General features: G+C 35.8%; 2 protein-coding genes across 10 annotated transcripts; both read right to left on the reverse strand.

Moving 5' to 3' along the window:
* Positions 1-22,138: 22,138 nt before the first annotated feature.
* Positions 22,139-52,293, reverse strand: postnb (periostin, osteoblast specific factor b). 9 transcript variants are annotated; one of them, XM_088920382.1, is made up of 25 exons: positions 52,131-52,293; positions 51,184-51,282; positions 44,956-45,020; positions 43,304-43,461; positions 42,876-43,040; positions 41,493-41,639; positions 41,108-41,249; positions 38,908-39,120; positions 38,225-38,359; positions 37,915-38,063; positions 36,870-37,006; positions 36,038-36,168; positions 35,374-35,504; positions 33,939-34,041; positions 33,007-33,074; positions 32,582-32,627; positions 32,182-32,268; positions 30,073-30,144; positions 28,425-28,616; positions 27,409-27,489; positions 26,761-26,841; positions 24,729-24,788; positions 23,903-23,989; positions 23,672-23,707; positions 22,139-23,027 (listed from the first exon to the last, which is right to left on the reverse strand). In XM_088920382.1, the coding sequence occupies exons 1-25, from the start codon at positions 52,247-52,249 to the stop codon at positions 22,975-22,977; spliced, it is 2,757 nt and encodes a 918-aa protein (XP_088776508.1). In that variant the 5' UTR covers positions 52,250-52,293; the 3' UTR covers positions 22,139-22,974. The 9 variants fall into 9 exon arrangements, with proteins under 9 accessions (XP_088776508.1, XP_088776509.1, XP_088776510.1 ...); XM_088920383.1 differs by lacking the exon at positions 30,073-30,144; XM_088920384.1 differs by lacking the exon at positions 26,761-26,841.
* A 12,689-nt stretch (positions 52,294-64,982) lies between these two features.
* On the reverse strand, positions 64,983-92,275 carry trpc4b (transient receptor potential cation channel, subfamily C, member 4b). The gene is made up of 10 exons (XM_088921126.1): positions 91,871-92,275; positions 87,984-88,502; positions 75,244-75,580; positions 73,760-73,899; positions 72,781-73,103; positions 72,286-72,481; positions 71,365-71,559; positions 70,825-70,866; positions 70,270-70,359; positions 64,983-66,461 (listed from the first exon to the last, which is right to left on the reverse strand). The coding sequence occupies exons 1-10, from the start codon at positions 92,246-92,248 to the stop codon at positions 65,784-65,786; spliced, it is 2,898 nt and encodes a 965-aa protein (XP_088777252.1). The 5' UTR covers positions 92,249-92,275; the 3' UTR covers positions 64,983-65,783.
* Between the last annotated feature and the right edge of the window lie 51,904 nt (positions 92,276-144,179).

The following is a 144,179-nucleotide window of genomic DNA, read 5'->3' on the forward strand; positions in this document are numbered from 1 at the left end:
AATGGAATACCAATTACACACAGTATGCTTGTGAGGAAAAAAATAACTCATTTTACCATTTTTCTGTCTATCCTGTATGGAAAAACCATTATTATCATATAGAGTTCCCTGAAATGAATAGAAGATGTAGTGACTGGATTATTAATTGTCAAGTTACATGCATACAGTTTGAAAGGTTAGTCAAGGACTCATACACTTCCCCTTGTACCCAACTAATTGCAGAAACATCTACAGTACAGTACATTGTTATAAAAGGTGCTTCAAGTATAATCTACAAAAAAAACCCTAAAAAGCTTTGAAACAGTACTTACTGTAACTAGGTGTCAAAAATACACATTTTAGTAAATACACAAGATACAGGACAACTGCTTCTGCTATTAAGAAAAAGTTTTAACATTGCAAGTGACAGAAGAAATTGCAAGTTTGATGTACATGTGGTAAAAGAAGCATTTTATCATCACCAAGTTTTGTTCAAAATCCACCTCACAAAAGAAAACACTGAAAGAAAAATGCAAAGCATCTTTCAGCTAAATTCTTATGGGGAAGAAGTTCTACCCAATGTCATAATTCCTGTCAAAACCCTCTACAGTATATTTCCAAGACAATTTTTAGCTGCAATGTCAAACAGGATTTTGAAAAAGCTTTAGAAATTCTTATTGCTTTCATTAAAATTTCAGTATTTTTCTAAAAAAATGTTTTTCTTCTGTTCAAAGACAGCTGTTTTGTAGACACAGAATTAGGGCAAAGTATGGTAAAGTTATAATCCAGATATTTTATTTAGTTTCATAGAAGAGCCTTGGCCACTGGCTTTCAAGGCTAAAGGAGAAAGGCAGGTCAGACTCTAGATGCTGACTTGTTTTAATCCAATCCCACCTTTTCAAAATTGGGTTGATAATAAATTGATACTAAAAGTCCCAGGGACACTGTTGTTTGATACCAAAAATGTTTTTTTCTGTCCAGATCTGCAGTCACCATTTACTTAGGATAACATTTTTTAAGGGTTTTGTGGTTGTAACAAACCTTGCCATGTAGAAACGCAGTCAAAATGAGCCCTTCCCAGAATACATAACCAGACATAACAGGCTGGAGCCTTTGTGCTGGACTTGAAACACAACAGGACATTTTCTTGTGTGGGAATAAAGGTTTATTCAATGCTGAAAAAAAGAAAAGAAACAACTTTTCAGCTGTGGAACCTTCTTCAGTGTGAATGTTGTGTTTCTTTTCAGCATGGAATAAACCTATATTTGTTCCTTTGCAGCCTACAGTACGTACTGTATGTGGACGCAGCTACCTACTTGATTTTCTTGTGTGTGTAGCTCTGAGATTATGTGTAGTTTCTTCTACATTACAATTTAAAATAAATACCATAATGTTTTCTTGCCATCAACCTTCAGAGGTTATTTTCTCTAACACAGTTCATAAGCATGGCAAATTACAATCTATGCACATACTGTAACAAGCAATATGACAACTTAAATTAAAGAGCCAAGATTTTCTGACAAAGAATTGTTGGAAACGTCATTTTATGATAACAGATATAATGAACAAAATAATAATGAAAAATAAATAAAACTTACTATCTGTGAATAAAAATTGCATTAAAAACTAGACTTGAGGTACTTGTATAAAAAGAAAATCTCTGAATAGCAATTTTCATGTCTAGAGACATTGTATTACCTGAAAATTAAAAAAAGAAGAATTTGCAAAAAAGCAAAAAGAGATACAGTACCCAAAGCGATCACTTGGGCATATGTAAAGGAAAACTACTGCTGTAAAAGAATGCGTACACTTTTACATTCAATTTTTGTTGACCATTTTATAAACGGAGTTAAGTAACCACATTTTCACTGACAACAGTTATATCACTTCTCATTTGATTTCTAAAATACTTAAAAAATGTTTAGCACTTTAAAAGGTGGTAGATAACTGCCAGGTTGTGCATTCAATTCCCAGTCGTAAAAGTGGTGTTTTACCTACGGGCAAAGTACTTTACTCAAATTGCTTCAACCATATAATGGAATATTTACATGTAGTCACTTTAGATAAAGGTGCCAATCAAATAAAGTCAAATTCATCCCATGATTGTGATTAATCTAAATCTTACAAAGGGAATCCTGGTTTGTAAGTAGCTACTGTATATTTATTGATAAGGCAAACTGAGATGAAGACAGTGCTAGGGAAGTTGATCTAATTTCAGAGCATACTTCAAACATTTATTTATTTACCACGCCATTCAGATTCTTCATATAAGGTTTTAACAACAAGTATTGTTTTTTTTCTACACAATGTATAGATCTCTCCAAAAGCATAATATAGCATGTTTAAAGATCAAGGTGATGTGCTAGATTTTTTCCCAATGGTACTCTACCCCCTTCAAATAAAGAAACATACAGTATGGTTTATCTTTTCTCCTTTCACAGGAATGGGGATTTGTACAGAAAAAGCATACACCAGAAGAGAATTTCTGACCTGCTAGATGAAGAGGGATCTATACATAATTGCATATATGGTGTGTAAAAATCAAGAAAGGATAAATTTACAATGACAGTAGAAAATTTCAAATGCAGTATGATGCTTTAAGCAAGAGGAAAAAAGAGCTTGTGGGAAAGATCTACCCTATGGAAAGGGGCAAGTGCAGCAGTGTTGAATATACTGCACTGTCACCGTCTAAATGATGATGACTTCCGATTACAGAACATCCAGCTGATTTAGTAAAGAGCACTGCAGTATAATGTTTTGTTTTCCCATGGGCTCATAGGCTGTGCCACCTCTTTGTAGCAATGTCAGTATAATGCATCACAAACAAACAGTTGAGTTCAAGCGTTTCTTGCTACAGTGGGTATGGGGTCTTTTGGTCAAATAGATCTGGTTTACTACACCAGGACACACACTACCTGCTACTGTACACCTTTAAGTGCTTACTACCTTAGAAGCGGGGGGAGCAGGCCTGGGAACTGAAAGGTCCAGTGATCTGGCACTCCGTGATTTCAGTCCCTTCAAGCCGCACCTCACCAATGAATGATAAGCATCTGACAACAATGTTAAAGCACGCAATGAAGTCTCATTTTCTGGACCTTTAGCATACAGTAGATCTCTATTATAATGTTTATGATACACAGGTTTCATGATGAAACACATGCCAGAACAGGCTTACAAACTACAGTATATTCAAAACTATAGCCGGGTTATTATATTAAAAGATATTACCATCATAAGACCTCTTTTTAGTTTATTTATTGAAGCACATTTGTTTTCCTAGAATTTCTGCAGTTCATGTGACAACACCCAAGAAATAAATGTTTTGGTAGTAGTTACTGAGCACTTTATCATGGTAAAACTTGTCTCAACCATGGATGAGGGCCAATTTCCTGGTAGTAAGACATACAGAATGAGGAGATAAACAAGGAGAAGCTGCGCAGGTAGAAACGGGAGAAAAAGGGATGCAAAAGATGAATACAAAGATGAAAAGGCTTACTTACATTTGGCCCACCTTTATGGCATTTATAGCTTTGAGGGAAACAAAGTCAAGAATGATTACAAGTTATAAGGCAGCAGATGTGAACGTGAACTTAGCTGTCCTCATCTCCCCCCAAATTTTAGCTGTAAACTCCCTTTATTTCTGTTTTAAGAACATGCATGAGCCAAAATAATGTTAATCTTATCCTAGAACTTAACCTTGTGAAAGATAAATAGAAAAGAAGTTAATTTATGAAGCCTAAATATTACGAGGAGCCACTGTACATCACTTAGGTCATGATCACAAAGAAGAAGCAATAAATCTATTGAAAAGGCTTAATCTGGGAGCAATAATTAAAAAAAAATGTATTTTAGAACCCACGTGTCTTCAGTAATACTAACCTGTAGTAGAGAAATCTGCAAGAGCATAATTGTATGTGGAAAGTATTCACAGCCCCAAGGTACTGGATTTGCTTTGGCAGTTAGTAAGTAAAGATGGTTGCTGGAAGCTACAGTCAGCATAATCGAATAATTTTCTTATTTTTCATGGCCTGATTTTAAAATATCTATCTATTGAAGAGGACTTATATCGCAGTCCCCTAGAGAGAAGCAGGATGCCAAATGTAAGCAAATTTAAGGATGCCACAAAGCTCTGTATGATTGTCATACTTTCTTTGGGTGTTTTTATTACTTTATAATTCGTCCTCCATCCAGGCTCCTAGATTATTTATGATCATGATTTGCACATGTACACATGAGTATAAACTGTTTAAGGAAACTGAATTGTTACTCTTTTTGTGCCTATTTTTGTCTTTCATTAAAAGGGTTGAAAATATACTGTAGAAGTTTAAACATCATAACATTTGAACATATAAAAGGTTACAAAAAAAAGAGGAGGACAATGGATGAGGATCCTTTGGTTTTTCATCCATTATGTGAAATCTGAAAACTATGAGAGTTTGGATCTCCGATTTTAACTTCTAACTAACGGCCACAATGAATAATGCTCAATGTATCTTCATTTTTAGGGCAACAGGCAATATGAAGACCAGGAAAAAGAATCATATGAAAAGAGGTTATAGCTGGACGAGGTCCTTAGTTACTGTAAATTAGCTAACTATCAAATACTGTATGCAAGATGGGCCAAACAGCCGCCTCTATTGGGAATTGTTCTTATGTTCTTTTAGATATTGCAGCTTTATCCTGATTTGAGCTCAAATATCTCTGTAAAGGAGGCTATTATTTTTAATCCTCACTTATGGAAAAAGGAAATTCAATCTACTATAGGTGCATTGAGACTTGCTGCATTTCGGCTATGTGTCTGGAAGCTAAAAAAAAAACAAAGATCCTTTTCAAAGGCTGCAAAATTATTATTTTAATAACAGGTGCTTGATTCCTATTCCATAACTGTATTCGAGCCAGAAATTCATCGACTGTAACATTAAAAAAAAGCAAACTACTACCATATAGGTTTTTCCACATTTCTGATTGTTTTGACAAGAAAAATATAAAGAAACCCTAGAAAAATAACAGAAAAAATGAAAAAAATATGTAAAGATCTTCTAGTTTTTGGTCATATAGCTTAGAGCTTGAAGATTGAGAGAAACATTTGGCACAGAGAAATAAGGAAACTGAACATTGTCACAGCATCAGATGCACCCAGAAGAAAGGTGTCCTGCACAGTAAAATGAATTATGATAAAATTTAAAATGTAAACTCTAATTTTTTCCTTTTTAGTTCTCCCATATAAAACCCCTTACTTTTAGTTTTCATTTAACATAAATAAGAGTGAAAATTCAGTGAGGCGACCTCACTTTGAAATAGAAATATACTGCTAATGTACATTTCATTGTCTGAAAACATTGACAGAGGTTTGTTTCCATATTTACATCCACAAACACACAAATACCTGTATACTGCCTTTATTGGAAGGAGGTAAAAATACATATTCTCCAGTTTCTTTTTTCATGCATAGGGTTACCTCATCCCACAAAAAAACTCAATTGCGTCTCTAAAACATAAAATTACCTAACTATTTGCAAAGATTATTACAACAATTTACCTTACTCTAATCTGATAAAGAATATGGTCTTTCTAAAATGTTTCTAGCCTCTTATCATAGAATTCTGAAAATGCATACTGTACTGTATGTCTGGCATAATAATAAAGAATACATTTCCATGAACATCACAAGCTTATTTGAAAGTATCTTGGGTTCAAATATAGGAAAATATGGCCAAAGTACAGTACTTTAAAAAAAAAGTGTGTGAGAGCACACCACAGGCAGAGTAATGTCCAATGTGAGCTACAACTGAAAACATATCACTGAAAGAGACAGAAAACTATATTGCAATTCAGGCAAAAATAATCTGAAGCATTGTTTCAACACTACAACTGAAAAAATGAAAGGAGTTGTAGTTAAGATATTAAGGGATTAAAATGACAGAAGATGAAAAATAAATGATAAACATTCTAAATGAAGAATTAAAACAGGTTATTATAAAAGAAGACATGAATGATATGTCCCATGTTATAGAAGAAACTGTCAGTATTAGATCATTTCCCAGGTTAACAGATTCTGAGGTTTTACAAGGGGTAGGATGGCTTGAAATGAGTAAGCTGCCGGGGACTGTTTTTTGGCATTTTCCCAGTTGTGCTTTAAGAAAAGAGGGATGTTTTTAACAGACCACCATCTGGGATACGTCATTTTAACAAAGAAGTTGTAACCACAGAGTGGAAAAAAAATCACAAATGTTATACTAATTCATTAAAAAGGGAGATGAAACTGAACCAGGAAACTAAACAACAAAACAGGCTTACTTCTGTTACCAGTAAAGTGAGAGCTAAACTTTAAATTAACACAAATCAAAGGCAACTTAGGAGACTGCAAAAGTGGATGAAGAGAACAAGATGATTTGAATGAGTAACAGGGAAAGTTGGTAAAGCTAAAGCACATGACATTACATACAGTATTTAGATATCCAGAAAGCTTTTGATTAGGCCTTTCAAATTAAAAGTCATAGGATTGCAAGAGAATGTATGCACATGGAACAACACATTAATGGAGAGAAAATGGCGTATCATCTGAAAGGGTACAATCTTTGCTTTTACAGAGGTAAGTGTTATTGCAGGGACCTTTTTGTTCTCATCGATGACAACAATCTGGATTCTGGTAAAAATCTCAATATGGAGAGCTAAAACATATAGAGTTGCCAATAATGAAACTATAAAAAAACAATACAAAAAGACAAGATCATGGTTTGAAGAGACACTTAGCTTTGATAAGTGCAATGTCTAGTAGGTTATACAGTATGTCTGCATGGGTAATTCTGAGTTGGAGGGTGCAACACATTAAATATTTCTGGGTCTTAATGTATATTAACTTTTACCCTATCAAGACAATATGGGGAATCAATCAAATCAACGAACAATCCTTTGGTACACGGCAAAAAGTATAGCATTTATGTTCACGTTTTTCAATCATTTCAGTTTTGGTCACCATGACAAAAACAAGGAAAGTCCTTGAAAAAGATCAAAGAAGTTAATGACTTCCGGTATCAGGAAATTGTCATATACAGTATGGAGATGTTAAAAGGAACTATGGGCATTTAGTCTCAAAACAAAGATCTATATAAAATCCTAGGGTTTTATATGAGACTACATTCAGTAATGAAAAAGACAACATAGAACTATTTGGAAACTAAAAGCAGATTCATTTAGGACAGAGAATAGGACATAATGTCATATGTACCTGAGTACAATTAAATGCTTACAGCCCTTGCCTGTTTTCCCCACATAACAAATGACATAAAAGATGACATAACATTGACATAGAAAATTATAATCACAATTCTTGGAGTCAGGGGTTTGCATGGATGATTCCATGTTCGCATATTTAAAATTGGCATAAAAGGCATTAAGCTCATCCGGGAGAGAAATGTTAGTAACTGTGATTCCACTCAGTTTCACTTTATAGTCCGTGATGACCTGTAATCCTTGTCACATACATTGAGCGTCTAAGATGTTAAAGTGCAGTTCAAGCTTGCTCTGTTTTTAGTGCTTCTGATGGCTTTCCGGTGGTCGTACCTGGTTTTCTTGTATAATTCTAAGTCACTAGATTTAAAAGCCAGGATCAGGTCCTAAGTATGGAATGAATTTTGTTGTTAATCCATAGCTTCTGGTTGGGAAAAACTCCACTTTCATAGGTACAGAGTCATCCACATACTGTACTGTATGTCTAAATAAAGTCTGAAACCACCGTTGTGTCTCTGAAAATGGTCCAGTCTGCCGACTCAATGTGGAAAATGTTTCCCAGTCAGGTGGATACGAACCAAACTCCATGCTCCTACTAAACTATAGTACCAATGAGTAAAGATGGACTTCATTACTACTTCTTGTTCTGGCATTTCTTCCATTCGTATGTAAAGTAGCAAAGCAGTGATAATGCAGAATGTTTCCTCATTTTCATGAGAAAAATAATTACAAAAAAGTTTGGTTATGTGCCTGTATCATCAGAATCTGGATGTGAAATGCATTAAATTGAGCATCTAACAAAGAAAAAAAATGACGGCAGAGACACTTATTTCTCTTTCTGGAAAATGATTACACTGCTTTTGTTGATTACCAGCAAGGTACAGGAAGGAAGGAAGATGCTAATAAACTGAGTTATAACTTTGAAACCTGAAGAAAATGTGTTTTTGTTTTGTATTGTTTCTATATGGATTGCTTATAACCCAAAGGAATGGCAAGTCACATGTTTCTTTTAAGTAAATAAAGCAATAAACAATCTATTTCCATGCGTCATTAGACTCTCCACAACAGATCAATGTCAAAATCATAAACATCAAAACGTAAAGAACCTAATTTATGGCAGCTCTACACATGTGCGAAATGTGTTAGCTTGGTTGCATAATGTGGCATTATTTTTGTGGGAACAGATAAGCAATCCAGACAATGCTTATTTTATATCTACATTTGTGAGGTCTTCAACTACTGTAAATACCCACATTGGTTCAACTGACAAAATTAAAATGTCAAACAGAAAATAAATGGTAGTCTTGATCACTTTGCAAGACAAATCCACATTCAATAAGACTTCGAACTTTAAATCGGACCTATTCCTACAGAATATGGTGCAAGTACATTTGCTTATCACTACTATACTGTATATTAGGAAACCCCTTTTTAAGAATTCTGTCAATTAAAATTCACTTAACATCTATTTGCCTCAAGAGAATAAAATGATTGGCATTTTTGGTGTTTCAAATTAACAGGGGCCTTTCAGGTTTTTTATTTAGATGGTAAAGTTATTTAAAGTTTCACAAAGCCTTTGACAGGTTTCTTCAAGAGAGCCTTTGCTTTGTTTCTCCATAATCTCTAAAATTAATAAAGGCTTAGCCAAACCACAAAGCTCAAAGTTATTACAGCATTCCAGACTCACACTGAATACAGATCTTTGACAATACTGAAAAATATTATTTTCATAATGTTTTGCTTTCATCAAAACCACAATTTAAACTTGGCATTTTGTAGATTTTCCTGAAATAACTCAGTTCTGCATCAGGGAATGAACAATTTTGCTTTTCAAATGGATGGGGAGAATATAATTGCTCTTCTTTTTCTGGGTAATAAGTCCACTTCAGTTGCTCCCAGCCTTCATCTCGTGCATTTCTCACAACTCTTTCCAGCCACTGATTTATTCTTTTAGTTTTTAAACCTCAATGACAAAGCCCAAACCATAAGTCTCCACAGAAGAAAATAAAGTTTACCAACACAATGCAGACAAATAATACATTGGCTGTAAAAGTATGAGACAATACATTCCTTTGGGGAGAGCAAGTAAAATCGCTTCCATTCCACAACCAGGGAAATATTTCTCAAATATAATGACAAAGGTGGATTCAATATAGGACATTTGTGGAAGATCAAATACATAACTTGCTGAGTCACAAGTGTGTCAGCACTCATCTTTATTTACATTTTTCTGAAGAATTGTAAAAATATTGCTTACTTCAGACAGACTATGAGAACAAATTTAAATGGAGATGAAGTGGGATTTTTGAACCACTGTGGTCAGCAAACAGTGGCAGAGTATTGCTGACTTTTGGTTCTTGAGTCTTGAATTTGATATTGGACTGGAGAGCTCTCTATGTCGCAACTTGAGGTTCTCCCATATCCATGCACGTTTTCTCTGGTTGTTTGAATTCCTCCTGTCTTCCAAAGGCATGCTGACAATGTTATGTATTGTCTCTAAATTGGTGCTTGTGTGTGGTTACAGTATATGCACTCTAATATACAGTATAGAAACATCCAGAGAAAACTCCGGCTTTGTGCCCTGTTCTACTGGGATAAGCTTGGGGTTTCTGAGGCTTTTATCAGAAATGGAATACGCAGCTTCCGGATAACAGACAGGAGGAATTCCAACAGTGAACATGTTAATCTCCTCAAGCAAGAACGTACAGTACATGGAGGACAAGATGAAGCTTCTTAAGTGACCACTGGCTTAGAATGCATGTTTATACTTTTATTTTTGTTTATAGGGTTTAAGAGCAGTCATGTACTGTAGTAGTGATGCAAACAGAAGAAGCTAGTCAATTAGTATGTCAACTAGTTTGTCTGGCACAATAGATCCTTCTTATTGTTTCAATCCTTCATTTACATCTACTTTCTACCTGAAATTCAATTTACTGCATCATGACATCAGTGGTACCATCGTTTAACTGCTGCAAGTGGTTGGTGGACATGATGCCCTTCCCTGCCAACCTGAATCTCATAGCCAGTGTTCAAATATGGTGACCAGGGACATATTTTGGATGACAAATTTATCAAAGGTCCAGACTACTTGAACAAATAATACTGATTTATGAGGTTACTGATGTTACAGAGGTAAAGATTTCAACCCTAGTGCCCCAAGTATATTCCACTACGGGCTTGTACAGTACATGACATTGTTAAAGTTCTCCTTTAATATAACTGGTGAAACAATTCTCTAGTACTCCATCATTGTGCATAGCGGCTGCTATGCGACACCAAAGTGAGTGCTGCATCTTGGTGGATGAAGTGAGTCCCCCTTCTATTCTTACAACACTTCAATCCTTTCAAAAAACAAAATATTCACAATCATATTTGTTTGGAGTCACAAATTAATTTCAAGCTGCACATCTTGATTATCCTTTGCACTTTCTGTCTTGAGCATAGCACATAGCTCTCACATGATTGACAAGAAAAATGAATCTGATTGAAAACCATTAGGAACATATAACAAGCATTCAGTGATTACAGTGAATATTTTGGAAACAAAATGACATGGTTGGTTTTGATTGAACGTGGTCCAAATTCTACCTGAATTGTGGCGAGTGCAGTCTTAGTTTAATGCTTGCTTTGTGAGTGTTTCTAAACAATGCATTTTTATATAAATGTTTTATGAGTCATATTTTATTCATTGGAGTAATGACAGTGCTTTGTACTGTACATCCTGGCATCAGGAATTCCAACCAGACTTTGCAGGTTTGATGTTTAGGGTTTGTCAGTGGTGTTCTGTTTTTACGCATTGGAAACCTGCCATCAAAGGCCATTTGTTTGGGATCAGCAGATACGACAAACTGATGTTTTATTTAATGTTTTAGAGTCAGTTCAATGGAATACACTAAGAAATGTATTTGTTGCATTTTATAAACTTGGGAAACATCAATACTTGCAGAAACAAGTATGTATAACAACTATTGCACTTCAGGGATTTATAAAACAGATGCTGGCAGTGAATGTTCACGATGATATTTAAACTTTTATAGTGTAAGCCAGCAATCCCCCTACACTGAGCATCTGCATATAAAATTCCAGCAAGAAATTTTACTCTTTATAAATAGCTATCCAGTGTGGCCAGAGTGTATAACAATCTAAAACCAACAACTACAATACTTTAAATTTGAAACAAAGGTTCTACAAAGACAACCTAAATGTATTCCATTGAAATCAATTTTTTCATCAAATACCAAAAAACAATCCACAAAACTATACAATATATACTAGGTAATTGGTGAAATAATTCACCTTTGAGGAGTGATATAATATGCTTTCATTGTGCTTCGTACCAGAATCCATCCCCTACATTATCTCATTGTTATCCTGCTATGCTACAAACTTTTATTCTCTTTCAATGAGGTGTTGCTCTCCAACTAAAATCAGTGATGCAAAGTTATTGGCAAAACTACAGCAATATTAGCTTGGGGCATCTCAGATGGTATCCATTAAATTTCTGAGCTGTTTGAAATAGTCCGGCTGTGTATTTCCAGAGAATTCATTGACAAACATGTCATACACTCATAGATGCTGTTCAAACCACTTTGGCCAGATTTCAGCACTTGGTGGAAATAAATTTATTTTTTAACTTGTGCACTTAAGCACCAGAGTAGACAGTACTGTATGTGCCTGCTGAGGATAGGTTTTGTATTAATGACATGAATATTTGCATCTGTAAAGCAGTAATGCCTTGATTGAAACCAAGTTATGGCAGACTTATTGCTTAAGTAGTCTTCACCAAAGCAAATTAAACAAGCACTGATACAGTACAAATCTTTCCTATCAACAAAGGATTTTGCAAAAAAAAGTATTAACTAGTACAATAGAACCAATCCTGATAGCATAATGCTTACTTACAAATAAGAAAAATGTTGTCTTAATGTGTAGAGACGATAATGGTTGCAGTTATAAATATCCCTGAATTGTGGTAGACAAAGCTTGAAGACGCATTACAAAAGATTGGTGTAGACAAAAACCTTCATTATGCACCTTAGATAGTCTCCCAACTCAAAGATGGCTGAGAAGTGATGTCTCCATACAAATAGTTATGTTATGGGTAAAAGATTAAAAAAAGCTTTGAAGATTCAATGCATCCAACAAAGACAGAGCATTCATCATTAAAGGTTTTGTTTATTCCTCCAGTACTTTCTTTTCCATCTCATAAATCCTGTATATTATCTGGACCATCAGATCATATAGAGATAAGATACAGAGCTCCTGAGCACTTCCCAGGTGTAATGTGCAGGCTAATTTGTTTGATCCAGACACTTTGAGGTCAAATCTGTGTTACAGTATGTTACTAGTCAGCTGTAGCCAGCTACCAGGGATAGGTTTGGAATTAGTGAGCCAGAGCTTTCCTGTTGCCAAGTAAAATAGCAATCCCTATGTTATTCGCAGTAGTCTGTTGGACTATTTGAGGAAAGATTAAAATTTTCCTGACTGGACAATATTCAATGCCTTAAAATCCATAACATATGTACTTCTCCGGCTGATTTTTGGTTGTGGTTCTGGTATAGGAAAAGTTTGTTTTCCTTTTTAGTAACCATAATATTGCAGGTAATCAGAATCCATAGTTCTGCCAGGAAAACTCTGTGGTATTATTTTCCTCCGAGTGCCTGTAGAGTCACAATCATATCAGTGAGAGACAAGCTTCTCCTGCCTTCAGTGTTGAACTGAGCATATGCCACTGCTGAGTTTGTAACATGATAAAGAAGGCTAAATAGTTGGATAGGTCACACCAGCCTGTCTACACCTCTTTATTTTTCCCAATATGGACACAAGGATCATCACTGTGAACCAAGAAGTAATGGCAACAGGTGATTCCTACTTGTTTGCGTATAATAAGTGAATATCAAATGATTAAAAGCCAAACAGTAATCTAAGTATTATGTACAGTATGGTAATGTATATCCTTTGATTTACCTCAATAGTATAATATGAAGCAGCAGGTCAATATTGCTTTAGCCAGAAATCTAACAAACAATATGCAGACCCCTATTACAGCAGCTATTTTGTCAATATAGTTTTTTTTTTTACCTTGTCCAAAAGTTTTTGCGTTGATTATTTGATGCCAGTTTGTTTAAAACTGGAAAATGAAACTTTTGCCTGTAAGATAATCATTTAAAGGAATTCTACAGCTTGGGGAGTGCAATATTTATGCTCTCTGAAAAAAAACTTGAATTAATTAAATAAATGGGTTTACTTATGTACAGTATGCTATCATCTATAATGCTATAATGTACACATTACAAGATCACCTTGATAGCTGTGGCTATCCATAGTTGCTTAAATTAAAGTCCTGCTTATGGTCCAGTTTATGTTTTTGCTTAAATTCAATCATGTAGAAGTCTGCAATAATAAGCCTTTGAGCCAGGATTAAATAAGAACCTCCTGATATTTCATCCACTCCAACAGTTTTACACAATTCAGCTGTTTATGGTTAAATGTTGGAATGAAAGCTGTTAACCCTGCACACTGCAAAAGCTAGCTATTCCTGCAATTCCAAAAGCTCAGATTAAACTTGGAAGTCATTTGATAACATGTAGAGCTAAAAACGCTAGCTCATTCCTACTTGAAATAAAGTTATTAATAATAAAATAATTAATAATAAATAGTTAATAAAAGTGATTTTAAATGTCTGCACTTAAATCTATCTTGAGGGCAAACAGAACCATGTAAATTATAATGTGCCAGTGATGAAATTCATGTTTATTTAGATTGCAGATTTTATATAATATGTGTAAAGAATTGCAGTTTTATTTATGATCATATGCATCATTTAATTAATTTAGAAACAGTTATTCCCTTATTTGGAAGAGATGAACAGTGACTTTGAAAACATTGAAAATATATGAGGTCCCCTTGTAGTCTTTTGTGTTCAAAACATAAAAGGTTTGGTTCAGTCACAGAGTTAGTATAGGATATTCCCAGAACGTATCTGGTTGCTCTTCGCTTGATGAATTGCAGAGCAGCAATATCTGTTTTCCAAGTTGTATAAGCAATTGTAAATTGTTGTAAGCAAAATTAGGTATGAGACTTTACTAGTGCATTATACAATTTAAACATGACATCCTCGGTTGTAAATGGTTCACTTTTAACTAGATATCCTAACATTTTGTTTGCCTTTTTAACTGCGTCTCCACTAAGATAATAAAGTGAGACTTAATGCCTGGACATAAACCAAAAATCATAGTCAGCTGCTCTAAGATTGGCTGTGGAATAATTACGAACAAGTTAAACATTTCTATTTTTAGAAAATAGTGATTTTCAGTAAAATCTGTAAGTCACAGTTACATTTTAAATATTCCACAAAAACAAACAAAACGTTATCATTAACCAAGTTTTTTTAGCACTGAGCTCAGAAGACAAGACCTGTCGATGGGGTCAATGATTACTGGTAAAGAAAGATTTTCAACCTGAAGGATCAGCCAAGCTTTGAAACCAGGTTAGATATTTAAAACGTGAGATCAATGTAAAAAAAGTGAAAAACATGATTACACAAAGATTACTGGTGAGAACTAACAGCAGGTTTAATCTAAGGTCTAAGACAAATTGAAGGCTTTCGTTTAACATTTTACGGTATACTTTATGAAAGGAATGTGCTTCAGTGAAGAGTAATGGAACACTTTTCAAGAGCAATTCATGATGTTCCTGGGATTCTTCAAGGAATTCATCATCAGTACTGCTGAGGGGTCTAAAGGAATATAAAGACGCCTATTGATACTTTGAAAGCACATCAAGACAATTGTGTACAATGTCTTTCCCGTTGGGCTTATCTGTTAAATTCCTGTAAGAGCATGCTCTCACTGATACTCTACACAACACATGGACACTCATGTTATACATGTTATCCATGTTATATATATAGTAGTTAATTAAAGGGAGTGTTCTTCCCTGCAGCAGAACAGAGAGTTTCCCTCTAAATCATGGCACCACTTCATGCCCATAGCCATTTTTATCTGCATATCTGACATAAAACAAGAAAACATTTGTAGAGGTCAGCTACAGGAATAAAATTTAGTGTAGTAAATTTTTTTGACAATTTAGCACTCATCTGAGCAAGTGGAAAACACCTTGCAAACCTGGCTACCTCTAATTAATTAATATTTTAATTCAAATTTAATTAACTGTGCTCTGCTTTGTCTATACTCCCTAAAGTTACAGCTCACCTGATGGTTTCCGAGGTGAAGTATTCATGGTTTGTTGCCAACACTTAAAATTAGAGATTGCATTTTCATATAGAATTGCTTCTATTTGTGAAATATATAAATAGAGCCTTGTGAACTAGACACAAACTGACCTCTATTAATAATTAATTGCACATTAAATGGATTAAAAGCGATTACATAAAATGAGCATACTGTAGAAGTAAGCCCTTCTATGTTCACAAGGTTGGTTATCTAGTTAATGAAGTAAAATTATGCTAAATTCAGAGCTATGATTTTATCAAACTTATAGAGAAGAAAAATATTTAAAGTAATGTTTATTTGGAACAGGGATTGGGTAATGTAGATACCAACAAAAGACAACCTAAGTCCAATTAGTCCAATTTAAAGATGGTCTGTGGCGTTCTGATGATTGCTCTAAGTTCTGTTTATTTCCGAATAAATAGCCTAGGTATACAACATCACATATCTGAGAACATTGTCCAAACACGAGCACAGGAATAATTTTTTGTACAAAGTGTTGAGAAAGTTTGGAACAATCTACTGATTTTTTGTATTTTGTATTTTTTAAGTCACTCTGGATAAGGCTGTTTGCTAACTATGTCCCATCTGGATTATTATTAAGCAAAAAATAATCCTTCAAAAAACCTTTGGATCCATTAACAATTAGTAACCAGACCGGACTGATGAATGGTCTGCTTCCATATGGCTGTAAAGGCTTGAATATGGGAAATCATTTAAAAGTGCCATAGGCTTATAATCACAAAAACATGTTTTTATAATACATTCAATCCTAGGTTTATAGGTTTTTATACATTTTATATTCCATGTGTGCAGTGGTTTGATGTTCAAATATTTTATTAATAAATTCCATGCACTGCCAGAAACGCTATTATATCCAAAAGCCATCTGCGGTTAAATGTTACGAAATAATAAAGTTTTCATTTTGCAAAGAGAAATTAATGGTTTTTAAACAAATATTTATTTCAATAGCCATGATATGAAAATACTGTTAGTGATTACTTATTTTACCAAATGAAACCCATTAACAGTACATCAGAGTTTGGTACTAAACTAAAGAATAAATCAAATTAAGATCTACAATAAACATTTTTTGAAAAATGTAACATGGATGGATCATAGAATGGAAAGTCTAAGGAAGACTCCTAACTCTACACAAACATTTGTACACTCACTGGAAGAGCTGGTGTGGCAAACGTGCACATCAAGTCCTATTTTCCATGATGCAATATCAAAATGTACATTTCAAAGTTGGTGCAACTGGTTTTAATATCAATTTTGAAAAATAAGTCTTAGATATAGAAAGATTCAGATTTAAAAATATTGGATGTAAATATTACTGTACTGCATAAGTAATCTATCGACAGTCTCCAGTACAGGAAAGGGACGTACTGTATTTGCCCATTCTTTCCAACACAGAAATTGGATTATTTGATATAAAAAAGCAAAAATGACCTAATTTGCAACTGAATTTTGAATTTGCAGTGGGTTGTAATATGCCTGGCTCCAAATTTGCATTTTGAGGGTATGGATGATTGCTGTTTTTAAGTATTTCTTGCATAAATACATTAAGATTAAAATGCAAAATATAATCAGCAGCTTGGGATCACACACAAATCCATATTGTTTCTAAATATACAGTGCTCCAAATTATTTACACGCCATCAATCAGTATTTCATTGATCCTTCTTTGGCTGGGATATTGATGTGGGAGTTTTTTTTTATTTTAAAGTTTTTTTTTTATTCTCAGCTGTTGCCCTTAGTTGGAAGTTGTTTTCAAACACATCAGATAAACAGATAAACAGATGTACAAACACATCTAAGATAAATTTTGTTTCATGTTCTTCCTGGTGGAATAGCAACAATATCAAACAATGTGATGCTGTACAGTATATCTGACCAATGATACCTAATGTATCCTTTTATAGCTACTAAAAGATATTTGAGGTTGCTAACCTTTTACTTCAAAATCTTGAGATAAATGAAGATCTGTTTATGATGAAATGATGCTGAGTGTTTTTTGTCTTCATGTTCAATCCCCTTTAATATTCAATGGTAAGCAAGTTACTTATAGGAGATTCTAGAAATGTTCTGGGGTTTTGCAAGACTACCAGATGACTAAAAAATGTTCAAAATGTTTATGCGGTATGAAACAAGCTGAACATTTTTTATTTGGAAATATGTAACTATAGTTTTCTGTAATTTATATAATTCTCATGCTACCAAAGTACTCAGTATTTGTTTAATAGATTTTAATTTATAAATGGTGAATCTTGATGTGAATTGAATGTGCACTTCCTATGGTAAATCAACTTTACTGACAGTTCATCAAGAATATGTATTTTGTGGTTACTGCTTATGCTAAGAGGTCACTAATAAAATACTGATATTAAAGTTCTCAGTTTTTTAGTAAATATTTTCAAATCAATAGAAAAAAGTTACCAGAATTGTGTTTCCAGGGATCAATGAGATAGAAAGTATTTTGTTATCATCTTAAAAACAAACTGTACCATACATTCCTGAAAAAAAATTAAGATCTTAACACAAGATTTGCAATAAATCAGCCCACTGAATATACTGTTTAACCATGCACATTTCTCTGATAAACGTGTTTCTGTGCTGGATAAAAACAACAGAATAATAAATTTTCCTTTTTTTTTCCAAAATTTGAAGCCACAGCCTGAGGTTTAAGATTAATCCTTTGGAAACATTTTTTGGAATATTATACAATTAATTGATAGCACATGTCTTTTAGATTAAGGAGTAACTCATGAGCGTACGTGCATGGATATTAAAAATAACTATTTCTAAACAGTTTTACATCTATTATAGGTGTACAGAATATAAATATACAGTAAGAGCATTATTCCTGCTTCACATAACCAAAAAGGCAATGCATTAACACATAAGTATTAAGTAAGGATTAAGAATTAAGAATTAAAACAGTAGCTATGGGATTATATCGAATATATTGCAATGACTTTAAAAGAGTTTGAGCTGTGCCTTGAAGATCAATGTGCTGTCAGTGTAGTTTAAGTTGCCAAGGTAGTCCTGGCTATTCCAGCAGACTATACATATACTGTACATCTAAACTCCACAATACCTGCCAGATCATTTATCAAATCATTGCAAAATGAAATTCATACTACGCCTCCAGAGGCTTAAAACAGTATGGTAGGTCAACTTAACAATGGCACATCCAAAGCATACATGACCATTCTTCCTAAGGTGACATGACAGGATGCTATCCATGCCTTAAAAAAAGTTTTTCTTCCAGAGACTCTTCATCTAGTTGAATGCAGGACAAGTTCATTTCACTTTCTTCTAACTCTTTCACTCCACCTAAGGTCGTAATTATTTAATTATACCTCAAAATGAATCTATGAATCTATAAATAGTGTAAATTATTTTTAACACTAAACTGATCTAGTTCAGTACACGTCACTTAAATTTTTTTTTTCAGATTAAACATGAAATAACAATTTTAGTGTGTCTTTTAAATAACCCAACATACTATATCCACTAAAAGGTATTTCTATTTGAGCCCAAAATTAGACGACAAAACTGGAGTTGAAACACAAACCAGGAGTCCCTGGGATGCTTCTATGGTATAAACTAGAAACCTCTAATGTGAAATTTCTATGTTTTGATTAGGTTTACACATGTCTGAATTTGCTTTTTGGCTGAAGTTTTGATTTTATCCAGGCCTAGCAGTGAAAACCATAGTCTAATAAGCAGTTTTCTGACAAAGCCAACACAAGATACAAAATAAATACCTTTTATATAAAGACAGAACATTGTGCAGGTGATATTAAATGAATGTGAGACCAGTTGGTTTGTTGGCATCTGACTGGATAGACATTGTACACACGTGTTTATTACACAGCACTAAGGAAATCCCTTGGATTTTATCATTTGTGTTTAGCCTGGGACCTCTGACAATTGTGCACCCAAGAGAAATTCCTTAATTCCTCATTTGTTTTACTAACACATGGAGCAATCTTACCTCAGATTGCTGAAAGATGATGAAATTAACTTGTAAAGCATTGATCATCTTAGCTCCAAGATTTGCAGGGGCCCCATCCACACTCTCTGCTGCCTTGATTTCCTCTGAATTCAAACCAAATAGCTCTATTTGGGAATTACAGGTATAGGCATTTGCACACTTAAACTAGAGCATCACATGCAGTCAGTTTGTCCAATTACAAAACGCGTGTTCCAGACATTTAAGGAATTATATTTGTTAGCAAATTATTCAATAATGCACATCATTTGACCACCAAGACACACACATACATATTTTACATTAGAACAATATGTGATGCTATTTATGTAAAAACTTCAGAACTTCTTGTAAGGTCAATTTCTTTGCAATTCAATTAATAAATCTCCTTATTCTTTGAGGAAAGCTGGGTGGTTAATTTGTTTGGGGCCTGACATAGTTGATGATGCCACATTCCCACCTGCACTTATTTGATAAGGTGGTGATGGTGCTAATTATGCAGTTAAAAAAACACTGAATCAGTTAAGTCTCTGCCATACTAACACCTGATTGTCATTTCATTGTCACAACATTGCTTACCAGTTTGAATATCCCTGTGTGCCTTGGCTTCTGTTTTGTGTTATTTCTTATATTCCATAGTCAGCCCAAACTTTAAAGATGTATCGTAAAACATTATGGTAACTTATATTTTAGAATGGAAGATTCCAATTTTTTAAAACCACCTTCTTTAATTAATAAAGTACCAGCATCAATCCTTCACTATAACAAAGAATATAAAGAATAATGCAAAGCAGTATTCCCAACAATTAGGTTATCTCAGATTCTGGTTCAGACTGGGTGAAATCCTCTTGGATGAAACAAAAAACCTTTTTTTTTAAAGTTATGATCCATGCCTATTATAAATTCTGATGGGTTTTGGATTTCAGGTTTTTATGAAATAAAATGAAATTCAGGTTTTAAGTTGAAATTTTTGTGGCTCTCAAATCTTAAGGGGTTTCATGAAGTGAGAGAAATACGTGTCTAATTGAAACTTTAACTGGACCTTTTCCTAAATTAAAACATTGGCAGTATCATCATGCAATAACGTAAGGGTTTTGAAATCTTTACCTCAATCACACAAAGGTCTGAATTGCATCTATTACTGATTTAGAGTCAAATAATTTGGCTTGCTCACTCTATGAACAAAGTAGACTCTATATGTTAGGATTCCTTTTGTTGATTGCAGGAGAAGTAATAGTAGGAAAATATGTATGAATTAGAGCTGGGGTAAATCCCACTTAATCCCAAACTGCCGATCCCAGATTAGAAATGCATCACTTGACAGGTTTCTTGGATCTTCCCAGTGGAAAGTCAGCATCATATGACAGGTTTAGAGTTTTTCATTTGCAGGTGGACTGAAGTTTTGATTTAACCTTTCGGAGACATACTGTATTAATAGATCAAATACACACTAAAAAATGAATGGCTACAATTAAAGAAGTAACTAGTAAAAAATAAGTATAGAAAGTGTTCAATCGGATTGCTACTTAACAATAACTGAACATTAAATTGTAGAGTCTCAATGTGGTAGTTAACCATCACAGTTTTAAATAGAGAATTGGTTAAGAGATTGAAGAAAGAGAGTAGAGATAAGGGGTGACTGTTTAAATTAGGGTGATATAAGTACCACAGGGATCTGTACTAGGGACACTGGTCTTCCTAGTTTATTTTTAAAAATTTAGATTCTGGTAAAATAAAATTATCCCAAATTAGCAAACACTTGGCAGATGATGTTTAATTTAGAAAACTGCATTGTTTTGTATTAGAGTAGTAAAATATTAATTATAAATTCAAAATAGGAAACAATGAACTACAGTATACGCAGCTACTTAGGAAAATGTGGAAGGTGTATACTGTATGTTGACGTGTCATTTTCATTTTCCAGACAAAGAAAAGCAAATAATATGTTGGCATATATTGCTAAAAGCGTAGAATTGAAATCAAAATGATGATAAAATAATATAATGCTTCAGTAAGGCCTCAATTAGAATACTGCATACTGTTTTGCTCACCACATCAGAAAACAGATATTTTTGCTCTGAAATCTATCTAGAGAAGAGCAACCAGACATTCTGGGGCTTTGGGAAATGACCTACATTGACAAGCTGTGGAAACTGAACCTGTTTTTTGAACAATCTTGAATGGAGACACCTATGATGGAACCTCATACAAATATTCAACAACCTCAAAGACACTGACAAAGTTAACCCATTTCTTCAGAATGAACGATGGAACATAAACCAGAAAGCAGTGCAAACATGAAAATGCATTTAAAACTGAGAACAGGAGATGTTTCTTTACCCAACGGACAATGTGAAACAAGCTCTGTGAAACATATTTTGAAGCTGGCATCTTTCAAGGAATAGAAGCATGAGATTCTTGGATGTATTACTTACAAACTACAAATTGATGGGCAGAATGGCTTCCTCTCGTTTTCCACCTTTCTTATGTTATTATATAAATAATTCCTATCTCAAATCATTCCAGGGAAATAACAATCAAAGTCATTGTGTGCAACTTCAGAGCAAGTGCTATATGATTGTGATTTTACTGTATTAACTATTGTTTCTCATACACAATTCATTGGATTACTGGTAAAGCAAAAAAGCAGCTTTATTTATAAAAGTAGAATTCTTTTAAAAAAAGGAGGTTGCTATTAACATTCAATAAAGTTTTTTATTGAATAATCATTTCCTAAAACAAGTATAAAAAGGCACAGAAAACATTATAAGCTTTGTGTACAATAAATGTACAGAAAACAACCAAAAATGGCTTTCAGAAAATATGAAAGATGCATTTCAGTGGCTAGTCTCTTAAAAAAAATAAAAACAAAAAAAACAAAAAAAAAACAGATGCGTATAGCTTAAATGAACCACTGAAAGAAATCAGAACTAGAATGATAAAACCTGGCCAAGAGTCAAGTTACATAATTTACGTCATCAGTTAGTACCTGAAAAGAGCAAAGCATTACTTTATTTCTTTGAAGAAAAGCATTCTTAGTTCTGAATGTGAGCACCAATAAGTTTTGATCATGCAGATGTAACCATTCCTTTTTATCTGACCTGCATCTTAATCACTAGCCAAGGAATGGCCTCCAAAAGAAAAAAAAATATGTTCCATTGCCAGACTTTTTTCTAAAAAATGAAAATACATGGTGTATATTCTTTAATTACTATCTTCCCATTCCCACACCACATTTCACAAGTTCTCACGTGTATTCAGGTACAGTGTTAATATACGAGGTGGTCTAAATACTCTTTTGGAATGCAACGTTTTCTTACAGCTATAAAAATGGTTATTTGGCGTAGGGCTGACAAGCATCAAGTGATCATTTCCACTGAGGTTTTTGCATTTATTTATCCCAGAGGCATTTACCTATCTTGCGTTTGGACCAGTTTGGCTCTTGATTTTGGTCCTGATAGTTTACATTTACTCTCATTCTCCTCGCAAAGTATTATATGGAAGTGGTAGTGAGATTTCCCAATTACTCAATCACTGTCGAGGGATTCGTTTATGCTGGGCGAGTCTAGTCCTTCTTCGGGGTGCTGCAACAAATAGAAATTATCAGGCAGGTAAAAAAGAACAAAATCACCACTTGGAAAAGTCAATCAATCAGAAACCTACAAAAACAATACAATTTCTGACCGCTACTTCAGATATTTCTAGCAACACCAAGGCACAAATCAAGTAGGTTTATTTTCGTTTAGACTATTACAGTGGCATATTTCAGTCATTTTAATAGCATTACTGTATATATAAGATACGTTTGAGAATGTTTCATATTACTGTCTAAAGCTGGAGATTAAAAATGCTCAAAAAATAATATAACAGTCTCTTTTAAATTCACTCTTTTAAAAATGAAAAAAATGCTTTATGAACGAGTTGATTCTTGAATAAGAACTAGACAATTTATGCGTAAATAACATCCATATGCTATCAGTTACTTATCTACACTTTTAGTTTCTCTTTTTAATTTATCGGTTTGAAGAGTTTTTACAATCCCAAAGAAAGCTGAAAAAATAAGTGATTGGTTTTGATTAATCTCCTTGATTGTCAAATGGGGTCAAAGATCAGTTGCAAATGATGAATAAGCAGACAGGAGTTTTAGACATACAGTACAGGTATGTCCATGTGACATACTCTTGAACATTCTTGTAAAATATAATGAAATATAATTAAATATAGGTACCTGTTGGAATTCTTCTAGAAGGATTTCTCACTGTTCCTGATGTTAAAAGAAAAAAAAAGAATAATGAATAAAACATGGTGTCAAGTGGGGAGCTGTGTCAGCATGCAGTCAGCAAAGGAACTGTTAATTACACGCTGAAAGAAAATTTATTTGAACTTTGCAGTATGGAATGAACCATGGTGTCTACAAGAATAATTCATGTTTTCTTCTTGAAGCGTGGGTTCTTCAAACCTTGAATGAATGTGGTGACTTTCTCTGAATCAGACTCCAGTTGCTGGGGCTCTCCTTCGATTGTGGTGTGGTACTGGGAAAAAGGTCCTTAGGGGGAAAATACATATTAAACTTTGCTCAATCCTCAAGAAGACAACAACTATCAAACTTCAAGATGTGGAAGAAAAAAGCTGTGAAAATTCTGAGCATGAAAGCCCTTTCAGATGTTGGTTATACAGTACATTGCATGTGGTAGGGCTACAGTAGTGGTTATATTGCTAAATTATTGTTTCTTCACCATAAAAAACATCAACTTTCCTAAATTAAAAGGCACTTTTCTGAATACTTCTCAGGTCATGACCCAGTGCTGTTGTGAATATAGTTCAGATACTGTCCCTAGTCTAGTTAATGCTGCATCACAATCAATATGGTCAGTTAATTTAAACTTGTTAGATGTCAAGGCCAAGCAAATCAAAGCTAAACTAACTGGTAAATGAGAAAAGGTCAACCATTTCTGGGTCTTTGTCATAGTATTAACTCATATTGCGATATTACTGAAATGTAGGAAAAGTATCATACATGCATGTACATACTGTATAACTGAATAGGTAATTTGATATGCACTGTATTCTCAAACACACAAAAATGAAAGCTTTAATATATTAAAAAATTGAGACCCTTAGTGTTACATAATGCAGGACTAGAAAATTCTAAAAATGTTTTTGGTTATGCTTATCTTAACCTTTATCTTTCATTGAAAAAGAAACAAGGTAAAGAACCAATCATTGGAAGCCAATGATTAAACAGAACTTTAAATTTGAAAGAGGAAAAATTCAGAAAAAAACACCTTCAATGACTTGAGGCTCCCCCTGAATCACTTTGGTCACTTTGGTGTACCCAGTTCCAGCTACGGTTTGAAAAAGTCAGTATTAGATGAAACAATTGACAAAAAAAAAAAATCATCAGCTTCAAGGTGAATTTACATTTTCTCACTATTTTCTGTACATGGCTGTTATATCGCACAGAGGCTGACTGCTTTGTGAAATAGAATCTTATTAAAAACACCAATCATAATTTAATAACACTAAACTGTTGTCACCACTAAGGAGCGAAAATTTACCTTTGAGTCTAATGACTCTATAGAGTAAAATAACATACTTATTTTTTAGAGAAAAGCACAAACATACTGCATTCCCAAATGTTTCTGTACTGTATGATATTGAAAATGGAGCTGAAAGGAAGGTTTTTAAACCAGTGAGTATATAAATTATGATATATGATATACAGAGTATATAAATGATGAAACAAAAAAACAATCTCATTTTCAATCCAAAGGAAAACATGACTATATCAAGTTGATTGAAGCAATTAGGAAAGAAAACATTTTATAGAAAGTTAACATGATTCCCAACCTCCATTTAGTCCATATTTATCAAACCAGGCTCATGACAGCGTTTTGCTATTTGAAGCTTTGATCTTCTATCACTAATGAAGTCCTCATGCTATTCAGTGAGTCACATATCAAAAAGGACTGAGCCAAGCAGAATAACATGGTATAAAGGTGGAGATTTTCCAAGGCCCATTCTGTAAATCATACAGTACATCATGTGCTTGTGTGCATTGGTTTCCAGTCAAAATAGAACATTAGGTGACTACTATCTGGGGTAATTCAGTTAATGAAAAACACTAGGATGAATTATAGTCTTTAATGCTATTGTCACTGGAAACCAGCAGTGCAACCTAGTGATAAAATCTGAAGAAATACTGGTTTCCATAATCTACAGTATAGTACAATAAAATCTTATTTTTATGCTCTCTGACTAGTCAAATACTGACTAGTTTTACAGAACATGTCTTAAAAAATCTCCACCAGCACTGAAACCCTTATTGTGGTAGGCACACAGCTGTTGTTCTACAAAGTTGCATGAAATTGCATTTTTCTAGTTAAATAGTTTTACCAGATACACCCACTGCCTGGGATAAATTCCTCCTACTCCTGTCTGCTTAAGAGTAATTTAAAGATGTACAGTATAATGCATTTTGGGACAGAACATGAATGTTTATTTATTCAAAATTGAGCTTTATCCTGTAACAGAGTTGGGGAGCAGCATCAGCGAGTGAGCTGCACATAAACCAGCAGAGCTTTATTTCACACTGCACAGTAAAACAAAAGAAGGGAAACCTCAATGTTTCAGCTGTGGAGCCCACCCACCTCAACAAACCTGAAAAAGGCCCCACAGCTGAGATATTGTGTTTTTCCTCTTTTTATTTTTAAAGCATGGACCTATCTTCTGGTTGTTCTCTTTTTCTGCTCTTACTGGCCCTAGAAACATATACAGGGGTGAATCTGGGTAAATGTTATGCATCATTTTATTATTCATGCATACCACAGCTTATTTGCATACTACAGTATGTGCACTAAATATCATTAAGCAAAAATGCATATTTGTTTTCTGTTTTGTACTGTGTGTCTTAACATGCCTGTCTGTGGCATATTACTTTCTAAATTTTTGTTTCTTTAAAAATTGTGGTTTTAAAAAGTTTTATTTTGACTTTTGAATCATATTTAGTGCACAGCAGCATTTTGAGGGCTGAAAAATAACCTGTATTCTCCTCATTTATTTCTTGTATCTTTATTGTCTAGAAATATTTTTGTACATAAAACCATACTGTATATACGCATGTACAGTATTACAATTTAGGAAGGATATAAATACAGCCCTCAAAGAACTACAGAAACAGGAGGATCTGCTTGTTAAGAAATTACAGTGTGTCATACAGGGAGGGGATGCTGACAGTTATAAACATCAGAAAAGCAATCATAATTATCCTGAATGAAGATTGGATCCAATGGGATTAGTCTACCCCAACCAACTAACCTCCCTGGAGAAGCCTTTTGATTTCTTCTTCTTCAAGTAAGTGTGCTTCACTTTCAAGTAGTTTCGTAACCTTGGTAGCTTCTGATAGGGCACATGGCAAAAACACCTTGTTCACACATCTGTCTCTCATTAAAGTGCATCTTCTGACTCAGAGCATCAGCAATGTCAAAAAGAAATATCTCAAGGAAAACATCAGGCCTAAAATGATAACGCTTATCCATTTAATATTAAAATGCCTTTTTTCCCCTTCTCTCTTATGCAAAACACTTGTTAATTCTCTTTAAAAACTTGGGGAGGTTGTAGCAGTGCTATTTCATCTTTCAGAAGTTATAGATCCCTTCATGTGAAGAAACAAAAACTGTGCAGGAAGGTTTAATTATTCATGCAAGGGCAGACAGTACATAAGGGACATGAGCTGGGAGTTGTACACTCCCTCACACTCTCATTTCCAAACTTTTCCAAAGGATAATTTCCCTATTATCTTGCAAGATGTAGGGTTGCCGGGATGAAAGTGCAAAAGAGCGTCATCCTGTCTGACTGTTGTTAACCTCAATATCCCTCATTATGACAATGCTTTGCCTTTAATGGTAGGCTATTAATCATTAATCAACCACAGACAATTATTCACACTTAGAGTTTTTCACTGACCTTCACTGAGAATCTTCTTGATCTCTCCATCAATTTCATGCTGGCCATCGGTGGAAACATGAGTGACTGCGTACTGAGGACCTGGGTTGAAATAAGAACATGGTGAGCGGTTTCTGGAATAAGGATAGCAGAATTACAATTAAAGACATTTTTTGCAGTTTCTATTTTAATAGAGAAAACACATATAAATAAGGTAAGGGAAAGCTATTTCCAAAATTTTAACTATACTTGAGGGTCGCCACTGTGTTGCAGACGTAACATAAGATCAAAAGTCACTGTTTATATCACTCCTTAACTTCTTTACTAACACTTATACTGAAAAGGCTAGATTGGTAATTTGCCAGCAGAATGCTAAATGAAGCAAGGCGGGACTCTAATGAGTCAAGTATCAAAGATCGGTTACGATGGGAACACTCTTGCTGAGGAGAGGAAATCAATCAAGCAAAAGCAAAATGTTACTAAACAGATGCACCCTAATGAGATCAATTTGTACTTATTCTTATTCTTGTCTTATTCTTCTTGAACAAAAATCAGCACCTTTACTTGTAGTAAGGTTATTCCGAAGTTCTCTACTGTATCATTACTTTTCATATAGAGGATTCATGGTGAAGATCTAGACAGTGATGGATATTTTGATTTTCCCTTGCCTTCTCCTATTGTCAAAATTACCAGGTTCTTGAACGCGCCTCAGACTCTTACATACAGCACTGGGTGAACTTACTGTAGATTTCCATGTTATTGTCATGGTAGATTTCCTTCTCATGAGCCATAGAGTTCACTACATATTTACAACTATACAGACGTGTCACCACGTATAAATACATCAGCATTGAGGTGGCTGAGCAGTGACATTGTAGCATGTCAATATGATCATTTTTTTTATCATATATGATCGAAAATGATCAATATGATCATATTTTCCTTTGTTTCTATAATTGATTCCAATAATATATAACTCAACATTTATAAACCTTTTAACTGTGATTCAATTACTGTTTCTCCTGAACTTACAGTACCTTCAATGACACGTGTAACCTTGGTAAGGGTGGGATCTCCCTCAATGACTCGTGTAACCTTGGTAAGGGCTGGGTCTCCCTCAATGACCCGGGTCACCTTGGTAATGGCAGGTTCACCTTCAATGACTCTTGTCACCTTAGTGATAGATGGCTGTCCATCAACAACCCTAGTAATTTTTGTAATTTGAGGTCCTAAAGCAAAAATATCCAAAAACAGAGAATAAGATTTCAAACTAATATTAATATCACAGTACAACCTGAACAGTGTATAGAGATCAGGGTCAAATACTAGCTACAAAATTGCTAATGCAATACAAACCACATGTACAGTACTCTGGTGTTCTGAATGTGGAGACAAGAAGCCTTAGAGCATCTTATCACTTACAGTATATATATAAAAAAAAATGAATTAAAAAGTATATAGAAGAGAATATATAAACTAAAATATTGTAGGATACTAATAACATGGAAAGAAAAAAAATATTTATTTTTCATTGCAGCTGGCCTTATGCAGGAAAACAAAAAAATATTGATTGCTTTTTCCAAAGGAGTAAACAGTTTACAGCTGTTCTTCCTGGCATTTCTCATCAGAAGTATTTCATCTTGATTAAACCTCACATTTTAAAAAATTATAGAGGTGTAAAATAAGATCACCAGTATCTTTTATTTGTCCACAGTTTGAGATCCTTTGTTTGCTCGTACGCACTGTGCAGGTTGTACAAAAACAGTTTTCAAACATTACCTGTGTGAACATGCACATGCAGCTGTGGGGACTTGTGTATAAGGGTGATCATGCATCACTCTTCCTCTGTTGTCTCTGCCTCAGCAAGCTAAACTGTTTTCAGGTGCTTGAAAGTGTGGATTAAACTGAGACTTTTAGATAAAGCTGCTCTTGATGCAACATTTCTATCACTCTCCAGCACATCGTGGGAGTCAAAATTCAGTGTTCCTCATGGGCTTTCATTGAAGACAGAAATGTAAAATTTGGGGAATACTCAACAAACAAACAAAATTGCACTTCAGAACAACACTCTTTTATATCTGACACATTTAGAACCACAGAGCTTATTCTAGTTCTTTGGTGTTAAATGTAAGCTTGCCATTGTTGATTAATTTACAAATCTGATTTCTTTTTTGTTAACTACATTTCTGTGCTTTATACATTTATTTTTTTGTTTGTTTTAAGGTTTAAGAACAAAAACATTCTGAAGTGAAAACCTTGTTTTTTTTAAATGTCTCTGCATACAGTACAAATGATACCACTATCAACTTCTTAAATTTAGAATATTTTAAAATACAATACTGTAAGCAGTATTTTTCATCAATAAATGCATTAATTAAATTGAATTAAAATTAGAAAATAACACACAACTATCAAAAATGCAATTCACTGTATTAACTACGTGCAATGGGATAAGTTAGTGCAGAAATACAGACTCTTATTTTCTTTAAGCATTACTGAAATTTAGTGAAGTAAATGAACACTATCAATGACAGCCCATACTGTATTCACATACTGTACTATGTAAATACTTTTTAAAAGGAGTTGACCAAGGAAATCAGTGTGTCAGCCACACCAATGAGCATAAACTTCATTCAACCCGTGAAGAGTGTGGCTGAACATGCGCAGCTGTTGAGTCCTGAATACCTTTGAGAACATGGTAACTGTTTCTCCCAGTGGCTGCATGATACCTGTATTCCTGATCCTTGAGCATGGAATCTGGATATACAAATTCATGTACAGCAGAACATCTTTGTCATATGTACAGAATTCCCCAAGAACATCACTTGCTTAAAACCAACAGCACAACATTTTCTGAAGTTTATATTGATGTGCCTTGTGCATTTCCTGTCATCGAAGGATGATTCCATCCTTGCAACTAGAATTCATACAGTATGCTGTAGAATTATGATATAATTTGTCATGCCTTCTAACCACTTCTTTCAATTCAGTGTCATAATGAAGATGGAGCCTATCCCAGCAAGCAATTGGAGCAAGGCAGGGTACACCCTGGACAGGATACTAGTCCATTACAGGGGAGACACACAGATCACACACTCCCACCTAGGGCCTGTTTTCTCAGAAGCCAATTAACCTACCAGTATGTTTTTGGACTATGGGAGGACTCTGGAGCACCCAAACATTGAAATTCTACACAGGTAGCACCCCTGGTGTTGAACCCAGGGCCCCAGAGATGTGAGGCAGCAATGCTACTCACTGCACCACCATAGCACCCATGTTTTGTTTTTTTTTATTTCAATTTCCCTTTCATAGAAAGCAAGTTGGTCAGTAGCTGAACCAAAAAGGACTTTTCAAGAGATGTACAGCTCACCTCCTCCATTGGTTCACATTATGTTACTATGGGCAAGTTACTGAACCTCCCTGTGCCCTTTCATTGGTTACATTTGAAACCAAGGTCTATTGTGAACGACTATACCTCTGTAGCTGCAGCTGTTGATGCATATTTTACAGTTCAGCTTTGGAAATTCACTTAAGATAAAAGTGTGTGCTAAATAATCAATTATGTGTATAGAAATATATATACAGTAAAATCCCCCAAACTTAATGATAAATAATTAATACCTGTAAAAAGGGTATACCTTTAGTATTGTTCTAGTCCTCAATACCTCCCAGAATCCATGCACTGTACCAAAAAGTTCTGTACTAATTTCATCCTGCATCTAGTGAATTTGTAAGGAAAATTGGAGATTTAAACAAGTGTCAGAATAATTTAAGCCAGGGCTTTAGAAGAAACATGTTTCTGTTTATATAATTTTTTGGAACCTTGAAAGTAAGACTTGTATACCTTACTAACAACAGATGGCATAAGATTTTTTTTAAAGATAATCAGTGCGAGTTGTTTAGTGTATAGGATAGTGGAAAACTGCATAGTTGTGAGTAGCCTGTTTTCATCATAATGTTTCTTATATATTATCAGTAACTGTGTAATTGCTTAAAATGACTGAACGTTTTCTTTATGACTGACAAACAAAGAGGCCTAGTCATTATACAGTATGTGTAGATTAATTTTGTTCTTTGAACACAGCAGTCATTGTGCACTTCCTAGGAGACTTGACTACCGGCCAAATTAACCCATAACAAGCCCTGCCTATTTTTTTTAATTTCAGCTCATTACACAGTATGATGTTTTGTATACAGTGAGCTTCTAATTATGCAGTTATTATCTGGTCAGTATACATGTCTACAAACTGTAATCATATTATTAATTGTTAATTATAGGCATATTCTCAAAGACAGCTTTCATGCATACAATACTTTGAGGATGAAACAGTAATGGCTAATAGTGGAACTACAAATGTTATTTGAACTTATAGGTTTGCCTTCAGCTCTACCTCTTACATCCCAGTCAAAAATGTACATTTTCATGTCTATCAAAGGCTTTAATTGCAGAAATGCTCAGTACAAATATTCATGGCTGTGTCTGCTACTTACAGTAGTTTAAATTATAACCCTCATCAATGATGCTCCTTCATCATTGTTCATCAAGGATTACACAAATTTAATTTAAGTGAACTGTGTTCTTTATTGAGTATTATACCATTTTGTGGTGTTTTATCAATTCAATTAGTTAATGATGTCTCACACAAAACTCTAGAAACATTCTTGAAAGAAATTGCACAATTTCTCTTGATGTTACCATTGCACAAATTCATATGGGGATTTTATATATACTGTATATATTATAATATATATTTATTTATAATATATACATATATTGTATACATTATAAATTACCTCCTTGGATGACTCTGGTGACTGTCTGAGTTCCGCCTCCAATTATTTTAATCTCAGGTTCCTGTACCTCTGTTTTAATTATCTTTGCTATGGATTAAAGACAAAGGCAACTTTCAAAATTATTTGGATGCAATCTTATTGAAAGTCAAGAAAATACATGGTAAAAAAATAGAAAAAATATAAATGTTAAACAGAAGAGAAGTGATAAGTATGCTTTGTGGGTTTGTACACGTTTCTGATTCTGGTAACTTTATAACAAGAGCAACAATTTAAGGGATACATAACTGCATTCATAAAATGTGACCAATATACAGTATACCAATAAAATAATCAAAGACTCCTAAATGGATAGCCTTTAAAAACAAATGAATATAACAGAAAGTGCTTTTTCTTTACTTACTTAAGAATGTCAGAGGAATTTCTTGGTATCTGTATCCCTGAATAAACTAAAAGAAAAAAAATGTGAAAAAAGAATATCAGGAATACTGATAGCCAGATGTGGGATATCAACAGAGATTTAGTGCATTGACTGTATTATTATAAGATCATAATGATTGCAGTGATCTGACTATGTGTAGTTTGTAGGACATAGCTACAGTATGTATTTTTAACATTCTGATATACTCTGTAACACAGTAATACATTCACAAACCCTCTTAGACAGGTTTTAGAAAATGGAGTTTCAATATTTGGTGACATTCAATTAATTTTCAAATGTAGTATTTTGCACACTCAGTAGTCCGGAACATTTTCTTTTTCTCAAACACGCGTGGCTGTTTGAAACAGTAAATGTTGACAAGAACTACTGTATAAAGTCTGTCATACCTTGAGCTGAATGTGCTTGATCAGTCTTTTCAGTATGGTCAGGAGCTGTTGGTTTCCAACAGGGATATCTGCAATGTTTAACACAAACAGGAAGTTATATGCTTTCACCCCTTTAAATCATTTCTTTTCATGATTTACTTTTGTCTGGCTAACATTTCTATAAATGGTTTAGTTGTTTTTTACAACTAATACTCACTACTAATATTGTCACTTATTATGTTCTTACTTGTGACTTTTTGTATGTTTCAACAGACAAGCAAACATGTAGAGAAAAGAGAAATGCTAGTAAATTGAAACTTTTGATTGAGATCCAAACTGTAACTCAAACATATTTAATGATCAATTTAGAAACCTCTGCATCTTTTTGAATTACTGTAACAAAGCCTAAACATGGCAGCAAACACTTCTGTGACCAGAAAATTTGACTGTAATTTAGAAAAAGGACCATTTGACAATGGACAAAACAATTGCAATCGACACGATCAAAACAATCTCCAGCTATGGCAGTTTTGTCTGTAGTACTGTTCCCACGACACATTTACAAAACTATATTGACTTTGACAATGGGCCACCACAAGACCTCAGCTAACAAAACTGTTATTAAAAATATTTCAAATCTGGCATTGTACAGTAGATGTGGTAATGCTAAAGAAGCACTGAGAGAGATCTAAGAGAAACCAATTCACTCCAACTGCTAGATGCATGTAAAGTTCACTTCTGTATATTATCCAAGGTACATTCCTGTTAAGCAATATAGAGTCCCTAAATTTTTATTTTCCTCTGAACAGCACTCCTATTACTTTCTGTTTTAGACCATTCATGCCTGATTTGTAAGTGATTTGCAGTTGTAATGTAAACTGTGGCTATGACTACAACAACAGCACATCTATTAGGAATAATAATTATAATACAAGTAAAAATGTAACACTTACCTTGTGGATAGAGAAGAGACTTGACAATGTGAACCACACCGTTTGTTGCCATGACATCGCTTTTATCTGCTTTCACCTCATTCACCAGGATAGTGTTGTTAATCTAAACAGAGAAAAGAAGTGACCATTATTCTTTCTCATGATTAGCACTTTCTTTAATATTGGCAACTTTATTTTTATTAACACAAATTCCTGTAGACTTGAAACAACATGAGACTTGATGCAAAGCTAAGAAAGAATAAAAGCAGGAGCCAGACTCATTTAGATAAGGTTTGCTTTTTTACATTAGAAACATGAGGGCTCACAACAGAAGATGTGGAGAAGTGAAATAATGGTACAAAATGTAGCCACAATGGGAGCAGGCCCCAAAATCTAAATCACAAGACAAATTTAATGAAAAGGGTCTGCTAATAGAAACAAAAATCAGGCCAGGATATAATTTTACATCTGGAAAAATCTATCATTGTTTTCTTTTAGGAAGTTAAAAAGTATATACTGTATACTGTAGCCATCAGCTTTGGAAAAAGGAAAACAATTCCAATGTTTCTTGAGTCTTAGAGATAACATTTTAAACAAAAAACTTTCTGGAGTGAACTCCATAAAACGAATGAGAGTAAACCAAAGGAAACAGATTTGTAGACATTTGTGAGATTTTGAAGATAAGAATTATAATTATGTAAGAACTATAAAAATAAGAATATTGCTCTTAGGAAAATAATTGAAGAATTTCTTATGAATCAATCCCATTCCATTTGGTGAGAAAATAATATAATAAGTACTGTAAGTATGGCAGGTTATGTAATGCTATACCAAATGATAAAGATGTATCTCAAAACACATACATTTGTGTGCACACATTATTATTATTATTATTATTATCATCATCAACTTCATCATCATTGCCTTCATCATCCTAACAGATGCCTTAATCTTAGCTGCATAAGATTTAATAAAGAATGGAGTTGAGAGCTGAGGGATCATAGGTGCTACAGTATCTAAAGGTGGTCAGAGACTCGGCTGATTTCCATAGGTGGTTCTTTACAGCACTGAAAAACAAAGGAGGGAGTACAGAAAGTCTGTTGCAAAAAGAATCAGTGAGGAAGGGGGACACATACATACACAAAGTGCAAAGATATGTACATGTATTAATGAAAACCTTGGTGCTTTCCAACACTTAAAGATGCTCAGTTCTTCATCCTAACATCTTGCTTGAATATTTTTTGTTCCTGAATGATTTGAATTCCATTCTAGTGTATTCTGGTTACAGTACAAAATAATCTGAAAGAAAACCTCTCTTCAGTTCCAAAGCTTTTTTGGAAAATGAGAAAACACACATCATAAAAAGGCCCATTAATTTTACTGGGTAGCCTGAATGAATGATATTCTTTCATAACTAAACAGCTAAGGTATGCATACAGAGGGAGTGTATACTCACTGCTTTCACCATAAGGTTGCTGCCCGCCATGGATTTCAGAAGATTGGTGACTCCACTCTCCATTCCACCACCGATGAAAACGCCATTGCTCAAGTGGTATAGCAGAATGGTCTTGAGGGCATTGGGGTCACCTGTTGAGTACACGGGAGAAACTTAACACCTGAGAATACTTTTAATATTAGATTTGGCTGTTATAGAAATCAGTGGAAGCATGTATTATTAAATCTGGAAATGCCCATATCATTAAAACTTTTTTAAAATAGAATATGGTAGATAAAAAATAATGTGTATACATTAACAAATCCACATATACTGTATATACTGTATATATATTTACACCTGTTTTTCATGATATACGTCTTTGCATTACAATTATCTGCTTTGGCACTGATTTTTTAAACAATCAATTGTATTTTTTAGGGAGAAATCCTATTAAATTATTAAAGCTTTCTGCCTAGGAAAACCAGTCAAATCAGTTTTGACGTGACGTCTTCAGAAGGATGAGCACAGTTGTGAATGGGTTTTTTCAATCTATAACATTTCTGTACTGTTTTGAATATACAATGATTGATATATATATATGATCGATATACTGTATATAACTTTGATGCTCCTTCTGTTTTTGAGAGAATCGGTTTTCTTTGTCAGCTTGCTGAACACTTACTCGTAAGAATCTCAATCTCCTTCTGAGTCAGACCCTCAAAAGCATCATTGGTTGGTGCAAAGAGAGTCCAATCTCCTTTCTGCTTGAGTACCTCAGTCAGGCCGGCAACATCCATCAGCTGCAAGAACATGCTGCAATGGAAATGCACAAAAGATTTTAAAATGACAACCATACACCATCAAATGTCAAGACTGTAAGCATATTTTGGCTGTGTTAACCATAAAATTGCCATTTATTTTATAATAATAATAATTCCTGGTACTTATAAACCCCTTTTCTGGACACTCCATTCAAAGTGCTTTACAGTTAATGGGGATTCCCCTCCACCACCACTAATGTTTTGCACCCACCTGGATGATGTGGGTGCTTTGAAATAGGTGCACAGCTATGGAGATGTGTTAAAAAAATCAATCTATTCCAACAGTCTCATGTCAATAATCTTTGCTTTGTTTTCATTTCCTGGGAAGTTATGCATAAACACTAAGCACCAGTGCATAGTACCAGATATTTGCTTTTATAAAGAACACAACAACACTTTCAAAAGAACTTCCTAAAGTCTAATGTTTTTTTAATTAAATAAATAATTATTAAGTCTGGCTGTACACAGAGGTGTTAATTTTTTTTAAAAAAAGAGGCTGAGGCTCAGGCTCAAATAGCTCAGACTAATTTTCCTGTCTCATACAGTGTACTCGGCAAGTGGAATGATAAGCAAATCCTTTTTAGTTTGTTTTTTCATCCCTGTAAAAGTCATATTTGTGGTTCACGATTTAGCCAGATGTTTTTTTTTCAGTAACACATTCATGGAATTCTAGCCTTTTGATGTTGGCACTACCTGAATCGCGCATCATTCTTCAGGATTTCAAACATTGACTTTTCCGCTGGTGTGATGATTTCTCTGAAAAGGTGGATGGCACCATTTCTCCCTTCTTTGCTGCCTCGCACCATGCAAGAGTTCTCAATGCAGACAGCCTGTTAAGAAGAACCACATAGCTGAGCTTAGCTGAGAAGAAAGCAGTACCAAATTTTAAGACAAAAGTACCAATTGTATATTGACAAGGTCCGTTTTACGGCCTATTTGTCAATTCTGAAACTAATGCATGGCTGCATTTTAGTGTTTTCTTGACCACCTGCTTGGTAATAAAAAGTAAGGCAGATCTAGGAAACACATCTGTGCTTTCTAAAGTTGCTTTCTAAAATCCTTCCATTAGTGGTTCTAAAAGATACTTACAGATGTTATTTTAATTGAAAGACATTTTTACTGAGTAGATTTATATTGCTGTGACACTGATAACTACTGTTAAAAGGACATGTTAATTTGATTCCTATTGCCAACAAAAACATTTTGTGTAAAACTTTCTTTTCTTCATTTCTGTCATGTACTCAAGCAGCACTCGGCTCAATATGTATTTGCCTCCTTAAATATGCTATTTTTATGTGATTCAAATGTTTGTGACACAATGAACTTAGAAAAGCTGTTTAAATGCAGCCCTCTCCTTATGATTTATGCTAAAGATCACTTAATGCTGCTTCAGTGCACTACCATATTAAAGAGAAATACAAAAGCATGTTCTTGATGAAATTGTAGTTTTGAAATAAATGAAAATTGCATGAACCTACATAATCCTTTTTTTATAGCAGGATAATTGGAATTCAATTGAAGAAATCCACTGTGTTATAAAATCAGTTTCCGCAAGAAACAAATAAGGGGAAGAATCAATTAAAGGGATATAAAAGGATTGTTTTAAAAGCATAATGAACAACATGGAGAGGTGTTATAGGAAATTATTTTCATTGCCATTTAATGCTTACAAATGTAAGCCAGACTATGTACAAATTAAGAATCAAAGAAAATGCTAAAAGCAAAGCAAAAAACTTACAGTGCGGTAAATGAAGACCCTGAGAATCTTCCCTCCGAGGGTCTCCAGGAGCTGTCCATTGTACAGCTGGCTCAGAGCAACTTTCAGCTTCAGGATGTGATTCTGCAGGATGATCTTCAGACGCCTCTGGTCCATAGCTAGCACTTCATCTAATGATTAAAACACAGTTTTGTAACTAGTATAATTAATTTCCACCTATGAGTCCAATATATGGAGTACTATATACAGTATTTTGAATGCCCTGGTATAGATAGCTAAGTAAGCATCTGAACCAGGAACTTCAATGACTTTGTCCAGAAGATGTACACACCTGTGAAAGCTCCATTCAGTGGGGCCAACAGGGTGTACTCTGCCTCAGGTCTGAAAGAACCGGCCAGACCCAGCTGAGCAATCATGTCAGTGAAGGTGGACTGAGAGGGTCCAGTGAGCTCCAGAACCTGTTTAGCTTAATGGTAAAACAAACAAAAGCAAGATAAGTATCCTAACACTGCAACTCTGTCACAAACAATAGAGTCTCTTGGATCTTACTCAAAACCAACAAGCACATATTGCACTACATGTGGCATAGACTACCTGGATACAATACTTTTTATATTGAGTATTGATCAAATACATCGCTATTGCATTTACTCTCCAAACCGTGAAAAATTGCTGTACATACACATTCCATATGTATGTCTTGACATAAAAATGCTATATATTTTAAAACAGTTCAGAAGAATACAAGTTTGTAAAAAACAACACTTTGTTTTAATACCGAACACGTGTGAAAACTAAATAAAATGGGCTAAACTGTAACCATTTCAAATAAATTCCACCTTCTCTCCATGTCAGTGCTTTCACTGCCTTGTGTTCACTAACTTTCACAGGTAACAAAATACTTTGTGGAAGTCCAATCCCATGTAGAGATGTGAAAATTTCAGTTCAGGTTAAAGTTCGATGGGAGCTCCAACGTTAACACTAGCGTCAGTTGAACCGGTGGGTGAGGCTCACCTGAATCGGGGATCAGGACCTGGTCGATGAAGTGGATGACACCATTGCTGGTCACAACATCCTTGCGCTTCACCATCTTGATTCCGTTCACTGTCAAGCTCTCGCCGTCACAGCCGATCTCGATGTTGTTGCCCTCCAGCGTCTCGTAAGAGCTGCCAGCCATGATGGCCTCAGAGCACTGCACCGAGTCCAGAATGTGGAATTTCAGCAGGGCTGTGGGTCAAAAAAAACCTTTAAAAATCTCTGTGTTCTGGTGGTTCCTGTTCTGCTGTATTAGAGTGACAGTCTGAACATCAGTCTCCACACACACAGACACACACTCACACCTGGGTGCAAGGCAGGGTACAGCTCTAATGGGATGTCAGTCTATTGCAGGGCTGACACACAGACACACCAGAGTCTGATTTTTCCAGAACCCAATTAACCTATCAGTATGTTTTTGAAATGTGGGAGGAAACTGGAACACCTGAAGGAAAGCCATGCAAACAAAGGGAGAACAAACTCCGTGCAGATTATATCCGAGGACCAGAACTGAACTCAGTTGCAGTGCTATCCATTACACAACTGTGCTGCCTCACACTTCGAACATAGTGCTTGTCATGCCAACGTATTGTATACTGTATGTTGCTTTCGCTTATGTAGAGTGGTGTGTGGGCAGTGGTGGTTTTCTGTGGAATTAGAGGACTCTAGAATTTAAAGGACATGCACTCACAAGTCTAGAAAAAAAAAGTCTGTTTAATGCTTATCAAAGCATGTCATTGCTGTCAAAGATTTAGAAACAAGAAGACTTGTCCTTACAAGTTTAGAAATAAATAAAATGTTTTCTTTAATATCTTATCAAAGTGTGTGCTTAACTATCAAACCTAACAGTAATGTGGTATATAAGTCTATTACAGCTGGCATATTATTGGGTTCTTATGAGGAAAAGTCAAAGCCCTTCTCCCTTTTGGCATTGTTACCTAGTAGAAAGATCAAACTGCCGCCAGTCTCTTGGGATTAAAGTTGATATTTGCATAAATTACCCATAAATCCCCCAGGTGTTTGGCACACTGTTTTGCGCACCTTGAAGTATGCTTATTTTATTATCCTGCATCTCATCAATAGCTATTCCTATTGGTGGTCCAGCCTCCTTATTTAACAGCTGCTCTTTTTAAATGCTGTGTTAAATTCTTTTTGCAACATGAAATGTTTTTAATGTATTTAATCTGATTTAATATTAAGTATTTTTCAGGCAGTATATGGTAAGGTGCGCAGCAGTCTGGAGCCAGATTGGAGTACACCCAAGATAGAAGGTGTTTGCATTATTATTTCTTGGTGTATTTAGACAGTTTTATAAATGTTTAAGTGAAAGTGCACCACATTGTATAAGCAGTACAAATGTGTCACCATTTTTATGACTTGCTGTATTTAGACAGTTTTGTAAATGTTTAAGGGAATGTTAGTGTAACTGCCACTACAAAAACCTGCATTACAAAAAATTGAAATAGGATATCTTACTTTGTACTTCATTCCGGAATGCAGTAGTGTGAGTAGAACTTAAACATGTAGGGATTATGTTACAATGCATTACACAATGTGTTTCATTCTGTAAACATCCACTTTAGAACCAATAACTTAAGTGGGATTTGCCCTGAGTGTGGTTAGGGATATGTTTGCCAGCTGTCTGAGATATAAATAGTATAAATGCTCATTCAGTTGAGCAGTGACTCAGGATGACACATTAAAACACATTCTGTAAAAAATAAGAGAAAACGAAACACAACAGGCATTGCCCACACAGGCTTAATCTCAGACTAGAAAATTGAATGGAAAACAGACTGTACACTACTGAAGTGAAGAAATACAAGAAGAGTGCTAAGTTAAATAATTAGGATGAGTATGTCATTATGGTGATTATCATAGTAGAAAATATGCCCTTCATCTGTCTGAATAAAGAAAAGATGCTCCTCAAGATGCAAGACATAAAAGGAGATAAACAGGAAGACATTTTCATCAAATTATTATTATTATTGAATATTACAACTAATATCTTATTATTAAATAGAATATAGACTATGTAACAGCTTTATCATATAATTTTGTTACATTATATAACATAGTCGCATTGAGAACATAGTCTCATTGTATAAACGATTATTCTTTCCAACTATTCCTTTCTCTCCAAAGAGACCGAGAAAGAGAAGAGGCACTATCAGCTTACCTTGCAGGGCCACCCTGTCACTCATGATCCTTTCCAGCACAGCTCTGGGCAGCTTCTCAAAGGCTTCGTTAGTGGGAGCGAAAACAGTGTAGTGTCCAGGCTCCCCGAGTTTATCCAGCAAGCCAGATGCAACAGTAGCAGCCTAGGGTGAAAGCATCATTTTTGAAAGATTTTTTTGACCCCTAATTCTAGTTTGTTATGCTAAGGTAAGGTAAGGCCAGGAGTACCACTGTACGATATATTTTATGAGTATAAAAAATGATTTAACATCTAGGTTGTGAAAAGCACAGCAATTATTACTATTCTATTTGAGAGGGTAATGGAATGTCTGGGCACTTACTACTATTACTGCTATTATCATCACTTTTAACATTACTATCCTTACACTCATGGAGGTCAGGTCATCATCAACTTCAATCACGTCTTGAATGGTGTTCCCAACGCCAGTGATGACACGATCAATCACATGAACAACCCCATTGGTGGCGATCTGATTGCCATGGATGACCCTGGCACAGTTCACTGTAACCACCTGTGGTGAGAAAAAAGATAAGAGGTAAAATACATAAAACACAGCAGAGTATTTTGGCACCCAGTTTTGTCTGAGCTGTGTAGAAAATATGAAGATGTTTTGACTCGCTATGTTTATGTCATACTTTGAAATGCATGAAATACGTCATATACATCAAAGACATTACATACATCTGCACTTTTCCATAACATACATTCAAATACAAAGAACATCTGAAGAGGTGGCACAATGCGGTGCTGTTTGGCTTTGGGGTCCTGTGGTTCATTTTTTAGTTGATACTTTACAGGTTCAGGTTTCAGTATGATTTTACAACCTTCATGTTAAATAAATATGTTTACATTTCCCAGCTTGTATGCAAAAAAAGACATTTCAATTTGATACCAACATTGGATGGTTAGTAAATGCTACAGAGGCTGCAAATACATGTTACATGCATGTCACAGAGACAGACACTGTAAATCTAAAATGGCAAAATCCTGATTTTGAAGAAGCATCTAGTGTAACAAAATGTGTGTATACAGTATGATGACATCATTTGCAACTTCTAGACAATATACAGGTACAGTAGGGAGCAATTAAAAGGCAGAAAGAATTTTAGGATAAAAGGCTATCAGTTTATACATTAAATCAAGGGATTTTATACCCACTAGATATATTCCTGATACTAAAGCAATGTTCTACACTGACAGAACAACTTATATCAACTTATAAACACAGTAGACTACCTGATTCATGCATCTGAAATCCTCAAAGGTATTGACAAATCAGCCCTACGGATCAGCCATGTTGCTCATGCTTATACCTTTGCTTCTTTCAACATCTTGATGAGATCATTGGATCAAATAACTACTAGAAAACCAAACAAAGTAGATGGACAGAAAGGACTTCATTTACAAAATTCTATGTTCTTATGATAGGAGGCACAGTGGTGCAGTAGTTATCATTATTGCCTTGCAGCACTGGGTCCATGGGTTCAATTTCTGAAGTGCTATTTGCGTGTTTTTTATAAGTTATGCCCATGTTAGCGTGGGCTTCCTGCGGATGCTCCAGTTTCCTCGCACAGTCCAAAGACATACTGGTAGGTTAATTGACTTCTGGGAAAATTAGGCCCTGGTGTGAGTACATGCATGTTAGTGTCTGTTAAACACCAACTCTGGCTACCCTGTAACTCTGAATCTGATGAAGCAGTTAGAAAATGGATGGATATTCTTATGTTGTCTCTGTTTTGAAACCTACCCCATTTGAGTAATGGTTGATGAGCAGACCCTGCTTGTCGTACATTGATTCCACTGTCATGCCATTCTTCAGATCTTTAGTCAAAAGACGCTTGTTCACCATGTGGTAGTGCAGAGCATTGTACAGCTCAATGTTCACGTTGCTCACTAATCCACTCCTTACTTCCTGTAATGGAGAAAAAATACTTCAAAATCTGCCATCTACTTAAATTAGTTTCATGCTTTTGAGTGTTAAAGATGTCAGATGTTCAGAAAACCACTTTAAACAAAATCTAATCTATAATAAGAGTTCATAGCATCTTATCTGTATTTCCTCAAAGATACCGTACAGTAAGTTAATTATTTTATTTTCGATTTTGATAAGGTGCTGCTATGGTATAGGAAACGTTTTCCATTCCAAATGTAAATCAGTGAAACTGAGTCACTCACAGGATCCAGCAAATCCCAAGCTTCATTACTCGGTGCAAAGAATGTGTATGATCCATGTCCTTCAATCTCCTCTCTCAGCTTTGACCTGTCAGAATAATCTTGAGTTGTGATGGCATGAACAAGGCCAAGGGTGCCATACACATTGTCAATAGGAGCCACTGAAAAAAAGATAATAGAAATCAGTAAAGGGCATAATATCACCATGAATTTTAACTTGACATTTGACTGCCTTGTTTACATTATATAGAAGTATGATCTTTGCCCATATTATACATACACAATTTCTTTGAAATCACTATTAATTAATTGGTAATTATCATTATTCTAGCTTGATTAGGCTGATGAAACTTACAATTACTTATTAGTACATTTGTTTTGAATATCCATCTGTGTTCTAACCACTTTATCCAACACAGGGTTGTGGGGGAGCTGAAGCCTATCTTGGCAATCAAAGGGTGGAAGATAGGATACGACAGGATGCGAGTCCGTCACATGGCAGACACACAGACATGCACATACTCACCAGGGCCAAGTTTCTAAGAATACGATTTACCTACTGCACCAGTGTTTTTGGAATGTGGGAGAAAACCACAGCACCCGGAGATAACCCACATGAACTGAGGGGAGAACATACAGTACAGTACAAACTCCACAAAGACAGCAGTGCTAACTACTGTGCTACTGAAGGACTCTAGGTAAGGCATCTTTCAACAACAATGTTGTAGCCTAGAAGTAGAGCTCATAATTTCAAATATGGAGTCCAAAGATAACTACAGTACCATCCTACACTGTTGATCCCACGTCCTCTGAGTAGTTGCTCTAAAATTGATTAATCTGGAATTAGACCACTATTGTAAAATTGGTAAAGCATTTGTTAATGTTAGGGTGGTATGGTGCCACAGTGGTTGGTATTGCTGCGTTGCAGCTCTGGGGCCCTCAGTTCAGTTCCCTATGTGTGTGAAGTTTGTATGTTTTCCCTTTGTTCAGGTGGGTTTCCTCCAGGTGCTTCAGTTCCCTCCCACAGTCCAAAGATATGCTGATAAGTTACAGTATATCAATATATACAGTAAGCTTCTGAGAAAAGTGGCCCTGCCGTGAGTGTGTGCAGGTTTGTGTGTGCCCTGTGATGGACTGGCGTCCTGTTCTGGGTATACAGTGTACTGCCTTGCGACTGTTGCTTGCCTGGATAGGCTTCAGCTCCCCCCGACACTGTACTGGATAAAGTGGTTAGAAAACGGATGGGTGGATAAATGTAAATACTGTTTTTTTCTGAAGCATTTCCTGTTTTTGGATAGCTGAAATACCAAAAAACAAACATTTATTTATGAATAAACTTCTAAACAAACTGGTAAAATTATACAGAGGAAGTCCTTTTGAAAGCATTATTACATCTGGAAATCATTGATAGTTCTTTTGTGAACAACATGTGCTGTTAGTTTCTCTGGTGTTAAACTTTAGCACCAAGCACTTCTGCAAAGTTCTATACCAAGATATTCCGGATTATCTTTAGATGTTCTGCAATATGTGACATTCTCCATTGATGTCTGTGTTAAGACTGTGTTTTCAATGGACAGTACAAGCATGTCCCATGCGTTATATTAAATTATACTGGCTGAACCATTACTACAGTATGCATTCACATAGAGTCTAACCTGCAGGGCAGCCTCTCATTCCATCCAGTTTCATGTATCCAGGGCAGCATTCATATAGCACTGTGCTGTAAGAGAATGAGAAAAAAAATAATATAGAGAAATGCACAAGAAAACAAACAAATAAGAGAAAACAATCTGGTACACAAAACTTGTTCAGTGACCTTATTATAACAACAACATTATCATCTTGTAGCCTGATCTTGCTACAGTGTACAGTACATCTCAGTAAACAAGCAAGCATGTTATGGTTAACAGTGCAATGGTAAACTGGTAATTGGCAAACCAATAAACATCAAGTTGATGCTGTGAGTGAGTTTGTGGACCATTAGGAGGCACTCTTCCCTATGGACAATAATTTTTATTCCAGTGAAAGGAGATAGTATGCTGAAGGAGGTTCTGTGAAATAAATGATATGTATAATTACGGGTGATTTTCTTTATCCTCTTATTCTTAAAGTTGTCAATATTATCATTATATTAATAATATATTTTTATAATAATAATAACACTAATAATAGTGAGAAAGAACATTGTTTAATAATACATGATCCTTGTTGAACTGGGACCCGCTATCTTGAGCACTCTATCTACTTCCATGAAACATCCAATCGTGCCTTGTGGTCCAGGCTCCTGTCCTGAGTCAACATTCATCTAAACCCTCTTTTGTGAAGCAGATACAGACAAATGCAGATAAATGTTGTACTAATGTATTCTGACCTTAAATGACACGTTCTGAGGTTGCACAGGATCTGTTTGCCAGAAACTCCTTAGTAGATTGAATTCATTGGTGTATGTGGCATACGCTATTCTACTGATTAGCAAAAATGTGATCTGGTTCTGGAGAAAAATGGTTTTAATTAAAAATTGTTGCATGAAATAAAAAAAAAGGCGTAATCAGCCTCAGCATAGTCATAGAGCTAGGACGGGCTTTTAGAAAGTTAAAGGAAATCAGTTTTGCCATGTGTCTAAAAATAAAAAAGCTGACTAGATAATAGTTGGATGAATAATGAAAATCCCCATTTTGGCCTTCGGGTCCAAATAGAAATAAAAATTGTGAAGTACAGCACAGATGTGAAAGTATAGTTCCTTCTAAATATAAATGCACAAAGGTATTTTTTTATTTCATTGTCCTTCAATTTGGATCCAATGTACATTTTTCTCTTTACCCCCTAACTACACCAGGTATTCTGCTGAGGACCATCTCTGGAGAGCTTTGCTGGACATTCTGCATAGAATAAAAGAAACTTCTTCAGATAGAAATGTTCAACGTTCAAAGCAGAGTGATCAACATCTGTATTTCCTGAGGCACAGGTCCAAAATTGCACTGATAACATAAACATGACATCATTAAATTATCTTCCAAAACTCAAGGGGGTTGAAATATAATTCTTCAAGACAAAGAACAGACTGGATAAGCTCACCTTGTAATATGATTATGAGTCATAAACCATTACAGAAAGCACAGTAGACCAGCAAATAAAGATGAAATGATTCCTGGCTATGCTATTTAACCCTTAAATCCTGTTTCTCTTTTCAGAAGACAGATGTTCACTTTAATTCAGCTGCCATAAGGAAGCAGTCTTCATGTTAATCACAGTCTTATCTGGCCAAGCTCTGATCTTAAATGTGCCATTCTAGAGAAGGCATTCTTGGGAAACTCTATTCTTGTCAGAAAAAAAGATGGATGTCTTCACTTGAGCTACAGCTCACTGCAAAATTATCTGAATGTGGTTCATGTTAAGCAAAGAGGCATGGACTTTGTTAAAACATTCCCTCTTTCAAGTTAATGGCAATTTGAACCAGGCGGTAAATTCACATGAGAATTCTATTTTTCTTTTCATCGGGACAACAATGGAAACTATAACTTAAAGCGTATGTCCAGATGCTGTTATATATCTTGCTGTTCCCCGCTAAATTTCCACAATAGTTGGAAGTTTATGTAATTGACCAGATACAGTATATGGTAAACCATACACTGAATCAAATTGGTTAACCTGCTTACAGTATTTGTCTAGATTTATGTCAACACTTACAAAGGTAACAGGCTGAATTTGCATTCTTCAGACTCAATGTTTTTTCCCCTGTTGGTGATCAAACTCCTTCCTACCCTGGAATTCTCTTGCGTATTGGGGTTGTGATATTCTAGTCTAAAACTATTGTCTCACATACAATTTTAGAAGGCAATAGAGCACACAAAGGCAAAGGAAAGCTTAATGGTTAAGTGACAAAACATCTGTAATTAAACTTTTGAAAAAAATGCTGGAAACGTATCTTGTAAAATGACCTCCAACAGACTTCTAAAATTCCAAATGAACTTCTATTTCATACAGTAGATTAACTGCATCTACAAGATGTAGATGTAGCTTGTACATGCATCTCACTTCTGTTATCAAACAATTAAAAAAATTGTAATGTATTTCTTCTTTAACTTATGCATAATAATTAATATTTTAATGCTAAAGCACAATAGCCAGAAAAGGCTTATAAACTGTGTTTTATTGTGATTCATGGCTTTTACAGGCTAGCTTGTGAAGCAAGGGACTTTTAATGTATTATTATCTCATTAAGACTGCCTTACATAACACATACTGTAGTAAAATAAAAAGACATGGCAGTGGAAATGAGTTCCACACTAATTTTTAAACAAACATACATGACAGCTGAACTTCAGCTGCAGCAGAGACTTGCAGCTACCTACCTGAATGTGTGGCACAGTTAAGTTTATTTTTGCACGGACAACATCATGTGATACTAAACCACTTATTTTATGCTTGTCTTGTCTTGGCAGTATTTTTTGCAAGTTTTTTTTGCATTCACATGTAATGAAAGTGTCACTCACACGTTCTCCTCATAGCCGAGAACAAAAATGGCTTCCCTCTACTTCAGCAACAATTGTTGATTCTCATGAGAAGCCATCGCCTACGCCTCTAAGAAGACTAAGATCAAAATTTCCACTGTAGCTAAAACCCATGGGTTGTCATATTAAGTTAAAAGAGCAGCACGCTTCCTCAGGGGGAGACCGCTGGGAACATTTCCCTGGCCAAACTTCCATAAGAGCAACCAATTCCATATGTTCCCCAGTGGTAAATTGCAACTGGAGTGGCCTGCTGCCAAAATGTGAACATGGAAGGGGGGAGAGGGGGCTATTCAAGAGAAAAGAGGTAGACAAGTCTCCCAGAAGGATCGGCTGGAAGGCATCCAAAACTGTCGTTTCCAGCTTAGCTTTCACACTGAAATGGCTTCAAAAGCTGAATGGAAAAGCGCAGGGCTTGCCCTCTTAGATGAGGCTAAGGAGACTTGGCTTTTTGCCGAGCTTTCCTGTTTTTTTTTAAGGTCCATATCGAACTGTGTGTTATCACAGGCAGGTCCAGATGGATTCAGCATCAAGACCACGCCAGACCCTTCCAAACTTTCTGTCCCAGAAAAAGATTAACGCATCCTGGCACAGATTTTGCCTAGGAAAGGTTTACAAAGACTGTGGAACTGTAGGAAACATTATATTACAGCTTTTCTGCACTTTTTTGCCCTGGGACACTGTCTACTGTACTGCCTTTATTTCCTGTCACAGTCATTTTACTCCTCCTTCCCCTTATAACCTCCTAAGTTTGTAGAATTATGTTTGCCGAAATTGTTTTCTTAACTACTTTGTGGCTGTGTAAAATTGCTCAGAATATGGAAATATTTTACTGGACCAAAACCAACTATATCCATCGCCTATAGTATTGCAATCCAAAATGAAGACCAAAGCTCCCAATGATAATGTACGGCATAATACACAGATAAACAAATCCTCTTCAGATGGCACCATTAACTAAGTATATTTTATTAATTCATTTATTTATATTATATTTAAAATCTTTCAGTTCTTTGTTTACACATCCTGTAGTTAGATACAAAGTATTGTACTGTGAAGACACTATACTTGTGCATACAGTATCTGTGAAGTACCCTTATAGATTATTATACAATTTTAAATATTGTCCTTTATGTTTAATAATTTAAGTGAATCAGCACATCTTTTCTTCAGAAACATGTAACCTTTCCAGTATTTTCCAAAAATAACCCTATTCAGCAAAACAAGGCTTTCTTCAGACTTTATTTTTTCACTGTGTGGTTAAGGGCTGCTGTTTAACCAAAAGGCCCAGACAGCAAAATACAAGTATGAATTCACCTTGGAACCCAAGCTGTAGTGCTAATGGGAAAATGAAGTCTGGCTGCATGCCACTTTTGAACAGTGGGCCAAAATGAAACCACAGACAATAAAAAACACATGTTCATCTTTGTTCTCAAGCTGACTGGCCTGTCCAGTAGTGGAACCCCACATTTAACATCGCATGGAAACCCCTTTTGTTGTAAATCACAAAGCTTCACAGACCATGTAAAATGTAAAATGTGCTTGAAATCCCAAACTTTATAACCACAGAAATATTATAGCCAGTTTGCCATGACCACCTTTTAAATTGTATGCAATTCTATCCAGATTTTTTTCCCCTTTAGATAATTATTTCCTTATACTCTATATGTATATTTTTTCTCAAGGGTTTTCCGTTTCTGGCTGATGTTAATATCCTCCTATTTAACACTTGCAGTGTTGTAAAACAGAACTGTTAGGATCCAGGTGCACAAAAAAAACAGAAAGGACCTTTTGTGCCTGGGGGCTCAATTTCACAACTTTTACTTTGTCCCATCCAGTGGAAATTCTGAGCCCTGTCTGAACCACCTTAAACATATACTGTATTTACATTATTTGCTACATTTTCAATGAGCTGTCAGCTTAATTTCTAATGAATGGAACCGGCCTGACATGGATAAAAATGGTGTGTTCCTTTTTGCATGTTCTGCACATTCTTTCCAAAGAAAGTATAGCATATACACCTGCACAAACCAGCTTTTGAAGATATGAGCAACAGCAGGTCTTTATGTTAAAATGTAGCTTTCGTCTCAAGCCATGCATTCTTTCCATCTAACGCCATACATGAACATGGCTGAAAATTATTACTGAAATGTCCAGGTGTATTTTCATTTCAGATCAATGTATGTTTTTACTATACACCATATTTTAAACACTACAGAACATCCAGCCATTTTCTAACTGCTTCGTCCAATTCAGCATCGCAGGGGAGTTGGTGCCTATCCAGGCAAGCAATGGGAGAAAGATGGGATACAACCCGGGCGGGAAGCCAGTCCATAGCAGGGCACACACCGACACAGACGTGTGCACACTCTAACCAGGGTCAATATTCCTCGGAGCCCATTAACCTAACAGTATGTTTTTGGACTGTGGGAGAAAACCAGAGCATGCGGCGAAAACCCACACAAACACGAGAAGAACATATGAACTCACTGAAGATAGCACCCCAGGTCCAGAATGGAAACCAGGGCCCCAGAGCTGTGAGGCAGCAATGCTAACCGCTGCCCCACTACTGAACATTTAGAAAACAAAATAGAACATAAAATCAAAAGTGGTTTCTATACTAATGAAGCAAAATTAGATTCTTCATGAATCTCTGAAGCGAGATATACTGTATAAATACAAGCTGTCTAACATCAGGATAAAATACAACGGCTAAAGTTTTGAACACCATGCAATATGAGCAAATGTATAGACAGGCATGAAAATAACAAACAACGAAAGTGATTGAACACCAGACAAGTGATTACTGTCATAGTCCACTATAAATCACTCTCAAACCTAGCTTTTGAAACTTTACAATTTCCCAAATCTACAAAGATAACGGATGATGTTGAAATAAAATGCGGTTTTATTTTCATAAAGTAACTGGAAATTACTGCTGAAAGATGAATAATTTCAAACAATATGGAAAGTGAAAAAAAAAATGATTCTGCTGGATGGGCAAAAATGAAGGCCACAAGGTATTTAGATCATTAAAAGCTCTCAGGAGAAATCTGTGGAAAACCAAGAAAGCAGAATGAAACTGAACACCATCTAAGAATTCCTTAGGCAGAGCTCTACCAATGCGTGAAACACACTCCTATTCACACAGACAAGGTTTCCCCTTAGCGCATGCTTGAAGCTGAAGGTAAGTCTGTCTGTTGAAACAAGGCAGCTGCAGAGTATATCCTGTCTGGAACAAGGAAGGTAGAAGCCTTTGTTCTCTTAAACAGAACATAACACAGGCTCTTTCAGTCATCTTTTAAGAAAAAAATAGCCCTAGGCTCCGGCCCTTCCAGCAAGCATGTTGCCACACAAAAAAACCTACACACTTACGCTTTTTTGCCACAGATTGCTCCCTGGTACCAGTTCCTGCAAGTGCTGAAATATTTCTTTTTGGTTCCCATAACTTGCTGAAGAGCACACACATTGGGTCTGTAAAGAAAGCAGAATAGAGTTAAGTTAAAAGACAACACCAAAAATATGCTATACAGTACATTGCATTCCAGTTTGAAAGAGCAGTGAGACCACATTAAAACATTTTACTTGCATTAAGATTATAAGCATTAAACAATTAAATTAATTGTTAATTCCATAATTGATGCAAGCATGGCTTCCTATTAGCATAGCTTAACCAAGAATCATACCAAATTAAACAATTCTGTCCAGATTTATTTCTCTTAAAAGATGTGTAGCCAGACATCTGCAGCTACTTTGGTTTATGGATGCATGGTGGATAATAATTAAAAGAGTAAGTACAGTATGTGTTTACCACATTAGAACTGTACAGTTAAAACTTTACAGATGATAGTTAATAAAACCAGGAGGCAAATGCAGCATTTCTATCAGTACACTGAGGGTTGTCAAAATGAGGGTAAACCTATTATAGTATATGTAAATCACAAATACATTGTACTTGAGATATAATAATTGTAATAAAAAAGAAGCAAACAAAAACCAATGTTTAAAATATTAACCTTGTTAGTTAAAGGTTGATTAACTTTTATATGTCAATGTAATTTAACTGTTAAAAAAAATAACCTTTAATCTGACCAAGCATGTAAATAATTTTAAATACAAAAAAGAAGTGGACTTTTTTCACTTTTAAGTGACTGCATTTCTGCTTTTTTATCAAATAAGATGCAATGCATTGGCTTTGTAAACTTATTTTTTCTACCATTGGTACAGAAAACTCCTTTCCAAGTTCAAGTAATGTAGAATCAATTAAAAAGCAGGTCTGTATTTTCCCTTTGGAAGCATATTCCATTTGCATTGTCGCTTACCCCTCATTCTTTGCTCTAATTCGACTGTGGGTTACAATCTTGTCATAAGCAGAAGAGTCTGCCTGGTCAAAGGCAGACAGGACAAAAATGGTGACGGCAGCCACAGTGAGGAGCTTCATCCTTAATCACCCTGCTGGCTGGACCAAAAAAGCGAACAGAAATGGGACAAAGTCTGCAAGAGGGAGTTTATATAGTAGCACTTTATGCTGTGGGAGGAGGAGGGCAGAATGTCAACCCAACACACTGCAACACCCTCCCCAGGACCCCAGCAGCCTTCACCTCCTTGCCACTTAACTCTTTGCAACAAAGAGGAGGGCTCCTCAGTTTTCAATACATTCAACATCTTGGCCGGCAGAGTAATTCTCACACCTTTGGGGGAATATTTCTTTTTGTGCTTTTGCTTTGCAGGGAATTTTACCTCGGAAAACAAATTAAAACAAAGTTGTTCAGTGATGTCACAACTCTGGCTAACCTACAGAGCATTACGTACTGTATATGACTTGTCCTGCATATTACAGACCCAATTTTGCAGATGTTCTATTATACTGGTAGTGGGTTCTTTAAAAGTAAGATTACAATTTATTGCCTGCTACAGTTAATTTCAATATTAAATAAAGGCTCTTGAACTTGTCAGTTCCTCCAAACTAATTAAAATTGCTCCTTAACTTTATTAAACACAGACATAATGCAACACAAGGACTGGGCTCCCTGCTTTAGAATTTTAGGCCAGTTTTTAAAAGGTTAGCTATATAACAGCAAGTGTGCTTTTACATCATTGTTACGGCCACACACAAAAAAAGTTTAATAACGCTGTTCAAGTACAGGTACTGTATATAAATCACTAGGTATGGGACGCCCTCTGGTGGTAGAAACAATTCAAAACTTTTCTCTCCCTGGAACAAATCAATTTGAAAATGAATTGAGTGAAACGAAGGCTAAATTTTCAAACCACATAATGTCTAGTTGAAGATTACCCAATTATAACTTCTCATATAATTAAATAAATTAAATGAATAAATGACACCTCTGGATTTGTTGTTACCATCTCCAACATGGAACTAAAACACCTTGGGTGAACAGCTTAACAAAACACTAGTGTAAGCCATTTATACCACTTACTTTTTATACTGTATATTGTAAGTCACTATTTTATCCCAATTATTTATTCATTTGTGTTAATTGCATGGATTTCTATTATATATCTGTCAAGGATTACTTTTGTCATGCAGACAAACTTCTGTATCATTTAAAATCTGGGTCACAAATGTCTCTTAAAGCCATCAACAGTGGAAGGCTTTTTAAAGGTAAAAACTGTTCCAATTAAGATAATTACTAGTACAATGCATTAGTAAGACCTCTTGAACAATATTGTATATAGATATGTGATTGCTACATTGCAAAAAACTGAGGCATTTATTTTCACATAGGGTAAAGTTAGACTGCAACAGGCTACACAGCTATGTTGTTTGAATGAATATGCTGGCTTTCATCGCAAAAAAAACTAGATAGGTTCCCCTGATAAATTAGCCATTATCTAACAAGCTACTATAGATAGGCTGAAAGGTCGCTCTGGTTTTTAAACTTTCTAATGTCCCAGATATAGTAGATCAGGCACAATTAAGACCCCTTTTAAGCACTGGAGCTCTTCATCAATTCTATTATATCTTGTTCCAGTGTAGATATTTTGGAAAGCTTTATCTGGAAACAACCCTAAATCATCTAAAAATATTCTAACCAGTGATCTTAATTCACCAAGAAGCACGTTAAACACAAAGCCCTGGATGCAGGGGGGGAAATTAAAGAAAAATAGAAAATTACAATCATCTCACCCCAACACCCTCAGAGATGTACCATGCGAAATTAATCTTAACTCTTCAAAAACTGGGCATTGTGATGTCAATGCTGTTGTTTTCTTTTATTTTCTGCATTGTAACTAAGGGTTAATGGATATGTCTAGACTCACAGCTTCAGTTTTATTATGCATGCTCTTGTATCGTACCACCTAGTTGTGGTTAGTTTCCTGGTAACAATTAGACTTCACATATTTAGGAAACAATTCAATTACATGGTGGTGGAGTATCATGAAACTAGAAACTAACTAATGAAAGAGGAAATGCAGGAGACATGCAATTTAGCAGCGGAATATCAAGATAAGCTCAAGTATCAGAATTACTAGCTTGCTGGTCTACAGCTGGGGAATACATTTCAGTTTACATCAACTCCATTTTCAAATATGCTTGTCCAACTTTTCTTCTCTCCATTTAAACACAAATTACAGTAGAAAAAAATGACCAAATATACTTGAGAGTCCAACCTGAAATCAGTTGCTCCCATAAGAATATAGGGGGAAAGGGTTTTAATTACAGAGGCATCTAAGAAGTTTGAGCATTATCTAACTTTAATACTATACTTTTTGTTGTAAAGTATACTGTATATTGACTGTTCTGATTTTATTTTTGCTCTGTAGTAAAATGTCTTTGACAAGCCTGTATCACAGCCATTTTAATCACAATGCTCATGAAATCCAAAACTCCCTGTTGTTTAACTATATTCTGCAACTGTGTGTTTTTGCAGCTGCAAAAGTCATTTACAGTGGGTTTTACATCACTTTGTTACAGCAAAGACAAATAAGGTATTTTGAATGTGAAAATGTCCAAACCCTGAAATAACAGCCCTCTGAAATTCTATCTAATATTTTAGCAAAAAGAAAAATCTTCTATTTATTTAACTGAAAGATGTGTGAAACATCTGAAAACAGGAAAAATACAAATATGATCTACAGTACAGTATATGCATATCTCCATGTACAGTACCTTCTCAAAAGAGAATTTGAGAAGGTACATCTCATTTAGTGATGTATAGACACAAAGTACTGCAGGAAATGAGAGTCAAACACTGTCCTTTTTCAGTTAAAGATTTGCATGACTTTGGCACAATAAGCATTTTAATAATTTCATTGATAGCTCTGTTTTATGATCACACAGGTGTTTTACTTAACAAAATGGACTGGAACTGGAATTTGTCCGGCTGTTTTTTTGAAAGATCTGTGGCAGTCTACATGGTGGACTAATCTTGTCTTAGACAATTGCAACTGTATGTTTGTCTGTCTACAAAAGTGCTGCTTCCTAAATAATAATAATACCAATAATAATAAGAAGAAGATTGCACATACTGTATCACAATAAATAAAAAAATCATCCTAAAACACCTAGCACAAATTACTCTACATTAAACAAAGGCTTTCTAAAAAAGTCTGTGTTCTGGCTAGATTTAAAAACAGCCAGTACAGTATGGCCATTTTTATTATTTATTTTGTGATCGACCTTGCTCTGCCTCTTGTTCTTCCTCTCTGTGGCATTTACTGTTTTAATTGTAGCTTCTAAATACATTATTAAAACCCTGATGTGGTTTTTTTTGTTTTTCTCACTTCTGAAATGTTAGCTTAAGAAACATGCTCCATAATAGCAAAGTTAAACTGCAGCTGTGACTTCCTCTTTTCATTCCATTGTTTGGTTACAAGGGTCCCACAATTCTACAAAAGAGCATGGCATAGTCTGATTTTCCGATTGTGCAGGGCATTCTAATGGTCATTTTCAGGAACTCACAGTGCTTTTACAGTAAATGGTGCCACAGTTTGAAATGGAATACTACCGGAAATATCCTCTCAACCTTTCGGGAAGTTCAGTGAGTAAGTCACAGGAGCTGAATGTACTTAAGAGATTAGATATAATTTATTTCCTATCCACCATCCATTGTCTAACTGCATCATCTATTTCAGGGTCCTGGCAAGCAATAGGCTCAAGGTGGGATGGGACGCTGGATGGGACACAAGTCCATCACAGGGCAAACACAGATAGAGGCAGATACACACATTCAAACCATGGCCATTTCTTTCAGAAGCTTATTAACCTACCAGTTTGTATTTCTACCAGTATGACTGTGGGAGGAAACAGGAGCACCTGACAAAATTCCAGATAAACAAAACATGAGAATATACAAACTCCACGCAGATAGCACTCCACGTCCAGAATGGAACCCAGGGTCCCAGCATTGTGAGGCAGTAATGCTAACCATAACTGGTTCTGCTCACTTGTAAAACTTAACTGTTACATAAAACCATTTGTACACTATGGCTATTCCCTTTTTGCCAAGAACGTTAATACAGTTGTAACGGGAGCCGGTCCTGACTCCCTTGTAGTGCCTATTTAGGACCCTATGCAGACGGTATAATCCGGAAGAGACTGGAGAAGGACAATAGGGAAAACATGCAGAGGAATGGAGGGGAGGACAGACAGGGGGCGGAGCCAACGGTGATCCAAGTGCAAGGGGGAGTGGAGGCAAACAAGTCCAGTGGGAGTCCAAAAGGGAAAAATAGGGCCCAGTCCAAAGTCCAGGTAGCCGGGAGATCAATCCAAGACAAACAGTTAAAAACAGGAACCGGGTCGGAACAGGAACTGGAACAGGGAAGTTAAAAACATGATGACGAGGCCAGGCGCTCTGAGCCCCGGACCCAGATGGTCAGTACGCTGTGATGAAGCCTATGCTGTCGGGTCTCTCCTGGACCTGCTGGTAGGTAGACTTCCGGGCATCTGTCTTCCAATACTGAGACCAGAGCTTAGGAGGCACATAACTTATATAGTGACAGGTTAAACAGGAGACAGGTGCACATAATAATGAAACTAATAATAAAAGGAGGGATGACGACCAGGACAACAGTAGCAATAGCATTGAGCATGTTTTGTTAAATACTGTAGATTTACCATTCAAAGCAGACAAAGACAAAAAAAGCAGAGACAAAAACAGTTTTTCATGACTATGTATGGTTTAAAAACCTAATATAATTATTTATAGTACATTTTATTGCTGCAAAACGTGAATTGAATGTCCTGTTAGCCAGATGCTGCTTTTCAAAAGTGAAATCATGTAATATAAGAGGGTGAAAGAAAAAGAAGGGAAAGTACACTGCCCAACTTTAGTAACATATTTCTCTTACTCTATGACAGGTACTGGAATTAGCCTTTCACATTTAATCTACAAATGTCTGACGCTTCATCTTTAAATTAGAATGCTGCTTTTGAGTGATTTAGTTTAGCCACTGTAATACCCTTTGTTATAGAAGCGGATTTCCTAGGATGTGTGCTTTAGATCAATAACCTATTAGCAAGTAAAGGGGCCAGATGGGATGAACAGCCAAATCTCATTTGTAACCCCTCTAGTGCTGTTACTGTCTATGGTTTCTACAGCAGTAATCACTTTTGTTCTACTGGAATGACTGAAAGCTTTACATCCGTCACGCAATGGATCAGACAGTTAACAGACAGTCAGTCAATGGATCTACCTCATTGGCTTACCTCATGAATTTCAGTCAATACAGTAAGAGTGATACAATTACAGACACTTGATCTTATCAAATAATGTGACATCTTTGTTTGTTCTCCTAAAATATCTTTGGGATTATGTCATTAAATACACTATGGGTGAAAATTCTTCTTTTTTTTCCTTAAAAACATACACCACAACAGTTAAGATTACATAAGAGCAGTTGCATCACAGAGGATGCACTTCAACCCATCAAGCCCCTTTGGTAGTTGGTAATTGATTGAATTGGATCTTATTAGCATTTTCTTGAGAGCAGTGAGGCTATCAGCCTTGATGACATGTCTAGGTAACTTACAGCACCAACACCAGCAACCAGGCTAGTAGCAACTACAACTCCAGAGGTGAAGATGGAACTTTAATGAAAAAGTTCAGAGAAATTTAGATGAACAGGATGAATAAGGGTGAAACAAATTCTGTTTACACGAGGTCTGTGTATACTTAAGTATACTTAAAAAAGAAAACTTTGTCATTGTCATGAACTAATTTGTGTTTCAAAATGTAATTTAAAAAGGTGTTTTAATGTAAAAGGATTAACCTAGGTTATGTGTTTGGGATTTTTCCACAGTTGAAGTAAGTGCCAGATCTGACAGCTCATACAAAAGTTTTCATGTTTTTTTTTTAAATATAACCTTTTAGAAGGTTCGACCACTTACTTTTAGAAAATGTAAAATAAAAGATAGTGTGGAGAGAGACCATTTATAATTTTATGTAGTAAAGTTACTTAAAATCAATTCTGTAACAGTATTATTTAATAATAATAACATACAATCTTTTTCTTTTGCTGACTCAACCTAAAGAAAATGTGCACATAAAATGAAATAATAGCTTTTTTAACATAATTGGAATACAGTACTTTATTAGAACTTTTTTACTCTGAAATAAAAACACATTTTGACGTAATATGTAATTTCTGCTAGTAAATCATTCTCAGATTCACTTAATCGGACAGAATGACACATCCCTATTCACTGCATAGTGTAAAGTAAGAAAGATTGTTATCAGCGCCAAGGCAATAATCAAACACAGAGCATGGATTTCCAGATCAAAGACTAAGAACCTAGACACCAGGCCAGTTGTCATAAGTGCTAAAAATATCTTAAAAAATTATGAAAGAAAAACATTTCAGGAAATAAAACACTTTTGCTTAAAGATGCGTAATGCTAATGGTTTTCGTGAAACACATTTTAACATCAGGAGCTTTGGATAGATTAGTGTACTAAAAACTGCTTTTAAAAATAATTAAATTGATTTCAGGTAACATTTTACACTGTAGCAACTTGGAATCACTTTAAAATTTATCTATGAAAAGACTAATTCTACTTTCTGTAGAGGCACAAGAAAAGAAAGATAAGAGTGAAATACAACAGACATCGTATTGATCAAAGGTACAGTGGTCAAAGTGATGTAAATTACAATGATCCACTATACTGTACTGTACTTTTACAGTACATTCACACAAGAACAATTACTTCTAGAAACAATTTACTCCACAATGCCACTTATTATAATAAAGAGTCTTGGCACTGCATTCTTCAGATTTGTGGCTGAGCATTTTAAGGGTACAAAACAGAACAATAAGTAAAGAGTGCTAATATAGGCTAAATTCTGCCACAGCAATTTCTTACCAGTTGAGAAAATTGAGAAATTGAGCAAATGACTTTGGGTGATATCTGAGGTGCATGTTTGTCAAATGTAGTAAGTAATCAGAAACAATATCCATATCTACTTATTCATGAAAGTAAAATAGCAAAAAATGCAGATCAAGCACCTGGGAAGTTGCATTTATTTTACTACAAATGGCTTCAAGTCAACGTCTTGTGGTAGACAGTCCAATCTGTTTTATTGAAGTATTGCAAACCTTTGCTAATTAAGTACACACATCCCTAAATGATATTGTGGACCTCCTTCCTTCGTTATGTGTAAATATCCATATAACAGCATAAATAATACTAAATAAAACTAATTTATTAGCACAATAAAATTAACCAACATGCAATAGCAAAGGAAAATCTGAGCAAAAGGAATGTATTGAGGTTACAGTAAGATAGCTGTACAATACTTTCCATCAACTATCCAACATCAGGATAGCTCTTGTGCAGTTACAGTCCCCTGGGAAGACATATTAAGCAGTCCAGCCACAAATGCATATGATTGTGCCCATTATTAAAAAAAGATCAAGTTCAATCAAGCAAAATATCATTGGCTGTAATAGGAGAACATATTATAAGAACAAGGAAAAAATACCTTTATAAATCATGCATTTTTTGACCATATTCATACTGTAAATCCCTAAACTGCTAAGCTCTCATATGACAGATCTTTTTTCTGTCACATTAAATTGAACACATTTTTTTACATCCTGGAAAACATATATACTGATTTTCTTTTTAATCTGATTTTCCTGTTTAAATCTAAGTCTCATTCACAATGGCTGTAGCACAGTCCAATACATGCTCCCTCCACCCATCCATATTCTAGAGAGGTTAATCCAACACAGGGTCGCAGGGAGAGCCAGAACCAAACCTGGCAAGCAGAGGATTCAAAGGCAGGATACACTCTGGACAAGATGCCAGTCTATCTCAGGATTCACACAAAGTTTTTACATACAGTAGGCCAATTATCCTACAGTACCAGCATGTCTTTGGACTGCGGGAAGAACCTGGAAACTGGAGCAACCGGAGGAAACCCAAGAAAATATGGGGAGAAAATACAAACTCCATGCAGATAACACCCCAGGAACTGAACCCAGTGCCCCAGCACTGCAAAGCAGCAATACTTACCACTGCTCAACCATTCCACCCATAGCTGTTGCTTACTTAAATAAAAAAATAGACTTGCCTTTTCATCAATAGCAGCATTTGGGATGTTCTAGGAAGGCAATGTCATGGAAAAAACTACCCATGCACAAACATTACCTGTGTAATAGAGATGAAATGTGCTATTATATAAGAATAATTGAAACTCTATCATATCACACCTGCAAGAAATGTGATAGGCATAAAGAAGGCCCAGGACATAAGCATTTAATGTATATTTGTCACTTATATCTACCTGTGCAGAGGTTGAATGAGAATATTTACTGTAGTTGGCCTTTATAAAAAATAAATAAATACATTTTTGTAATTAGTGAACAAAACTAAACCATGCAATTTATCTAATATAAATTAAGAGAGATTAATAAAGATATGTTTGTCATGTGTGTTCCTGGACACCTTATACAGGACATGTACTCCTGCAGAATAAAGATTAAGCAGATTGTATCGACAGGCAGCAAAGCAGAGTCGTGATCAGGGCTCTGTACTGAAGAACTGTGGTTTCAAGCTCCAGGTGTACCACAGCTGTTGTATTTTTTTAAGTACTTCACTCAGCTTGTTCTAGCAAAAATAAACTGCCATATAAATTGGTCTCTCAATTGTCATTGCAAATAAAAATTTATTCTCAACTGACCTCCCTGGTAAAATGACGAAACCCTTTAGACCTCTGGCCTGAGCGTAGGCCGTGTCATTCTTATTTTTAATCAGTTTGACTCACTACTGCAGACTCTGGAAATGAGGATGAGGATTTCAAAATACATTCCTTCAGAAATGTAAATTTTGAGAAAAATGCCTACTTCTACCTGTCCTATTTCAAAAAACGGTATGTACGCTTAAAAAGATGCCACAGGATTTGAGATGATATTTACGGTGGTCATTTTTTTCTTGCTTATTGTTAAAAAACATGACTAATTTATAATTACTTCCATATGTACAATTCCATAAATAATAGAATTACTACGTAAGTGGAAGTGAGTACCAATAAGGCATTTTAAATAATGTTTTTTTTTATCAAAGCTGTTTTATAAAATTATACTTTATCTTAACTCTATTTTTAATATTTCTGAATGCCATGTTGCATTTAATAACCAACCACAGAATGAAGGAGATAACATCAGGAGAATATCTGGGAAGGAACTCGGCTCTTTGAGACATAAACATGTCTGGAATGTGAAGTACACGACCTCATAATTCCAGAGACAACACCTGTTCTGCCTGCCAGAGATCCCCTATTGATCTTATCTGTCAACTACGGATTCATGGAATTATGAATTATGCACTTATCAGGATTTAAGTGTGTGCCTTGTGATGGAGTAGTACCCAGTAGAGAATAACCTAATTTGTCATGGATAGGGATGAGATTACATCCCTCAGGCTTCCCTGAAGGACTATGGCTTGTTTCGAAGCAGCTTTTTGATAATTAATGGACATAGTAATAGATTTATTTTCGAGTGCTGATTCTGAAAAAAAAACATGGAGTAAATCTTGAAATTGTTTTGAAACACAATGAAAGCAATCTTATAAAGTCTGAACATGAATACTGTTTAATCAATGCACTTTATTTTAAACATGTATAGTATAATATATATACATGGATGCTATTGGGTCCAATCTACATTTGTTGTGTTTTCAAGGCTTCTCAGCATATAATATAATCTAGCAGATACAGTACGTAGCATATAATAAGAAAAGCCTTATGTTAAATGTAACAGCATGGCCTAATGTATACCTCTTCTGATTACAGGTCATACTGTAGCATACTTTGTAGCACGTGCTGTGCATTTATTCACAATCAACCATTTCTTTTAATATGTGCTTACCCCTCTATCTGCACAGTGTGTTTTACTCCCATGATTCCCTGAAAGTAACAGTCTGAGCCTGGGCTGCGACCAGGATTTTCCAAGCAGTAGTGCACCCATGCTTAAGCAGTGCACTGCAGATGCTAGGCTGGGATGAGTCAACCTCTTGCAGATATCTGCCAAATGGAGACTCCTGTGATTTGCCAGATGTCTGGGGGCTTCCAGTGACATCAGTGAGACATGTAGTTTCTGCAACTGATGCTAGCTCTCCAATGAAGTACTGTTGAGGTGACAGACAGGCAGGCATGTGGGAGCAGCACATTCATGCGCAATATCTTGTTCTCCCCCAACTGAGTGCAGGAGACATTCCCAGAGATAGGAGTCTAAAATCAAATGATGATTCCATAGTGTGTAGGTATATAATGAAAAAAACAAAGAAAGCTTTCAGCCAAAAAGCATTTTTTTGCTATCTTAGGCTTCCACAGGGTATACCCTGTAGATGAGTCTTTCACATACTGTATATTGTCATGGTTAAATGCATTTTCATTGACAAACAGCTTTTCACCCTCTGCAAACTTTTCTGCTGAATGATATAGACTATATCCATGACTATTTAGGGCAAAGGAGCATAACAGGATGTCAGAGCACTTCTTGGTTGTCATGCTGCATCTAAGAGAGCTGGAGGCAGAAGACAGATTTATGTGTCAATTTTATTACCAATATATCAAATAGTCAAGAGATTATTACAAAACTACTGTAGGTATGAAAAATACAGACCTGGAAGCAACAGTGTGGCTTTTGTAATACAATGCAGAGAATTATTCATTTTGAATATGCACTAGTACTGTAACTCAGAAATTTGGGCATGCTCAATAAGCAAAACGTGGTGCCCACACCTGAAGTTTTTCTAGGCTTCTTTCTTTCCTTATCTGATAAAGTACAGGGGCAGATGGAAATTATCATCATCCATTCATTATCTGCCACTTATCCCTAATGTAAAGCTCGATTACTTCCTTGATGGGGTTGCTAGGGCACTGGAGGGCTTACACACAATTAGAAAATTAACTACCATGTCTCTGGGAAATGGGAGGATATCCAAAGAAAATCCAGCGGGACAATAGGAAGAACACGCCAATGCAACACAGAAGGTGGCCCAGGCTGGATTCAAACCCAGGAATTAAGATCTGTGAGGTAACAGTGCTAGCCATCACACTACTGTGCTACCTGGAATTCTAATCAGTCATTTCTTAATTAGTTAATTGATGTCATTAAGAACTTAATGACGTAAGTAACCCTGAACAAAAGGCATAAGTGGAAAACTATTACAGTACACACAAAACTCACCATACAGTATACAGTGATTTTGTATGCTAAAGTATAAAACACTATGAACAGATTTGTTATTATTAATCCAACACACTACTTCAAAAGTTATTTTTTGACTGGATGTTATTTTTCGGCTACACTGGTAAATCATTTCACTTTACAGGAAAATTAAGGATCTGTGTGCACACATTTTCCTTCAAAAGTATAGAAGGAACTCCTTTAAAATGCCCACTTTAATCTCTCTCAAAAATATTTTTTTCCCCATTTTGACGTATTCTATGTGGTTCTCACACAATAAGAATATTGTGCAATGATTTGAGCTGATCGCTTGAGCAATGAAGTCATTAGGCACAAATGTTAAACTAGAATGTATAATTTTATTTAAAAAAATAATGAGACAAGTAACAGTCTGAGCCTTACACACAATTAGAAAATTAACCACCATGTCTCTGGGAAATGGGAGGATATCCAAAGAAAATCCAGCGGGACAATAGGAAGAACACGCCAATGCAACACAGAAGGTGGCCCAGGCTGGATTCAAACCCAGGAATTAAGATCTGTGAGGTAACAGTGCTAGCCATCACACTACTGTGCTACCTGGAATTCTAATCAGTCATTTCTTAATTAGTTAATTGATGTCATTAAGAACTTAATGACGTAAGTAACCCTGAACAAAAGGCATAAGTGGAAAACTATTACAGTACACACAAAACTCACCATACAGTATACAGTGATTTTGTATGCTAAAGTATAAAACACTATGAACAGATTTGTTATTATTAATCCAACACACTACTTCAAAAGTTATTTTTTGACTGGATGTTATTTTTCGGCTACACTGGTAAATCATTTCACTTTACAGGAAAATTAAGGATCTGTGTGCACACATTTTCCTTCAAAAGTATAGAAGGAACTCCTTTAAAATGCCCACTTTAATCTCTCTCAAAAATATTTTTTTCCCCATTTTGACGTATTCTATGTGGTTCTCACACAATAAGAATATTGTGCAATGATTTGAGCTGATCGCTTGAGCAATGAAGTCATTAGGCACAAATGTTAAACTAGAATGTATAATTTTATTTAAAAAAATAATGAGACAATAAATAATGTTGCTTTATTTATTTTGTATAGTGCATTGTCAACTGAAATTAAATTTCATGGAATAACACTAAATATTTGGCTAAAAACAATACACAATTGCAGAGTTTTCTATGCATACCCTTATATTACATTTTTATATGTTAAGTTCAGATGTTCTTGAAATTAAATTGAATATATTTACTTTCCTTTTGCATGTGCAATTACGAGGCTTACATACCTAGAATTGCAATACAGGTAGCATTAAGGTACAAAAACAAAGAATTAGGTGAATATACTGCAAATGAACATATCCACAAAATGACAATACTTAAGGTTTAATGGTCTCGTCTGAACATCATTCATTCATTATTACACCCTTTCTAACTACATTGAGAAATAAATACAGGGAATGTAAGTAACAAGTAAATATGAAGCTCTGTTGAATGCATGTATTATTTCTTAAAGTTATGGGGTGAAAGAAGAAAAGTTACAATTGTAGTTCAGGAATTGAAAAGTTTTGCATAGAAAAATTGTTAAAGAAACACTGTTTTGCATCAAAACCATAAAAATTCCTTTTTATACATATTATAATATCCTTAAGTGTAAAGTGCTGAAAACAACAGTATACTCTAAGGCAGGCTGCAGAACAGAGGGTCTATGCTAGATATTGCTCTTTATTTACAGAAGAAAGGATATTTAAAGGACAGCACACAGTTGTTATTGAATTGTTTCTATCACATATATTTTTTAAACCACCTGCCTTAGAAAACAGACAAGTTAGCCATGTCAAAATATAGTAATACGTTTCTTCACACAGAGCTTCCCTAAAACTGGGTTAATAACATAGGGAAATAGGAGACATTTGGTACTGTAGGTGTGTTCAAATCCTATTAATTCTGGCACACCATTCCCTGAGTCTGCATCACTACAAATTAACTTTCTCCTTCATGCAGGATGTAAATGATTCCAAACACAAGGGTTTCCCAGTTTTCAGAACCAGCACACTTTTCCTTCTCTTGAAACAAAATTCTATGGAGACTCATAAGAGCAATATTCAGCTTCTGTCCTCTCAGATTTTGCCTCTGTGGATTACAAAGACTCGCTCTTCAAAAATTCTGATGTCTTTCTGTTGTTTAAGACCAGAACTTTTCATTTTTCCTGTAATAACAGCTCAAGGAATTAGTCAGTCCTACTACTAGATTGACACCACTTTGACAAAATGAAGCATTCCTTGATGGTCTGTACAGATTTGATTGTCACAATTCACTTTCATGCTCCATTATTTTAATTTCCTGGTTCTTCTCTGTTGACTCATTATGCTTCTTGCCTGGTGTTTCTTGGGGGTTCTCTGTATTCTCTGGAGAGATTTCACTGGGGTCACAGTCAGCAGACAGTTCATGCACAACCTCCTTGTCCAGTTCATCATCACATTCTTTCAAACCTGCTTCTAAATGCTTGTTTGCAGAGGATTCTGCTTTTTCTGGTACTTCTGCTATACGAGATATTTCTTCTGGTTCATATTCGTCAACTTCCTCAGAAACTGAGTAGATCTTACCCGTATTCTGCCCAGGGTTGGTTACTTTTTGACGCCTATGGAAAAGTGCAAAATTTGAAATGTCTTTTGGGAAATCCTTCCTTAGACCCTTTTCCCGTGATGATTCAGAGACCAAAATTGCAGACCCATTTATCAGGCCATTGTAGGTTTCAGAAGCTTTGGAGCCTGAACTTTGCTGAAGCAGAGTAGTTACATTATAAAGGTTAAGTTTGCTCTTTGGTTGAGCATCACTGGCTGCAGGGGAATATTTAAATTGCTCCTCAGAGTGTGCTAGGTTAGAGGCCCCTATGTTCAGTTTACTTCCAGGCATTGAGCTCTTGTTCCCCTTCATTAACCCAAGAACCTCATAGCGGAAACTTGATATATCTTGTTTCAACTCCTAAACCCACAAAAAAAAGAAATATCATTAAAGCATCAAAAATATATATTTCAATATTTCATATAACATTTCAAATATATTAATAATTGAGTTTTCTTCTTAAAGAACAAAGTAAAATAAACTACCCTTAAGGCAATGCTGGTAAATATTCATGTAATCAAATGATTCATTAACATAACTTTCCCCATTCTTCATTAATTTTTTTTTTAGATATAGTCTGAAACAATCAATTCTTGTTTCATCCAAATGAGGCATAAAATGCACTCTTGAGAAGAAACTAAAGTTTTTCCACAGCTGAAGAAGAAAAGCAATTTTCTGTTTTGAAATTCTTTTCTTGTAATTTGTCTCATTATAATGCTCTCTTGCATTTTATTTGTAGCTGTCTAAGTATGGTCACCAGATGTCTCAGTTCTCCTGGGGTCATTCCAGTTCTTAACATTAAGCTTGTGTCCCAGTAAGAAGAAAAAAAATTAGGAAATCAGGAAAGTATTAGTAAAATAGTGCAATTAGAATAAACTTGGATGTGGGGATGTTTTATTTTTGTTGTATCCATTTCTAAGGGTATCTCCAGGGAACCAAACGTTATACAGGGGGCACAATCCATTCTGGTTGAAAGCAAAGAGACAACCACACTTAATTGGAAACCACACATGTTAATGTTTTCATTGGAAATATGGTAAGTATATTTGAATCTCGTGTATTTTTTTTCCTTTCAAGCTAGTTAAACCTTTATTAAAAACTCTCAATCTTGAGAGTTTATACAGAATAAAATTCTTCAGTTCCTAAAACTAAAATTCTAACTGGTCTCCTTTATACTGTACACAATAACAGAAGAGTACAACTGAGTCATAAGACAAAGCTGTTGTGGTAGCAAAAGATGACTTCAGACATTGACTTTTGTTGCTTGGTCTCAAGCAAAACCTCTCATCAGTCAACATTAAATTGTGATGAGAAACAAAATAACAAAATGACATTCAAAAGATCTGCAATGCAATGACAATACATAAAGCTTACTGCAGCAGATGCAGTGGAAAATGCCAAGAAGAAACTGAAAGGACTAAGACAATTTTTATTTTTTCAAGCATTGCTAACATTTAAGCAAACATCAAAATGGAAAGACATTGATATGAAGCGATTATGAAGTATACAGAAGAAAAAAAAGTTCATTGCCTGAAAGGAACTGGCAGATTCCATCCATACTGCAATGGGGAATGGGATACCTAATATTCCACAAGGACAGTACTACTGTATCTCTTCTTTGCTGAGCATACCCTGTCTATTGTGAAAGCATCTTCCTAAAAATCTTTCGAAAACAAACCCCTGTTTCTCCCTTGCAGATGTTGAGGTCTCATGCCTGAAGTAGAACAACATATTAATCCACATTTAGTCCATCTTGAGGTGCCACCTGGCTTCAAATCATTTTCAAAACTCTATGTATATCTTTCTCATGGCACAAAAGCATTAGGCCTAGAGCCAGTAATAGGCATCCTCAAAGATACATGCGCATATACTGTAGTTAGGCAGAGGAATACAACAGCTGTGGTGATACAGTATGTGCCCACACTGACTTGCATTTGGAGTTCATGACAGCAGCACCAGTGCGAGTGCTGTTAAAGCAAGGGGGCACTGCAGGTTTTGAATTAAAGTTGTCTGTATAAAAAACTTGAAGATGTGAAGACATTTTTAACTATTTATTTTTACTTTGTAAGACAGTCTATATGCATTTTATAGGTCTATATGTTTGTTCAGATTAAAGAGGCAAGATGAGCACCACAGGGCATTGGCCAGTTTGAGTATTACTGTGAAAAATGATTGACAAGTGATTGCAAGATATTGTTACTTCAAATGTTCTTCATTTTTAGTGGGTTAAAAAAGCCCTTCAGTCCCTTTAATGATTTTTGGTACACATACATGAAACTAAACACACGAATATGCCAATGTTTTTACATTTCATCCTTCCATTGTGTGTCCTGGGTGGGAAGGAGAGCTGCAGGGGCTCCAGTATTGCTGGAACCGTCCCTGTCAGTCTCATTGACTTACATCATCTCACACCTTATTTTCTTACAGAAGAATCTCACCATAAAATCCTAGCAGCTTAGTCCAGATATTTGCAACAGGGGATGCTGTCAAAACATTATTTACAATTTTTTAATACAAATGTCGGCGCTACAAAAGTACCTGAAAAAATGTTTTTTTGAACATGAGATGTCACATCCTGGGAAATCTGGATAAAACAAATTCTCCTCCGATGAAGGGGAAATAAGACAGCAACTCCCACAAAAACCAAGTCCATATCCACAAAGAATTCTTCATAAAAGCAGTATTTTTTTTATTTCACTGAATAAAATCACTGCAAGCTCAACTGATGCGTTTCGACCAACAGGTCTTCTTTAGAGCAAGAACAGAGAACAATAGAGAACAAAGGAACATATATCCATTAAAGGATCAAGGAGGTAATTATTTTTTCAAGTGAGTATTAGCACATGAGTTTCATTTCATCACATCATTACTAAGTAGTAGCAGTTATTAACCTGAACACACTTTTACAGCAACAAGGAGCTCACAAGCTAATGATCAAAGATAATCAACTGACGCATTTTTAAGATTAACCCTTACCACCTGTCATTAAGAATGAGAACAAAAGTCATAGTAAAAGAGCACAGTTTTAAGTCCAAATGGTTCCACATGTGCAATGTAAATATCCAATAAGGTTTTCTTTTAAATAGATTTACTGAGTGTGGAGAAACCCCATGCCTCACTTTAATATAGTGCAAGAGAGCATTCCTGATTTTTATTTTAACTTTGTAGTTTTATATTCAGCTAGGCACAGTTTTCAATCTCTCTTTGTCTGGTCCAATACCTTATCCAGAGGTGAATATCAAATTAAAAACTAGTCGTGTTGCTTAAAGAAACCTTTTTTTAATTTGTACTTTTTATACCTGACCTAAAACATTTTGTGTAGCTGAAACCAATCAATAACATTCCAACAACATTTGTGAATTTTCAATGTTTTGTGTTCACTCTGATAACAGCTTAAATGATCTGATTCCAGAATACATGTGTCACCTGTGTCTGAGAAGTTACACTGGATTTGTATGTGTGTGATTGTGCAGCTATGCTGCAACCTCAGTCTGAAACTCTGCCAGTTTCATTAAAAGAGACCCCTTACTCTTTGTGTACAGTTTTGGGCACCATACAGTATAACAAAAACAACATCACTGCTCTGCAGTTTGTTCAAAGATAAGTGAGTAGTTTAATTTCTAGCATTAGGTGCATAACAAAAAGGAACTGATTCTCTTAGTCTGGTTTGCCTTGAACACAGAATCCTAGAACACTAATTCAGGACAGCCAGTGAAAAAAGTAACAGCGGACACAAAGTGGAAATTGAGAGGACAGGCACTCAACATTGTAATTTGTAGGTACTTTGCTTAAAAGTTTTCTATTCTATAATTTTGTAATTACACAGTCTTTTTGTTAACTGAATAATGGAAAGTTCAAGTACTGAGCCCTGTAACCTATTGGGGTTAAACTGCTCCTTCATATTCTATTTCTATTTTTTCTATAATAAATTATTTAATAATTTTACACCTATACTTCCCTGTATTAAATAACTAGGTTACACTGAAAAGAATGAGTGGAAGATGAAATTTATTGCTTCAATGCATTGGTAATGTGCAAATTCACAAGAAACAATCACAAAGCACAATGTTAAACATTAAAATATATAACACTGAAAATTAATTTTTGTCTGGCAACAAATACTTCAACATCCATCAAAAATCTGCTGCTTCTAGTATAACAGATTTACCTTGAAATTTTCTTCAGTGAGTCCTTCCTCTGTCTTTGCATCTCTGATCATAGCTGCAACATATCTTTTGACAAGATTTCTGAGCACCTCCTAAAATATATAAAATAACCTCACATTAAAAATTCCCACAATGCACATGCGTATAAAATGGAGGAGCACAAAAACAGGATATTGTTAATCTCCTATTAATCAACATAAATTTAACTATTTGAACTTTACTTTAAATATAATTTTGAATCAAAATAATTTATATTAATCATTTTATTTTTGAGTCTCCTCCAGTGGAACTTCACAGAAAACTCCACCTCAATAAACTACAATCTGCTTCCATTGTAAACCATAATTACAAGACTGAAATCAGTATCAGAATTGCTACAGCTATTTAAAATCAATTGTAAATTGCTCCTTAATGTGCATGTTGAATGTAGCTTCAAGGGATACATTGTATGAAATATAAAATACTGTAGATTAACGACTGAAATTACAATTCCAAGAATAATTGTGGACATTTTTAACACTACAGCACATGAGGACAGGACTAAGGTATTATATTACCTGGTACTGGTGATTGATTCTCAGATTTTCAGCTGCACGTCTCTGTTAAAGAAAGAATTAAATCACACAACGTTCACTTTTAATTACAGCAGACATAACCTTTTTCACAGTTCAAAACATATGGTCTGTGCTGCAACAGTTTGCTCAACCAGATTTTGTAAATTGTTTTCAGCTTACAGCATTTATGGAGTGTTCTCAATAATTAATCTGAGAAACCAATTAAAAAACCTCAGGTGGAATAAACCCCCAACCCTGAATTACGAGAAAGTGTCATATTTGTATTATAAACAAAACTTACGTATATTTCTTAAACATTTTAATGTATAAAATTAATGAGACATTCATTGTTGTCTATATTTTTATCAGTTCAATGGAAATAAATATGGAAAATATTATCATATTTATTAACTATATGCTAATATAATTACCATATATATTAAGTATGATTTATTTAACATAAGCATATACCATATGTAATCTTTAAGTAACAACTTTGCATTGATTAGCATTTTTAGTGAACACATTTGGTTTTAAACCTACGCCTAGTGATCCGAGACTTTCTGGTCTTTTAGCTCTTGCGTTTTTGCAGATGTGTCTCTTAATCCATTTAATCAGGTACCAAACTGACTTAGGGCTGGGGATGATATTGAAAGGAGCAGGCAGAGTCCCCCCTTCTTCAAAGTAGCTCATCCAAAGCTTTGTTCTTGCGAATTTCCATTCTATGTCAGCATGATCCTAGAAAAACAATATAAGATAAAACAGATGGACTGACAGACACGATACAAGACTGAAAAGCAGCAAAACAGCTAATAGCTACATGAAGCAGCTGTCCCAGTGCAGGTACTGTATCTGGTTCTGGTTCTGGAGAGGTTTAATGAACAGATTTTATAGCTACAGTAAGTATGTAATCCCCAATCTAAAAAAAATATTGAAGAATTGAATTGTATGCGATCAAACTGTTTAATTGCTTCAATCAGGAGATTGAGAGGAATAAAAAACCTGAATGTCCTTCAGTCCTGGGGAACAGAAGTACAGGTATCTGAATAAACAATCTTTAATTGTTCTCCCCATCATTAGGAAGACGTGATTAGTGTGTCCTCTGGACCAAAGCTGGACAGCCCTATGCCCTATTTCATTACTCCATCAGTGATGGCTTTCACAGTGCATCTGTTGGAAAGGCCAGCTAACTATACAGTACAGCCATTTTGATTTCATTTGGCCACAAACGAAATGGTGTTGTTCAACAGCAAAGCTGGAGTTCATTGATTACCAGTAGCTTATTTAAGAAAGAAAGAGTAACAGATACTCTAAACTCAAACAAATAATATATCTTTTCTATGATCTAGCTCTGAAATGAATGACCATGGACAATACAGCAAAAAGCGTTGATCGCATGTGATACTGTAAGTACTATATTGCCCCTGTCGGATGAGCCCTGTGACGTATGGACTTGAAACTCACAGCAATAAGTTGGTAGGAGTTGTTCATCATGGCTATAAGCATGTTGAGTAAGACCACCAGAGAGATCACGTTATAAGTTCCAAACATTGTAGCTCCCACAAACTCCGTGAACTCATGTTGAGCGTTGACATTTGTCACATAAAGGCTAATCAATCCGAATATGGACCAGAACAAAGATTGCAAGGTCTCAAACAGCCTGAAGAGAGAGATTTGGCAAAAGTTAATATTGTTATTTATCAATTCAATGCGCACTTTATCTTTACCTACTGTAATTGGTACTTTCAGTCTCTCTTTTCATGATGCAAATACATCTATGGTATATAAAGAAATATGATTATTTTTCAGGATGTTTTAGCATTTAACTTTTTTACATAAAACACATACTATTTATTGAAGTTAAACTAAAAGGAATTAAATTATAATGACATCCAAGCAGAACTTATTTTATGACAATAGTCCAAATGCTGAAATTTCTTGGCGGCCTACAGTACTTACGTCGAAAATGCATTGTTCTGCTTTTCGCACCGGATTCCTTTGCAATAATTGTTCTCCTTCGAAGGTTCTGTCTCGTAATAAAAGTATAACTGGTTTAACCCATTTGCAAAGGCTAACAATACCAGGCAGTAAATAAAAAGGAACTTCAGAATGTCCAGCAGCATTCTCCCGAGGGAGATCTGCAGAGGTCCAAGATGTGAGTTTGCAGTGAACAGTGAGATCAGTCGCAGTGAGCTGAAGATGTTCGCTATAGCAAAGACTGCCTCAGCCACGAGGGTAGGATGCCACATTTCCCACTGTTGCCGAGACTTACAGTCACTGTACTGGGGAGAGCAATACAGGAGAACAGTCAAACTTAAGAACTTCACAATCAAATCTCCACATTCAGAACTTCGAGGATCCCTACAGTAAATAATAAATGTTTATATGGTAGTGTTATGGAGAATGTCAAAATATCATGCTTAATATTATTATTTAATTCCATTTACATACATGTTTAAAATGACACTATGCTTTGGCAGTTAAAGTTGCGCTTGTCATTAAGCAAAGGTTTCTGATACTAAGGTATTCAGAGGTCCCATCAGTTTGGATCAAAAAGATTAAGTCAGCAAAGTCAAAACTGACTTTGTTATTTGTTCTTTACACAAAAGCAATGTGTGTTTGTACAAATTAGATTAATATGAATAATACATACGGCATCTATAGTATGTTTGATTTTGGGGGTATTTCATGCATGCATTTGATAAATGTACAAACAAGAAAATATTTTGTGTTTATCCCAGTTTTACAAGTGAAAACAAGTTTTGGGGCACGTTCACTTTAAATCAGCTTTTAATATAGTAAATCGTAGAGTGGGAAAGTCAGTATTTGTTTGCATATTCCATTGAGGCCATATTTACATGAATCTGCAAGCAACTGAAATGACAAAGGGAAAATGTGCATTCTTTACATTAAGTTAATATCTTAGACACCTCATTACCTTCACATATGCCACAATTTTAAGAGAGATTGTTGCCAGGTACAAAGAGTTCATTACAAAGTCCATGAGGTTCCACCAATCATGGATGTAATCTTGAAGACCTCCATCCCACATCTGTTTTATTTCTGTCCATATAAATCCTACCAAGGCAAGGAAAGAGCTCATCAGAAATTGCAACATACTGTTCTGTTTTGTTCTGTGGATGGAAAGTTATTGCCAACCAAATGATTGTATGCAATGCAACATGACATGTTCAGTCCATTCCTTAGCTTATCATATTAAGAGCTAATGCTACATACTTAAAAAAAGTTTTAAAAACTATTTTTTTTTAATAAAGTTAGTTTTTTTTTCTGCTTTCCAACTCTCATTGAAACTGAGCCAAAGGTGCAGAGAGATTAAACACTTGTCACCCTGAGTGCTGAAGTGTTTGGGGATTTTAGAATTGACGTGCTCCAGAGTCATGCTGAGAAGAAATCACAAGACCAAAACTGTCTGTGCAGTGTCTGATTTATGTGTTTGGTAAGTACTTAGAACATTTAACCCTCAACTACTGTTACAAAAAAAATCTGATACTTGTTTCTAATAAAGTACAATGTGTGATATCAAAAATAGAATTGAGATACGTAAACATTTATGTTTTCAATGTTATAAACTTATTTCAGCCGGTTCAGGAAACAGAGGTTTTGAGATACCACAATGTTTTGACAAAGTATTCGCTTTTGATTGGTCAGTTTCTTTCCGGTCATGTGTCTGACAGAGACTTTTTTTAGCAAAGAGAATATTTTACAATGTGATATTGCGGCGCTAGTTTGGACACGGTGACGTCATCGTCCTCTCTAAGCATAGCAGGGACCTCAGTCGCTTGGGCTGAGTGAGGTCTCCTTTAGCTCATGCGGCTGGTTCCCTGTTGCGTTATGCCGGAGACACAGGTTCCCGCCACAGGTGTTGAGGGGTGGAGTAGCAGAAGGCACGAGTGCGCGCGGAACCGCGACGGTCACACATTCACTTCTAAATGATTCAAAGGTGTGGTTTTTGGAGTACTTTTTCAGAATGATATAAGGGCCAAACAGAACCAAAGCAAAATCCACAGAACAGTATGTTGATTGACTTTTCAAATCTAATTTTCTTTTCTCCTACAAACATTTCACATACTGTAATATTGTAATTTATTCTGTTTATTTTACTTGCAGGGTTTAAATTAACTGAAGATTTGACCTCTTGCCAACCTGTATTATAAACTGTGATTTAATATTGCTGTTCAATAGAGTGTAAGAAATAGTGTAATTTAGGTGTCATGAGCGTCTGCTTTGAATTCTTAATGGAAAACGGGTGGCTAAATTGCCTCTTGTGCAACTACATTATTTTTCATAGGTATTGCAGAATCGTATTCATGTTTCAATTATGCTGATTTAGTGAAAAAGCTTCTGTAATGTTTTGTACAAATCATGTAAAATAATCTTAAGCAAGTATAAACTGCTAAATACCTAAAACCCAGGGCAGAATCATCCACTCCACAGTAGTTGGTGCGGGCCCCTGTCTGTTTGGCTCTGTCTTTACAACGTGTTGCGATGCCAGGAGCAGCAGGAAAAGGAAAGTTAAGTACGAAGCTGTGTGACATATAAACTTTATGAATGGCTTCCGAATGAAAAGTCCATATCGGCTTTTGGGGGCAATCAGGTAGAAGATGGAGAAGACTGGAAACATCAGTCCGATGAAAACGCAGGTTAGGAACTTTCCTGCCCAGTGGCGTCTTCTCCACCCAGGGAACTCATCATACCAGCGAGAGGCGAGAAGTTGCTGGCAGTTTGGCTGTGCCACGAACTGGGAAGACAAAGAAAGAAAATACCATTTTAAAACGGGAATCATAGTACCCAGAGACACCTGCAGAGTGGTGGTGCTGTGGCTAAGGATCTCGGCTGTGTCTGAAAGGTTGCCCGTTCAAATCCCACGGCTGGCAGAGGAATCCTACTCTGTTGGGCCCCTGAGCAAGGCCCTTAACCCCAACTGCTCCAGGGGCGCTGTGCAATGGCTGACCCTGTGCTCTGACCCCAAGGTTCTTTCCCTGTCTGTGTGTCTCATGGAGAGCAAGCTGGGGTTATGTGAAAAGATTAATTCCTAATGCAAGAAATTGTATATGGCTAATAAAGTGATCTTATCTTATCTTTTAATTTTGGAACTTCTTTTCCTTGAAATAGACTTCTTCAGCTTAATTTAAGTCTAGAGGAACCCAAGAAAAGTTGTGCAAAATTCTGGCCACGATATCCTGCAAATCCTAGAACTACACACCTTACTTGGACATCCATTCAGGATCTGTAGTGGGGGGTATCCTTCACAAATAATGATTAATGAATTATGATTAAAACGCAATGTAACATTCCAAATAAGCTTGACACAGAAGATGTTGAAGTTTGTTAATTGCAAATCATTAATTAATGATTAAATAATAAATTGATAGTGCTACATTTTAAGGATGCATTATAAAGTAGGCCGATCATGTTTCACTTACAGGAAAGTGGAAACTAAGTTTTTTTTCTAAATAAGATGGGAATGATTAGAACCTATGGCACCCTAGTTTGAGGGTACCATAGTCTTAAGGAATTAAATTTGGTCTTTATTTCTAAACAATTTACTGGTTATAGATGTATAATATATGATTTATAATCATACCTCATACTGTACATGGCTCATACTGTATATGGTATAACGTACAGCATACATACATTATATAAACCAACAAGAAGGAATAAGTCTTGACAAAACATTTTTACACCAGTTTATACAGGACTGTACTGTATATCTACAGTATAATAAAACATTTAACTGTTGAGGCTTGTGGCTGTATTCAGGGTTATGTTATAATATAATATTATATATCAGAGGGCTGTGATTTTCCATGAGTGACATCTGAACTTAAAAATCCACCTTAAACAATTAGTTCAATTAATTAAAGATAAGAACTTTATCTGGAAGATGGAAGCCATTTGGCCCATCTAGCCCATTTAAGAGTCAGCACTTAATTAATCCAATGCAGCTCTTCATGTCAAAAGAGCCAGGATAAAAGCTTCAACAGCATGGCCAGGTAGATTGTCCATGCCCCGACATCACTTTGTGTAATGTAAACAAGTGCCTCCTGTTCTCAGCTGTTAACACACTTCCATGAAGTTCGCACTTGTGTCCTGTGGTTCCTGTTTCAGTGTTGATTCTCAAGAAGCCCACTGGGGTGCCTTTGTCCTCTGATAAGAGATGATAAGCAATGACAGAAAACCAGAGAACTCCTACATTCCTCAAGGACTGGAGTTGCCCATCCCTGAATAATATACTCAGTATTTCCTAGAGGCAGCTTAATAATATCACCTGCCTTCTCTCATTAGTGCCTGTCGCTTGTTGGTCTGTCGTAGCTTTGTGCTTTGATTGTTATCTTATATTGAAAACCTATTGCAGCAGTAATGGTCTTGATTTCTCAGTGCTGGCAGCAATGGAGTGTGGTATGACAGCAAATTAGTGTCAAATAAGTCTTTGTAACACACTGCTGAACCATTATCCAAAGACACATGTGGAACTGATAGATATCTACAAAGCAATCAAAGAAAAAAGCCAGTACTCCCATATAGAAATGTATATATTCTTGGAGTGTATTCAGGCTGGATTGTTTCTCTGCGTCTCTTTCATGTGTGATAGAATTCCAAATCTTATTTCATCCCTTTCAGTCTCGAATAATCTTCTCAGAAGCCTTTTCTTTTCTTAATTTCTAACCAGCATAATGCTGAGGAGCACACAACAAAACAGGAAAGAAGCGGAAAACCAGAAAAAACAGGAGCAGGCAGATTATAGAAAGTAACCCTTCAACCTACATGTTCGTTGTATAAAAATCCTTTTCTGTAATGAATCTCAAGACAATGACTGTGGCATCTTGTCAGGTCCATCTGTTGTGCATATGCAAGTATGATAACAGAAGTCAATCTAGCCTAACTATATTATGAATAAATATATTCTATTTATATTCCAATAGTTTGAACGGAGATGAGGTCTTTGTGCACTTCAAGAATGTGATGGAAAAGATGGCTATTCGAATGTGCTCAATTGTTTCAGTTGATAAAATCACAATTTATTTCTTAAATGTCACGTTCCTGTACAAATATGTGCAATTATGAAAACCACAGCTAGATGAGGCTCAGGAAAAAGCAATGTTTCAGCTCGTGTTATGTTGATTAACCCAACATAAACAAACGTAAAACTATTTATATATACAGTATGTATGTGCACAGATACAGTACATATATATTTAAACAACATTATGTGTGACTTAATATATTTAATTAATAGATTAAATGTCTCTTGTCTACTGTGATGTTTATCTCTGTGGATGTCAGTCAATGAATACAAAAGTATAGGTGTGATTTTGCTCTGTATTCACCCCCTGTTGTTTATGCATGAAGGTCTTTTTTTCAAAGATATACAGTACCTCATACAGTACTGTATATAAAGTCTTTCTACCAAACCTTGGTCATTGTTTGTCTTGAAAATTGACCCATCCCCCTCCTTTTATTTTTTTAATTCTTTAGGTTTGATCTCTTAAACTCTGAACAGAACCATACTACATATTACAATACCATATTATGAGTTATTTCAAATTTACTTTCCAGCTGAATTCATCTCCTTATTGTTTATTACATAGTCATGAATTACTTGAGATTGCTTTGATTCTATTCACCTGTGATAAGCAGTAACCTTGTAATGAATGACTTTTATCACTGAGACGTCTGTCATTTGTGTTTGTGTACTATTGATGAAAACTTAGCTTGTACCTGTACTTAATTTCTTTTTTTTCTGGTGTGCATGTCTCTTCCAATCAAGTTAGACAATTCTTTATTAAACATTCTATTATTCTCTAGTTTTGAATGTTACATCTAAATTTTAAAGCGATTCTTCTTTATTGTGCCTCACATTACACACCTTGCATATTCCAAACTGTCTACTTTTTAACAATGCCCTCTTAGGTTTTAAATCTTGGAATGCTGTTCTCCCTATGAAGTATTCCCCACAAAAATAAAAGTGATACACCTTTCATGTATAATCACGATCTTTTCGGTTTTCTGCCAACTGCTCGATTATACTACTTGTCAAACACAATGTATAAAGGTATTTTACTCATTTTATGTTGGATAATCAGTTGCTGTTTGAGGGGTTGTCATTTTGGGCATTAACAGCTCACAATGTAACATTCTCCAATCTTTAATATTACAAATAGAAATATTCTACTAATGAATGTAAATGTTCCTATAAAAAACTATACAATGAGTCCTGATAAGTGGTTTTTCAATAAAGCTTGCCATCTTAAGTGCCTCATCCAACACAGTATAGCTTATTACACCACTGCACCAAGTACTGAACCTAAGTACCTCAGGTGAACTGTAATGCTTTCAAAGCTGTCAACAATATCTGACAACTGCATAAAAGCAACTGCCAGGCACACAAAAGCAAACACATCCTTCATTCTCTTTTACAGAAAATCATTATGAACTCATGCTCTCTACACTGATGCATAACACATAGAAAAGCACTGGTCAAAGATTCAAAGTCTTTCACCCAAATGTGAAATGTGAAAAGCAAGGGATTCACACAGTGACCAAAAACTTTATTAGAAGTGCCTACAGTAAGTAGCTTGTGAATGGATGGCCTGATTCTATACAAAATGTGAGCACAAACTATACTGGTCTAAATCCGTACAAGTCTGCTAGTCAGAAGAGCGTGTGAGTTTCATCCAGCCTGAACACTAGGTACCAGGCACATAGATGGAAAGATATTTTAGTTACCATACTGTACTGTAGGTTTTTCTTTTGCCTTGTCTGTTCAGTGTGCTTTGGTTTACCCTTGATCATTTTGTGTTGTGCCATGACTAAACATATTATTTGAAAATAAGTTATTTTGGGCCCCAAGATACTTTTTCTAAAAAAAGAATTCAACCAAGAGGAGGCCATCCTTGCTCTTTCAGGAGTTTAGTGAAAGTAAAATTAAATCTAACAATTTCTTTAAAGCACCCAGAGTTTAATTACATTCATGTTTTTTCAGCCTTCAGCATATAAAAAGAACTATTTGACAGATTGTCCTCAATAGAAGTTATTTTACACTGTTGAAAGATGCCAACAAGAGTAAAACTGAAAGTTTCTTAAACATGCAGTAAAAAGGTTTACAAAAATGTAAATACAGTGCATAGTATGAATAACAGTTAAGAATTTTTAAATCTTCTATTTTCCTTGTGGAATCACTTGATCACTGTTCCCTGATGTATTAATTTATTTTTCTTAGCCTGTCATGAATTTAATTATCATTTTTCCCCTAAAGAATTCCATTAACATATATCCCAGACAACTAATAAATTTGGCTGCAGATATTTTGGAGATTAATCCATACTAAGATTGTTCCAATTAATTAGCACCTTTTCTATATTTCTAACACCTTTTGATGTTTCACCAAAGAACTGGAAGTCTTTGTTTTGGAAGGCTTTCCATTGTAGCTGAAGGTGGAAATATTTTATTTTTTATTTTTTAACAGTACTGCAACAAACAACACATGCATATGGGAATCAATACTTACTCCATCTGAGGATTGCTCTATCAGAAGAGCAGTGAGTGCAGTGATATAATTCTTTTCTGGAGTATATTTTGTCAATACTACTGTATATTTCTTACATTCAAACATGAAAATAAGAGAGAGATACTCCAGCCCTGCGTTACTTTATTAGAAAAGGCGAAACAACAGCTACACATAACAACAGAAGGTATTCCTGTATAAGGTCAGTTTGCTTTCTTGGTAACCATAGGAACATCTAAATTGTCAAATTAAGTCAAACCAAACACCAAAGCAGTTGCTTATATGCCTCTCATCCTCCCATGTTAAACGTAAAATAGTTAAGTTTTATATAGTATTTTATTGTCCTTAAAGCTCATAGAATTGTAATGTAAGGTATTTTGAAATGTGAGACACCACCAGAAAGAGCAATTCCAGTTTGTGGGACTGAGATTATTTTTTTCAATTCATAACCTACTGTTTGTCAATTGCATTTTAGAAATTGACCAATTTTTGTAAAAATATCAACCATCTTGGTAGGTCTTCTAGACAAGCAATAAAATATAGACTTGTTTATGCAAAGTCCAGGTTGCATGGGTATTTTGTCCATACCTCTCCTTCAATGTTATTCATTTTCATCTTGTATTATTTGTCTCAGAAACTTTCATAGTCTCAAAGGATGAAACACAATATCGATGGCATTTACTAAGATAATCTTCTTAACCTAAGTTATGTGAGATATGCAATTAAAGAATAAAAAGAAGAGAGGATGGCATTTAAAGTCTCAGGTGCACTTTCAAAAGCCATTATGATCATTTAAATGAAATGCAATATTAATGACCCGTAACCTCTCTCCTGAAACATTTCATAACATGTCCAGTTCGATAGTTAAATGGACACATACAGTATGCTATTTTATTTAAAACTGCAGATCTCTGCAGATCCCTTGTTTTATCTTGTGCTTGTGTAAATGTTAGAAGGAGCAAAGCTCAAATACAAAACAAATGACTCTCTTCTTAGAGAATGTTTTACATTTTAAAGCTGCTCTTGTCACTCTTGTCACGATTGTTGTCCCTCCCCCCTGTTTGTCTTGGATTTCTCATTTGACTCTGTTTTGGATTGTTTGTCCCGGACTCACAACCCAGAACACCTGCGCACCATGGGCACGCCCCCTGTTTTCATTCCTGACCCCTGCATGCTTTTTTCCCAGTGTTTTCCTCACTCACCCCCGGATTGTGTCGTCTGCATAGGGTCCGGAAAGAACGCTTTCGTTACAACTCTGACCTGATTAATTAAATTTACTCCTGCACCTTTCATTATCAGCTTCAAAATCTGCATCAATTAAACAGGTGCAATTTCTCCCAAGATTTTAAATTTAGAACACTGGAACATTCTGTTGCTGCCTTGGTGGGACATGAGTTGTTTTCAGGAATTTTATTTTTCTCTAAAAATTTAATTTTTTTGCTAAATTAACCACTATTTAAAATGTGTTTATTGAGTACAGGTCTTAAGGCATACTAACTGTTTCAGTTATATTTTACAGTATATGGTTTTACACAAAAAAGCTCTGTGGGCACACAATGTAAAGACACACACTATGTAGTATAAGACCTATGCATACTGCAGGTTTGCTTCCCTATGCGGAAACTAGCATACAACTAACAATTAAAAATAAACTAGCGTAAGACATTATTTTTTTCCTGGCATTTATTTTAAATTCTTCATCACGATGTCTCTAATTTCTAAACAAGCATCTGTTTCAGCATCTTACATAATTCATGACAACATATTCATGTACAAATCGTATTCAACTTACTGTATATACTGTATATTCTGGGCATTTGTCTAAAAATAATTTATTCTAAAACATATTAGATTCCCTTGATCAAACATGAACTTCCAATATGAACTTGCATGGAATACCAACACATAATCCACAAAGACCTGTATTAGCACTTTCTTTACAGCAGAGGGCATGACCATTCTCAGTTAAATTTAAATGCAGTTAATTTAATTGTGAAATGCATTTGAATATTTTGTTTGCAAAGCCACTGCAAAATGATTGCAGCCAAAAAACAAAATAAAGGAAAAATTCTTTCCTGTCAGATATTCATGATGGATGATTTTCCTTGCAGTTGAAAGGGAAAAGAAAACAATTTTTGGACTCCTCTACTAAATATATAGTTCATATGTAACACTTCACACTGCAGTGCTTTGAAAGCTGTGAACTGCCAACAACAACAACAACTTGCTAGGGCTTATGTCTCACAATGACATTTCAATTTCCTTGGTACCTTATAGTCAAGGAATATCTGACAGTAATTTTGCTGAGCATCATTTTGAATGATCATGTCTATCATTTTGAATACCCCATTTACAGTTCTCTGAAAAATTTCAACTGCTGTCTATTTTCTACTCATCCATATTAACTTGGGAGGGTACTGTACACAGAGATAAATTAACACACCTTAAAGTGCTATGTGTTAGCCAGAAAAATGGGATTTAGTAGTTTAAAGGCCTCCCCTTGATTTATCACCTCTGACTACAGAGCAGCTGTCAGAGCAGTCAAAGCCAGGTAGAGAACAGGGCTATGAATCCCTGGGGAAACAAATGCAAGAGAAATGAAGATGGGGATATAGAGAAAAATGATTAACTTCTACTTCCAACACAAATAATGTATTGGGCACTTAAGTCCTTAGGCACGAATAGATTCTGTCCCTGAGGGCCTTTGGGTTGTCTGGTTTTCAGTGAAGCTCTGATCTTAATTACTAATTATTTGGCTAAGAAGTTAATTCATGCGTTCTTTAAATCAGCCATGAAAGAATAAAAGCCCCGGAAATCTGCATGATTCTGAATCTTGAGGACTGCAGTTGCCATTAGTCTGATCAGAACAAAGTCACAGCAGGGTCCAACGTAAAAGTTATTAAAAACCATATTGTGCACAGCTCTGCAAGTAGGAAAGCATTTCTGCGCTATTAAATAAATAATACAGTTCAAAAACTCTGTACAGGTCATTGTTATTTATCATGCTCAGGCACCTTGTTTCATAAATCTGAAGATCATAAAATAAAATATTATCTCCCAAAACAAAGGCTTGTCCTGAAAACAGAAAAACTGGATTTGTTCCTGTGCTTATCCTAATACTGCATCTAATTAAGAAGCTGTTAAGGAATCTAATATGTTAGTAATAAGCAAGAGAATATGCATCTGCAACTTTTTCAATATTTTTGTCTAAAGAAATCATTATGTCTGTGTCTAAGAGTACCAACTGTAACACTTGAGTCACATACTTTAAGTTAGGGAATATATTCTTTATAAGTGACTTTTTTCACTTATATCACTAAATATAATCCAACATATTAATATTAATATCAATTTCTGCTGCACTACACTAGTACTTTAATTTAACATTAGGTTATACGTAATAGAATGGAAAAACCATGATTACTGTTTCACCTACTGTATAATTCAATATAAATTCAAACTACTAGGCAGAGAACAGAGAAAAAGATCATACTGCATGGACAATAGATACTGCAAAAAACTGTAGGCCAAGCACGGAACCTTGAGGTATCCCTAGAACTAATGCTAATTCCTTAATGCACCTTACTACCTGGTCACAGATTCTAATCACTGATTCGAATTTAATCAAACTTGCACTCAAAAAGTAGCACTTGTAAAGTATGCATGTCCAGCTCAACTACGTTATAGCAATATGATTATGTTTTAAGATCACGTAACACAAATCCTAAAACTTTGTCATTGCTTAGATGTTATGAAGTAACTAACAGAAACAGCCACGTTTGCTCACAAGCTTGAGAATTTGAGAAAGTCAGAGTCAGGCAGAGTTAGCCTTAGAGGATAGATGACCGGAGGCTGATGGAGAATGCCAAAACTGAATGACAAAAGGTGGAGATTGAGGACGCAGAATGGAGACAGGGTTCAGACAGGAGTGGAAAGCAAGTGCAGCTTTCAGGGTTAATGTAGACTGGGAACTGCACCACTGTATGGAAATTATGGCAGAGAACCATGCCACTGGTCCAATGTTGACAAGGCAACTAGCTGTTGACAGGCAGAACGTGTTTAGGACAGACTACGAATCTTTCGGGCTCATTCAGGCAGAGCAGCCACACACTTTGTTCAGGCCTCAGGGGTGGAGAAGCCCTCAGGTGATGGTTGGCCGTCCATTTCTGCTACTCTGTGGCCTTTTGGAGGTTGGCTCTCATGACCCCTCATACCCCTTCAGGTCTCAGGTGGACCTGTCAGCTGGGACTGGCACTGAAAATGGAAATACCTGTTGATGTGTTGATAATGATGTTCCCGGACACCTTGGGCCAGGGAGAGGAGGAGCCCAGTCATCCTGAAACCCAAGATATGGAATTGCAGGTATGCTTCTGGGTCTTGGCTCACCTGCTCCATTTGGACATTCATTTCAGGGTGATATCCAGAGGACAGGTCGATCCGTATGCCCAGCTGTCGGGAGAAGGTCTGGCCGAATCTGGAGGCAAACTGGGGGCCTCGGTCGGAGACAAAGGATGTTGGGAATCCGTGGAGCCAGAACACTTCCTTGATGAAGACCATCTGGGGGGTGGACGGTAACCAAGGAAGAGGAATGTGAGGCTTTGGATGATGGGCAGAATGATGAAGTGGCCTGGAAAGCGGGGCAGACCAGTTATGAAGATGGATTGTCATGGACATTCAGATATTTGCAGGGGAGTCCTTGGCTCAGCTACTAGTTGAATAGGCTGCCAAATTTGCTTCCGCATCTGCCCTCATGGAAGGCCATCAGAAGTGGCGGCACATCAGTTCCAGGAAGCGTTCTCAGGTCTGTTTTTGAGAAGATGGAGGCCTGGCTAGCCCCCTCCAGCAGTGATGGAATCAGAGGCGGGCATACTGGTTCTTCTTCTTAATCTTAGTTAGCCCCATGTAGTTAATACAGGGGTGGAGAGATCCATCCTTTTTCAGAATGACAGGTGACAGGCTCTGACAAGTGATGTCACCTGAAGAGATGAAGCCCATCCGCAGGTTTTCTTTAATGTACTCATTCATTGCCTTGGTTTCCGGAGCAGAGAGGGCTTATAGCTGGCATCTTGGTGGTATGGTTTGGGACAGGAGGTTAATGGGGCAGTTGTAGTCCCTATACTGCTGGAGTGTCTGTGCTTTTAGCTGAAGACATCAGCCAGGTCATGGTACACCTCTGGAAGACCAGAGGTGTCAAGGTCCACGGCAGAAGGTAGAGGCGGAGAGGTGAGGCAGTGGATTTGACAGGTAGGGATCTAAATAAGAAATGCCTTGGAGGATCAGTCCAAGTCTTCATGGGTTTTGAGTCAGGAGCCAAGGGAACCCCAAAACCAGAAGGCAGCACAGAGATAGAATGCACAGAAAGAAGATGGTTTCCCACTGCAGCATGCCAACCATCAGGGTCAAGGCAATGGTTCTCTTCAGGATGTATCCTGGGCCAAGGGGTCTCCAACTCAATGCCTGTACTGACAGAGTCAGGTTCGTAGAGAATCAGGGTATGCCAAATCATTGGTCAAGGAAGTTGCCTGCTGCAATTGATTTAATGAAGGTGTCAAGTGGATTGATGATAGATAACTAGGAAAGCATCAGAGGAAGCATGTCACTGTGTGAGAGGCGTATACTGGGCAGTACAGGTGCCAGTGCCCCTCCTCTCTGCAATTTGAGAAGAGGCTTGTGAAGTCCAAGGTCCAAAACTGGGTGATCCATCCGAGACGAAACAAGACAAGGTTAAAAACCGGAACGGGATTCAGTACAGGGACAGGGAATAAAAACAAGAAGACAAGGCCAGACGCTCCGAGCCCTGGACTATGCTATATGCTCTCGGGTCGGTCCTGGATCCGCTGGTAGGCCAGGCATCCATCTCCCAATGTTGAGCCCAGAATAGTGAGAGCACCAGGCTTAAATAAGGAGGGGCAGGATAAGGGGCATGAAATCAGGTAAAATATGAAAGAGCCGGAGTGCCTTTAAGAGGAGGGATTACGATCTTGACAGGAAGCCTCTGCTGCTGTCAGGATCCCACAAGAACAGAAGGGTAGGATGCATCTGTAGCTCTATGAAGTGGGACACTGGCACAGGAACAGGGGCTGGATGAGAATCAGGAGCCTGGACAGAAATGGAAGCAGGAGCTTTGGCAGTGGCAATGGTCTGCATCATATCCTGCATCAGAGCTCACAGGTCCTGCACAGCACCCGTTAGTTCTGTTGCACTGGCCTCCTGTGCCTGCAGGGCTGTCTCATGGTGAGCCATGATGTGGGGCATGTCACTGGACTCTGCTGGATTCAATTCACATCTTGGCTCTGTCAGTCTGTTATGATGGTGCTAACTGATGGAAACAGCTACGTCTTGCTGACAGCCTGGAGAATCCAAGCACAATAACCCAGTGAGGGCTTGTGAAAAAAGTCTGAGGTAGGCAGTGGCAGCCAAAGTGGATAGATGCATGGAGGCTAATGGAGATTGCCAAAGCAGAATGATGACAGGCAGAGACTGAGGAAGAAAAATGGAGACCAGATTCAGACAATAGTGGAAAGCGAATGCAGCTCTCAGGATGAATGTTGACAGGGGGCTGAGCTGCTGTATAGATATTCTAGCACAGAACCATGCCACTGGTCCAGTGCTGACAAGGCAACTGGCTGCTGACAGGCAGAACAGGTTCAAGTCAGACTAGGAATCTTTGAGGCAGATTTAGGCATTATCCTTCAGTGATGAAGTATTGCTGACTGCACTACCTAGGTTGGAAATGAAACACTTGTTAGTTGTTCAGAGAAAGCTTTGACAATTGAAAGATTCTGAATAGGCCCAGGTGGAATTTGGTTCCTCGAGCGAATGTACGTTGGATTTTGAGGAAACCGAGGGCTGAGAGCTCTGCCCCACATGGGCATAACATTAGAATAGGAAGATATGGTTTATCGTCATTAAAAAAATAAAACATATATTATCCTTACAAAATTTCCAGCATTTACTTAAAGTACAATTACAAATTCATCTTTTAAGCTTTTTGATTATTCTGTTGACATATAGTTAAATATTTTTCCCTACACTACTGGTCTCCGTCTGTATAATTTGTAAGAGGCACTTGAACCAAAAATTTCTTAGATTAACACAGTAAATCAAAAAGATCTTGGATATGATACATTCCTGCTATGTCTTGGTTACTTAACTCCATCTAATGGAGAAGGTCTGAGAGTCTAAAAGCTTTTTAAAAGCAAAATCCAAGCAATATACTGTATGAATATATGAATAATTGCAATCATTATAAATATAAGATACCCTTTTAAATAATATTTATTCATATGCCCAAAATACCAGCAGGCTCAATGTCAGGTATTTTATTTAGACATACGTGTTACAGTAAAGGAAGAGATAAGAAAGAGAAAGGGCCAAAAACAGAAATTTCAATTTTCTTTAAATAATCTTTCTCAGTGTTGATTCCCTAAATGCAGAGAATCATATAAAGTTAAGAAAACGGTTTACATACAGATTAATAATAAAAAGTCATTAATGCCAAAACTTCTGAGACTAACATAGCAGGAGGACATTTTAACAGGCTTTCAGCACTTCACAGTATTTCTAGAAGGTGTTATCTCCTCGAACACGAATAATTAAAGAGGAGCTATTTATAAAAGACAGAAGAACTCACCTCTTTCTGACGGTACTTAATTGCTAGCTTTAATCTCGCCAGATCGTTATTGTTCTCATCTTCCAGCAGGTTCGTATCATCCCGGAAATTCAGAATCATTTCTAATTCTCTTGAGCTCCTTGTCTGATCCAGGAGGTCCTTGGCAAACTGTTTGCACTGATGGGAGAGCTCCTCGTACTCCGATTTGAACTCATTTTCCACTTTGCTGAGCTCCTGCAGCTCCCAGCTCAGCTGGAAGGCCGTGAGAAAGGGATCTTCGCTGGAGAGGGCGATTAAAGAAGGACTGGCCAGGGCCTTATAGATATTGAGCCGGGAACGTGAGTGCCGTAGGCTGTCAACATCTGAGCTGGAGACACACTCCACACAGTTGCACCGCACTTCATGCGGCTGGGGCACAGAAACCCCCTTCTGTACCAATAGCTTTATTATCTCATAGTTATTGGTGTGTGCAGCCAAAATGATGGGGGTAATGTCAGGTGTAAAATCCGAAAACTGCTTGTCCAAAAGTATTGGTGGAACCTGTAAAAAAAAAAATAGATATGAGAGTAGTTATCCCCTAGGAAATTCAATAACACAGGCTATTGACATCCTTTGTTTTTCCAGGACATGTTCTGTGTTTTGAATATATACTGTAGCAGCAAGGATGTGCTGCAAGGGCTCTTCAGCAGCATTTTTGGACTAGAAAAGGAACCATGGACTTATGGGTTGTGGATGAGGTTAAACATTAGTTTAACCTTACATATTTTGCAGGACACTGCATAATGAAAATTGGGATGTGAGCCTTCATTTGTTGCTTTGAATTCCCAAATTCTCAAAAAAAAAACTTGATAATGTATATAAGGAAGGCAAAGCAAGATATATAGATAGGAACTGGTAGTACATAGATATAGACATGTAATATAATAAATTGTTTACATAAAAATCACCTGTATCTAGAAAGAGCAGCATTGTTTGAGCAGCAACAGAAGTGTTGTAGGTTTAGGTCTTTCATATGTTACCCTTGTACCCTAGATTTACAGTAGGCACTTTACCCACATTTCATCCAAATCTACAAATGGGTAGATTTGGTCAGAATTGCTCATGGTAAACCTTCAAAGGGCTAGGTTCTCATCAGCAAGTGAGTCGTATAATCCCAATACTCTCACTACAGAAAGTAGAATAAACCCTGGCTTGATGAGCCTCTAGGCTTTCTACTGTCTAGTTCATATTATGCTCTACAGTACATTATAATAATAATAATTATAATTGCTTACACTTCTATAGCCCATTTCTGGACACTCCACTCAAAGTGCTTTACAGGTAATGGGGACTCCCCTCCACCACCACCACCAATGTGCAGCATCCACCTGGATGATGCGATGGCAGCCATAGTGCGCCAGAACACACACCGCACATTAGCTATCAGTGGGGAGGAGAGCAGAGTAATGAAGCCAATTTATAGATGAGGATTATTAGGAGGCCGTGATAGGTAAGGGCCAATGGGAAATTTGGCCAGGACACCAGGGTTACACCCTTACTCTTTTCGAGAAATGCCCTGGGATTTTTATTGACCACAGAGAGTCAGGACCTCGGTTTTATGTCTCATCTGAAGGATGGCGCCTGTTTACAGTATAGTATATCCCTGTCACTATACTGGGGCATTAGGACCCACATAGACCACAGGGTGAGTGTCCCCTGCTGGCCCCACTAACACCTCTTCCAGCAGCAACCTTAGTTTTTCCCAGGAGGTCTCCCATCCAGGTACTGACCAGGCTCACACCTGCTTAGCTTCCATTTGTTGCCAGTTGTGAGTTGCAGAGTGATAAGGCTGCTGGCCATATAAACTGTGATGTGATGCAAACACAAAATAATATATTAAGTGTCACAAAACAATGTAAAGTGTGCATAGAAATTAGTCTGCATTGTTGTCAAAACCAAAAACAGGAGTTTGGTAAACATTTAAGGTATTTGTGGCCAACTGTGTTGTTTGTCAGTGGTCCTGATTAAACCATACTGAACCTAACAGACATGTTACAGATGGGAAAAGATCAGATTTAGCTACATGTTATATTTTATATCCAATACTTGCTTCACCCATCAAATAAAACAATATGCACAATTTTTAACCTTCAGCTTTTGCTTACATGTGTGTTTTGTCAAAATAGTTCCTGGAGGTCCTCATCAATTTTTCTTACTTCTAAACCTTTACTGCCTCAGTTCTGCTTTTCTGTTGTATTTACTTGGAGGTCTGACAGAACTAGCGGCCCTTTCTAAAATTCACCAGCAAATTGAAACAATTTAATTTTCCCCCTGACAATGGCCCAATACGTTCCCGTCCTTCTTTCAATGATTCAGTAACAGTAAGCCAGACCCAGAAACAGCAAGTTATAAAAACCTATTGATTAACTCAAAGGGATATTAGTGGATGTTAAGGTAAAAAATAAGAAACATGGTCACAGAATAATGCTTAAGATGCATTATACCTAGTGATCTACAGTGTCTGCTACAGGAGTAATAATAAGACATGATTTTGAGGACAGCCAGACCAACCTAGAGCAGAGAATTTTCCTGGCTTGATTTTTAGGATGAAAACAATCCCTGAATTATTACAATAGTATCTAACAACTCATGGTACTAGGAGAATTGGTCATATAATAAAAATGGAAACAAAATATTGTCCATATACAATTACTGTGATTATACTGAATATGCTGTTAAAACACCTTTGTGAATTTGTGAATGTACAGGCAAAAAACTTTCCATATATTTTCACCTCTCCTTTGTAACATCTGGTGTGTAAGACATTTTGCCCCTTGTCTGTTACAGCAGTACATCACTTGTGTGAGAAAGAAGTTTTGGAATACATATTATTTAAAGTGTGTTAAGTGTGAAGTAGGGTCTACCTGTAAACAATACATAATTTTAATCATGGCAAATAAAATATGAAATGTATGTGTGTTTAAAGTAAGTCAGTACATACAGTTTGATATTTATATGACCAAATACTGAATGTTTCTAAAAGTTTGCCTGGGTACTTCATGAACACATACTGATTTTTACCACAAACAAAATTTGAACAAAATTGAAATATCAGCAGCACTGATACAATAGCTATTTTTTCTTACATGTAGATCACTGAAAGGAAAATTATCAAGAGGTACCAAGTCTCCCTAGTTAGTGGCCCATTAAGAATGAATTAAAATAATTCACACTGGTACAGTTTATGGAGTACCATAGTGAGTAAATATATCTACTTTAAGTGAACAATGTTTGTGTTTCACATTGTGTTTAATGCGTGAAGTAATTTTCTTTTCCAACATCCTTAACATGAAAGAAGTTCTTTCAAATATTAATGAAAAGAATTGAAATGAAGGATTCCTAGACATTACAATAAGCAACCTGTTTCTTGACTCATACTGTACACTGATCTGGAAACCAGTTTTAAGCATTTTCATGTCTCATTTATCTATGTGATTAATTATAAATAGCAGGAACATTTGAGGGCAGGAAGCTTTTTTAAATGGTTAGCAGATGTTGTGTAAGAGTGCAAAACTTAACAGTCTTATGTGCTATGTTTTTATATTGCATTCCCTCATCAAGTGTGACATTTCATATCTGCTGCATCCTTTATTTTGCCTATCACGGCATTTGCATTTATGCAAAATAGCATGAGCCGCGCAATGACATTTTGAATGAATTTTAATGAATGACCATACAAGTGCCTTTTAAGATGCTCTGGCATCCGTCTTGATCAAGTTAAATTAAGCAGTTCCTTGTCAGTGAAAAACCTCTCTCGTGTCCAAAAAAGTAGTCAATATATAACACATTTCACGTTTCAGGACTCTCTATTTTCTAAAGTGTGATCCATTTATTTCAATAATAAAAGCTAACCTTCATTTCTCTCTTACCTGCTTTTCTCCACTGGGTTTCTTATGGTTAAGCAGTAGTTCCACAGCCCCAACTACTTCCTTCCGAATGGCATGGAGAAGAGCATCTCCAACATACACATTGAAGCTCAGCAGGAGCTCAATGATCTCAAGGTTCTCGTTTTCGATGGCTATGAGCAAAGCTGTTCTGCCAAGAGGATCTATGCAGTTAATATTGATTTTGAAATAGATTTCAGCCTCCTCTAGTGCTTGCTTCACACTGGCATAGTCCCCCTTCTCTACAGCACTAAGGTAGGCTTTCTCCGCAGGGGAGAGCTCAGACTCAGCTCGCACTATCCGGAGAGGAATACGGTCTCTGTAGGAAGAATTGTCCGTCCTTTTGTAATACAGCTGAGCCATCGTTCATGCCATCTCACACAGCTGGTCCTGCAAGGAAGAAGCAAACATGAAGACGCTGAGTCGGAGCCATGGAGATTATTCTGTTAGCTCCTCTGATGTCTTCCTCTTTGATGCAGCAGTAACACTATCACTTCAAAGGAAAGATTAGAATATGTTTTATACAACTCTCTAAACCCAGCAAAAGTCCCTGAAGGGCAATTACTTCAGAAAGCCAATAGCAGCTGATTATGAAGTGAAATCAGAGGAAGGTAGGGCACATACTGTACAGTATATGTTTCCAGTCTTACAGAGGCTGTCCTACGGAATACATGAGAACAGATGATATACATTATTCAACACATTGATAAGGTCTCAGCTATACCTCTGATGACTTCATACATCCATTTGAAGTCAGCATATATACATAATCTTCCAAGATATGTTCATTGTGGGTTATTTGTTGCAGATGATTGGCATATAAAAGGGAGGTGTTAAGCATAATTCAAAGCTCCTCAGCTCATACACAACAAAGCGCAAAAGTCACAGTACAATGCTGTTCCTCAGTAAGCTGCTGTATGTTACTGTGCTGTTCTACAACAATCCACCCAATTGCTGTTGTTAAACAGGTGCTCAAGGTGGTCTGATCAGCTTAAGACAGAAGAGCCTCATTTTATCACAGAATTTATCGAATTGTGACAGCGTTCAATCCTCAATCATTTATTTACAGATATATCACCATCACCAGCAGTTCATCTGATGTGTATACTGTAGATGCAAGACTATGCATTTTGGAAAGCTCACAAGAAACAACCAGGCTCAGAGAACAAAATAAAATGCAAAGTGTTCTAATGACCTAACAAAAACAATTCTATATCAGTAAAAAAATATATATTTTTAAGAATATCATGAAGCAGGAGAATTTGCTAGGTTTTATAACAGCATTTTTAAGCTAACAGGCACAATCGGCTTTATTTCTATGCTTTTCTTCTCAAAATATAATTTAAGTCTAGGTACAATTTAAATATTTTATGAATAAAAAGTCTATAGTCCCTAAAAAATCTGTATCCCTACATGTCTTTGATTTACAATTCTCTATGTAGAGTAAAGTAGAGAAGCAGTTTTTACTGCTTATGTTCCCTGATTTTAAGAGAGCATGTAGTTGTCTTTCTTGCCTAAAGCACTTTTGCATTTACTGATGCAAGCTGTTTACTCCTTGTAAAAGAATATGCAAATGTTAACTTCCTGACAAATGCTAGATACATTGACCAAATGTCTTGCAATGAGATTTAGTTCATAATAATAGAGTGAATGAAAGCTCAATTCTAAATGATCAACTTAGCTGAATGTACTTTTAATAAAACTTGGAGCACATCAAAGCCCCTACTAAACATTCCAGAGAATGACTTTTATTCTACACTTCTTGTCTACTCATGATTGGAAGTGGAAAACACTACCAAAGTCTGCAAGTCTTGTTTTGTTTTGATAATGGACAACTAAAAAGCACTCATCTACTTCTTTAGAGTGTTCTATTGGGATCAACTTTGTGAAGAAATATCAGACCGACTGTGTGGACTTCAAAAATCACCAACCTTGTTCCCTTCTGGTAGCTCCTTCACAGCCTGACATTTTTCACATTGTTATCAATAAGTCAGTTTGTAAGACAAAGTCAGAATAGCTCTGTTTTTGAGCTACAGTAATACTGCATAGGAAAAACTATATGTTCCTGGTATTTCCACTTACACAGGGAACTATTTAATAGAGTTCTGGCATTAGAATAAAGTGGTACAGTATAGGTGGTTTTTGGTTTGTCTGCATTTTCAAGCTGCTTTCAGTATTTTTTATGGGAAAGAAACCAAACACAAAGATGAATCCATCTAATGTCTTTACAATATGTTTAAATGACAAATCTGTAAACTGACTCTGCACAGAATGTAGCAGGTTCTCCCACTGAAAGCAGTTTTCCTATTAGTTGACTAATAGTGTCCACAACATGTTTATATTTAATTGTAAATATAGAGTTCTTTGGTAAGTACTGCGTAGAGTAACACTGTTTAAACCATATAAATCCAGGAATGGCTTCGTTATATCCATTCCAAATTTCTCATCCAATTGTGATGCAATACAGTAACCCTTTTTAACAGAATAATAACAATAACAACAAACGATAATGATAAAACAACAACTCTTCTAGTAAACGACGAGTAAAGCTTGATTTATTTTTCAGTCTATCTAGCAAAAATGTAAAATTCTTCAATTTGTCTAATTTGCCTCCCTCCTCAGCGCTCCCCGTGTTTAGCCTTAATCGCATGTAAATAATAACAATGATATATTATTATATTACTTTACCACTATTGAATATTTTTAGGTTACAATTAACGATACTGTAGTGTCGAACTAACAGCTAAACATTAAAAACGATGTTCTCTTTGGCTTTACCGGTTTTCTAAAGTATGTTTATGAATGCAAATACAATAGGTTGGCTTGGATTTGTTTTAGCCCAGATGCAAATTATATACAGTAATCTCTTTTCACACTCAAATCTAAGACGTTGTCTTTCGAAACGACGGTGCTTTATACGAAATCGAGTAGTCCGTTTTTATGCATCTTTACAGTAGCTTACTCGTAAGGTCATTACCAAAATGCACATACTGTACTGTATCAGACCAAGATGAAGACAAGAAATCCTGCAGGTGGCGAACTTCACAGAACAGGAGATAGATGTGTATTGATAGCAAACAACTATTTTATTTCCATTGAAAATAATAAAAATGTAATTTGGCCGCATTCAGGTCTTTAAAGGTTGAGTCCAAAAACAGGTTTTAAAAAGGACAAGCTACTTTAAAAGTGCATGACATGGCAGTAACCTTAATTTTTAAACAGAACTTACCTCTTGGTGAATCTGCTGAGGCTTCCGAGGAAATATTTTTAAGGGTAATTTTGAGTTGGGGTTTTTTCCAGTGAAATGCGCAACGGCCACTCGCAAAGTGAAATAAGAAAAAAAATATTCAGGAAAATCCTTCACAGGTTGAAATCAGTGTTTTCCAAATAATGTATCGCAATATACACCATTATTGTTCTTTTTATGATTTGGGGAAACAATTAAATTGTCTAACAATTAGCTCCCTGCAATAGTTCTCGTTTTTATCGTGCAACAGATGACAGGCTTCAAAAGATGCTTTCCTTTTTTCCAGTTCGTTCCCATTATCTCTTTAAGCAGTCCACTTAGAGCGCAACACAATTTTTAGGTTACTGGTTTATATGGAAAATTGAATGAAAACGTGAAACAAAACATACATTAAGTTTAGTAAGACGCTTCTGCAGATAAATCGTTTGCCGTGTTTCACTCATTTTTTGAACAGAGAAAAATGAGTAGCATCAATACCCTTAAGATGCGCACTGACAGTCTGCGTTATTTCCATTTCGGTTTTTAAGCTGTTTCTCTCTGCTTCGTTTAGTCTCGGCTTCTCTCACTAAGTGTAAAGACGGGACAGAATGCGCATATGCTGTGTACCTGAAGAGGGAAGCCGCTGGTCGAATTGAAAGAAGGTTACGGAGGTCTTTCAACTGCGGTGTTTTGCATGAGGTCGGATTCCCCTTCTCCGTGTTTGCTATATAAGTCGATAGGTCTTAAAATAAACCGAATTCCTTTTCTGCTAAAGGGAGCGTTCGAGTTTAAATAAACGAAGCCTCTGGCATAAAAATATCCTCAGAATAGCAAATTGCACATCAGTCTCTTCCCTGCTTATGAATAAAAGACGTACAGTATATGTCATATCTCTATACCTGTAGGTGGTCTATATAACTGTTATGCTCTTAAATTGTATATATTTTACATGCATTATAGTTTAATTAAGTGTGCTTATAGGTTTCTTTATAAGGTTTCCCCCACCTCCTACGCTTTTTTAAGGACGCGTGCTTCTATTTAAACGGATTGACAGTTTATAGGTTGATCTTGCATTTCATTGGTTCAAATGTTCTTTTAAAATAAACCATATAAATAGTCTTGACTGAAACATCACCGCCATTTTTCTTCCTTATGTTAATTGCTGTACTTCAATACCGCGAATTAATCATTTATTAATAGTAAATTAAAAAAAAACACTTCTTTACAAGGACGGATTCGTACATCTGAAATAACAGTCATTTGAATGTCGAGAAAATTAGTCTTTCTTCTCGTGGTCTTTACCATAAAATCAGTTTAAAACCTCATTGTACAAATGATGCCACTACATCAGTCCCAGGCAGATCTTTTCACGTATGGAAAGGCACTCATCAATTTAGAGGTTCCCTACATGCAAATTTTGGTACATTGTAAAAATCAAACATCAATGACTGATTTTAGTGTGTTGGTATTGCAATATTGTAATGTAAACCACACAAAATTTGAGTAGGAATGTCTTAATTACACTTTGTTACCATGACCCACTATTGTAGGATGATAGAGGTGCAATGTGAGATGAAAAGGGCTATAGTAAAACCATGCTTTATATTGCTTCCACAGTTTAGAGACCCTATGCAGTTAATAAAGTCGTTCTAATCCCAGCACTCTGGCTGAATAGCTAGCTTTTTGAACTGCTAAAAGAGAACACCTGGAGCTCCAGTACTGTTAATAGGGTTCCCAGATCTGTGTAGTATCATAATAGGAGCTCCTAGGCCCCTTTATGTAGAAATGTTATTTCTGTTCTGTGAATTTCCCGTCCCTTTATTATACAGTACATGAAAGGGCATCAAAATCATTTATGGCTTCAACCATAAATGTAGATGGCAAATGAAAAAAGCAGAAATGATTGTGTTCAAAACAAATTCCATTTTAAAATAAACCTCATATCGCCAGTTGTTCATCAGCTCAGCTTGGTTGCTGTGGTCTTTTCACCAGGAGAGCTGAGGACAATGTGCACTTAGCCTCGAAAATGTGTTCAATTGAACCATCCTGGTCTTCTCAGTCTGCAAAACCCACCCTCTCACAGGCTCACAAGCCCCCGGGCAATTCCAGGGACAATGCTGCACGGCCAGTCAAGGACAGTTTGGACTGATTCAAGTCTGTACACGTGTGACACTTGGACACTTGTGCTCAACAGTTATAACAGTTAGGTGATGACCGAGCCCAGATTTCAACCAGTGATCTCAGAATTGTGGGACCCTGCCTGTGCTCCAGACCAACCTTTACCAGTAGACCAAATCTAGGGTCCTTGAAAAATTAAAATTTACTTCTAAATTGTGGCCATAACCTCCTTCTTCTAAATATTAAAAGCATTTTAAATGGCCCCAAACACCTTATAATGAGGCATTGCTAATGGGCTCAGACTTAAAGAATACAAAATCTGCACCCTCGTTTATGATCACAGCCATTTTACAAAAGACTGTTCAGTGGGATCTGCATGTTCAGTCCTGATTTTGACATAGATGTAGTGATCAATATGTGTGTGAAAAATTGCTTTCCATGACCACCAAAATGAAAAAAAATCGAGATGTAAACATGCTTGAAACAATAATGTCATGTAGTTTATCTTCCTTCCAGAAATACTGGCTTGGTTATGTGGCAAGAGCAACTGACCTATCATCCACTATCATGAAGAGGCTTATCAAAAAAGAGGAGCAGAGGCCCCCCAGGAATAACCTGGCACAAATTCATTCAAACCTGGATGAAGATTTCACAGGCAATTAGCTAAATGCAGCTAATTCTATGCAGTATATAGAAAAATCATAACTGAGAAAGTATACTATTAATAAACTTATACATTAGAATCCTGAATTAGATTGAATACTCATTATATAGAATTGTAAAAACACCAGTGACAGCAAGCTACTGTATTTTATATTTCACAATCCTGTGAAAATGATGATTGCATCATTTACACACCTCTAGCAACACACACAAACACACTTTCAATTTCATCACTGATAGACCAAAGGAAAAAACAAGGAACTTTTTAAAAAAAGTGATACATTATTTCTTGTACATTTACAGGTTTCTCTAAGTTTTCAGTGACAGACACTAGAAATAAAAAATGTCCTGAAATATAAGGAACTCATTATATACAGTAGCAGTGTAGAAGGTTTTATATATACTGTATACAGTATCTTCCTTTTGCAGATATTTAGTGTGACTACAACCCTGGAATGCTTTATATCCAGTTGTACAAACTAAAGCTTTCTGTACAAACCAAACCAGCTGTGTTGTGCAATAATTTAAGTCTTGCTAAATAAATGATAACTCTCTCATTTTGTTAAAAATGGATTAAGAACATTTCTATAATTCATTTCAAACAAAGTGTGGTTTATACAGGGTGGTGAGTATAAAACCCATTCAATTATTACACAAGCTGCAGCAGCAATAACCTTTATTCAAATGACTGTCAGAAGCATACATTACTTTAATCTATGCAATTTGAATAATTATCACCCCTGCACTTAATTCACACGTTTTTTTTTTAAAAGTTTATGCTTACACTGAACATTATTCAGACACACAGTATCCCTACTGCATTTGACTACAGCTACAATCTCTCTCTTTCCTAGCGTTAATCCCGCATCAGCAAGGTCCACTTGTCAGCACACCAGTCTCCATTTGGTGGTTTGAACCAAATCTTTGAGCTGACGTTGCCATTAACTGCGACCGAAAAATACTCCAACTGGCACAAATTCAAAGTAATGTAACAAATGAACAAAGTAATGTAGCCAATTCATTGAGGGAGATTATTAGGAGGCATGGGAAATTTAGCCAGGACGCCAGGATTACACCCCTACTCTTTTCGAGAAACACCCTGGGATTTTTAATGACCACAGAGAGTCAGGACCTCGGTTTTACATCTCATCCAAAAGACAGCACTTATTTACATTATAGTGTCCCCATTACTATACTGGGGCATTAGGACCCACCTGGATCACAGGGTGAGCACCCCCTGCTGACCTCACTAACACCTCTTCCAGTAGCAACCTTAGTTTTTCCCAGGAGGTCTCCCATCCAGGTACTGACCAGGCTCACACCTGCTTAGCTTCAGTGGATTGCCAGTTGTGAGTTGCAGGGTGATATGGCTGCTGGCTTTCACTACAGCTACAATACGGCTTCTAAATTGGACAATGAACTGGCTCTGATTATTTTAAGGAGTAGTGTAAATAAATGCTTAACAGACCCTGGGTTTAATGCAGAACACATTTTATTGTTTTCTAAAACTAACACATTATTTCAAGACAAGAAAAAGGACATGAAAAAGGTTTTTTTTTTCCATACAAAATCCCCTTTTTCCACACAAAAAGGGGTGTAACATTCATTTAATCTTTTTTCTTCAGATGGCTGTCTCTAAGTGACCTTGAAACATGGTCTAACACCAAAATCTTCTTATGATAATTTTCAGCATTTAATATTAAAGCTTGAATCGTGATAACATCGGTAGGAATTAACACTTTTTTGGCCTATAAAGTAATTTTAGATACACCAAAGACACTGCTATATTGGTTTGTTAATAATTTAAAAACACTGCAGATGCACCAAAGTTAAATCATATTTTCATCATTATGACACCTCATTAATTCCTGTTATATATGCCATGATAAAATTTCTATTTTAGGTTGTGGTCAACATGCTCTAAGATTTTCCTACCTATCAAGGAGATCTTTTGTTCTCTGTGGGATTCCCAGCAAAAAGAGATTTTTTGATTATGAGCTTGCCTAATGTGAAAAAATGTTGTTACAAAGGAAATGGCACATACTGTAGGTAAAGTGTTGGGAACTAAATATGTCAAGTTTCATAGATATCTCATAACTTAATCCCTCACTGATTAGAAAACAGATATCTATGTAGGTGTGAGAAAATATGTCTGAGTGATATGTGAAGAAGGAAGGACACAGGAGAGAAAGGTTCATGCCTTTGAGAAACTTAGAATTTAGATAATTCAAAATAACAGACATCGCCAAAGTGCAGTTCTCACCATGAGATTCCTGTCACCTCTGCTTAGTCACCAGTTAAGGAGATGAAGAATACATTCTTCCCTTCTCTCATTTCCTTGATTTGAAAGAGTCTCAATTTTAACTCTGTTGGCTCTCTTTTTGAATTGTATTCATGCAATCACCCATTCCATTCATTTGGAGAAGTTGGTGAGACTCTCTTTTGCCCCTTTTGGATTTTTTTTTCACTTCTGCGAAGATAATTTCAGCAAAATCTAGAAACATAATTTACACACCCCCAAACAGAACTGTGTTGGTTTTCTTCATGCTCTGGATAAAATTGTGCTTAGTGGTTTAGCTTATAGGTTCCCGAGGCAACCGTTATCTGGAGATGAAGCAGAGTAGTTATTTAAATCTCCATTTGTTTCAATCTGTGTGCCTCAGTTAATTATAATTGACTGAATGTTATCCTTGGAGCTCTGAAGGATCGGCAGGCACAACAGTTTCCTTGTTCCACACACATTTTTATTATCCACTTGCATTTGTAGAAAATCCTCATGGATTACTGTAAATAAACCATTGAATCTGTAAAAGAAATGTAATTATCCTCATTTATTTATTAATGTTTTTGCACTTCATTCAAATTTTCCAAATCCCATTGTTATCTTTATATTTAACAATGCGTCTTGTGAGGGGATTAGAAATGGACTAACGCTAAGGACTGAACCATTATTGCAGTGTTTTATTTCTTTATACTGTAGATTGGATTATATTCAAATACAGCAAGCATGCTAGAGAAGGCACCATTGCTTTTTTTGTCTTTGAACTATGAAGCGATTCATATAGTTGATTCCAATTCTAAATTCTATGCTAACCAATATATTTTTCTTATTTGAAAAAAAGCTGAAAGTTCTACAGCAGGTTAATGGTAGTTTAATCCAAGTGTTTCTACAGTAGTTGTCTGTGTACATCTAATGATGAAAAGCTCGAGGCAAACTTGTAGTTTTTATCACAGCTCAGGCCTACAGGACATCCAATGACATTCAATCACATTACCCTCTTCTTGAACCTCTTGTTTTTTCTCTTTCAAGGTGTTTTGTTTTTTGCCCAGAAAACATTTATTGTAGCCTGCATTATTTCAAAGAAATATTCACATTTTCAGCTATTAAAATCTCTGCTTTGTACTGTTTGCTTGAATCTTTAATTTGAAGTACAAAGCCTCAGTAAAAATAAAATTGTTTAGCACAATACATAAGAGCAAGCATTATCATTAATAAAAAATGTGTTTTCAGAGTGATGTAAGTAAAAAGTCAAAGTTTATTCAGAATGCAGCACAAAAAACAGATATAAAGATTGAACCTAGACACTTGTTAAACATGTCTTTCTTAAGACATGCTCCTTAAATAGACATATTCCATATGACAGGCCCTAAAACAGCTTCTGCAAGATTACCGGCATGGATTAAATAATTTAATTATATTGCTGCTATTTGCAGTCACTCTCTAAATTCCACACATGCTCCAACCATTATTCCTTCCAAAATTTCTCATTGAATTTATGTATAAACAGTTTAAAATACTGCCATTCTAAATTTTAACAAGAGGACCACTTCATGAGAACTAATTCCACAGAAAAGTCACAAAACACAAAAAAAGAACATTTCCATAAAAAACAGTGCAGTTAATCAGACATGGATCCTGAGACACAATCATCTTAAGCTAAAAAAAAACTGTGTCTTACAGTCTAGGAATAGTTTTGACTGTTAAGTCATACATTAAAGACTTATTTCCATGCTGCTCTAGTTCATTGGACCCTATCTTACAAATTCTGCATTTCATTTTTTATTTGAAAGTTCAAAATGTTATAAGAAGCAAAAACTGAATCTCTTTAGCTTTAAACAGAAGAAACTACGAAGGAATTCACAGAGTACTAGAGGAATTCAGCACAGAGGACTACTTCTGAACAAAACGTGAAACAAGAACTGAAGGGATATACAGTACAGAGCTGCAAACTAGAAACATCGTTTTGTGTAAAGGATTCTGGGTGTTCAGGACAAACTGCTCATGCATTCTTTCAGGAAAAGCCAGACACTGACTTTATAAAGCTTCCAAGAGAAGCATGACTCGGTACTGCAAAACAACAAGAGAGAATGGTTGAAGCCTGGACGTTTGGAAATCACACAGGACAGAAGCACTCTAACATGAGGAGCAGTATGGTTCATGTTTAAGATAAACTGCTGTTTGAAGTTTTATTTTCATTTCTTTCCTTGGTTAGTTTGAAATTTATTGGGGTTGAACATCTGACTAGTCCATACTGATAGCTATGAAGCAAAGTAATAAATTACTTTCAGAATTAAGAAAGGAAACTTTCCTTTTAAAAGGGATTAGTGCCTTTGGGAAACTATTTTAAAAATACCAACGGCCTCTGTTGAAAACATGTGAGATTGCATGATACTTATTGGAAGAAAGAAATGTTATTATTAGTACTGTACCTACTTTTTCCAAAAGCTTTTAATCAATGCCTTTTGTATTTTACTATGCCTATATATACTGTATAATAAAGAAAATATTAAAAAAGCTATTTCAATTTTAGAATAAATTATTTTTCCTAAGGTTGTGTTCTTAATATTTTTCATTTTTGTGTGTAAAGAAGAATAGGATAAAATCTGGAGTTTTTACACAGACGGTCTTCAAGGAGGTCTAGCTTTAATCTCATCCTCTTGTATAATTATACATGTAATTGCCTATGCATGATTATCTCGCCTCCTGAAATATTTGAATCATATTTTTTTCAAGAGATGTATTTCCATACTTATCTACAGATTAGAAAAGTGAATATTAAGGTTCAGAGGAGAACAATAGAACGAGATCTTCAAACCACTAAACTGAAAAAGGTGAACTTTGAATATAAGTGCATTTATACTGTAACTAAAAACAGGAGGTACAATACTGGATACAATACTAGTACAATAAAAACTGGATCAAAACTACAGAGCCATGTTGTTGAATCTCACACTCTGTTTTTTTAAAAAGCTGGATGAGATTGTTGGATTAGTAGCTACCACAACTAATAGAAGGCAAATGAGCTAGATGATCCAAATTGCCCTATCCTTCTTTTAAATATTTCTTATAATTGTTACTATTCCACAAGAAGAATTTTTCTTTTCTTTGGGCAGTGAAGAGAAAATTGTGCAAGAAAAAAAGGTGAGGAAAACCAGACATCTGTGATACAAAAGAGAGGAAATGTTTTTGTTGATTGCTAAATCAAATGGTCACTAAGACACCAAGAAAGAGGTAACTTATGCTAATGAAAAACTTTAGATACTAGTAGCAATTATTCAATGTATCTCAGCTGCACTTAGTTTTGAAGATTTGTACTTTATTCCTGATAGAATATTGATTGTCTAAAGGGACATGAACCAAAGCTGCCAATTTGGCAGCTAGCAAACTACAGAGAAACAATCAATGCTGAAAGGCAATGATGAAGCATTTTCATTCTCTTTGCTGACTCTATTGTCCTGTAATAACTATAGAGTTTAATTAAGGCGTAAGCCATTGTATGGAATGGTAAATAGAGAAAACCCAGATAAGTTTTAAAACTAGTAATACAACCAAAAGCAGTCAGAAGCTGTTGTGCAAGCTTTCCTATCATCTCACAAAGATAAACAACTCAGCAGCAAAGAAAATGTGGTAGTATCAGAACCACCCACAGAGGCAAGATGACATATTTTGATTCAGAATGACAATTAAAGGGTGGAAGCAATGGTGACAAGAGGCAAGAGGATTCAGGGCACAACAATAGAGAATTATCAGAAAATCTCAAACTATGGTGGCGGCAGCAGACTCTGTTTCCAAGACTACTAGACCGACTAACAGTATACAGGATGAAGCTTACACTGTGGCAGTCCTAAGACAGAAAGTAGATTACAGATTGCTGGGCAGCACATTTCACTGGATATCTAGATGTATTGCTGCTCTTGGAGGAGAAGGTGAAAGTGTTTCGGAAACAGCATTTTTCTAGCACTCTGTCTTTATACTGTGCCACAGGACAATTGAAAGAGAGAGAGAGGTAAAGACATCTTGTTTGCATGAGACAAACCCTTGACCCTTGAGAACAACGACAAAAAAACATAAAGTATGTCTTTGTCAAAATGAAAAAAAAAATACAAAGTTAATAGTAGGTATGACCTCAAAGACCATTAACACAATCCCAGCAGTATTGAAGCTTAGACTTGATCAGAGTCTAGATGGACTTCCGTAGGATGTACTGCTACTGTTTCTTTGCACCTGCAGCCTACTGGTAAAGGTCAGGGGTGGTGGTCTCCTGTTCGTGGCTAATCCAACAACTGTTCTCAAGCATTGAAGCAAGGAGAATTGCTGGTCATGATTAGAACTCATTGTTGTTTTTTCAGAAGTCACATCAGAGAATGAGTTCTAAATATATATTGTATTATCCTTCTTCTGGATTGGCTTCCAGGACCAGAAAAACTGTCATTCAAGAACTTGGCAATGTACCACTATGCAGTACATTTACCCTCAATCTACAACAGATGTTCACAGAACATAGTAATTTCATTTCTCAGCTGTCAGAGTTATCCCTAAATGGCTTTCAAGCATGCAGCTAATTTTTATGCAGACAGCAAGCTGTACAGAAGTCCTTTTTTCCTAGAATTTCTCATGCTGTAGAAACTGCAGTCTGAAACAATTATGCTGATTGATCACAGATGTGATGGTCCTGAACCTGTGTGGTGACCTTTCCAGGACATGACCTGTTTCTGGCGTCTCTTACCTGATCTTTTGGTTACTTAAGCAGAACACCTCATTCCCCGGGCAAGGTTTTTCAGAAAGAAGCCACTTTCAATAATGTAAATAGCAAGCAAGTAATCTTTATTATTTACCTAATGCACTGTCCCATCTTTCTATTCCTAAAGCTGTTCTGGTGTTAAGTGTATTTTTGAAAAGATATTTTTACAGATTCGAAAGAATTATATAAAAAAACATCAAATTTATCTACTCAGGGTTTAAAAATAGACACTTGAATTTTTGCTGTGCATACAAATCTACTTCAAAGGCTTTTGTCTTTGAATAACCTCATGCTAATTAAGTGAGAAAATTAAATTTAGCAAAGGATCCTCAGTTTTAGTTTATTTCACTTTCAAGGTGAATCGAAATAAAAGCATGGTGCCTTAAAGTTCTCTCAAAAAACGCAACACATGATCACATGAAACATACAGTATACTCCCATGAGTAGAAATGAGCAAGCGAACAGAAGTTATGTTGTTGCTGAAAGTCTAGGAACTCTATTAAAGAAACAAATATGTGTGAAAACTGATTGCAAACCAATGGGATTAGCTCATAATACATACAGTACATGTTATGTGAGATAGTGTTTAGCTGAGGGCAAAATCAAAAACGAAATCTAAAGATCTCATAGCTCTTCATAATTCTGTTCAGCCAATTGGCCATCCTTGGAAAGGTACTTCCACCTTTTTTGAAGAAGGTTAAAAAAGACACCTTCTATAAATATATTTTTTATCATAATCAATATTAAAATAATGAATCTGGTAATTTAGTCCAGCACACAACAGTAACATTTCATCTGGAAATAGGACCCACTCCCACTCCCACTCCCTAACCCTACTCCACACTGCTGCTCCTAATGGATTTGGTTTATAGATGTAATGGAAGAACAGAACAAACAGAAATAAGCAATGACAGAATTAGTTCAGTGGAGTCAAGCCAACTTCAGGGAAGTAATCAAGATTGGATTAATGATGGTAGAAAACAGGGCAGTCAGAAGGTGTTGATATGAAAAAGCTCCCAGATATTAAAATCATTCCATAATGCGCTAGAGATGGTAGCAAGTAAAAGAAAATACAGAACTTTTCATATGAAGTGCAGCATGTGAACAAACTCTACAGTACATTAGACTAATTTGACAACTATTGCCAAAATCCTACTTTATTCAGGAAATGTTTGAGGGAATAAGGTACAGTGATCTTGGTGTGACTCTGTTATAACATTCAGATAAAATGGAACATTTTATTTACTGCAACTGGTACAATGGCAGTGTACCTCTTCCAGGCTTCAAATGGAGCAATTATAAGTCAGCAAACTGCCTTCAAAGCATGAATATTTACAATGTGTTTGAGTTAACACAGCTGGATAGATCCAGAAAGCTAGTTTTCTGTTGCTTATGAACGTTTCTTAAGGTGGATAAAAGCATGAAGCACATATTTGGCACTGATTCAGCTTCACTGACCTTTGCACTCAAACATTGTGACCCCCAGGAAGTCTTCTATCTGGGTTCCAGTCCTCCTTCATTCTTTCTTTCAGAAGTCATCAATTTGTACCACATAGTCCATTATAAAGTAACCCTCTGACTGTCTTACCTCCCACGCAAGCTCAATCGCCAATCTTTCTAGCAGTCAGTGCCTAAAGATGAGGTAAATCTTGATTTGAAATCTTGAAGTTTTGTGATAGTTCATATTAAGAAGCTGTTTGAAGCTTTTCAGGACAAGAGCTGGAGTTCCCTAAACGTAGCGTATTCAACCAATGAAGTCTGGTGAAGTGTTCTAGCTATCAGTTACTTGTTGTATCACTCCCTTTTCTGTATTGAGTTGTCATTCTGGTAGGTAAATGGACATCAAATATATAACTGGAATGTAGTGTCTTACAAAAATAATTAAACCAATTAATAAAGGTATGAATAAATAATTAATAAAAACCCTTTTAGTTTAAAACCATTGAGAATTCTATTTCATTTTCCTAATGGTGGCTTGTTGTCTGTGAAGCAAAACCTAGAAATTTGGAATGAATTGAAAGTGATACTCATGTGTAATCAGCACTACATTACATCATCTGCAGATGTGTGCACAATCATAAATCCCCAATGTGATGCCCTTCTTTCTTCCTCAAGTGCCCAATTTGAGTCAAGGAGCACAAACACACAGGTAAAGAAACTGGTTACACAGCTGCACCTGGTCAAGCAGAAAAATAAAGCATATTTTTATTTTCTTTTATAGTATACATTATCCCAAATTTACCTTTCCCACAGAGGTTACCAAAACCAGGCAGAAGCGGGTGAAAGCTTATTTCATTGTCAAGATTTATGTAGGTCTGTCTGTGATGGGATGCATTATTCAGTTTAACATTTTGAAAAGAAGGAGTGTAAAAAATCCTGAAAACAGATTTAAGGTACAGATTATAATATGAAAACTGACCTTCAAAATGCAGATATACTATAGATTTTCAAAACAATTGTTTTCAAATGTTTTTCAAGTCCTATTGCAAACTATGTCAGTGTATGTTCTGATACGCTAAATACTGTAAAAACATCTAAACACCTATTCTTTATTTATAGAGGTACTTGAACTGCATCTGTTGAAAAAAAAAATCAGTCAAAATTAAATAAAGCTGTATGAAACAACTCCTGTTGTTGATATTTTTTAATGAAAGCGAAATGGGTGGCATGATGATTAATGTGCCTGCCTCAGACTTGAAGGGTACTGGCATGGAGAAATTGTCTGTTTGGAGACAGAAAGATTTTTTCTGTTGGCTTTTTCTGTGGGTTCTTCATTTTTCTCCCAACTCCCAAACTATGCTAGTTGGGTTAGTAGATGTCTCTATATTGTGCGCTCTGTGATGGAGTGGTGTCCTGTCCAGGGTGTAGTCTTGGTTTACACAGTATGCCCATGGGTTAATTTCCAGGCTGTTGCAATTCCTACTACTGTAGCAATGAGCTGTGGGAGGAAGTTTTTAGATGGGTAGAGAAGGTTATCTTAAGTTAAAGTTCTGTAGTTTGTCAAAGAAACATGGTTAAAGAAAAATACAGCTTTTTCGACATTTTCTTTTTTCAGGTTTTTAATAAAGGTTTAAATGTAATTTAAAGACACTCATAGACTTATGGTACATCCACTTTTTCAACACTCATCCTAATAGTCCCTGTAGGATTCATTAGGATGTGTTCTTACACTTTTACTTTATGTACAGTATGTAGGTTTCACATAAACACTAACTTAACATGTGGCATGTTTGAGAGAGAACTCAATGGGGAGAGAACTAAGATCTGTTCACCTTTCCATTTTCTACTGGACAAGCCTGCTGCAAATTCAGGGTCTTAGCATTGAAGGCAACAGACCTCATGTGCTAAGAATAGCAAATCAGAGCCAAGTACAATGTTCTGTTTGCAGTTTAAACCTGAAGCATAATCAAGCTATTTAAAGTGATTCAACAGAAATCTAAACTCCCATTTGTCCCCTTGGCACTTTGTACTTATTGTCAACCTGAAATACATCATGATGAGAATTTTTATTTCCTGGCATTCATTGGTAATGGCAATGCATTCCTTGAGGTCCTAATTAAACAGCTCAGTAATAAAAATAGTTAGAAATGGAACAAGCTTGGTTGTTTAAAAGTGACTCTTCTTAATTTAATGTGTCATCAGTCCCTTGGGTTAATGCATGCAATAATGTTCAAATTTGCTTTCTGACTTTTGATTTCTTAGATTCAATAAATGCTAAATGCTCATTTGAAAATAAATACACTTACAATAAAAGTAGCTTAAGGATATTTCAAATTCACCCCTGCTGTAGTTTCAATGAATTTTGCAGTTTCAAAATGGTTCATCACTTCATTTGAATAATCATACATATTTCTAAAACACTAAATTCTTTCTTACACATTCTTATTTATTCATGAATTCTGCTGGCAGTTCTCTTTTGAGACCTAATGCTTGAAGAAATGCCCCTCTGAATATTACATGCATCTCCAGAGATTGACACTTAATTGCTTCTGGTTCGCCTGTCAATGAGGATTTTGCTGTTTGCTTGTATTTTTTGGAATGGAGTGTTCCACTCCATTTCTGCTTTGATGGGCTCTTGGAGACAGGCCCCTTCATGTCACAATATGTCCTTCCTGTTGAGAAGGCTTTTCAACATTTTATTAGCAATTCATATCTACACCTATTAGGAATTTATCAAATTCCCAGAGGTCAGTTGTCTGTTTTCTCCTTGGCACCAGATTAGCGTAGAATAATGCTTATTTGTAAAAAGAAGAACCAGGACCCCTCCCCCCCAACCCCCCCAACACTCCCTTATCCTTTTCTCTTTCTTTAAGTTAGTTTTCTTAGTTATGCATCATTTGATATAAGTGTATTTGCACAGGACCTGTAATTTCTTCTGAGTGGATGCTGTATGGTTCAAACAGTTGGTAAAATATTCCATTTGGTTTAAATTATCTATCAAAGATTTACAGCAAGAATCATATAAAAGTATGATCGGATTACCCTTTAGGCAAGATAGCATATACAGTACTGTATGGCATATTTCCCTCAAGGGAAATTCAGACATGGTTCCATGTTGCATAGAACTTTCTATTATGAACATACATACAGTAGCAGTATATACACTTCATGGGAAAGGCAGACGTCACTCTCTTTATGTGATCTCAAGGTCAACATGGTGTATCAGTGTAACCAAACAATTTATATATTTATATAAATTGTTTTTTCAGTATACCACTAAGCTTCTGAATGGGATTGAACAGTATATATCCAAAAAGGTTTAAACCACCTGTCCTGAACAGCTGCAGCTCTTTGTTATATTATATTGGACTCTATTGGGAGTTGTTAAAATCAAAGTACTCCATACTTGGTTGGATGGCATATGTCACCTAATTAACTTTAATTGGCTTCCAGGGTTCAGTGTCTTTAATGAATATGAACATGTTGGAGAGGAGATATAATTTAATACTCCACCTCTGTTCCATCATCTTTACATTTGGTTTTATTGGTGGTATAATTTTTGGTATTTTTTCTTTAAGATGCTTAATCATCAGTACAATATTTAAAAGCATCCAAAAACTAAAGTTGAATCACCATTACATTTAACTAAATATCATATTACTGTATGTACTGTAGGACCTACTGTATGTCAGTCAAAGTCATAAACTAACCCATTAGTCACTAACCATGTGCTATCTGGTTTTCTACTCAGCAATTTGTCCTTAAATGTGTAAAACAATTAAGGTTGTTGATCCAAATATGGAAAAATGCTTTGTGAAACAAAAAATAAATAAATGACAAGCTAAATTACAGCCACCATGAAACATACTGTAGGTTAGATAGTGCCATTTCCCTGTGAAAACGCCAAGATTATCATTTTAAATTGCATACAATGTGTTTGATGGTCATTTTGTATTTGGATATTTACCAATGCTTGCAGTGTAAGTGGGTTTGAGTCAGTTTGAGATTTGATACTGCCAATATTGTACAGATTTGGGAAAATCCTGTGCTTTTTTTTGTTCTTGTTCAGGCTATGACATTTCAAGAGTCTCCTTCAGTGACTTTAAATTATATTACATATTGTCATTGTTGTACAGCTGAAAGTAATATGAATTTGCAGATTCAGGTCAAAAAGATTAAATGAACAGAAGTAAAAATTAGAATACAAGAAGTGAACAGACCATACCTCCTCCAGATGATCAGGTGCTTTGCCTGTCCGCAGCTGATGTGAGGAAGACACTAGCAAAAGTTAACCCATGTAAGGCAGCTGGACTTGACAATATACCTGGTCGCGTGCTAAAGGAATGTGCAGCATAGTTTTCTGATGTTTTTACAGATATTTTTAATATCTCCCTGTGCCAGGCGGTCATCCATGTTCAGTATGTTTCAAGACCACCATGATTATACCAGTGCAGAATAAGTCTACTGTGTCCTGTCTCAATACCTATTGCCCCTTGGCACTCACACCAATTGTCATGAAGTGCTTCGAAAGGCTTGTCATGGGCCACATTAAGTCCAGACTCTCCACCTCTCTGGACCCCCTACAGTTTGCATATTGTCCCAACCGGTCTACCGATGATGCTGTATCCCTCGCCCTTCACCTTGCCCTGTCCCATCTGGATAATAGGGACACTTAAGTAAGAATGCTGTTCATTGACTTCAGTTCAGTATTCAACACAATCATCCCCCAGAAACTGATAGAAAAACTGAGCTTGCTGAACTGGATCCTGGACTTTCTGACCGAAAGACCTCAGACAGTCCGGATTGGAAACAACGTCTCTAGTACCATGATACAGAACACCGGAACCCCCCAGGGCTGTGTACTCAGCCCACTCCTGTTCACGCTGATAACTCATGACTGCACTGCTAAGCACAGTGCAAATTACATCATCACGTTTGCTGATGACATGACAGTAGTGTGCCTCATTAGTAACAATGATGAGGCATCATACAGAGAGGAGGTGGAGCAACTAGCGGACTGGTGCTTCAAAAACAATCTGTCTTTGAATGTCGATAAGACAAAAGAGAAGATAATCGATTTCAGGAGGGCCCATGCTGATCACTCTCCACTGCACATCAATGGTTCCCCTGTGGAGACAGCTAGAAGTACTAAGTTTCAAGGTGTGCATATCACAGATGACATCACTTGGACCATCAACACCACCTCCCTAGCTAAAAATACACAACAACTTCTCTACTTCCTGCGGCGACTGAGAAGGGCAAACCTTCCCCCCCCCCATACTATCCACATTCTATAGAGGTACCATCGAGAGCATTTTGACAAACTGTATCATTGTTTGGCTTGGGAATTGTAAGGTCTCAGACCACAAGTCCACAACGAATTGTCAATACAGCAGAAAACATAATTGGAGCCTCCATTCTGTCCATTCAGGATATACTGTATACCACAAACACTACACACACAAAGCCTTCAGTATTGTGGGCGATCCCTTCCACCCGTCCTGCAACCTCTTTGCCTTCCTACCATCTGGTAAAAGGTATCACAGTATACGGGCTAGCTCCACCACACTCCATAACACCTTTTTTCCACAGGCTGTCAGGCTCCTCAACACCCTGGTACCTACTGCACCTACTCCAAATCTGGAAACCTAGTTTTTTTTGCCTAATGTCAGGCATACTGTCTGATGCATTCTTTGCAGAATCCTGTAAAGTAAACCGCACTATGCACATTGCACTTTGTGTACCCTGTACCCTGTCAGAAATGTCTATGTCTACATTGTCTATAGCATTGTCTTGTCAGTGTTTGTATGTACTGTATTCGCACCCTAGACCTGGAGAACGATATCTCGCTCCTCTGTATACTTGTACTGTATATGGCTGGACTGACAAATAAACTTGAACTTGAACTTGAACAAAATACAAGTCTCATGGTGTCTAAAACATCTGTTCAGATTGTGTTTAGACACTTGAATAAAATCTTAATAATAACAACATATTAAAATATATATATTTGCTATAACTGACATACCTTGTATGATTTTATTATTTTAATTTATAACACTCTACATAGTGAGGTTTTTGCACCTTTTTTAAGTTTTACAACAAGTAATTGTTTTGAAAGTATGTTGCCACAGAAAAGATCATCAGTTATAATAATACTGTATTTCCTTGCCAGCACTCTGTAAAGACTACCACATCAGTTTGTAGCTAGCCCTTAAATTGGCACTTTAAAAGCTAATTGATGGTGCATGTAATCCATTAAATAATCAAGAAGCAGGTTGTGGGAAAATTCTCCTAATGGATAGGACTGGAAGAGATGCCAGTCTAGTAGTCTAAATGCAATAATATATGCTCATTCAAATGAAGAGACAAGGAACTATAATCTTAAAAGGAGTCTCTCCATCTATAATCTAAGAGTCATGAGTAAAAAAACACTATACATTATCATACTGGATACAGTGTATCATTAATTTGAGATCTTCCCTGAAAACATTTGGAAGCCCAAAGAGTTTTGTTTTGGTAAGTAACATCTACAGTATGTAAAAGGAGTGGTAAAAGTTAATAGTAAGTCTCAATTATGTTCACATGTTGAATTCAGCAACTCCACTAAATGGGTGCTGTATACATTTTAATTTTGTACCTCCGTAGGCATGACTTAACTTGCTGAGATTAACAAAGCTGGAGATAAAATACCAGCTTTGGGTCATTATTTATTACACTAGCTATATGGAAGTAAATCAGGAAAGCACTTACTTTCCTTTAAAGTGAATTATGAATCTCTTTATAATACACAGCCATTTTAGTTTTTTGCTAATTGCACTATTGTACTCATGAGGTTAGATCTGTGTGACTGGGAGAAGGGAGGAATACAGCGTGCCTGTTTTGTCACATTCTATTCTTTTGCCAAGTGCAGAGCCCAGGCATACATATTTACTACTGTGCAGTGTCTCAGATGTGAAATGATTTATCTCTTTTGATTATCTGGACATATAAGGCAGGACTCCTGTAAGAAATGCAGTGCTGAGGAATGCAGGGCAATTCACAGGAATGGCAGGGAAGTTCAGAGTAACACTGGCTACTGCAAACAGAGACAGAGTAAAGGGGGGTTATCATAGAAGTTCTCAAGAGGACTATATTGGCAAAATGAGAGAAATTCTGACAGAAAAACAAGCTCTGGATTAAGCGGACCATGACAGGTTTGGAACATTTGACTTCCTATGAATCTCAAAATGAATATGGACTAAAGTGGAGATTGAAATATGGTCCTTTGAGCATAACATTCCATTCTACATACTGTTTTTAAGAGTAAAATCCCTCTTTGTCATAGTCTTACAACAAAACACCTCAATAAACATTGAAGTGATTTAATGCCTTTATGTGTAGTATTCTTTGTGGTTTGATTTTACATAAGCCAGGTTTTGTTGGAATTTGTTGATGTGATTTATTATACATCCTAATGTCTAAGGAGGAAGACCTACATACACTGTACTGTACATTTCAATTTCATCAATTCAAAAATGTAATGACTCCAGATTGGGGTAACAAACTGAATGTGAAGGGCAAAATTAGACATAAGAAAAGATCAAAAACAATAAAACACAACAAGGCATTTCCATCCAGTTTTTAGTCTGCTGGACCTTTTGCAGCACGTAGATGACACAGAAGGATTTAAAATACAGTAAATGAGTAAAATAAGAATTATTAGCAGTAATAAACATTTTTCAAGATGTGTCCATTAACAGATGACATAAATTATCATTCTCTCTGTTGTAATAAGCAATATTAATGTTGCTTAGCACTAATTTCTAAAGTTTGAGGAATCTAAATAGAACCTGTTTTGGGAATGTTCTGTGTATATAAGTTTGACATTCCTTTAACCAAATAATGTATCAATACTTCTAACCACAGTGTGGATGTTTGATTAGATTCTTTTTACAGAGCTCTTGCATTTTTCCTGCTCTGCCACACAGCAGTGCAGCTAATCCCAAAGAGTAAAATAACTCTGGAAAGATAATCTGTATGCAGCTGGAGAATTTTATTCAAGGATCTCCTCAGGCATCACTTACTATGCCAAGGTGATTACCTAAAGTGTGTAATACTGTATTAGATTAGGAAAGCTGAAAAGCTTACAGAATATCAGGTGTGAGTCATTATCACCCAACCAGAGAAAAGTAAGTGAATTAGTAAAGTGTTATGAATCCCAGCTCAATTGGCATTTTATTTTGTAGCTTATTGCATTTTATAAGAACTGTACAAATATATTATCACCCTGCAGACCAGTGGTATACAACCTTAATACATCAATTCCATTCTCTAACAGAACTTTGATCCCACCAAATTAATATATCCACTTATTTGACGCATAACTATCTAATTGGTCTGGCTGGAGAAGCCCATATTAATTACATTAGTTATTAATTGAAAAAGTAAGTGGAATAAAACTGTGAAGATTACCTTACCCTGCTCTTAAACGAAATCTTGTCAAGGCTCATATTTAAGGGAATGGAGCATCAAAGAATGAAGAAAAGCTCAAGAATAAAGTGATGTCATCATGATTACAATAACCCAAAAATAAAGAAATGCTCATGTTTGAAAAGTTCCTGGCTGTAATGCAGTTATCTTTCTTAACACATTAATTAAACAGAATGCAATGGAACATTTTACATAACATTTTCTTTTTGTCTAGAATTTGAACTTTTTGAAATAAAGCTGGCAAACATTGAAAAGTTAATATTGGAACTGGGGCAAATTCACGACCAATAATTGATAAATCTAATTGTCTAACATTATCTTAAAATTACAGTTGTATCAATAAAAATACACAATAATTTGTGCTATTATTTGTTAACATAAACTTGTCTCAGTCTACTGATGTGTACAAAACACATTTTCTGGGGTGTAGCTTTGTGCTGACATTCTGGAATGGACATGAACATGCATTTTATTTTCAGTTGATCAATCCTTCTTAATTTTAGTTTATAGAGTACCATCGTACAGTGAGCACTTTCTTAGAGTGCTAAAATCAAATGTGGTCTTTTTCAATGAACTCTACTTCACTTAGAAACAAATCAACTGCTGATTCTGTCTCTACCTACTAATACAACAAAAATACTGGGTGTGCTTTTGGAATAATTAAAAATAAGTTCTTTGTGCTATAATAAGACACTTCAGCCTGAGGAGTTACTCAACTTGAATGTATAATAATTCCTTACACAGAAGAGGGGCAATTAAATTCAAATTTTATTTTTGCCCTTTTATATTCTAGTGTTACATTTAGCCATCTAACTGAAGTGAAAATTCCCCCATTAAATTATAGACTTGGTCTGAGTGTACTCTGGTAATGAGTGTGGTTTAATTAAAATTCTATTGTTCAAGGCTTCAGAAGCTCTATAAAACATACTTGTAGTAACAGAAAATCAGCAGTATTGACTGCCATATACAGTACTGTAGTAATAAATACTGTTCATGTGTTTAATACCATTAAATACCACCATAAATGTCACCATTTAATACCAATGTAAAATAATTTTACATACAGTATTTATACATTTTTGTGCATACAAATTTACAAGTAATACATTATTTCACTTGCCAAATGATGAAGCAAGTAAAGAAAAGTAAAATATTTCAGCTTGTAATCAGATGCTCAGTAGTTAAAATATCACAAATATAGTGAAATTATATTTTGAAGCAAATAGGTTTTACTTTTGAGAAGGCAAACAAAACATCACAGCATTCTAATCTGCAAACGGTCTATCACTCAAATGTAATCTTTACTACACTTTTATGTAAGAAGTAAATTGCTCTAGGTACTTTATTGTGTCAGTACAACCTATATTATTTTCTTCATATTCAGCCTAGTTATTAGGCTATATACAGTAACATTCAAGTTTATGAAAGGAAGCAGGAAGTCTTTTTTCTAGATTTTTCTCTGTTTAACAAAACACTAGTAATTCTGTACAGCACAACCATCTCCACGACCCAAACACATTCATAAACTGCATCCTGGGAGGATTTGTGTTAAGACAAAAAAGCATTTAAATGTTTGCACTCATTACAATTAAGTCCAGCGAAAAAGGGGTCAACAAAAATTGCTTGCACAAAAGGTAGAGCTGGCATCAGTAACAAAATACTAAAACGTGGCATTGCATGTTTGCAGATTGAGTCCTAGTTCAGGAATTACAATTCTTACCCTGTTGTGAGAACTGATTGTGAACTGGGCTTTCCAAGGAGTGACCAACAGTTGGCAAAAAATTCAGTAAGGTTGGCACAGACCTGCCAGATAACAGCAACCTCTGACACTTTCCAGGTTGCTGTGAGAAGGTACTGGTGTTAGTGGTAGCTGCTTTATCCACCTGCCAATGCTAATTTTCTGGTAGACACCATTTATCCTGTAGAGTGGAAAATGGTGAATGACTAGCAAGCCTGCTTTTCAGAGCTAAATGTGCACATTCCTCGTGTCTCAATGTGTACAGGTACTGTAGGTTATGGCAATGCGTCAAACTGGTAGATATTTGGCATTTCCAAAGTAAGAGAGGACTGAAGGAAATAGAAATGCTGATTTTCAAATTTAGAAAAAAAACTGGTATTGGGTGAAAAACAACTGAAAATGTTTAGCAAAACATCTACTGTAACAGCTAGATATACTGTAAATATCTGAATTGCTTAAATATTCGTTTTTAAAAAGTTCATCTTTTTTATTTTAAGTCTTCAATGGTTAGAGAACAGCATTTACAATATGTTCAAACAATCACCCCCAAAACAATACACCCTTAAAACAGTTTTTTTCCCACTGCAATATTTTGTATTCTCTCATACACTACAGGTGTGAATCTCTGGCAACACAAGAGATCATGTTAAACAACAAAAGTAAAAGTCAGAGTATTTAGCAAAAAAATGATTTCATTTGGAACGACAGCCTAGTCAAGATCAAAGTGTGGTGAACTATTATGGACCGGATATTGGCTTCACCCACTTGGCTGAGGGACGACCTCCTGGCCACAGGACAAGGAGGCCAGGACCCCCACGCAGGGTAACCAAGGGGTTGCTGCAGAGTGGAGTTGGGGTGGAGGTGGGATGCAAAAGTCACACGCAAGGGAGAGCAGGAAATCACGTAGGTATTTATAGCGTTTGGCGGAGGAAGGATGACGGGAGCGATTGCTAATTACTGACAGCTGAGTACGATTGAGCTTGGTTGTTGTCATCCCTCCCAAACTTTCGTTATAAACTCCATTTAAACCAAAGAAAAACTGTACATTGAATAGTCCTCTGACTGCGTTTCATCTCACAAGTACTGTACCCTGCCACTTAAATGTTCCTGTTCATAGAACAGTCTACACTAACCATGATGTTAAAGCAAAAGAAGGCTTTTTTGTCACTTTTTGTATCTCTCATATTTCAGAAAAAAACTGTTTTAGAGAAATGAGACTGGTGTGCATATACTGTAGATCTATAGTACAATCAATCTGTGGCCACCAGGGGGATGTTCAGCCCTTGAAAACTAGATAATGTATGTCTTCACTTTCCAAGGCAGTTCACATTTGGAATTTGAGTGTTTGTCAACATGGATGTATAGTGCATCTGCAAACGTTTCAGATTTTGGCAATGATTGAAAGATCAGTCCAATGTATTCAAACTAGAAGTGGAGCAGATCAAAGGAGAAGCCAACATTCAACATTTGCCATCGACACCTGGGGCTACAACTATTGCTATGGAAACTCTTGGGAGATTATTATGGTTTGCAGGCATTAGACAGCTGTCAGTGAGCAGGATGTTTTTGCATTGCAAATTGAATTCATATAAATTGCTGTGCAAGCATTGCCAGTAGCAGGTAAAGCATGTCATGTAATTCTATGAATACGAAAAACAATAGAACTTAATGGACGAAAGTACAGTATACTAATTATTAAAGAATGTGGTAAATGGCAGGAGAAATCCTCCAATGAGCATAATACAGTACATACAATTTGATCCCTGGGTCATGGAGTTGTATGACATTCAAATAAATTGCGCAATAGGCAATTCTTTCTGGTTGCTTCAAAAGAATTTAACATTGTACATCTCTTATGTACTAAATATATTTTCATCTTACCTTTATGAGCAGCAATGCATATCATTAAGCATTAGTCTGTGCTAGGTTAATCTTAGTTACACAATAAATTAATAGGAAAGGATACTGTATGTACACCTACAGTACATAGGGACATCCCTATAGTTTTGTTGTGAAAACCTTCAAGTCTTACGTTCTGGCTTTAAACCTGGTTGGTCACAGTTCAGAAGAGCTCAAAAATTCAAATATAAAATTGGAATATCTGTATGTACAGTATATTAGTACTAATTCTGATTGAACAAGTTATTGTGGCTGACTTCTGTGTCTTTGAGTGTCATCATCAAGGCACAAAGCTTTTTTTTTTCTTTTTTGTTTCCTTGAACTACAGTACTGAACCACTAATTAAAATAACGCTTTCAGTGAATTAAAACATGAAGAACATCAAGAGAATTTTGTTTGGTTGCTGGTAGATAATTGATACAAAAATCCCATCCAGTAGTTTCATGAAAGAAGCAAAGGTTTCTTATTTAATAGCATGGATAGGTAATTTATTTCCTAACTCCCACAAATAAGAATCACTTACAGTAGTAAAACCTTTTTCAAGACTTTTTTTGCATTAATTATCTTTCACATGTTGTAATAAACAATGTTACTGTTGCTTAGCAGTAATTTCTAAAAATAGAGAATTCTAAATCTAATGAGTCTAAACTACTGTCGTTCTTCACTTTTCATTTTAATCAAAATAATACATGCAAGCTGTGTTTTTGGAATATATACAGTATATATATGTATTGTATTTTTTAAATGGAATAATGTATTACTGATGCTAACAATTTTGGATATTTGATTAGATTCTTTTTGCAGAACTTTAGCATTTCTTCTTCTCTGCTAGAGTACACTCCAATCCTTTGTGTAAAGAGGTGCCTACTGTTCTCAGTTTTCAATGCTTTTCCCCATCATTTCCACTTTCACTGATGATTCTGAAGTAGTTCATTAGGTGACTTTATTAATGCCCCTGAGGCTTTTTAAAATTTGAATCAGTTATCAGCCACCCTGTTTTTTGAATGTTTCATTTTCACTCTTTTTTTTAAGTGTTTTGGGAATTTCATAAAGGTGGGTACATGCTTTTTACATGCCTTTTACAGTTTTTATGCTGTGAAATGGATATAAACTGGATTATAACGAACATGTTCCAAAGGATAACAGTGTACATGAGGGGGCTCTGTATCAATTCACTATGCACATGATTTGTGCCAATGAAGGCTTGCATACATACAGTAGAAGAGTACAATTTCACAGCTTCATGATGAAGATATCCAGCATGAACTTGTCTTTTCAATGGGAATGTTTTCTCATGTTTCATTTGTATGTGTGCCAAATTTCACTGGTCACTGGTTAACACATTTTATGATGCCACTGCTTGAATAAGCAATAATATTAATTCATACATAATTTTCCTTGCACTTCATTAAAGGTCTTCTGTGAGGATAATGAGTCCAGTCCTTTGAGCTTGGTGATGATATGCATAAAGTCTGGGATTTGACCTGTCTGGTCTTAATGAGAAAAACCAACTGGGCACTCTGCCACATTAACTGCCTGCACATAGGGGCTCTGGTGCTGCTCTCCTCAGTGACCAGCAATAGCTATAGAAGTGAACAAGAGCATGACACTTTTCTATGTGATGAACTGTTGGTAATGTTCTGAAATCTTTAATTTATTTCTGTTGAATATCACAATCCTCTGCCTCCCTTCTTAGTAGAAAAACCAAAGTTTCCAAATGACAAGTGTGGTTCATGTCTCGAAATGGTGAAGAAAGTATTATTGTAGGGGAGCTCCAGAGGGCCATGGTGATCTAGACATCATATATTTGAACCCAGGTTAGTATCACTATCCGTTTGTCCTCGATATCCCTTAACTGATGGTGCACAATTGGCTCAGAGAAACAGTTAACCTTGTGACTTCCCAGTTGGCTCACAGTGAGGTCAGCGAGAGACACACCTCTCTCTTGGCGCAGAGCATCCTGCAACAAGATGAGTGCCAGGATAGGTGGGTGGGAGAATTAATTAATTACCAATAATTTTCCATTCCAAATTGTCTGCATATACTGCATAATAAAGAATTATATTTGACATTTGGATGAATTTAGAATTATTCTATAAACTGTTACTATTACACGATTAGCTATTATTCAGATAGCTATTATATAACCAAACTAATAACCTGTATTCACATATTTATATAACCTGTTACTGCTTTCAAAATTATTGTCAGAATCATTCTAAGGGGTTAACACTCAAGTTCTTAGCAACCTGTTCTTTTTGTGCACTAACATATCTGAGCATATAACTTCTCACATAAGCGTTACCACTGGTACAAAGTGTTATCTGTTGAAATACAAAGAAAAGGGCTTTAAACTTCTTGCTCAAACTCAATAATTCTAAACTTGCAAAATGACATACAGTACAGTAGTGATGGAAAACTCAATACAGTACATTCCGACTTACTGCGGTATGTTTTTTTTGGAGGAGCAGGGGGGACATGACCGTTCGTAACAATTTGTATTTCCGTTCAGCCCCGTGTTGAGATGGTTCTTCCCACAGGACTGTAGGGGATTTTTTTTCCCTGCTTTTGGTGAAATTGGTGTTAGACCCCCTCCAGCACAGACCAGGGACCGGGATCATAACAATATAACTCAACTCGCACAAACCTACCTCTCTCGTCACGGACAGCGTGGCTTTCTGGGTCTGGGGAAAACCGTTTCACCTTCCTCCGTTCAAGCCGGATCTTAAGAAATGTTTGGATGTTTATTTTTTATGTTAACAAAATAAAATATATTAAAATACACAGTTCATTTAGCACAACTGGCAATGCATACAGGAAGTACTTAATTAAACACGAACAAGGGAATTTGCTGATGTTTTTTCATTGAGAAAAGCCCATGCGAGTTCAATTACTTTATGTACAAACAAATAAACTGCAAACACAATGGGACCTATATTAAATCCACCTGGTGTCCCGGTTAATTGTTTTGAATATACAGTAAGACCAAGTGTCTTCATACTGTATCAAATTTAAAAGTTAAATGGGGAACCATTACAAACTATTTACCTGTGACAACAATACATCAAGAACTTGTAAATATGTATAGCCTTGTCAACCCTTGAAAGAGCTAACAAAGTGGAATCCCTGGTGCAAAACTAAACGTGTTACACAAGACGTTATTAAATCAGTATTATGGTCTATAGACTGCACACCTATAGAAGAATAAGTAAAATATTTTCTCTGGTCTGATGTCTCTATACAGTATGTGCACACAAATAGTCCTTGCATAGAAATAGAAAAAGAAAAATAATCAGCAATTCAGCAGTTCAGTAAGCCATTGTATACAAAGAAATCTGATAGGTTATGACGTAATGGCTAGGAAAAATATATGCTTTAATTTCCTAGGAGAAATTCTGAAACCATTGGAACTTCTGGGAATGTGTTTGAAGGTGAAAAGTCATTTCAATTTCACTTTTCCCCTGAAATGATTAGACTTGGGCTGTTGCATAAAATCTTCACTTTTCAGTTCATTTCGGTCAAGAAGTCAGTCAAGAAGCTCTGTGAGAACTGAGAAGCACACAGAAAAGTGTAAATCCCTTTCTTAACCCATTTAACTCATATTTCATGTTCATGAGAACAAATTATAACTTTCAAATTTTATGTGAAACTTAATGATGGATGGCATTGTTATTCATAGCTGCGTTAATAAAATCTCATTTTCAAACCTGACACTGCTTGACTTCAACCTTCCCTGTAAAGATATTAATGTTTGGCAGTGGAAGCTTTTAAATTGCGAACTACACTACCCAATCTGATCCTGCAAGGAAGATGTTGTGTCACTCTGGGCTATTGACTCCACAGTCCTTGTGATGAGAGAAAATCTGAGGTTAATGGAACTGCCTGAAAGGGTAGAAGGAAATGCACCTTTCTGATCCCAAAGCAAATGCACTTTTCTTTACCAGGCCAAACCCAAGTTAGGATTCTCAGTAAAAGCATGAAGAGAAAAAAATGGGCATGGTTTGTCACGCTTAGCTTGCATAAAGAACACTGTCACAGGACAAAGTAACATTGCCTATTGAGCTCGGCTGATGTAGAAGTAAAGCACAAAATTTCATTTTTTTTAGGACCAGTCCATGATATGAATGCCTTTGTATTAAGAAAACCTTCATGATCTGTACACAACACTATTTTTCTTGTTCAAATAGCACTGATTTTTTCAATTTGAATAATACTTGTGGGGAGGCATGGTGGCACAATGTTTAGCGTTGGGGCCCAGGGTTCAATTCCAAACCTGGGGTGCTTTTTTGCGTGGAGTTTATATTTTCTCTCCATGCTCATGTGCCTGTCCTCCAGGTACTCCAGTTTCCCCCCACAGTCCAAAAACATTTTGGTAGGTTAATTGGCTTCTGGGAAAATTGGTCCTGGTGTGAGTGAGTGTCTGTGCCTGTGTGTCTGCACTGGAATGGACTAGCGTCCCATTCATGGTGTTTTCTGTCTTTTGCCCATCTTACCGCTATAATCTACAGCTCCCCCATGACCCTGATTGGAATAGACCTACAAAACCAGAAGCATTACCAAACTCACCACCTTATCTTGTCAGAACAGAAGCTTAGCAAGAGTAGTCCAGGTCAGTTCTAAGACAGGAGCTCTTTTAAGGGGAAACTAGCTGGTTGCTGGACATACAGTAGGTTTGGTGAAGCAGTAGGTGGCACTCTCTTGACCACAATTTCCAACCCAACACCTCAGTAATGTAACAAGATCCTTGAGCTGTAGGAGCTATCGTTCTTCAAATGAGAAAACATGAAAAACAAGATTGTGACTACCTGGTCATTAAAGATCCCATGGGTTTAAGATTTTTATAAGAGAAGGGGTTTGCTAGCACTAAATTCTTCTTCCACAATCGCTGAATCTGTTACTGAAACAAAAGCTCCCCAGCATTTGAGATCCAACTATTACTCTCATGGGAGAGAGCTATCCCAGCTTTGGTGACCAGCTGTCACAACTATTGTAGATACATCAATCATTGCTTCTGTTCTTATTTTACTAGGTGTACTGTTAAGGTGCAATATAATTACTATGTGTGAACATATACATTCACACAATTCTTCATTTACAGTATGTTTCAAAGGATTTCTCTAGATTTTTCTGCCTAGTGAAGCAGAGACTTTACTTAGCTCTACTTGTGAGGAAGTGAAAAGCTTTCATTTTTAATGCTGCTATTTATACCTAGAGGGGTATACATACCGCGACAAAAGTATTTCTCCACAGAATGCTTGGAATCACAGCTTGTATGCAGCAATGCATTTTACACTCGACTGTGATACATGTAGTCTGAAAGCAGCTATGCTTGGGAAATGTTTACTGAATTTAGACCTTGTTCTCCTCTTCATAAAAGCAAAATTAAATTAAAGGCACATACTGTAAAATGCATATATGCTCAATAATTACTGTACTTCACTGACGTCTGTACTAGTGTAGATATCACAAATAAGTAAAAATCTATAGAACTATATGGATGTGGAAAATATGGTCAACTTAATTGAGGCATTAGACAAAATATAAAAACAACCAGATGATAGATCTAAGGATCTTACAGAGATTATTTATTGCAGGAACCAGTAACAGATCTTTTGTCAGAAATGAAAAATTCATGGAAATCCAAGAGTCTGGAATATTCTCTATATAGAAATTAATATAATAATGTAATAAATCAACTTAGAATGCATGTCATATAAAATATAGGAGTGTTCCATCGGGGACAAAATGCAATCATATCTGTAAAGTAATGTTATCATTGTCATAGTCAACTCTGGGTGTGTCTTGCTTAGCAAATCTAGATTTTTAAGAATACAAAAAGGGTCTGTAGTGTGTATGATATTGTACTGTATAACTGGATATGCAGAAATCTTTCAAAAAGATTCATTATGAGATGCTTAGTCTTAAAGTGTTGGAGGCTCTGTGTACAGTAGATGGTTTGAACTGGCTCTAGCATAAAGCACAGAGAGTAGAAGTAAAAGGAGATTTAGAGTGGAGTCCCACAGGGGTCTGAACTGGGATGTTCTCCCTCATTTCTGAGGCTGATCAAGGTGTCAGTAATAAATTAATTTGGCCTAAGATGAAAAAAAGTTTGTGGAAATGTCCGATAAAGATGCGATCATATGAATACAGGAATATTTGATATTTGAATAGAAATCAAAAGTAAAAGGATGCATGCCAAATTTAATTCAGTGCTAGTAAATGTAGACATTTGCATATACTGTAGGTAGGGAAAATACAGTATAGGATATAATTACATTGTGAAATGCTGAGAGGTAGAAATCCCACAATGAGGGTTGTAATGGATTCATCAGTAACAGCATTTAGCAAAGATGCATTAAAAAGGCAAATAGAATGCTTGATCATGTAGAAAAGTGCATATACAATAATTCAAGTCTAGTGCTTCATCTTAAACTGCAAAGCATTAGTTAGACCACATCTGGGATACTGCATTACATTGTGGTTGCTTCTTAGTGATTAAAAAGCATTGGAGAATGTTTCAAGAAGAGCAAAGAGACTCATTTTAGAACATAAGGAGATGTGGCGAAGACAAATTGAAGGATCTTCATCTTTTCAGACTCAGTACTAGATGTCTGATAGGAGACAAGGTTGGATATAAAAGTCCACACGAGAGCCACAACAGCTCCTAAGAAAAAGGCAGGACCTTATCCTAGTTTCAGTGGGAAGGTTAGCATATGATCACCCCCCTGCTGAGCGCACCTGATCAAGGTCTTCAAAATTTTAAAGAGGATTCCTGAGGAAGATCACAGTAGTTATTTGAAGGGTAGTTCTGTGAGCTGAACGAGAGGACATTAAAAGCTGATTTCACACTGCTATTAGGAAATGTTTTCTTAATGCATGGAAAGCATCACCAGAACAAACAGTTTTTACGGAGACACTGGGAGCTTTGAAGTGCAGGGATGATGCTGGGACAGATCAACTGAGTGTATAGGAGATGACAAGAACTGATTGGCTGAACAGCATGTTCATGTCTAACTCCCCTTGTATCCCTTTCCAGTATGGTAGTAACAGTACAGTTAATATCAATGTTGACAACTTTAAAGCAGGAGACTTCCCCTGTCTTTTTTATAGATCAAATAAGTTGGTAAACACAAAATAAGGCATAATACAGAAATTACATACAGTATATACAAGTTTAAACTACAGTACTTACAACCTTGTGAATGTTTTGCATCAGTAGAACACATTAAGTGATACAAAACCAAAGATTTGCATTTATATACAGTGTACAGTACATCAGAATGTTGTCTACAGTATATCCATAGTTTCATATAATAAGGCATACCATAAATAAAAAGGCATAAGAATTATAATGGTACTAAAAAAGGTTCTCCCAGTCATTTAGGTTTTTTAGGCTTTATGGCTTTTTATGCTTCACTGCTTCTCAAAGGCACATTGTGGTATGTTCATTTAAAGCAAACCGAACTTAAAAATCATTGGTATGAATAAAATAGTTCTATTCTGACCTCTAGGGTCTCATAATTTCAAGATGACTGAAATGTTGATTTATTTATTTTGGTTTTCTTTCCATTTTCAACTGACCTTTAGCCATACACTTGCAGCAATGCAATTTATTAGGGATGTTTCTTGTCTTTTTTTTTTCCCAATGACGTCTGCACTGTACAAAGAAGTTTAAATTACCAGGCTATGGGATATTCAAGGCATTGTGTACAAAGAGCTATAGTCCCAAAGGCATTTTCTATTGCACTGTTTCCTACAGTTTTCTGAAAAAGAGGGGGAAAAAATTCACTCCTGGTGTTCCAAAAGCCAAAATAAAACACTTAAAACACCTACAGGGATTCTTGGAAAAAGGAAAACCATAAAACCAAACAATTTCGCTGAGTATTTTAAAAAAAGTTAGGAAATAAAAAAGTGTGAATAACATGCTGGGAATAGTGGCATGAATATGGTTCTGAGACATTTTTCTGGAAGCAGCTGAATCTCAGAATCTGCTTCCTACTGATGGCATTGCCTACTGCACTGATCCAGTGACAACGTGCTCATTATAATCTCTGGAATCTGTTGGCATTTTAGAAAACCACAAGAAAATGTGAATAATTAATGATACAGAATCCATGGATTTGTCAGGCTGTATGCAGTGCATATGGAGGTGGACAAAAGGGGAAATTGAATTTAGCCAATTCTCAGTACAGCTTGAAGGAGGGATAATTAAACTGACCTCTACTGTAAAGCTTCTGACACATGCCAGTATTTGCACATTTCCTCATGCATAATGAAAATGGATCCCCAAAGGGAATGGGAGCTAGAGTAGTTCAGAAGACACTGTTGTGCTGGACTGTGGTGAATTGTTTCCAGGAGCTCCAGGGTGACAATTAAAGACAATAACCAAATAGGAACTGCTTTAGAAACAAATATTAATATTTATTCATGCACAGGTCCAAGACTAAGTGCACCAGCTAGAAGATATACATCGCTGTGAATTTTTATGTTTCCATAAAGAAGTTTATGGGCATTCAAAGCTTATAAATATCAGCAACAACATGAGAGGTACAGAGTGACAATATGAGTTTCATGACAACTCTTAGTAAAATGGGCCCAGTATAAATTATTTATATTTACATTTATTTTGTTACATTAGATAGTTTTGAGTCTGTCTTAGCTGAATTTCCATTCACATTTCAATTCATGATCACTTTTGAATTATACAGTAAGACAGTATATACAACAGGTTGTGACAAAAACGTGCTGTAATGCTATTATGGTCTGTCACTGCAAAAGTTCGAGACGGGAATATAGGCAGTACAACATCATTATTACAAATAACAGTGTATATACCATACTATAGAAAAAAATTGGAGGAGATTTTTCCTTTAATTTTTACGAGACTGAGTACAATGGTAAATCTCTTTTGAAGTAAAATGGCAATATTATCCCTGTGATGCTAGTGCACTAAGCTCCATTAAGCAACTGTGCAAGAACAGCATGAAACAGCAAAGACAGTTTTAAAAATTGCACAGCTCATGATCAGTGCTGGGATTTAAATGTCTTTGCTTTCCTCTCAGGAGATAATTGAATAAACATCTATTTACATCTTTTGTTCAATTAATGACTACTTAAAAATCTAGAACTCAATCAATGCTGTAAGGTAAAAAAAACAGAGGTTTAAGAGATTCATGTCTAATGTGGAAAGGCAATGGCTTTGAGCCTATTTGAAAACATTAAGGTACATCTGTGTGTTCAAAAGTATACAGATTCTGGATCTTTCCTCCACTTCACTGCAAATTAAGGTATACACAAGATGCCAGTCATCGTTGTCTTCCTGGGCTCTTAAATATAACACTGTATCTAGCCATTGTAGCTTACTATTTATTTAGTGTACCATTTTAATTTATTATTACTATCTTTAAGTTGTCAATGAAATGAATTCTGGTAGATTTGGTTTTCTATTGGCTTGGCATTGAATTTTTCAGCTGTTGATAAATTTTCCACATGAACACCACGTTGTTAATTAATTTAGGGTTGAATTCACAGCTACTTCAGAACATAAGACATGTTTCCAATGGCAGGAAGCAGTCTGGCCATCCTCCTCGTAACCGGTTGTAGGTTTTTGTCGCTTGCTTAGAGGATGTCATTGAGTCAGCTTCCAGCATGACTAGGGAGCTCCAGACTCCCACAATATTCAGTGTAAAGAGGTGTCACCTATCTTTCTCGAATGGCTCTATCAAATGTTCCCAGAAGTGACTTGGAGCTTTTTAGGATTATGAATACATGAATCAGGTCTCCAATTAACCCCCTTTCTCTTTTCCAGGCTGAAAAAATTCAGTTCCTTTTGCCTTTCTGAGTACTGTAAGTTCTTCAGGCCAGAAATTAATTACATTGCACTTGTCTGAACTGCTTCTAGAGTAGCATTGTCTTTCTTACAGCAAGGTGAGCAAAATTGAATACAGTATTACAAATGAGGTCTAACTAATGCATTGTAAGTATTTAAGATGACTCCACTTGATATTAAATCTACACTCCAATTCTGCACTTGAATCTATCCAAGTATTTTGTGGGCCTTTTTATAACTTACCTGCACTGTCTAGTGTTATTCTGAGCTGCACTTCTGAAAGTCAAAATGCAACAACTGACAGAAGCTGGTTGTTCACAATTGCATTAAAGTGGTGAAGTGACATATTTAGAGTTTTAGCATTACCTCTTCTCTGGAGCAGTTTAAGTTGTTTTGGGTTTTTTTTCTCACAGTATATTAGTGGGAGTTTTTTAAAGGTCAGAATGTAGAACTGTGATGTTTCTCACCCTCCGTGAATAAGCCAGGGTAAATTTTACAGAATAATAATCACTTATTAAGTTTTATTATAAAAAAACAACATGTTACTGCAGCAATAAGCATATTGTATTAACTAAAAAATGACGAACAGTAATAGACAAGTTCTACTTACGTTAAATACATACTACTGGGACCTAAAAAAACTTCGATGTGATCACGCTTTTTGTTAACTGTACAATAGATTAATAATATAATGTAGCAATGTAGCATAATATGAGGTATAATAAAAGATAACTGTTTCCTTTTATGAGTATGAATTTGTAAATTTCACTACGTATATTTAATAAGCTCTGCAGATGTTTTTATATTGGCCTCCTAAATACAGATTATATTGGCAAAAACAAAGATCTCTGTTGAATAAACAGACTTTTGTAAAATAAATAGCTTTTGTGACAATCTTTTACTTATAGTGTTCAGGAGAGCCCAAATACAGTTTTATACTGTGGTCAGGTATTTCTAAAGACTGGAACACCTTTACATTATAAATGATTTAAGATGATTTATTAAAATAGTCTGTTCCATTATGGAACCCATTAAGTTTGTAACATAATAGCAGGATTCTGAATACTGTGGTGAATGTTTCCTTATGCTGAGCTACAGGTAGGTGTTTCCTTTCTACCTATTTGGTTTAGTTGACTTTAATTCTATTTTCTTCACTTGTGATATTAAAGGCAGAAAGAATGTGTATTTTTGAAAATCATATATAAAGTATATACTGTACTGTATATTACTAATGGAGAGTTGCTGTATTTGCTATAATTAATATATAATTAATTATGTGTCTTCTGAGCTTTAAAGCTCCGATTTAAAAAAAACCCAACAACAAAACAAACACAGCTGTCCCTCTCAGAGATCAAACAAACAGGAAGACTGTCATCATTACAATAATCACACAGATTTTAAAAAAGTCCTACTTAATGTCCTTTGATTTAACTTTATATAATTACCTTTATAATAAGTAAAATGAAGACAAATAGTGTATTTCCTGACTCTTAAAAAAATTAAGGAAGCCTAAGTGAAATAAAAATAAAGAAAACACAAACAGCCCACTGAGAATTGAGCAAGACAAATCCATGAGCAAAATCCCCCACAGGTCTGAAGATTAGCTGATCCAGTAGCATATTGTCTGAGGCAAAATGATTTCTGTTCTTTGGAAGAATCAATGCTGCATGTATCACATGAGCAATAATTGCAATGGAAAATTCTTATATTTCTTTTTCAAAGTCAAATAATAACATATCATCATTATTTTATACACTGCCTGTCATAACTGACCTAACTGAAATAAGTGAATATCTCCCATCCATATACTGTATCTACATAACCATGTTTAGCAATTAGAACTTATCCACGTGTCCACCCATTTTCTAACCACTTTTTCCAATACAAGGGGTGAAAGGGAGCTGAATCCTATCCTGTCAAGCAAGGCAGGATACACCCTGGACAGGAGGCAAGTCCATCATAGAGCACACACAGACACATAATAACTCATGCCAGTTTTCCCAGAAGCCAATTAACCTACCATTATGTTGTTGGGTTGTGGAAGAAAACAGGAAGACCCAGCGAAAACCCATGCGAATACAGGGAGAAGTGGAAGTTCCATTAGCAATAATCTAAGAGACAACCAATATATCAGCACAGATAAGAGTTGAGGTTCTAAAGGAATAAAAGCTGGTTAGGAACTCAATTTAGAAAGTGACCAGATATGAGGCTCTTAAGCTGCCTTTCAGCAGTGAACCAATTAGAATTATGTCTTTATTATGAATTTTCCTAGGTCATTAAGAGAAACTTGATTCTAAGATTTATTTCAACAAAGTGAAATAAGTTTGGCGCCAAATTAGCAGCCCTATTACAAGGCATTCTTCATTCACTGTTTTGTCTGCAAAGGAAATGATATAATAAAATTATCAAACATTTTCTCCTTGTGGTTTACATTTCATGGAAGTTAATCTAAAGTGCTTTTTGGAATAAGTGACATTTTGCAATAAAAGGCCCCAAATACATTGTAAATGGTTAAGGATCTATGCAATCCAGCCATTCATGCATGATTAATTATAAATTACTGATATTATACAGATTAATGGATCACATGATTTTTGGAAAAATATTCCACAACATTTCATTTTTCTTTTTAAATTGACGGTTTCAGAAGTAGTGGATAAACAACCACAAACAACTGTATATCTGAGAAAATATCACTATCATCACTCAGAAATCCATCTACTTACCACAAAGCTGTAACGAAAGCGTTCTTTCGGGACCCTACGCAGACGACACAATTCGAGGATAAGTGAGGAAAACATGGGGGGAAATAAGCATGCAGGAGTCGGGAATGAAAACAGGGGGTGTGTTCATGGCGCGCAGGTGTTCAGGGGGGTGAGTCCGGGGCAAACAATCCAAAACAGAGTCCAATGAGAAATCCAAGACGAGGCAAAAATCCAAAGCCGGGCGGTCCATCCGAGACGAAGACAAACAGGATTAAAAACTGGAGCGGGATCTGGTGGAGGGTCAGTAGGAACAAGGGGGCAACGGGACCAGACACTACCGGTTCCGGACTCGCCTGGTACGGGAACCAATGCAGAGCCCCGAACAGAGTGAGTGTCTGGCTTTTATAGGGAGGCAGGAACCGGGAGCAGGTGCACAAAATCAACTCAAAAGTTAAAGTTTATGTTTAGTCCCTTAAGGGGGAGGGACTACAATCGTGACAAAAGCCCAATATCCATGCATCTGCCCCAAGCAGAGTGCAAGCTGTGATACACCAGTCCATCACAGAACACACACAGACACACTCTCACACCAGGGCCAACCCATGCAAACACGGCAAGAACATACAAACACCACACAGATAGCATCCCAGGTCTGGAATTGAATCCAGCCCTCCAGGGCTTTGAGACATCCACCACATCTGTTCATGTTTAGAATACATGTTATGTTTATAATATATTTATTAATATTTTTTTCAGAGCACCTTATTAGGAAACTTACAGTATAACTTAAAGATCATACTAAGGTTCTACATATATAATAGAAAATATTTCTGAGGAAAAAAAAATACATAGGTAACAAATTTCCATAAATTCCATAGATTTATCAATACACTGCCATACATTTTTCAATCTAAATGTAACTATGAGAAATATGGTTCGTTTATAATTTTTGTATGCAGAGCTCTTCCCAATGGAAAAAAGGGTCTTTTAAAATAAGTGGGGGAAATGTTAACTCGGCTCATTGCAAAGCATAATTAAATAAATATGATGAAGACCGGTAAATCAGAAAATATTCACTATTGTGCACCTTTGAATGATATTGAATAGATTAAACCTTTTTGTGGTTCTTAAGTAATTAGGTGGCAAGCATGTTGGCAGAGTGGTTTGTAGTGCTGCCTTGTAGCACTGGGGTCCTTGGTTCAATTCCTGGCCTGGTGTATTATCTGTGTGGAGTTGGTATGTTCTTTCTATACAGTATTTGTGTGGGTCTCCTCCAGAGGCTGTTGTTTCCTTCCACAGTCCAAAGCCTTACTGATGAGTTAAGTGGCTTCTGGGAGAACTGGCCCTAGTGTGAGTGTGTGTCTGTGTGCCATGGGATGGACTGGCATCCCATCCAGGATGATTCCTGCCTTGCGCCCGTTGCCAGAATAGGCTCAGGCTCCCCTGTGACCCTGTATTGGATCAGTTAGAAAAAGGATGGGTGGATATGTACTGGTGAGGTTTAAGAAAAGCTGAACTTCTACCCTCAGAATTTTCCCCCCTTGCTAATGCTGATCTCTGGAAACCTTTGTGATTATATGATCCGTTCGTACAAGCGACTCAGTCGTTTCAAAGATACAATATTAATTCTGGCTTGTTTTGAGGATTCCAAGTCTAGACAGGCACCTGCTTGTTGTGAACATATGTTCCAGCCCACTCAAGGTACTGTGGTATTGCATTGAATCGCCATAAGACTACGTGCAGAAAAATTGGTTTCTTAATTACAAGGAACTCGTCCTTAGCACATCTGCTTATATTGATTAAACACACAGACATGGAGTTGAAAATACAATTATTTTATCAGTAATTCAGTTACAGGCAGCAGTTGAAAAATAAGTGGTTATTTAAAAATCACAGAGAAGGGTAACCATAAAGGATCAGCTCTTTCATATCTTCTACCTTGAAAATGTGCCTTATTGTGTGTGAAACACAATGTTCTCTGAATTTACAAATGGTCTGTAATTAGAATTATGTACTTGCAAATGATAACATTAACATTACAATGTCATGTGAATTCGTGTGATATGTTGATTTACTTATTCATTTAGTTTTTTAATCCCCTTCTAATTGCAGATTATTTAAACATAGATCCTGAATACATTTTGAATGTATTGTAAGCAAAAGCCAGTAATCTGCCATCACTCAATCACTAAGTCAAAATATTTGCTGATGGACTAGTCTGTTTTATTCATAACAGGAGAGGAAAAAAAGAATATACAATTGTTTATAGTTTTGTTTTTGGGCAAAATTTAAAGGCCACAAAGCTGTAATACATTCTGATTGAACAAAACCAGCATATTCTATACCTTTCCTCCACCATCTTTTGTTGTACAGTATAAGCCATAACTTCTAGTCTGAAATCATAAACCCTTACCTCACACTGTAGCCCATACAAAATATTCTGTCAATATCAAAACTCACACATTCACCTATTACTCCTGTAGGCTTCAGTCGTAACTCATAATGATTCCTTTCTACTTAATGATTATTCCAAAAATTAAGTTCTGCAAACTGAAAACAACATTGTCTCACGTCTTTAAACCATCTGGCTGAAGGTACACATTGCTCCAGTTTGCTTTCTTATTGTGGGGCTCAATCATCAGATTTTGTTTCCATATCTATCAAATATCTTTCTACTGTAAATCACGTTTTTGCAAAGAGATTTTACTGTAAATGCAAATGGATTATCATATGTTTACAGATCATACTTTGCTGTGAAAAGAGAAAAGATGTTACACTACAGTGAAAGTTTATGTTGCATGTTTTTGTCTGTTGCAGGCTGTCCATCAGTACACTGTACAATCTTAGTTCTCTCATTCGTTTATAATGGGCAATTGGTTTAAAATGAGATTGATCCAAGGTTTCAAGTACTTTAATGAGGAAGCATATGAGGGTTTTTAGAATGTTCTTTTGGCCCACTCAAGATGAATTGCTGATTTCTATGAGTCTTTCAACAAACGTGTGATGATAATGTGTTACATTAAGAGAGATGCATGGTTCCCCACAATTCTCAAGTGTCCTGGTGTCTGATTTATGTTCTGGGAAAGAAATGAATCTACTATCTTGTGCTCTCAGTAACCAGGTCTAACTGCTACAGTTGAGTGTTTTAAAAGCAGCCAGATAAAGGCTGTGTTTACAGTGACAGTCTGATATTTAATATCTTCGGGAAGTATATTTTTACAAAATAAGCACCAAATATAGAACTTAGCAGTTTTATTTTCATATTTATTTCATATATATTTATCTTGATTAAAAATGGTGGGTTTGACTTTGCCTTTGACCAGAAGTAGTCAAAGGTTTTTATATCATTTTGTGTTTGCAACGTGTCCTGCTGATTTCTAAGACATATACAGTACATATTTGGAAGAAGAATTCCTGAGTGACGTAAAAATCTACATTTTGCAGAACCACCAGTAGTCTCTTAAAACTCATATCATTGTGTGGTTTCATTTGCAAAACGTAGAAATTATTGGCTGAACAAGAATAATATGCTTAGACACAAAATGTTGATATGAATGAGATGCTTGATTTCATTTTGTAAATAAAAGAAATCACAAAGGCCAGGATCAGAGGAAATGTTTAATATATCCAAACCCAATGTTTGATGGAGGCTTTCTTCCAAGTAAGTTCTTATAAATTCTTAGCAAACAGAAATCCTTGTTTCAGTAGTTGCATTTGGACACTGCAATTTGCAGATGAGCTGAAATTCACAGTTTACATTGTATCACATAATTCTCATTGCAAAACAATGTAGCATTCCTTTTAAATGGATTTCCCCTCTAACACTCAATGGAACTAGTTTTATTTATAATTAATCGGTCAATTATAAATAAAATGAGAAACATTATCATTTCCCCAAACATTTATTCTGAATTCTGATTATTGATGTTTCTAGAGAATGTTGCCAAGCCTACATGTGGAAACGTAACACGTAATTTTAAAATACTTTTAAAATAAAATACAAAGTTCCATTGCCACATATTCCCACTTATAATAAATAGTTAAGTAGATGGTTACTTCATGTATCCTGAGGATAGTAGCAGTGGCTTCTAAAAGCTAATATTAGTCAATTAACTAGAAAAGGGTTTAATATTTTGTGAAAATGGGGAAATTGGAATTCATTTGAATAATTTATATAAATCAGCAATGAAAGCACGTTTAACCCAATTGACACAAGCAATTAACATAAAGGGCTTATTGCCCCCAATAAAAAAGAAAGAAAAAGACCAGATTCAACCCTTAAAATGTGGTAAAAATCTGGATAATCAAACAATACTTAGAACAAAATAAATAAAGCATCTTCATGAGTAAGTATCCTAATATGTTTAAGAAAGAATAAGTTTAAAATTAAAAGTCAATGTCTGTCTTCTCAAGCATTGCTTATGGCGATTGAGACAAACCAGAGAGTTTCAATGTTAATAAGTAAGCTTCAGCTAATACATTTTAAATTTAAATTTAAAGGCTCTTTCAGTCTAGAACCATTCGGGTATTCACAATTTATGGGACAAATCAGACCAAGGCCTCTCTTCTCACTGTAGCACTGCAAAACACCTTTTGGGCAAAAACCACAGAACTCCAGGTCCAGGACTCTAAATTCTTTTTGCAACTATACAGCCTGATATTAAAGAAAACAGAGCAAAGCACTTCTGGATTTCCTTTGTTTGGGAATTTCAAGACCACTTTTGCACAGTAATAGTCTCTGAGCTCACTAGTTAATCAGGGTTGCACAAAGGACATGTGCTGTCTCGTGAATAGAGCTCTGACTTCTTAGTTACATCTACTGTAAAGTGCAGCACACTGACTTTCCCCTGCCTGAAGCCATGAAGACAGCAATGAGTTACAATCCTGTTTGCTCAGGCAGCTTGAAGATAACTTGCCCATTAAAAAGTGGAGCGAGCAGTGCCTGCAGTTTAAAGTGCAAGATCACCTGGACACGGGCTGGCGATTTCTTTAACAGGGGCAGGCCTGCTGATAAGCAAGACTAGGGACATGGGAAGGGTCTGATTCAATCAGCTGAGTTCCTGCCGTGTTGTTCCTGAAAAGAATTCCAGTACCAATACAATTTTACGCAGGGAAATAAGCCTTTGCTGGTCATGAATAGAGGAATGTTGAAAAACAACAACAAAACTAATTAAAGAAAAGGGAAAAGTAAAGCTACATACTGTAGATGTATACAAATGTTTCCTAAGTTCTTTATTAATACATTCATACAAATTAAGGGACAGATGAGAGTGCTTAATAGTTCTTAATTACACAAACTGCATGCTAATAGTGTGTATTAAGCACAGTATAGTATTTTGTTTTAATGACTTTAAATGTCAGGGAGATATTGTTATTACAGTAATTCCAGGATTTGTAGGCATATGAAGGGTTTATAAACAGTATTTTTTTTCAGTAACTTCATTTAGGCCCTTGGATCCAGTGCACTCAGTAACCTGGATGACCTGATACACTGTTTTGCTGTTTGAACAAACAAATCTGCCTGTCACTACTAAAAAAAGCCCTTGCAGTAGCCTGCTAGAATGAATAATAAAAACTTCCAGTTATTCCATCGGATCCTAAGAAGAGTAAAACACAAATAGTAAGTCAAGTGAAATCAGAATTTTTTTAACCATCTGCTGTACATGATGTTGGTATTGTACCTGTTTAGATTTCTCTCTCAAACCTGAACTGATTTGTGTCCATGGGTGGTCATTTGTCTGTGTTAAGTACTGTGCAAGGTGTTCCTCAGTGTTCTGTCTTTGCTCCTCTTTTGTGTTGTGTACCTTGGCTGCCTTTAAAGGACTGCGGCAGACCAGATGAAAAAGGACAGCAGTTGTGGCTGGCCAAAAATACCTCTAATTATTGTAAATGGATATTCCAGGTGGCAATTTTATAATTTATAGATTAGTGATAATGGGGTAGAAATACACATTCTTTAAATAATAAGTGTAACATCTAATATTGTTTGGTATATAAAATGTGTTCATTGTGCTAATTGTGCTTGGGATTCTTTTCGGTAGCCCAGAAATGCCTGCAATGAAGCCTTCTCAAATTCTAAAAATGAACCCCTTCAGTATTAAATTTGTACCATCCTCTAGAGTAAAACATTTACTGTAGGACTTATACTGGATCCGGGATCTGGCTTTACTGAAATTATGTGTTTAATTATACTGTATATATTATAATGATGTATTATAAAAATATATCATATGCTTTGCCATGTCAGAAATATATCTACAGTAGGTTGAATAACTGGATGCACAGTACGAGGAGAAATAGAAGAGGCAGATTCCAGGGTTTTGTGGGAATCATTTCAATTGTAATAAAGGATACTGTACTGTATAAGTTAGGTCTGGATTAGATCCTTAGATCCATTAACTAGTAATTACCAAATAGGCTAGATGGGCCAAATGACATCCATTCATTTGTAAACGTATATTCTTATGGTCATACGTACAATTTTAACTTTACAGCTAGAATTGTGCAATTCTTTTGTTTTCTGGTCTTATGTCTGCTAAAATTAAACAGCTTCAGCTTGTTTAGAATGCTATTGCAAGGCTCCCTAATAGCTTGTCATAGCACACTTGTAATGAGGATAACCAAAAGTCTGTGACAGTATAATAATTTATAATTTCATTTGTTTAATACAGTGCTTTGATTTAATTTACTGAAAGAAATTCTGACTGTAAATTCAAGTACCTTATGGCAGCTCCCAGGCATATCAGTATAAGCTACTGTAATCAATCAGAATAAATACATTCACACACCTACAAATAATGTAATATGCAATTTTATTAAAATAATAAAAACATGCCTAATAAACTTACCAAGAGTATATATATATACAAACCAATTTGCTATGGTTATAATATGGCTAAATAGGGATTTCAGAAAAGACATAATAGCTAATAACTAATGCTAATAACACAGGCCAAAAATAATAATAGTTATGAGGTTAACTTGTAGTCAACCATGTAAATAACCAGTCTCATACAAGCACATCAACCTTCCTAAATGCTCTAAAGAAAATTAAGTAATCAGTTACTTTCTTTTTCAAACACATGCATGTTTGGAGTATTAAATTAAAGCTTAATTCTCAAGGATTCAAATGGGAATATTAAATGTAAGCATATTGGAATTAGACACTTGGCCACACACAGTTCTGATGAGATTTAAAAAGTCCCATGGGAAGAAGGTTAACCTAGCCTGTCCATTTCTTCTAAGCTGGCATTATGCCAAAGGAGGTCTTTTCTGTGCAGAAGGAGGAGTTCTGTCTTAGCATCATGCTGAGCTGGCTTTCAGTAGAATGTGCATACAGTCTGAGCATGGGTTTGGCATCAAGTGAAATGGGAAGACAATTAGAAAGTCTGCTTCCTTGTATTTTGTAGCTGCTATTCTGAATAGTCTTTGATATTCAGTGGTGTTGACACATGTCCAACTGTAATGATAAAATGTTTAAATGCTCAACTTTAATAACAGTGTTAATTCTGTGATCAGGCAAACATACATTTTGGAGCCTGTGACATAATGTTTCTTGTTGCACAGGACATATTAGACAGAGCTTTGGTAATGTACAGTCTCTCAGTCTGGCTGGTACTTTCAGCTACGTTAAGCTAAATTGTGGTTTTAACAGTGGTAGTAACAGTCATGGAATAAGTTAGTTGTCAAGTTGCCAGGGATTCATAGAGCATCACAAACTGTTGTATGGAGACTTTTAAGTAGAATTATCATTAATAGTGATTGGTCAGGATGTAATTAAGAATGCTTTCATGTTCTTCATTGTTGTGTCAGTCTGCATCAATCAGTGGATTTATGAAAGCTGGAGTTCAATTGCAGATATTTCTCTACCTTAGAGGCATAGACTGTGAGGTATCTATATCTGCAACTCAAGACTGGAGCTGTCAAGATGGACCCAAGTTTTGATGTCCTGGTTTGTGCTAGAGAATCAACACAACCTCTTTATCAAAGTCCCATCTCAGTAGCATTCCTAGTTAAAGGTTATTTCAAATTTGCTCTCCACTCTGCAAGGTGCTTGTAATATGTGTTTATGTTTAATTTTTGTTTTAGTCTTGTATCTTGACTTTATGTATTTATTGGTGGTGTAAATATGGTGAATTATTTCTAAGAATATCAAAATACATATTAGTGAACAAATTCTAGTTTATATGTTGTGTTCTTCTCTATCACTGGAACCATGGATAGAATCTTGTGCGAACCTCCAAAGCTAGAATTTATAGGTTCTATTCACCTACAGTACTACGTAGTGTAGTCAGATAAATATTGTCTATATTTCTGTATACTGTGCACATTCTGATATTTTCAGTTATCCAATATAATTTTTTGTTGCTGTATTTTATTCGCAAACACTTTTTCTGTGAGGTAAGCTTCTAACATGGTTCACTAAACCTTCTTCGGCAAATTACATTACAGAGTGTATAAAAAGAACTTGTGTGGGTTGCAATAAAAGTTAAAATTGTCTTTGAGTGATCATCATTGATATAAAAATTGAGTAATTGGATTTTGCCAGACCACAGACCAATGAGAACACATCAGTGGAATATTTGATGTAAGACTTACAGTATTTGCCAGATGCTTTCAAATTGAAGCCAAGATTTAATGCAGAGTAGAAACAAAAATCCAGCCTCCATTCCTTAAAGAATCCCAGAAGGAAACTCAAATTTTTCCTTAAAAATGAAAATTGTGAGATAAAAATATATTTTTCCAAAAGTCATGTATTGAATATTTTTGCTACAGGTTAAAATTTCAATGATGTTGTCCATTCCTTCTTCTAAACATGTAACTATGTTCTTTTTTAGATTTCACATCACCTATGCCATGAAATAATCAGACTATTATTATCAAAGATTAGCTCCATTTTGTGACCAAGAAGGGAGAAACTCTTTCTGCCATATGTTCATCACCAGCTGTACTAAGATGGGCTTTTGCCAGGCTGACACTGTCTTTACATAAGCTGGAAGCTCACAGCCACAATAACTGTCCTCTTACATTTCTTTAAAATGCCACACTGTAACGAGAACTGTTCTTTTTTTTTGCAAACAAGAATTAGGAAGCTATCAAGGATACATGATCGTGCTACTATATATATATACTGTATCATTTTCTTAGGTTCATTTGATCTGCCCTTCTGAAATTCTTTCGAGGTTAATGAATCATTTAATTAATTGGTCTTATTAGTTACAACCTGCTATGTTCTGGTGATCCATCCAGGGGGGAATCATGCGCTCTCTTGTCCAATTAACACCACAGAAACCAGGCTAAGCTCTGGCCTGTTGAGACCCTATGGCTTGGATATAAATTACCCAATAATCACAATAGCTTTTCAACAATACCATAGACTTTTTTATTTAAAATGGTTTACATTTGTTGTAACATGATGATGGGGTGCATGGGAAAGCTATTACCAGAATCAAACAAAAATAATTTTGAGAATGAACGTTGAAGAGCCAGTGCTTGCGAAAGCTGCTCGTCAATATATTTTTGTGTGAAATGTAATGGGGTGTAAATGGGATGCAGACTCACAACTAATGCAGTTTCCCTGTAGTGGATGGTATGGCATGAGAAGGTTTCAGTAATTGCCATCACTAAACTGAATTAACAGCTCCATAGGTTGCAGGTCTTTTTTGTCAACGGATTATATAATCAAAATAATAAATATACATTTAAAATAATCTTGTTTGTTTTACTTTCTGTTAGTTAAAGTGAAAACAAATGCACTCATTATAGATTTTGAATGATTGCATGAATTACATTTTCATCTGTACTTTATGTATATAAGAAGCTTAAGAAAAAATCATTTCCAAGATTATTGTAAAGAGCATGTACAGAAATTGTAAATGTGTACCGATTTTCTCATTTGCAAACTTGGGATGTAAATCTAATTTGGTGAACACAATAACTTCAGACCTTGACCAACAGTGTGCAAAGTGTATTAATGAATTTTAAACTGAAGTCCTTAAACTGCTGTACTCTGTGTGGAGTCACTGTGCAAACTTTCTAAAGTAAAAAACAAAAACATCCTGACAAACTACTGTAGCTTGATCTAAAATGCTAAGACATGCCTAAAAAAATCAGCTTCTTCATTGGACATCATGTTTGTCATTTTTTTCATTTCATAATGAAATATTTCTTCAACTGTTTGTCCTGCTGTGCAACCCAACCCAAGAGGAAATGATTTACTTTATTCTAACTCAGTTTTCGAAATAACACAGTGCTTTTTCAGCAGGGATTTCAGTCATGCCAATTTGCCATTACCAGTATCTTAAACCAAGTGAGTTTCCTTTTGTTCTGGCTGTAAATCTTGTTTTCTTCTTACCTAAAATGATGCCTCTAAGTCTAAGATTTTCTGATACATAAATAGAAAAACATGACTGCTGTTCAATAGAGTATTTGACCTAGAGACATTGAGAGATTTCTTAGTTTTACTGAGCAAGTGAGTTTTTTGCAACATGAGTAATTGTAAAAAAATAATTTTGCTAATGAGATTTTTTTTTCAATTAAATGACCAGTCCAAGAAAAAAATAACCTTCTGAATTCTTATTTATCTTTAAATAAAGTTTTTACATAAAAGACAAACAGCTGTGTCCAGGTACTTAACTCTAGAATGAAAAATCAGATATACAGTATGCAGTCAGATGTCAGATACCTTTAGTACTACATTGAACATATTTTACTATATTTGATACAATAAATACTGTACATAAGCACAACACCATGTAACAGAGTGCATTTAGATAGTCCCCCTGCTATACATATGGAAAAATCAATAAGCAAAAAAAAGTACAGTGTACGTTCTATACAAAAATATAGTTCTTGTAAATGCGGGAGTGGGTAAGCTATAGTGAATGTCTTTCAAGCCAACTGAATGCAGTCAAGATTAATGAAGACATTTTTCAGCTTTATGTGACACTTGTTTTGCAGCCTTGCACATTTTCTTGAAATCTGCTCTGTAAGGTTTTTATTTATATAAATATATTTTACAGGGATATCAAGTTACCATGAAAAATCATTATCAAAGTAAAAACAACATAGAATTACATATAAATGGTTGGAATATCAAAAATACAGTAACGTGTAGGTGCTGGGAATTACACCCACACTATCTGCTTACACATAAGAAATTTGAAAATCTACCCACAAGCTTATTTTTAACAGTTATTTTAGAAATAAACCCTAAGCTACTGTATACGAAGATCAATTAAAAAGAAAACACAACTGGACTACTGGAATTCATAGTTTGTAGGATAAAAGGACATACAGTAGAGCTCAAAGAGTTTAAAAAGCAGCAAAAATGGTAATTCCAGAATATCAACCCCAGCCAGGTTAAAAGAGCTCCATCTTTTTAAGCTCAATCAGAGAAAGATGAGAAAAGGATTTGATTCATATTGTATATTTGGAGAACTATGGGTTATCGATAACATCAACCTAAGAAACCACTTGAGGCTGAAGAACATAGAATGGACATACTGTAGGAGCACAACTAAAATTAAGAAGAGAGACTTTAAAAACAGAAAATATGAAGGACATTTTTACACAAATATTAAAATATCTCTGGAACAACCTGCCCATTCAAACCGTTGAAGACAATACTCAAGAGATGTATTCAACAGATGCATAAGTTTTTGGACTTTTTGCTATTTTATGAAGAAATTACTTGTTATCTTATCTGTTTTATGTTTTATGTGTGGCTGGAAGGTTGCCGGTTCATATCCCGTGGCCGGTAGAGGAATCCTACTCAGGTGGGCCCCTGAGCAAAACCCTTAACCCCAACTGCTCCAGGGGTGCCGTATAAATGACTGACCCTGCACTCTGACCCCAAGCTTCTCTCCCTGTCAGTGTGTCTCATGGAGAGCAATTTGGGGTATGCGAAAAGACAAATTCCTAATACAAGAAATTGTATATGGCCAATAAAGTCATCTTAATTTTTTGAGTTATATAATGGCTGTGACAAGCTTTGACAACATCCCCTGGTGAGCCTACAGCTTTTTATTTCCACATTGTTTCTGTGCAAAGTTGCAACTTTTATGATGTTATCACACTTGTTATTTGGTTGGCAGAGTTTCTGGAGTACCATGAAACCTACTTTGTAACCCTGGGGTCATTCTGCCTTCCTCTGGTGAGAGATTGGTGATTAATAATTAACCAAGTGAGCAACACTTCCTGTTAATTACAAGATGGGCTGGAAGTGCATTAGTTGGAATTCAAAGACCTCATTCAGTATGTTCAGCTTAGATGTCATTGTACCAACTGAACCTTCAGCAAATGAAACACAAAAGAAATATGAGGGTGTTGCATAGATCTTGTCCCGCTCTACACTGTACATGAAAATGTTGATGACCAATATTTCAGTGCAACATTTTAGGCTTTGGTGATTTTTCAGTAAAAGCATCACAAGTGTGCTGAGATAAAACCTTTGAAGATCTTATCTTTCAATATACTTTTGAAGTGGCAAGGTCACAATGTACTGTACAGTATGTCTTTTCTGATATTTCTCGGGTGTCCTATAGGCTTTGGAAACCTATCAGTCACCAGAATAAAAATAAAGTAGATATCCTATTATACTTCTAAACATGGCATCACATTGACTAGGATTTGGCAATTTCTTTTATTCTACTTCAATGGATTGCATGTTATTATTGTTCTGTGTTATATAGGTGTGACAGGTTGTTGATTTGAGGAAGAATAGAAGCAGGAATTAATGAATTCCTGTAATATTTGTATTCAAGATCATGCAAGGTGCAAACCCACTTGTCTTTTTTTCAGAAAACATTTGAGTCTTATCACTCATCTGACCAAAACCAAGATCAGAAAGTCATATTGTTTTGTGACTGTAAAAAACCCTGTATCAGTTCTGAATTTACAAATGGCGTAGATTGGCCTAAAAGAGCAAGACCTTAAAATGTTGATTTTTCTGTCAAGATGTGAGTGCAAATGGCAAAGGTTCACCAAAATATAATTATGGAAATACAGTACATCATAATAAATCAACTGTTAAATAAATAAAAAAACGCAGGCTGCAATTCTTATTAATACAGAGTCGAGAATAATAAATAATTGATAAGAATAGTTTTGAAATATATTCATTAGAAATAGTTCTTTCAATCAAAATATGTAGTATTAGTTGTATACTTTCTTTATAATATA

The sequence above is a fragment of the Atractosteus spatula genome, chromosome 7 (genome assembly GCF_055471065.1).
Source record: "Atractosteus spatula isolate fAtrSpa1 chromosome 7, fAtrSpa1.hap1, whole genome shotgun sequence".
In the NCBI taxonomy this organism is placed as follows: domain Eukaryota; kingdom Metazoa; phylum Chordata; class Actinopteri; order Semionotiformes; family Lepisosteidae; genus Atractosteus; species Atractosteus spatula.

Excerpts from the sequence above, each read along its gene's own strand:
- trpc4b (XM_088921126.1), bottom strand. The coding sequence starts at position 92,248 with ATGGCTCAGCTGTATTACAAAAGGACGGACAATTCTTCCTACAGAGAC. Across the intron at positions 73,900-75,243 it reads GATTCTGCCCTGGGTTTTAG|GATTTATATGGACAGAAATA; the intron begins GTATTTAGCAGT and ends TTGCCTTGGTAG. Across the intron at positions 71,560-72,285 it reads ACTCCTACCAACTTATTGCT|GATCATGCTGACATAGAATG; the intron begins GTGAGTTTCAAG and ends TTGTTTTTCTAG.
- postnb (XM_088920382.1), bottom strand. The coding sequence starts at position 52,249 with ATGAAGCTCCTCACTGTGGCTGCCGTCACCATTTTTGTCCTGTCTGCC. Across the intron at positions 41,250-41,492 it reads ATGACCTGACCTCCATGAGT|GCTGCTACTGTTGCATCTGG; the intron begins GTAAGGATAGTA and ends CTTTCACCCTAG. Across the intron at positions 27,490-28,424 it reads GGTTACACGTGTCATTGAAG|GTCCTCAGTACGCAGTCACT; the intron begins GTACTGTAAGTT and ends ATTTCAACCCAG.